This window comes from Lepeophtheirus salmonis, chromosome 5 (assembly GCF_016086655.4).
Source record: "Lepeophtheirus salmonis chromosome 5, UVic_Lsal_1.4, whole genome shotgun sequence".
NCBI lineage: Eukaryota > Metazoa > Arthropoda > Copepoda > Siphonostomatoida > Caligidae > Lepeophtheirus > Lepeophtheirus salmonis.
Window position 1 is genome coordinate 17664756 of NC_052135.2, and position 144179 is coordinate 17808934.

At 30.3% G+C, this 144179-nt stretch overlaps 4 protein-coding genes and 4 long non-coding RNA genes across 18 annotated transcripts in view; 7 read left to right on the forward strand and 1 right to left on the reverse strand.

The window, feature by feature from the left end:
* LOC139905552 (uncharacterized) overlaps positions 1 to 501 on the forward strand; it is a 1613-nt gene extending 1112 nt beyond the window's left edge. The window contains exon 3 of the long non-coding RNA XR_011780419.1: positions 1 to 501. This exon is cut by the window's left edge and continues 30 nt beyond it. This is a non-coding gene — a long non-coding RNA (uncharacterized lncRNA).
* A 7107-nt stretch (positions 502 to 7608) lies between these two features.
* LOC139905359 (uncharacterized) lies at positions 7609 to 10502 on the reverse strand. Its single transcript, XR_011780029.1, has 2 exons — positions 8610 to 10502; positions 7609 to 8476 (listed from the first exon to the last, which is right to left on the reverse strand). It is a non-coding gene; the product is annotated as an uncharacterized lncRNA (long non-coding RNA).
* On the forward strand, positions 10502 to 13579 carry LOC121117258 (ninjurin-2). Of its 9 annotated transcripts, XM_071888327.1 has the most exons (6): positions 11268 to 11669; positions 11975 to 12142; positions 12251 to 12430; positions 12540 to 12645; positions 12862 to 13075; positions 13390 to 13579. In XM_071888327.1, the coding sequence occupies exons 2-5, from the start codon at positions 12113 to 12115 to the stop codon at positions 13029 to 13031; spliced, it is 486 nt and encodes a 161-aa protein (XP_071744428.1). In that variant the 5' UTR covers positions 11268 to 11669; positions 11975 to 12112; the 3' UTR covers positions 13032 to 13075; positions 13390 to 13579. The 9 variants fall into 9 exon arrangements, 8 of the variants coding, with proteins under 8 accessions (XP_071744427.1, XP_040567566.1, XP_071744428.1 ...); XM_071888326.1 differs by lacking the exons at positions 11268 to 11669; positions 11975 to 12142 and adding an exon at positions 10502 to 10814; XR_005864127.2 differs by lacking the exon at positions 11975 to 12142 and having other exon boundaries at positions 11342 to 11669; positions 12837 to 13075.
* Positions 13580 to 17048: 3469 nt separating this feature from the next.
* On the forward strand, positions 17049 to 18557 carry PIG-M (Phosphatidylinositol glycan anchor biosynthesis class M). Its single transcript, XM_040711627.2, is given in 4 exon segments — positions 17049 to 17367; positions 17369 to 17464; positions 17466 to 17636; positions 17702 to 18557. Coding segments are annotated over 4 exon segments (1191 nt in total). The 5' UTR covers positions 17049 to 17193; the 3' UTR covers positions 18452 to 18557.
* Positions 18558 to 26228: 7671 nt separating this feature from the next.
* LOC121117368 (uncharacterized) lies at positions 26229 to 33870 on the forward strand. The gene is made up of 16 exons (XM_040711777.2): positions 26229 to 26492; positions 28438 to 28872; positions 28938 to 29129; positions 29189 to 29443; positions 29528 to 29693; positions 29750 to 30201; positions 30261 to 30404; positions 30484 to 30582; positions 30640 to 30813; positions 30877 to 31110; positions 31174 to 31334; positions 31404 to 31790; positions 31861 to 32740; positions 32803 to 33149; positions 33216 to 33446; positions 33507 to 33870. The coding sequence occupies exons 1-13, from the start codon at positions 26360 to 26362 to the stop codon at positions 32263 to 32265; spliced, it is 3237 nt and encodes a 1078-aa protein (XP_040567711.1). The 5' UTR covers positions 26229 to 26359; the 3' UTR covers positions 32266 to 32740; positions 32803 to 33149; positions 33216 to 33446; positions 33507 to 33870.
* Positions 33871 to 39580: 5710 nt separating this feature from the next.
* LOC121118281 (uncharacterized) lies at positions 39581 to 43122 on the forward strand. Of its 3 annotated transcripts, none has more exons than XM_040712849.2 (5): positions 39581 to 39757; positions 41958 to 42119; positions 42192 to 42413; positions 42483 to 42648; positions 42721 to 43122. In XM_040712849.2, the coding sequence occupies exons 2-5, from the start codon at positions 41975 to 41977 to the stop codon at positions 42761 to 42763; spliced, it is 576 nt and encodes a 191-aa protein (XP_040568783.1). In that variant the 5' UTR covers positions 39581 to 39757; positions 41958 to 41974; the 3' UTR covers positions 42764 to 43122. The 3 variants fall into 3 exon arrangements, with proteins under 3 accessions (XP_040568783.1, XP_040568785.1, XP_071744429.1); XM_040712851.2 differs by lacking the exon at positions 39581 to 39757 and adding an exon at positions 40753 to 41064; XM_071888328.1 differs by lacking the exon at positions 39581 to 39757 and adding an exon at positions 41507 to 41627.
* A 1727-nt stretch (positions 43123 to 44849) lies between these two features.
* On the forward strand, positions 44850 to 100605 carry LOC121118403 (uncharacterized). The gene is made up of 3 exons (XR_005864431.2): positions 44850 to 48053; positions 48120 to 48604; positions 100199 to 100605. It is a non-coding gene; the product is annotated as an uncharacterized lncRNA (long non-coding RNA).
* Positions 100606 to 104212: 3607 nt separating this feature from the next.
* LOC139905360 (uncharacterized) lies at positions 104213 to 105953 on the forward strand. Its single transcript, XR_011780030.1, has 2 exons — positions 104213 to 104592; positions 104647 to 105953. It is a non-coding gene; the product is annotated as an uncharacterized lncRNA (long non-coding RNA).
* The last annotated feature ends 38226 nt before the right edge of the window (positions 105954 to 144179 follow it).

Sequence of the window (144179 nt, forward strand, 5' to 3'; positions counted from 1 at the left end):
TGGTGTTCAGAAAACTCATAAAAGGCAAAACAACTGTTTAAATGGTCACAACAACGAGGGTAGTTACATTGGGTGATGCATTATAATTAACAATTGTGTATATCCTTCATGATAATAATAGTATGTTGTTATATAAGCATACCTAAATAACGGGGGAAATCTTTTTTGATGCTCTTAATAGGGAGTAATATCGCCGGACATTACTACATAATTAGCTTTTGCTCTAAATCTTTACGATTAATTTATTTCTAACATTTTTTTATTAATATATTTATTGTCTAATTTTATGATTTTGACATTTACTTTATTAATAATAATTAGTTAAATCTCATCGGTAGAGATATATCTATCCTGTGCACAATTGTATATAGCAACTTCCACATGAAGAAGAGGGGTGATTATCTTTTTGATTAAACTCCACGTCTCGCTTGTGTATTGCAACCTAAAGTTATGACATATTTAACTGAATTCCGATGTTAGAACAAGAAAAAATTATCTGGATCAATCTATTATTTCAATATTCTGTATTTATAATTTATTATTATTAATAGTTATAATGATTTTAATTGTTTAATTTTGTATATTTAACTTAAATGTTTAATGGTTTATTTTTTAGTATGTAGATTATATTTAATTAAAGCCTTCTTTTTTAAACTTTGAGCTTCAAATATATTTCAAATACTATACTTTGTCGTTTCATTAGCTATTATTCTGAGAATAAAGTTCATAATGAATTACAATTTCATGGAGTGTGACGTTTTCAAATCTACTGTAACGAATAAAAAACATCGAAGTCAATTATACGTAGTATATCTTCATTAAACATTTTGCTAATAAATACATTCGTTATACCCTCAAAAATCATAATAAAGCAGGCAGATGATAATTACATCAGTATTTTAAACAATGATACCATATTTCTTTTTTCCCCCTTCCTCCTTGCACACGTTTTTCTCAACAATATTATCAACTATAGCCTATTAGTTCAATTAAAAATCATTGTTCAATCAATTTTAAAATCATTGTATAATTTTACTACGCACATAGCACTAAAAAATAAGAACCATCGTATATCCTCTACCCTTATTGATGGTGAAGAGCAAAATTAGCAAATTTTAACTTATTGATGTACGAGACATTAGAAGAAATCAATTCCTCAATTTTCGTTATCATTTTTTTTTGTTTCCACATTCTATAGGGTGTAGAAAAAGTACTGAGAACTGCCTCAATGTAGTCATTAAAATACTCGTAATTGATCAGGATGATGTTGTAGATTGAAAGTTTTACTTTATAATATTTTTTAATATAACAATACACATTCATTATGAATTTGGCAACCATCTGCCTCAATTACAGCCTCCAACCGTCTCCGGAACCCCTTGAACACTTTGGCAACGGTGTCATTTTTCATGATCTTCCACTGCTGGTTAACAGAGGTCTTCAGGTAATAAATATTCGGGTGGTAGTCTTTGTAGGCCTTCTTCTCAATTTTCTAGCAAATGAAGTAATCCAGTGGATTCATATCTTGGCCACTGCTGGCCAAAGGTTCTTTTACCAGAAGTTCATGTTGCTACCCATCTATTTTTGTATTCGACTTACTTCTCTACGCTCTAAATCTATAGAACCTTCATTTTTTACACATTAAGGAATTCTTTTAATTTCACAAGTCAATTAAGTTTTAAATATATTCAAAAATATTTAAGTTTTCGTTATCAATTTATATTGACGCGCTGAGTACAAATCTATAATAATTATTATCGAATCCAATCTGCTTTTTATAATTTTCAGAATTAAATTGCATACTCCTAATCTGCGCCTAAAGTATTTATATAACGAACAGAAACCGTCTAAAATCTATTAAATAATATATTTATCAAATAACTCTTTAACCGTAATATGACCTTTGGAACCTATTTTGAGTCACAACATGCTCGAATTAAAACTAATTGCAGAATAATGGATCTATTCTAAGTCATGTTGTGCGGATTCTATGTACATAATATTATGTATGTACAGTTATTCAAAACACATTTGGTTGGTAGGACTTTTCACATTATATGATTTGAAACATTATGAAAACTTAAAAAGTGTGAGGTAACACTTAGCAACCATGGTAAAGTGATTGACATGGAAACCCCACAACACATAGTTGTATCATTTGACTCAACATGACAATGAAAATAGTTATCCTATCAATTCTAAGTCTTTTAGCTGGAGTCCTGTCGAGGCCTGAGTCATGGATTCCATCATCTTGTACCAATATATCGCAGGTAGATAAAGGAGTTATAAATATATTAATTTACTATCATCAAACATTTCTATTTCCAGTACCCAACAGATACTTGCCATTGCGACATCAAGGATGAGTGTTTGGATGATATATTTATAGAATTGAGGGGTAAGCAAAAGCAATGTCCGGAATGTGCATTGGTCACTGAGGAAACTACAAAGAAGCCTTATGAATGGGGAAAGCTTTTTACAGGTATTGAAACATATTTTTAACTTAAGCATTTATCGTATCCGTGATTTGAAAACATATTATCTTCAGATGGCGCAAGCCAAGAAAGTAAAGCTTCTCCTCTTTCCTCGACGACATTCCCCCCAAATAAGTCCCTAGACACACAAAAAACAACGTGTTCATCAACTGTAGGGTTTGGAGTAATCATTGGCTCTTCAATACATCTTTGTTGTTGTGAGGGCAAAGGAGTAAATATCAGTTTCAGTGTCGCAAATAGTGGTGCTCCAAAATGGAGATCCTCATATGGAGACTCACGTAGCCTGCAGCACAAAAACATGAAACAATCATTCAAGCAGGAACTTCAATACCTCTTCGAGAGTGGATTAGGCCAGGATTTCATTAGTTTTCAGTAACTTTTAAATTCATTAGCTATAATTATTTTTTTAGCGATAAAGTATATTCACAGATTGGATGAAATGTCTATCTCCAAGTCTAGCACTATTCTTTTGAAGGGTAACGTCTTAATTAGACAATCCAGATTTCAATCTCATCATAATGTCAAAGATAAAATGAAACTAACTCTTAAAAAATATGCAAACAGCACGGAGAATGGAGTTTTTGGACGTCCAATTCAAGGAGATAAAATAACGTAAGACATATTTCAAAAGGAAATATGCGATTCCAGCCTTAATTTTTTTGACACCAGTATATATTCGTTAAAAAATAATTTTTTGTTCTTGTTGACGAATATATATATACGAGACAAATCTAAATTTTGACCCATTTGATGATTAGGTATGATGAAAATGGTTTGGAGATGAAAGTTGTAGGACCCATGGATCAAGAGGGACTTGAACATGATAAATATTCCCTAAAGAATACAACTTATATCAAAGAGAAAGTGAACCCCATCAATAAAACCCTCATATTGACCATTTTGCTACCCCTTGGCGGTGTAGTTATTCTCTCAATTCTATTTTACATTTGCCTTGGAGGCAACGTTTGCTACTTGACATCATGTGTCAATTAAATAAATAAATAAAAAAGTATTGACTTGTCTTTTATGGCTTTTATGGCCAAATTTCAAATATTATACATGTAATTAATATATATTTTTTTGAAAGTAACATTACGGATAAAATATAATTTGGGAGATTATACTGACTATAATTCAATTCAAGAATCAATCATTGTTAGAAATAAAATGGGTCTCAAGTCAGTGTATTTTCATGTTTTTTAAATACATATAGATTTGATGCATTCAACTTGCCAATTAAATTTTAAAACGCCAATCAAGAATAAAATATATTGTACAAACTCACTCTCATACTAGTGTGGTAGAGGCCATGGATCGATTTCGATTACTCGTAATAAGTGGCTTAGAAAAAAATGGATGTTGAGAATGCTCCTGTCAGATCTGAAGAAGTTTCTATGTTTCAACAAATTACCCGTTGTAGTATCACCAATGCACTAATATATATATACTAATCCTGCATCTCCTTTTAGGTTCTATTTTGAAAGAAGTAGATTAAGAAGATAACGTAGAATTTTATCAAGACTTTGATGATATAATTTATCCTGTAATTATTAAAGGTGAGATTGAGGAAGATATAAATAATGATGAAAATACAATAGAACAACCATCTAATGATTTACATCTTCCTAAAATCTGTGAAGATGAAGGATTTATTTATGTTGCTGGATATGTGGCCAAACCGTTACATCAAAATTTTCCCACTTTGAGGTGTAATACTTCCAGCATCCAAGTTCATCCAAGTCCATTGCTTAAAAGATTGTCAAGAAATGTTGGAATATTTTTGGAATTTTGCAAAAAAATAGATAAGCATTTCATTAAGTTTCATGGGAATTTATTTGATACCAACACATATGTGATGGATCGAATCATTAGCATAATTGTAAAAAAGTATTCTAACGAAGAATATGAAGTTATAAAAAGTTTATTCGCACTCGTACATTCATTAGTATATTAATATTGTAACAAAATTAGCATAAAAAGAAAAATAGCAAGTAACGTGTGAAAAACTGCTCATTTCATTAGTTAAAAGATAGAAACCGAAATTATATATTTATATTTTTTAGGCTCATTAATTTTAAACAATATACTTTCGGAATGTGAGTGTCTTTGTTCTAGCTAAGTCTAAAAACCTTGTCAAGCAATTTCTCGGAAATTGTATGCTCAACATTTTTTTCAAACACAACTGTAATGCTATTGGGAGCGAAATTATCTCCTTGTGGCAAGTCCACAAAGAGTCAATATGTTAACTGTGTATTAATCAGTTCTATTTCAATAAAGTTTTCATTTTAAGATACTTAAGTTTAATAAAATTATTACATTACAATGCACATTATAATTTATTTTTTTCATGATCTCTACTATATGTAATTATGTTGCACTTTATCACAATGACCGGGATTTAATGCTGGGAGTGACGAAGTAACACGATTTTTTCTTAGATTGAACTCCACATATTCTCCAATGAGTCTTCATCAAGTATCTTCTATTCGATGAAGAATGCTTATGATAATTTATACCCATCCTAACAAACGACAGTCAATACAAATAAGTTATAAGTAATTACAATATATATAGATTGAATATATTGTTCTTGGATTGAATGATAGAATTGAGGATGACAAGACTGAAGATTTAACACAGAATAGCTAATAAGTAATGACTAATAAGCCTCCAATTTAATTTTCCTATTGGATTTGAGTGAAATCTGACAATTTTCTTCGTTCCTCGCTGTAGTCTACTATGGCAAAGTGATCCTCTGTAGAAATTGAGACTTAAGTTAATATGCTTCACTACGACGTGGAAGATCCTCAATGGGTTTGAATGTATTTTAATAAAATGAAGACCTTGTCAAATTGTTGAATCAAGAATGTAGATTGTTTCTTTTTTAATACGATGGAAAATTTAAACAAAACACACAACTATTTATACACTATGACGTCACTATTAAAAGCGTGGTGGAAGTCAAACATCAGTCGTAAACACGTTATGAGTGACTAAAGGTGATAATTTTGGTAAGAATAGAAAAGCGTGCGAGGAGGAAGGAATAAATACGCATGGCATCATTGTTTAAATAGTATACATCTTGTTCTATCAAGAACGTTATCATTCCCGCCTTTATTATTCAATATTAATATAATATTATATACTGATAGTCGATAAAGAACTGAATAAAATGCCTAAAATAACGTTTTCTGTCTTGATTTCCGGAAATGGAGTCCATGAATTTTGAAATACCTACCGGACGAGTAACAGATAGCTTGTCAGATTTGTTGATATAAATGTGCCTTTAGTCCACCCCCCCCTCTAGAATTAAACACCACTCATTATCCTCATCTCATATCAAGAGCATGGATATTCATCTAAAAAATCAAGTTAATGATGAATACGTCAAGTTAGACTTTAACTTTAATCTCACAAAGATGTTTATTGCATTTATATACTCTTATCCATTGATAATCATCTACGTTCAAAAAATTTATGGAGAAGTACACAGGTAAACCTATCCCTTCCCGAGGAACCATCATTAAATTAATAGATGATGTTGGTAATCATGTCATTAATAGAAACACCCTCATTGTAAATTGTGAAGTTGATATAATTTTCAGCATGTCTTGAGTCATCCACACCAACTTACGATCAAAGTTATCAGTAAACAGTACAAAATATTCACTAATTTCGAAATTAAACTCTGAATTTTGTACCATCTAACAGTAAGTATTATTTTTTTTAAATCTAACCATAAAATATTATTCTATTTTAGCTAAAAATATCAAGAATTGTAATACACAACTCATGCCAAAAACAACTGCTTAGATGGTCACAATAACGGGGTTAGCAGCTTCGGATGGTTCGCAACTAGTTTTTCTGACACTAGTTTCTTCATTGAAAGACTTGGGTATGATTATTAGGTTTTCCAATATTACATATTGAATAAATATTACTTTTTTATCACTTAAGGATTAGCTATGGCTGATAAGCTTCAACAAATGGTATTCAGAAAACTCATAAAAGGCAAAAATAACTGCTTAAATGCTCACAATAACGGGGGTAGTTGCATTGGGTGTAGCATTATAATTAGTAATTGTGGGTATCCTTCATGATAATAATATGTTGTTATATAAGCATAAATAACGGGGGAAAATCTTTTTTGATGCTCTTAATATGGAGTAATATCGCCGGACATTACAACATAATTAGGTTTTGCTCTAAATCTTTACAATGTATTTAATTCTAAAAATTTTGTATTAATATATCTATTGTCTATTTTTATAATTTTAACAATTACTTTATTATTAATAATTATTTAGATCTCATTGGTATAGATATATCTATCCTGTGCACAATTTTATATAGCAACTTCCACATGAAGAAAAAGGGGTGATGATCTTTTTGATTAAACTCCAAGTCTGGCATGCGTATTGTAACTGAATTCCGATGTCAGAGCAAGAAAATTGTATTTGGATCAATCTATTATTTCAATATTCTGTATATATAATTTATTGTTATTATTAGTTATATGATTCTAATTGTTTAATTTTGTATATTTAAGTTAAATGTATGATGGTTTATTTTTTAGTATTTAGATTATATTTAATTTAAGCCTTCTATTTTAAACTTGGAACTTCAAACATATTTCGAAATACTCCTACTTTGTCGTTTTATTAGTTATTATTCTGAGAATATGGTTAATAATGAATTACAATTTCATGGAGGGTGACATTTTCAAATCTACTGTAACGGATAAACACCGTCTAAGTCAATTATACGTAGTATATCTTTATTAAACATTTTGCTAATAAATACTTTCGTTATACCCTCAAAAATCATAATAAAGCAAGTAACTGATAATCACATCAGTATTTTCAACAATGCTACCATATGTCTTTCTCCCCCCCCCCCTTCTCCTCGGACGCGTTTTTCTCAACAATATTATCAACTATAGTTATGACTTATGGACTATGGTATAACCTTGTATTTCTATTAACCTTGACGAATATGTTATTTTTATAATAAATATATATATTAATACGGCTTTTCAATACAGATTGTATGAGTTAAAATCTATAGATATTTAGTCATAATACGACAATTAATAAGACTAAATAAGCTGCAATATATCACCAATATAATTTACATTAATTATTTTAAAAATAGATGCACACACCAGAAAAATTAATGTTCATAACTTAAATGTTATTACATTGAAGTTTGCCAACCTTTCTAGATTTGAGCTTTTGTTCAGATGATTTTTTTCCGCCTTTCTATCTGATATTGTCATTGAGTTGAAAAACCAAATTTTTGCCCATCACGTTGAAGAGTATTTGATAAATTTTGAAGATTTAATCATAGAGGGTAATAATCAGAGAGAAGACAATGTGAAAATCACCTTCTGTTGGTTTTCTTGAAGAGTAATGACATCTGTTCTATAACGAAAGACAATTTTGAAGAATGAATTGGCTACAAGTCTGGTGATGCAAGTAGTTGGTTCATTAAGCCTATGATGATTTCTTAAGTCTCTTCATTATTTATGAACTCTTTTGATCCTAAATACGCAGCAATATTGATTACTTTAGTTACAGATTTAATCTCAATTGCCTTTGTGGTAAGACAGAACTATTGCTTAGCGTATGATGGCAATGAAAAATTGGAAAGGTAAGTTCTTCTTGGATTTCGAGACTAGCCTTAAAATCAAGGCCCTTACCTTCAGTCACTTTCAGCTTAACAAGGGACAATTTGGGGGATATAAATAATATAAATTCCGAAGGTAATGTTTCAAGTAGCAACTTATCATACAGCTGATTAACGGTTAGCGCCTCTTCTTGCACAAACATTTTGAGCTCCAAGGCTTCTTGACGCTCGTTTTCTAGCTGCAGTCGTAGACCACTAGTGTATGCTCGGGTGGGTCTAGGAAGAAGCGGAGGAGAAGAGAGGTAGAGCGGAAGGTTTGGTCACACTGAAGGCATAGCATCCTTTTCAGTCTCCTGAAAAGTTAAGTAATTCAATTTAGTTCATATGTAAATCCTTAAATTCGTTCTATATTTTCATTTTTAAATAACTTTGCCTTTTTACTAAAGCTAGAACCTGTGTTTGAGCTTGTACTGCTGAGAGTCATACCTTAGTTCCAATTGCCGATTAAGTTGACGACCACTGACCTGTCTTTGGTCTACCTATTGGGTAATATAATCAGATTTCGTGAAATGGAAGTTGCACAAATTCTTAGTAATTGTCTATATCTTTGAATTCACTTTGAGATCCCCTTTCTGTATTGAAACATCCCTCTCCCACTTGGATTCAAGTTCCAGATTAGGAGGCACTTTGAAACCAGCAAAACTGTGGAATAGTATTGAAGGATTCTTCGAGATGCCGTCATAACCTTAACGGCATCCAGGGACACAGCACTTCCATCCATCACCTTAAACTTAACAGTTACAATCGGAATCCTGAAGCTAGAACTATAGTACTATAGTATCTTTCACTACTGAAAACAATAACTAATCAATTTTAAAAATGAGCCGTGTCTTGTAGCTGGCGTACTTTTTTATTAATCTGCATGTAGTCCAGATAGCTTGAGATGTCCATGGTTATACATACCACAGAGCATATACATATAGAGGTCTAGTAAGACGATATTGTGACTAATGTTGATAATGGCTCCCTCGTGCTCCCAGTGTGTATAACTAATCTTATGAACAATCAAAATGATGATACAAAGTATTACCTAAAAGGATATTTATTACAAATTTCTATGGCATGATTTTAATATGTGACAAAACTTTATAATTTTTTAGTTTCTTTTGGCTCTTTTTAATAGTGTTCTTTAGTTCGTTATTTATCCATTTAACTTTTTGGAGCTAGGCTTTTTTTTCTTCATATCGGGAACTATTAATTATTATTACGAAATTTAGGAGTTTTCTTTTAAGATTTTCTTCAAAAAAAATAATAGTAAAATTGACAGAATTTGATGTTGAAAGTCTCTCCAGAGAGTTTAAATTAAAAAAAGGCTATGATTATGATTTTTCTTGAAGGGGTTAAAGGCGTTGGGTTACTTTTGACGAAACTTTTAAATATCTTTACAATTTTTGAAAGAATATTTAAAAAGAAATGAATGATTTTTTAAAATAAAAGACAATTAATATATAATAATGACAAAAAAGTTAAAAAAAAATTAAAATATAATTTCCTTTTTGGCAACAAACGCTGTCTTTAACAATAAATATTTCAAATTTGATAACAAAATTTTGGTTGGTTGGTTGGTTGGGGGAGGGGAGGCAGATTTATATACTTCGTAGTCATAGTCTCACATTGAAATTGACACTCCTATTTTTCCTAACAAATCGATTTTAAACTGACTTGTTGAGAGTAATTAATCTCACTGATGCGGGATTGAGAATGCATTAAGTAGTAAAAGGTTACAGAAAGTAAAGGATGACAAGAATTTCCACAAAGTTCTAAATGTCTAAAACATTTTCAAAAGTTAAACCTATTTGGATTTTGAAATTCTTTTTGCCAAATGGACATTTTACGAAAGTATTTTTGATACATATTGTCCTAATGACCTAATGATGACTCATGAGTATTTATCAAATATATCACATATAAAAAATGCCCCACCTAAGTGCTTCTAAATATTTTTATATTGTGTTTTTTATACACCAATGAAGGGAAAAAAACGCTTGCAGAATTGCTCGATAAGATTATATTTATGAAAATATGAATTTTCTCAAGGATTATTATGGAATAAATATTAAACTCAAGAAGAATACATTAAAAGTGTTAAAAATCGTCGAGGAATGAAATTTGATACAATTACATCGATAAATGATTCAATTCTCTCTCTCTTTGTAAGAAAATAAGGGAAAATATAGTCAAAATAATTTACACCATAGTTGGAATCACTTTTTCGCTGAGAAAAAGTGATGTTCTGCACATTAGTACAATTGACAAAGTGTGGTAAAGAACATCAACTCTCCGAGTGATGCTGATGATATGATGATGCCCTATTAGTAATAGGCTATTACCTCTATACAATAGTGTTTAAGTAAAACATCTGCACGCGCCTTTCGATGTCATAATAGTACTACGAATCGAAAAAATATCAGAGAAAACACACACTCATAATAACAGACAGAAAAAAGTTCATTCAAATGAATAATTATGGCGAAGATTGACGGAAACTCCATGGTTATGGAAGATATTCCAATTTCTAATCGGGATGTACACGAACAAATTGCTTTTCGTCCTGGAAGAAATAGCCCATCTGTTCTCCTAAGTGAAAAAAGTTGTATTCAAGGATGCTTTGAGACAATATTCAAATTTTGGGTGAGTTAAGTTATTTTAAACCATTAAATACTTTCATCATACTCGATATCATTTTTCATATAATATTTTCTATCTACAAAAATATTATATCAAAAATGATAATGTCATAATTCGAAGAGTTTTCAAAGATTCATTGTAACTGAGTAATGGCATTTATAAAAATAAGGCTTTGTTCTGATACTATTTAGTAACATTTATGTTATATGAAAAAATAACATTTAAAGCTCAAATCACCAGTATACATATATTGCGCTTTGAAAACTCTTCGAATCATGACATCGGAACATTGTTGAGATATTTTAGTAATATTAATGAAACCTTTCATTTTGCTCTATTAATATTCTAATATAATGATAAATATGTAACATATAAACATTTTGAGAAAAAGTTATATCACATCCGTCTATCATGAAATATGTCACTTAACGTAATTATGTAAAACACTAAATAAGCAGTCGTATATTATGTATGTAAGTACAATGTACATGTAAACCAATTTATTAAACAGTGATATGTAGCAAAAATAAATATAAACATACACAAATATTCGCAACGTTACACTTTAATTTCCTGTCTCCATGGTTTCCAAAACGTAGAAAGCTCATGGATAAATAATTTAACGAAAATTGTATTAGGGGCTCTGACTTAGCAGTCATTGTTATGAATCAACCCTTGTCCGATGGTAAAAAGCAGATAAATACTAATAATCTTTACCAAAATCAGGATCCTTTTTATATAAGTGGAGTTAATTTTGGTTCCCCTGACGATTTATACGTGTACTACGAAGAACCTCCGCTAAAGGTCCATCAAAGTACAAAAATGAGTGTCTCTGAGATTGGACGAGGACCCTCTTACGTAAGATAGGGGGTTTATTTTTTTAAAACACTCGTTAAAAATATTAGTTTTCATGTTTTGTGCCAAAAAAGTAATTTAGAGATAAGAATAGTGTTGCCAAAATAATATAATTTATTCTCGAATCAAATATTTCTCAGAAGTTTACATTTTATCAAGTTTTTTTCGGAACTTTGAGAGCCTCATCATAAGCAATGGTCATTCATCAAAATTATTGACTCGATTATATATTACTTAATAAGTAGCACATAAAATATATATGTATGTTAGTTATACGCACACTTAATTAAAGTATATGTTAATACTAGCATGCGTGTAAGCCGAATCAAGTCCAACAATATATTTTATGGCTTACCCACAACAAAGGAAGAGTATGTTACTTTTACTCGGAGTAGAAATATGATACTACTACTAGAGTGATTTATGTATTTATCGTATTCTTAAATATGGAATTTTCAGACGTGCCGAATGGATCGGTAAGGATCTCAATTTTAAATATGGATAGAATTTATCAATTCAAGTCAATAGATCTTTTAATAAATTCATATATATATATATAAATCTTTGTCTTTCTAACCTTGCAGAACAAGCCCTTAGACGCCAATAGATATGCTACGAAAAAAACAATTGCACAAGGAATGCTGGATATAGCTCTACTCACTGCAAATGCGTCACAATTAAAATATGTACTCCAAGTAGGAGAAGAGAATCATCCATTCTATTACCTTATGATTTCGCTCATTTCAATATCCATAATATTACAGGTAAATTCCATATCTTTAATTATATATTTCCTGTGTACATGTTAGAGATAGTCGATAAATATTACAAAGGAAATAAATTGAATGTTTCACTTAATTTTATTATCTACAGATGATTGTTGGTGGATTATCGGTAACTTTGAATTTAATGCGAGACTGCCGTCTTTATTTGGATGAATATCGATACTCGGCTCTACTCATAAACTATTTTAGTCTAGGTTGCACTTTTACAATTAGCTTTCTGAACATTATAATATCTGCATTTGACCCAACTCCTAAAAACTAATTATACTTAGCATTAAAAAAGCTTTGATTAACTTTATTAACATTTTACCAACAGTCAATGCATATAAATAATATGTATATTTGTAAAATGTCACAAATTGTATTCTCGATATTATTTCCAAAGGTAATGACGGCAATTACACTTTTAGTACTGGGGCCAATGAACCTTCTAGATATCAACTCAAAGTTTAACAATATAGTTCTAAATTATGTAGCAATGTCGCTGTCTTTGGGGAGCATGTTTATAGACATCTTTAAAATGGGATTCGTGAGTGATATCTCCTATTCCTCCGTAGAAAAGACCAAAGCAGAACTATGAAATGAATATTTAGCGAATAATTCCATATGTTATATGATCTTAATGTACGTTGATTTGTTATGAATAAGTTTACAATATATGTTAATAAACATAGTTCAACAAAACGTTATTCAATTAAGGCTGTTTGAATATTTAATCTCATCCTAATTGATATAAAATTGATGCACCTCAATTATTGTAGCACTGAAAAACCAAACAAAAAAAAATAAAAATAAGAATCATACGAAATTGAGCAAAAAAAGAATTTATGATAATGATTTATTTATCGATTATAATCTTTGCACAAACGATTGACACTGAACTGCTTCTTTCACATTCCAAAAGAGCTTGATAACTATTTATTTTCTTTATTTTATAGGGCATTGTTGGCGTACTATTTTTAATAATTGGAGGTTTAAACATCAATAAGAAAACGGAGCATAAAGCAGCAGATAGACTGAATAATGTGATCATACTGATAATTTTTTTTATTACTTTGATAAATGTTGTCCTCAATGGCTTCGGCATAAGAACAACAGATTTAAAAAAATAAATATCTTTAAAATGTGGCTAATTCTATATTTTTGATAAAATGTTTTTTTTTTATGTGAATAAGACATAAATAAATATTTTAAAAGTTATGGTGATCATATAGAAAACAAGTAGCCTCATCAATGAGCTGGCAAAGCAACCTGTATTCCTACTCGACGGAATCTCCATCTGAATTACTAAATGTGTTCCAATTATGCGTTGAAGATGTTATCATAAGTTTTGTTCAGTATGGACTAAGATTAGTTCCCACTTCAGGCGTTAGTACAAGTCTCGGAGATTTGTTGAATACAAGTCCTGCTGGAGTTTCTTTTAACCTAGTATTCTACGTATTCTTAGGCATTTGCTTAACATTAATTTTATGGTTTCTTGGAATAAAGTGGATACTTTCGGGCTCATATAGATATAGACTCAGAGTTAATGCCTTGACAGAACGACAAATTCTAAAGAAACGGCATATTTATAATGCAGCAATTATAACAATCGTATTTTCTATCTTGATCTTTATTTCAGTATTGTCGCTCGTTTATTTTCTTACTACAATATTGATATGGGCATATCAAGACTACCCAAAAGGAATAGAAAATATGTTTAGAGACATAAATTCCTTAGGACTAAATTCAGTTTCCGATCTAGATGATGGGACTATTGGTAGTTTCGAAGATATGAAAAATCGAGTTCATGATATAATGGTAGATTATTTTGAGTCAAAAACCCCCGTTGACGGAATTAAAAACAATCAAAATATGAGTAATTTGATTGCTATGGCTGAATTTATTTCAGATGTAAGTAAAAGCTATGTCAATAAAGTGTACCCTTACGTAGAAGAAGGACTAATCATGACGCCCAGAATTGGAGATACATCAAAACATTTGGAAAAATTGAAAGAAGTCAACTTCCTGAATAATTCTTGGTGTCAAGATAAAGTGAAATGTACAGAAGTGAGAGAATTAATTAGCCAGGCTAGTAACTTGGAATCTCTTTGGCCTTCACAGTCAATGCTTGAATCTCTTACTGAAAGGCCAAATGAATCAATTAATATCCTTTCAAAAAATTTTGCAAAGATGAGTCATGTTGCAAGCAGAATAAATGAAACTTTTAAAAATTTTGGAGAACATTTAACCTCATTAACTGGAGTCCGAATTAATGCATCAAATGGAATAGATGGAATAAGAGAATCATTAGGGGCAATAAAGATGGATAAAAAACCTGATTCTCTTGAGAGGTTTGGAACTTACATGAAAGTCCTGGCAATCTCCTTTTTTTCAATTATTTTATCGGCAACAGTTATATTTATACTTGCACCTCTAGTTCTTTTCATTATATCAACATTTTTTGTAGCTTGCTATCCTCTTGGAGTTTGGCAGAGTCAAAAAGCTATTAAAATAATGTCAATCGGGATGACAATTTTACTCATAGGATCATTCATACTTTCTCCTATAATGTTATTAACTATATATGGAGGTGCTAAAGTTGATATGTATGCATGCGAAATTATGCGTCAACCGAAATATGAAAAGTCTATGTATAAACAATTTAATATCTACTTTAACGCTTTAATGAAGGATACATTTGTTAACGCTAAGCTAGCCAATGTTAAATGGGATTTAGCAAGAGAAATGCGTCTTTGTCGTAAGGGAGAACCTTTGTATAAAGTTTTGCATTTAAAACTTATCGAAGACATAAGTCTAAGAGGAGAAACAGTTAGGTATTCATCTGTTGCAGAAAACACACTGAATGAGTTTTTGGCACTTATTAGTGAAAAATTACAAGTCTCCATGAAGTATTTTGATCCTCAATATGATATTCAGTTAAACAACTTTAATGGGACTATGAAAACTTTAGATGATTCTATCAAGCTAAATAAAAATTTTGAAGAGAGATGGAGCAAGGAACTAAGTACTCCTCTAGATCGTGCAGAAGAAATATTAAAAGAAATTAGAAGAAAAAACAGTTCCTCAGAAATTGATAAAATCATTTATGACGTTCGTTCCATTTTAGCATTCAAGTACGAAATAATGACATTTCAAAAAAAGAGGTCAAACTTTGAGGAACTTCTTACATACTCATCACAAGGGAGAAGAATATTCTATATTTGAAGCAGTAAAAATGATAAAAAACCTCTCTTTAGGACTTAAAAAAGCATTTGAATTAAAGGGTAATTTAAGCACAAAAGGAAATAAGGATGTGATAGATCAAATAGCGTCCGAAATACGGTTTTATGATGAACAAGTGAAATCAAGTACTATAAAAAAAACAACCTGCCAACCTATTTACACAATATATAACCATTTGAGACATGATGCATGCTATCAACTTGGTTACAGCATCAATGGTATTACAGCTGGAATAGGATTAGCTTTACTTTCGTACATTCCAATAATTATTGTTTTACATTTCTTACATTGTCCACCCCCCCGGACCGAGTCTGCTGAGGGAGGCAGAAGAACAAAGAATATATAGACCAGAAGGAGGAATTAAAATGAGCACGCCAGACAGAGATACCCTTGGTGTCATCCCCAATCTGGAGACAAGCAATAGAGACACCCTCGGTATTAATCCCCATATGGAGACAAGTAATAGAGATACCCTCGGTATCAACCCCCATATGGAGACAAGTAATAGAGATCCAAAAGAAGAATTTTATCAGAAAGATCCTCAATTTTTAGATGATCTTAAATTAGTATTGCGTCTTCAAGGAGCACGCCCTTTGCCACCGTCCCCGACTTCAAATAGTTAACGCCTGTCCATGACATGTTCATGAATTTAGAAACTTTTTATTTGTATAAACCTATGTAAAAAAAAAATAATTCAAAAAAAATCAAAGTAGAAGATCATTTTTGTACAGATGAAATATTAATATAACTAAGAGTTTATCATTGTGATTTTCTTTGTGTAACAATGAGCTGTTGAATTGTATAATCATTGACATTAATCCTATCTTGACTTAATAAATCAAAAAACGAAGCATTAATGATTTAATTGAATAAATTCTAAAGAGTGAAGTATTAAGAAGCTTCTAGGAATCTCCTTCCTTCTCAACAGAATGCAACTTATCTTTAATGATTAAAAGGGAATTCTCTAATCGATGGAGACGAGTGTGCTGAGTCTCAAGACGTTCATCACAGTCTATGGCAAACCCCTCCAAGAACCCAAAGGAACTCACGACAAATTCATTAATTAAGGAGGCAATTCTTTGGGGCTCAACATCATCACAATCATTCGGGGACTTTTTTTCTAGTGGAGAGTAACTAGTCATACTCATATTCAGGTCTTCGAAGATGCGGTCCTTGTTCCAAATTGGGTCTTTTCTACTACAAGTCCAAGTCAATTGCAGTACAGGGTGAAGATATATATATTTCTTTTTTCTAAATGATGAAGAAAGAATTAAGTGATGTTGTTAGTCTCTTCTGACGTCACTTTTGTTTCTCCGCCCCCTTCATGACGTAGCGTTCACACTTACCTTTCTGAAAAAATAACAACATGAACCTTATTATAAAAGTAAGCTAAGAGGAAGAGGCTGAAGCTGCATACCCCATCTCAGATCAATCGTCAATTGTGCCAATTGAGAATACGCCTTTCCGTTGGGGATTGAGTTGGTGTGAAGGTGTAGTGTTGAAGGCCAAGGAGAAGGATGAAAAGCCCAGTGTCCTTACGAACGCATTTGTTTGTGGGTGGTGTCCTTCGAGTTCTTCTCATTGTCTATGGAGATCTCTTGGACAGATCCTCAAGGAATGGTGATGTTAAATTTACAGATGTGGATTATCGTGTCTTTACGGATGCTGCTAAATTAGTTTGGGAGGGGGGAGAGTCCCTATGAGCGACATACGTACCGCTACACTCCTATTCTATCTTGGCTTTTGCTTCCTAATATCGGATTTCATCCCCTTTTTGGGAAGTTTGTTTTTTTGCTTTGCAGATATCCTCGTCACGAAGCTCCTTCACTCTCTCACACATTCCTCTTCCTATTTCCCCCTTTTTTGGCTCTATAATCCCCTCATCATTGGTGTTTCCGCTCGAGGAAATGCAGAGTCCATCCTCATTTTGCTCATACTCACAACCCTTTATTTATTCAAAGTAATGAAGAAAGAGTCTCCCTCACTCCAGATCCTTAATCATTTCTTTATGTCTTTCCTTTCCAGGAACGTGTTTTCTTTTTGTCTGGCATCGCTTTTGCTCTATCAATTCATTTCAAACTCTACCCCATCATCTACGCTTTATCCTTCTACAACGTCCTTACGATAGGAAGAGGATGGCGCTCTTTATTTGATGTTAACACAGCTCGAATTCGTTTTGTGAGTGGCACGGTTCTGACTCTCATACTTTTGACTGGATTTTTCTATTACATCTATGGATATGATTTCCTAGAACATAGCTATTTGTATCATTTGAGTCGAAAAGATACTCGGCATAATTTCTCTGTGTATTTTTATATGCTCTACTTAACTGTGGAGGAAGAGGACATTGGTATAAGTTTACTCACTTTTATTCCACAAGTCGTTCTTCTACTTGGACTGATAAAAAAGTTTGGCAACTGGAAGGATCTCTCCTTTTGTTTGTTTTGCCAAACTTTTGTCTTTGTGGCTTATAACAAAGTTGTAACTTCGCAGTATTTCCTCTGGTACATTGGACTGTTTCCTCTTGTACTATCTCGACTACAACTTTCAAAGTCTGAAGCTATAACTTCGGGACTTTTATGGGGATTCGCTCAAGGATCATGGTTATTACCTGCTTACTTCCTGGAGTTCCGTGGTTACAATACTTTTCAATTTATTTGGATTGAGAGTTTGGCATTCTTTTGTGCGAATATTGGGTTACTCTCCAAGTTTATCCGCAAATACAGAGAGCTATGTTGTACGGATCCAGTGTGCGATGTTCATAAAATTCGCTAATGCTACTCCTGAGAATAACCCTTATTAGATGTTTGTTTTATGCATGATCTTCCGAATTATTTAAAAAAAAAGTCTTATTATCTCCATAAATACCTTTGACTTATAATTCCAATCATTCTCTTTATTTTTATAGATCCTTCTTTAATTTATTTTTTTTATCTCTCTTTAATGAGTGGAATATTGATAGCATTTTTATCGTTCCTTTAGTCTTACTTTCGTATCTAGAAAATCTGTAAGTGATAATCACACAAAATATCTTTTTCAAAAAAATTAAAATTTAAAAAAAATAATGCAGTTTTATTATTCCACCATAGAAGACATAATATTCAGTTGATATATATCTATGTAATTATTAGATTCCTTCTAGTCAAACCAATGTCATATTTAAGATACATCTTATTTATTTGTACAAATATAAAATGAGACCTTTCATTTGAATTTATATGTTATGACTGATTAGTTAATAGGTTTTCGTTTTCTTTCTATAGAATGCAGATCGATCCAGTTGCTTTGATCTTCTTTCAAATTTATAGAGTAGTGATTGTATCAGTAGTCATCTGATTCAAAAATAGTTTAATATATAACTAAATGAATATGCTTTAGATATGTGCGTTATTCATTTGATCTCTTTTAATAGTGTGTATTAGTAAGACACATATCCGACATTAAATAAGAAGTTTATATCGATTCCTTTATCCCATATAAAATTTATTTGATCTTGATTTTCATGATATATCTGTTTAAAAAAACAATTCTAGACTTTAACGTGCATATATGCTCTCTAACTTTTTACAGTATGTACCAGTTAAGAAGTACTTTTATGTATGACGATCATACACTCTTCAGATAACTCAAGTACCAAAGTTTGAGAACCACCACTATAAAGTATAGGATTGGAAGCGTTTCGCTTTTTCGGCATTCATCCGTTTTTAGCGTTCCGTTCGGCGTTCAATTCATAAAGTAAAAAAAATAATTTGGTGTTACAATCCTATATATTTAAAGACGAGTTACCATATCTATCGAGATTATGTAAAGATACATGTATAAGTTTGGAACGGACCAAAAGGGTATGTCTTTTTAAAGAATTTTGGTATAATCATCTTCAAACCTCAACAATTCTTGATATCAAAATTTAGAGGTTCTGTGATTTAAAATGAACTTTGTTTGGAGAAGAGAAAATCCCACAAAAAATAAATTTTGGAAGCATATGAGTAGCTAAAGTGCTTCCAAAATTTATTATATATATAATTTGTGATATTTGTAATTTTTCTAAACATCACGTGGCATTTTAAGCAACTATTCCATATTTGAAATGGTAAAAAAATGATGGATTGGCGTAATTTATACAACTCAAAAATCTATGTAAATATATATATCTTAAAGAGTTTTCGCAAGTAAAATTTAAAAAAAACTATTCAAATAATAATTTAGATTATATAGTCATTTTTATTGAAATAATTAGAAATATTCTTTCCTCCATTGATCTTTCAAAAATAATAATGTAATTAATTCATAACGATGATTATGTATTTATATGTTAGTTGCCGAACAGAAAGGTACACAAAACTTCTAACAGACTGTATCGATTTCTCATATCCCTAATTCTTGAGTTTACAAGGATCAAAATAATGCAATTTTATGTAATTAAATTTAATTGAGCCCGGAGTTAGTAATATATTTACGCACGGAGTTGAATGGATTTGGAATTATAATAAGATTTATTCAAATAATACGATATTCCCCATTAATGTTGCATTATTAATGTAATTAATTAATTCTGATGAATAAGATTCTTATATATGGGGCCAAAATGGAACAAATTGGACACATCAGTCAGACTATATCGATTTCCTATATCCCCATTTATGAGCTTAAAAGGATAAAAATAATATACTTTTTAATAACTAAGTACATCTAATTCCTATGAAGTAATAATTTGAAATGATGAGTTATTAACTCACGGAGTCGTTTTGGAATACAGAGAATATGTATATTTATCTATTTATTAGGAGTCACAAATTTTCAAATACTTACAGATTTGGGGCCGGAATCTCTAAATATTATAAATTCAACCTTAGGAAATTATTAGAATCATACTTTAGAAATTAAATTTTCAGTCCCTAATATAATCAATCAACATAAACAATTTGACTAAAAATACACACATCTAAGAGTAAATTATTCTTAATTTATAGTTTTGAATAATATTTTGTTATCGTGGTTCTGAATTATGCGACTCCAACCCCATTTGACTCATTGTGCAAGTATACTCAACTCTACTGACTTTATGAATTAATCCCATTAATGATCAATGGAAGAATAATATTTCAAATTAATTAATTATTTGAAGGAAACTTACAAAATAATGATCCTGTACAAACACGAACTGAAATTGATACTTTATTTTTGAAAGACAAATTCATCAGTTTAAATAATTTATTCAATAATTTAGTACAATAAAATAATATTTCACCCTGAATACAGAAATGAAATGCACATTTACCTGCTACAAAATACAGATAAAATTATTTTATTAAATAAAATAATTTTTGGATTTAGACACATACAATGAATTTATGATACATTTGAAAGCTAATTCACTCTTCTATTTGCTACAGGACCACTATGTCTTTAGTGTTTTTTATTTTCTTTCATATTAACAAAGGGACTTATAATTATGAAATTAGACGCTTTCTAAGCTATTAATTCAATAAATTGAAAAAATCATTGTATAATTTTACTATGCACATAGCACTTAAAAACAAGGTCCATTGTATATATTAGACTTCCTCTACCCTTATTGATGGTGAAGAGAAAAATTAACAAATTTTAACTTATTGGTATACAAGATATTATAAATCAATTCCTCAATATTAGTAATCCTCTTTTGTGTTACCAAATTATAGTCTTTCTACATTTCAAATATGATTTGACGTTATGAATTGTATCAACAATCTTAACTTTATTTGACCTCACCATATACACAATCCTTGACACTGGAAGCTTCTTATGATTTAGATCAGGATAAAAAGTAAGCTCTTACTTTTAAACAACCATAATTAGATATCTGACAAATTATTAAGCTGTTTGATGGAATGAAAAGCGTATATTTGTTCATTTAATAATTCGAATGATTTTTCTATGCCTTGCTTCAGAAGATACCCAATTCGTATTTTAACATTACCAAGATTAACAAGTATGTTACGTGTACAAATATTGATAAAACCACATATATCTATTTTAATTTGCTTCTTTTTATTTGTCCATGACATGTAAAACGGCAGTATTGGTTATCCGATGGGGCGTCTTCAAAATGTAATGAGCCCACATTTGAATTTTAGTAGGTGTCTTACCATTTCTACTTATATATTTGACCCATAGCTTCCAAAGATTTCGGAATCTCGTTTTCACTCCTACAGCTTACAACACAGCATTAATCAGAGTATGGACAAAGTCCTTATAATGCAAGTCTATGTAAAATATCCAAGCTTGTCAGGAAAAAAAATCCAATCCGATCAGAAATTCACTGTGATATAACAATCAGGGTCTTTTGCAATCAGCGATCCAATCAATTTAATTGCGATCACATTGAAATATACAATTTCTTTAAAGCTATATATTTATAAATGTATTTCCGGCAAAATGTATAATTAGGCATTATATAGAATACCTTGGTAATGTATATAATGGCTCATGGTATTAGGCAAACTATATAATATATCATTTTTTAAAATACTTTTCCTAGGTACTCGATGTAACACATAGGTATTATATATAAAGACCACTAACTGTTGAGGTAAAGTATTAAATGTTGTCACGATGGGATTGGGATTAGAAAACTTTATTACGAATGATGCATTTGAAATAATAAAGCTTAAAAATAGATATTTAAAAAAAAAAAAAAATGATGTTAAACTGAGACTGAAAATGGAATTTCCAGCATTCCCATTTTCAGTCTCAGTTTCGCATCATTTTTTTTAGTTATTATATTATCCACAAAAAAATATTTTGACACTCTGATGTTACACAATCATACATCTTTAGATTTAAAAATCTTGTTACATTCGGAGAAACTGACTTATACTGTATACATATTTGATATTACTTATTGCAGCAGGTAAGACTAGAATTACATTTTGAATTGCACTTAACTTTCTTTTTTATGCCATGGCAACTATTATTTTGGCATTTTGTGTTGCACAAACATTTGGAAAATCCTTGCCCACTTCTTGTAGATTGAGAAATAGTTGATAATCGAATAGGGATTTTACTTTCAGAGACATCTTCAATTCTCACCAAATTCTTTTTCCATACAGTGAATTGTGATCAGGTATATGTGTGTAGATGTTTTAATATTCCTTCTGTAGTTCCAAGCTTTTAAAATCCATGTTCCATCACATTCATAACGACAGCGAATTGGTTACGCGATTCACTCCGCCCTTTTCTACGTCGGTTATTAGAATTCGTACCGTTACATTCAAAGGTGCAAGAAGACTTTTCTTGTCAGACGCTCTTATCAGTTTTTTGTGCCTGAATATCGAAGATCCTTTTTGATTCCATTGATTGATTGAAAGATACTTCTTTTTTTGAGGAAGTTCTTTCAACATTCCGTCTCTTCCACCAGGACCAATAGCCGAATGGGTCTTATCTAAAATGACAAATAACTCAGAGTCTGAGATATAAAATAGTATATTATTCGAATTTTCTTTCAAATGATATATTAATTTGTTCGTATTCCCAAATATCATTACGTCATATTGTTTACGAAGCCAATATGTATATGCACTCTAGGTGTCTTCCTAATGATTGTTTTTTCTTTTTTCACTTCATCAATTAACATTTGGTATCTAGTTTCCGAAAGAAAAACACTATTTTTAGCAACGTTGGTTCTTACTTGAAACAATTCACGGTAGAAGCGTTGTTGCATGGAAGCCTAAAGCGGCTCATGCTCTGGTACTGTACTGTCTTCCGACATACGGGCACTAGAAACCACAAGGAAAAAATGTTGATAAAATACTTTTTCAATAAATGATGAAAATAAATATATTCCGTAAGTTCCAGATAAAGAGGGCTTGGGGAGTGGTATAAAACGCAATCGTACCCTCAAATAATATTTCAATTATCTGGTTCCCTTGTCATATTTTTCTGATACACCAAACAAAAGAGAGTTCTATTTATACTTCGTGCACAATTTCTAGTGATGATACGCTACTATCACAATGATACCCATAATTTTAAAACACATCTCAAATATTACTTCATTATTATGACGTCATGAAAACCAGATTCAAGCCCGAATTACCTAGGTTGACCATATAAAAACTTCAATTTGTGTGGTAAAACCCCGTCCTTGCATCTTCAAATATATTTAGATCTTAATATTTGGGGCAATTATTATTATATTTGAAAGTAATCCACCCTTTGTCCCATTCAAATGCCAGCTCGATGAGTATGTAATCGAAATATTTTGTTACTGATTACAGGAAATAAGTTAAAGTGCACAAAGCAGAAGTACCGATACACTATGCTTGACTTCGTATTGTTATTTACAGTCTGTAACTCATATGTATTATATACATTGCCGACATGTGACCCCAGCATTATATATAATACCTAGATTATTGTATAAAATGTCGTTTAAAAAAAAAAAAGAGACCATTAAACATTAATAGATTACCTAGGTATTATATATAGGTAATGCCGTATTTTCATAGTTTGCCGGTAACATATACACCTTTTTAACTTAAATAAACGATTTATATACCTTCTTCAAATATTTTACTATAATAAAAAAATAAAATAAAATAAAATATTGTCTACTAGCGAATAATAAAAGATCTACATTAATTGTTTCTCTTTTAGCTCTTTATTTAAGATTAAACGGAGCTGCTTCTGAAATTACTGAAAGGTAGTTAATAAGAGCTCTACAACCAATTTTAAAAAATGTTGCGGGTCGGTTTCAATATTTTTAAAAGTATTTCATTTTTTAACATAAACCTAATCACTTTTTTCATAAAAATAACTCAGAAACATTTTTCTGGGTACTAATTTTATGATTTCACCGCTAGTTTCTATAATTCAACTTAAATATATTTAACAATAACTATATAACAGCTTCTGAAATTGTATAAAATTTTATTAATTTAGAAGACATCTCTTTAGATCATTAAATGCTTCCCAAAAATTCTAAAGATTTTTCTAAAAAAAAAATACGGTACTGCCGTCCTCAGTAGCCCTTGAGTGAGTATTTTCTAAAGGTGATCAAATATTTTAGGATAGATGCCAGAGTTTATAGTATGAAAATTTTGAATAAAAATAAATATTATGTCTCTTCATTTCTTGGAACAAATAATTTATATAACAAGTTCTAAACTTCAAGTTTACACCTTTACAGGAGAAAAAATGGGCTCCGCTCATTTTCAAATCGAAAGTGCACTCAATGTTATAAAAAATGAGGAGGAGCGCGCTCAAAAAATTCGTAACTGAACGGGAGGGCGCTCAGGATTATTTGAGCGACTAATGTTCTGATAAAATCCCATTTTTAGCTTTCAGCGTTAAAAAAAAAATAGCGTTCCCTTCATCCATCGTGAGTTCTGCTGAACGCCGGTAATTTCGCGCTTAGTTTACAAACCTGATCAGGGGTGTCCGCAGGGTTATAAATATATATATTATTATTATTATTTTTTTTTTTGGGGGGGGGAGGTTGAAATTATTTGGAAAATTAAATTTCAAATATGAAATTTTTTGAAAAAATTTGTATTATGTGTTAAAAAATATTCGTGACTTATTAACTTCTGTAGATATTATTGGAATATTTATTTGAATGTTGTTGCAATTTCCAAACCAATTGACTCAGGAATCCTCTTCTAAGAAGCTAAAAATGCTTTTTAGAACATCATTTTCTCGAAAATTTTGAATCTGTATAAAAATAAATAAATTACAAAGTGTCTGCCATACGAGCTAATTATAAGTTGTTTGATTGAAGAAAATATTTAAAATGTATGAAAAGTATATTACGATTATTTGATTCATTCGGTTTTAAGTTGGACTTACAAATCCTATTTCGTTATTGATATTTTTTTTCAGGCGAGTAGAGACTTCAAAATAATTCATATTATTTGTTAAATAACTATTATTGGCCTTCATTACTAACTATGAAATGCTATATAAAAGTGGGGATGTTAAAATAATTAATTTGTCTAGTATTATTAATATATATATATATATACAAATCTAGAGAGAAGAGTCAAAATCACAATGCAAAAGAAGGCTTATTCAAGGCATCATATTTGGTTATGTTGAAAAAATAATTACATTGAACTCTATTTTTATTATATTAAAAATAAATGACAAATTAAGATCTTATTATTATGTTTTTCAAATAAACATTACATATTTGGTGCATAATATCCATTTATTCTTAATATTTTATTGATTATTTTTGCAATACTATATTTATTTGAAAATGTATGTTCTGAACTATTTTTTTAAATTTATTAATCTATTTTATTTAAATTAATTTTAGTACCGTAATAGACCGAGGGTAAAAATTTACTCTAATAGAATTATCTGATAAGAAAATAAAATACTATGATATGATGTATTAATACAATTAGAAATATAAATTTGAATTTCGTCCTCAATGGACTCCTCTGTGACGTCATCAAAATAGCCACAACATTGTAAAAAAAGCAAAGAAATCTCTTATCGACACACCTTATATATAGTCACCATGCAAACACTTTGCTTATAGTTATGAACGGAGAATTATATCCACATATTTAATAAAACATGCGAAGTCGAAGCACGCTTATATTTGTATATACTGTATACATAATATAAACCTGACGGAGAACGCTTATTCCTCCCCATTTTTTAAGAACTCAGTAGTAATCTTAAACTGTAGTCATGCTCATCTATTCTTTGTTCATCCTTTTGTATATTTTTGCAAGTTCCTTGGCTTTGGACGTTAAGCCATTAAGTTGTAACGCTGGGGCATCGAGTTTATTCAAGGAATTACTTTCAAATTTTACAGTAAATGGTAAGTTAAGCTCCACTTAAATCCCAATTAACAATCCTTCTAAATACAAAAAGTTGAAACGTATTTTATTCCAACCAAATACTAACTAATTTTAAAAGAGACGGACAAAAAAGGCCTTTGCCAACTCTTAAAATTTTGAAGCAATCGATCAAATAATAGCCGGAATCAAAATGATAATTAATATCAGTTTAAATGGATGGCTATGTAAAAATAATGTATTTAAATGACTACCTTTGTTTGGTTACAACTTACATGTATGTATTGAAGATCGGTGAAATTGAAATAAGAAAGTTTGAGGGATGAACAAAAAATAAATCTTTTTGTTGTTATGTGGTATGTAAAAAAGAAATGCTTACTCCATATTTAAGGTTCTTATTCATTTACACTATTGTTAAAAGGTGGAAATGGCTGAACAAAGAAGAAATGATAGCTTTTATTGTTAATATAATGGAATCACAGAATTTAACAATAAATTATATTAATTTATAATTCCTTGCATGCATGATTTCATTTGATTGTCGAATGATTCTTACAGTTATATGATTGGCATTTTTATTCTTTTGTTGAGTCTACATATATTAATCAATTCATAAAATTTGACAGCATTGTGATCAATCTTTATTTTAGGAAAGTCTAAATTACACAACATATAGGTAACAATAGTACATTCTCTTCAAAGGATCAGTCAAATCCTGAATAGAAACCTTAATAAGAAATAAATTGTGTGAATTTGTATAAATTATATTTTACTCTCTAAACAAATTCATATCAGAGGCCTCATACAGTTATAATTTCTTTCATCAGTTGTTTTGTAGAAAATGTTTTGAATAATAATTATTTTTACCAATATTATGTAACTTATTTATTTAGTTTTGAATTATTTTTAGATAATCTGAATGAGAGTCCATTTTGATGTTCCCATCATTTTTTTTCCACAATAATAGTGTCCCAAGGATTTCTTGTTTTATTTTACCTTAATTGATGTATTTTGATTTTAAATCAGGATACCTTAGATCAGTGAGAGAGTTAATGAAAGGGGGGTAATGGCTTTTAGTGGGACCACTTTTATATTTAACATTATAGAAATACGAATAATTACAAACTTGCAAAGATATTATTGCAATGCTAATAAAATATACATTAAAAGGGACCCATAGATAGTGTTGGACCTGGTTCATTCCGCACATTTTACCCCCAACTTCACAACTACCTTCTTGTCTATTGTAAGATCTATTAAAAAATAACTTTTCTCTGTGACTAAATGCAGGAACAATTATTCATTATTTAGGACTGCAGGATCTGTTAACGTGCTATCTAAATATCTTTTGCAATTTATTGTGGATCCTTTTATTTAGAAAAATAATGCAATAACCCAATAAAGGATAGAATATCGTTAAATAGGCTAAAAAAGTTAGAATTATATTTTGAACTTTGATAGGGAAAGTCCAAGATGGAATTCTAACTTTTCTAAATAATTATTTCTACATCATTTGCTAAAACAATTTTTGGTGAAAGTAAACAATTTGTGCAAACAAATTGAAAACTTGTTTTTCCTTATGATACAAAAGTATCTAAAACATTTGTATCTTTTTGTAACACGAAAATATTAGCAAATAATATTTATAGAAAATGAAATCAATTGTACGTGTTTTCAAAATATTACATAACTGCACTTACTTTTGAGCTTTATAGTCTTAAAACAAGTTCTAATGATGGAATAGAATTCAAACCTTATCTATATTTATAAATATTAATTGGTATAATTCAACTAAAGCAATAAATTAAAATGCAAGAAGTTGTGAAAGAGAACGTTTAAAATTCAAGAATTAGATATAAAATAGATAGGATAACAAAATATTTAAATGTAATTTTGAAGCTACTTTCTTATAATGAATAATCAAATGCTTATATATATAATTTGTTTATACTGCAATTTTTATTTTAGATGAGCTTCATCGTCACTATGTAGTATTCATTCCCTCGCACAATAACTTTTTGGATCAATTAGAGCTGAATAACCATTCAATTAGAGATGAAGTAATTAAATCACATATTATTGGAATGAATTCTTCAATTTACCATGGAACGTATTTGACTCTTAATGAACATTCTGTTCGAATAACTTTGAAAAATAATCAAATTAATGCAAATGGATTTGTATTGACTCCTTGTAGTTTTTTCGGTCATCATCCTATTTCATTTTATACTTTTGATGGTCTTTTGAAGGAAGACAAGTGTCTCAAAGAAAATATCATATTTCGTAATTTTAGAATTCCTACATTAAACACTAATCAACTCGAAATATTGAAGGAGTTTGGTCCTAAGTTTTATGAGCACTGGATTGAAAACAAAAATGCTTTGGAGGATCCAAACTTTAACTGTAGGCTTTAAAAAAATAAGAGTAGGCCTTTTCTTATTAATTATAATTTCCCTACTTATCTATAGTCCATGAATCGATCATACTTGTTCCAAACGATGAGGAAGTTACAAAAGTTGATAAGAATAAAATTATTCAATTACTTGCTAGCCAAGTGATTCCAATCAAGGGTGGATTTCCAGATCATCTTACGGAATCCACTACAAATATTCATTTGAAAAACTTGATGGGTGAAGATGTACATCTTATTTTAAGAGAAGGTAAATTATATAATTGTATTTGTGAGTTTGCTTTTACTTAATTGATGACAATCACTTAGACTCAATCATTGTAAATGGATTCCTTGCCAAGGAGTTAAAAAAAAATGAAACCATTTCATTTTATAAATTCTCCAATACTCTTTTGGTATCATCCAACCCAATTTTGAGTAATTCAGCTATCAACTATACATGGGATGAATTACATACTGCATTCGTACCTGATCTAAATGAAGAAATGATTCAAGTTTTAAATCAAATGAAACTCTACCGATTTCTAAGCATATGGAGGGACGTTAAGTTCAAATCTCAAACTCGTACGTAATATTTTTCCACCGTGTTTTATTAAACCTTTGATACTCTCATATTAACTATATGTACACTGTATTTTTTTAAATTAGAATATGCCAAAACAAAGGAAAACTTGTGTGCTTTACCAAAGGATCCAGGACCTTGCCGTTTCAACATTGCAATGTTTTATTTTGATGGAGAGATTTGTAGGCCATTCGTGTTTGGAGGGTGTGAAGGGAATTTGAATAGATTTAATACTCTGAGGGAATGCACCGAGTAAATATTTTCAATTTTACATTTATTTAACTGCTATCGTCATTGATGTCCCCTAGGTCCTGTGTTCATGATCCCGTCAAAAAGAGACAGTCTTTTGATGACATCTGTGATCTTCCATTTTTTCAACCCTTCAGCTCTAATTTGAATTGCAACAAGGATGCCAGATTGTTTGGTTACAACAAAGAGAAGGGATTTTGTAATCCTGTACATGTCAATTCGAGTCTTTCTTGCCTCTTGTCTGAAAGTTTGTTTGAAGAGTTTAAAGATTGTAAGGAGCTCTGTAATGACTATGGGCAAATAACGTCTCAGTCTCTTGAAAACCTCTCTAAGAAACAATTTTGTGAATATCCTGCATTTTGCAATAAGACTTCTTCTGTATCTCGTATCAAATGGATTCATAAAGATGGTAAATGCTTGCCATTGAAAACGGATTGCATGGATTACAGTTTTGGTATCTATGATTTTGAAGTAGATTGCTTAAAATCATGTAAAAATACTACAGGAGAAGGTGAATTACTTTTATACTTCTGTGCAGAGTTTATTCTACTCAGCTTTTTGGCCTTTCAGTCTTAACTATTTTCGCTCCGACGGATGAAGCCATTGAACGTTTATTGGAAAGAATAGGACAAGACAGTAGTATTTTTCGCTTACACGCGGATTTAGCTAAAAAATTTATACTACCTCATCTCATATTTGAAAAAGCTAATATTAGTAATTCTGATAGATTTAATAATTATTAGTTTGTCAATGATAGGGCTCCTTAATCTTTATGTTTATGCATAATTTTCAGATAGACCATATGTATTGGAGCAAAAAGACTTTCGCATTGTTTTATTACATGAGGTTGTTACAATAGATACAATCAAATTTGAGAATAGAACATCTTCATGTAGGAAAAATATAATATATTTTGAGTCAATTTTTAAGAGATCCAAATATTTTTTAGTTTTACGTTCTGCAATTGAAAGGGAGAGATTTGTACCATTTAACGGCTTACCGGAATTCAGAGAAGAATATCTCAGGAAAAATAAATTTGTGAACTATAATATTGTCTATGAATCCATTTACAAGCTTCTCAACACTAGAGTATTCAACTTAATTCACAAAGTCATAAGCATAAGTAACACCAAACGAATAAATTTTCTTATATTTTCCAGAGTTATTATCCTATTTATTCCTTTAGGCGACTCAGAAACCAACGAAAATATTAATGGACGTAATGCCACTGCTAGAGGATTTTGTCGACAGGAGTTATCTCATGGAGTGCAAAATGATATAGTTTCGAAAAATACAACTCGATATTTCTACAATTACGATGTGGGCTCTTGTCAAAGCTTTCAGTTCTCTGGGATTGGAGGAAACAGTAACAATTTTTATTCCTACACAGAGTGCTCAGACTTTTGTGGTAAATTTGAAGGTAAGAAGCTCTTCATCCATTTCACAATCAGGAACTGGGAGCTGAATATATTTTTTTCGATAGGTGTTGTAAGTGAGGTGAAAGTCGATAGTAAGTACAACATAAGTGGGCATGCTCTTCTTATTCAATCCAACAAAAACCAAAAAATGTATATGGATGCCATATTTGAAGGCCTGAAACCTAAAACTAACTATTTAATTGAGGCTGGGCTAACTGAAATCAAAGTAAGTGTTTAAGTCATTTGTTGTTTGCAATTTCTCCATTTTCTTGTACATGAATGAATTGTCCCGTAGAAAATCGAGTCCTCTGACCTGGGATCCATTATTATTAATGAGCAAATAGATGACGTGCATCTATTTGGACCAGATACAAATACAATCCTTAATAACAAAATGATTATAAGAGAATTTAACGGGAGTTCAACGGATTCTAAAATTGTGGGTCATGGATCCATTCTAAGTGTACCCAACTTCATGGAGGCTCACGCAAAAATAATACATGAAAAGAATGATCAAATTAAAGGGGATATAATTTTACGACAAGATGGACCATTTGCACCTGTGTCTATGATCGGAACTGTTGAGGGAGTAATGGAAGGACTTCATGGTTTTCATATCCACGAAGTAGGGGACACGTCCAATGAATGCAAAGGAGCAGGTTCACATTTTAACCCACACGGTGTAAGTTGATTTCTACAAATATGATTAGTTTAATTAAAACTAGTTTTTACTTCCTTTTTTTAAACAATAGAAAACGCATGGTGCTCCACAGAGTGAGAGCCGACATGTTGGAGATTTAGGCAATGTTCAAGTTTATTGGGGAAGCAATCTTCAGATACATTTAGTGGATGATGTAGTAACCCTATATCGATCTACAAATTCAATCTTAGGGAGAACCATAGTCATTCACGAACGAAAAGATGACTTAGGACTTACAGGAGATTTTTCAAGCCTTACTACCGGAAATGCAGGCTCTAGAATTGCTTGCGGGATCATTAAAAGTAGTCCTTTTTCCTCGAAGTCCGAGAAAAATATAACAAAGGACTCTTTAGATGCTGAAAATAAAAAAGGAAAAATATTTTTTTATTCCCAACGATCATGTCATGAGGTTCATTTTCGAAGAAATGGCACTACAGGTCACTATGTCCCTTCGTGAATTTGCTTATTGTCATTATTCTGCAAAAGCATTTGACTTTAGTTCAAGTGAGACAAATTACACAACCGAGTGTGGTTTTAATGTGAATATAAAGAACAAAAATTCAAAGACTGGTTATGAAATGACTATTAATGGTGTTCGAGCTGAAAAAGTTATTCGTGACGGAAAAAACACATTCTTTGTTATTCCTTTCATTTTATATATTAACCACGAATCTCTGAAAAAAGAAACGAAGAACCAAGGTGCATCTTTCAAAAAGTATGCCCACATCATCCTTCCGTCAGCAGAGGAGTCCTATGGAGAACACATTTACTTGAGAAAACAACACATTGAGCTTCAACAGGAATCTCCCCAATCAACTCTACGTCTATCTGCAAGGCTTGAGCCCCTAATATCTGACATGAAAGAGAAGGTAGTTCAAGTGCGAATTGTGAATAAAGGAAGCATATATCCCTTATGTCCTCCGTTCGAAAATGTAAGAATAGAGTATGATATGATCATTAATCAAAAGTCCTCTATTTATCTAAATCACTTTAGGATACCTCTGTTGATTTAGGATTCCAGACAATCAGTCAGTGGAGTTCATCTTTTAATATCAATACAAATCAAGCCAGTCTCTACGGTCCATATTCAATAATTGGGAAGATTTTAGTATTTTATGATGAGGATCGACCCTTAATCTGTGGACGGATTCAAGGGGGGTGAATACACTGTGGATGATTATAATTCAGGAGATGAAGAAGTTTGGATAGACATTGCACCTCTTCGACTACCTCGACAAGATGCAGAGCTTAAGGCTCGTGCCTCTGAATTGGAAATAAATCTATTCTTTGATGCATGGGATAATGCACTCAAAAATGGTGTTGCAGTTACTTCAAACGAAGGTAATTGAGAGAAGTATTTTTATTTTTGGTACAAAAAATAAGAGTGGACTCCTTTTTTTTATTTAGTTGAAGACATTACTTTGGCAACGATGACAGATAAGGATTTTAATCACCTAATGCCTAGGCGAAAGAATCGATCATCACATGCTTGTAATCAGGATCTATTATTTCAAAGAAAATTATTGAGTTTGATGATTATACCTGGAAAATATGACCGCAGTACTTTCAAAGATAAAGAACTCATTATCCCAAACACATTGGAAGGACATCATTTAATGTTTTCCGTAAATGAAGAAGGTTTGTTCTCAAAATATGGGTGAATTTTTTAATTCAAATATTTCTTATTGTGTTTTACAGACTCTGTTTCTCTTAGACACCATAAGTCCATAAGAAGTGTATCCACAAATTCAACCATGCTTTACTTAACTTCACGTTCTGGATTTATGAATTCAGCCCTTTTTGGTCCTCATGATGTATTTGCCTCATTTGATAGAGCAAACTATAGGGTCGCGAATCAAGACTGGTAGACTATTATAAGTAGAATTGCAATTTCTCTTAGACGAGTTTTCTTTATACCTAGATACCAAATCAATATAAAATGTTTTAAATTATCAATCAGTTGTGTAAATTGGTGTATAATGATTAATGAATCAAGAAGTGTACAAAAATAAAAATCAAGTCAGTTGATATTTTTTATAGTCAACCCTGGCTAAGAGGAAAATTCGCAAAAGAATAACTTTTTCTATGAATCCAACTTTTCGTTCCATAAAAAAAATATCATAAAAACGTTTACTATAAATCACTGAACTAGATCAAAGCCATTAACCAAGTGGCGAAATAATAGCCACACTATCATTTTTCACCCAAAATTTTATAGGCAACGAAAATATTTTATTCCATGTTAGCCGTTCTTAGAGTTCCATAAATTTCTCTATAACTAATTACACAAACTCATAAAACAACCCTTGTTATTGAATTACTGAGGGAATTCTTGAATGAGAAGAAAAAATGGTGTACGTAACGAAGGAAAATGATAAATTAACGTTATCTGTGGAACTAAAACTTTAAATCACAGATCATATACATACATACGTCTAGCTAAAGGCAAGGACTGTTTGCAAATGCACGATAGTAGTGCCCAAACCTCCAGTATTTATCAACAAGACAGATAAGCAAATAAATCTACAAAAAATTAAATATTTCAAAGAAAAATTTATTAGGTTAGTTGATTATAATAAACTTTCAGCCCTTTAAAGTCACTTTAATATCCCTTCCACATTTAAATGGCTTGACAATGCCTTTCTTTACTTCAACAAAGAAGACTTAGCTCATTAACTTTTCAGTGTCCTTCTTAATCCAAAATGAAAACAGACTTATTGTGCAACTATAAATTATTACAATTGGAATGCCAACCGTTTGCATTTCTTTAGATTTCCTCTTAACGATGATATCTGCAAAAGATGGATTCAGAATTCTCGTCGAGCCGATTTAAAAGGAGGTCGATTGAGACATGCAACGGTAGTCTTAGACTTTGTGAAAAGTATTTTGAGGACTGCATGTTCATGAATGTTGCTTAAGAAAAGACTGATAACTAATGCAATTCCCGCTATCTTCGATGTACCAAATCCTCCACCCCCTCCAAAGTTAATTCTCTACGTTGTCTTTCTCGACGACGTATTCAAGATAAGAACCCAATTCGTTTGACTTTACTTGAAAGACATCTAGCAGGTATGATTATGGTATATACTTATAAGAAGATATAGGGCTTTAAAAAATATTTTTTTTTTGTCGATAACATTTGCATGGATGTCTCTACAGTCTCTGCACCCAGTAAATTCGAAGAACTTTCTCTAATGCTCAAACTCAAACAATATATTTATCTCAAAAATCGGGCGATAAACTGATTGCAGCAAGAAAAAAAAGGCAAAACTCACACCTCTCACAAATGTGAAACACATAATCTCTTCCATACAGCCATGCCTTTCTAAACTGCAACATTCCATTACATCTATTCAGCTCCTTGGTGCAATCGGAAAGACTGAATGCTCCTTACAAATAAATTCAAGACTTTTGTTGTCAGTGCCTACCACAAAAGTCCATCGTGCTACATATTTATCTTGCCATAGTTCAAACTACCTGCTGTTTCATAAATACAGGACTGGGTGTCAAAGTTCCTCGTGAATGAGGGGTTCTGTCCTTATTTGCATTGAAATGTAACACTTTGTACGAGAAGGATCGAGTGTGCAACTCAACAAGAAATGCTATTTGAACAAATTCTGTAAAGGATCTTGGAAACCAAGTATACCAAATCCAGTTGCTCCAGAATATCCTCTCTTTCTTCTCTTTGAGTGTACCCACAATTTCAAAAACTTGTAAAACTGTTGCCAAAGGAGACAAATATTCAGATGTCCTTATTTCGGTGATATTTACCTCTCATCTCCAAATTTTCAACACGTCATTGACTTGTATGAGATGGAAAAACATATGGCCGTCAAAATTGCTCACAAGTTAACCTCAAAATTAGTATATCCAACACCTATCGAAAAAAACCAACGTTTTACTGGTTGACAGCATTTTCTATGTGAGCTTTAGTTACTTTCACTGAATCTGGTAACAATTCCAAAAAGTCGAACTTCTTGAGCAAATAAAAAAGGTCTCCTACGGACTGTTGCTGCTCTTCTATATTACTCATCACACCCTACATAGATAATAACCGGAAACTTTCTCTCCGTTGTAAGAACTAATTGGAGCATCGTCAATTACAAGACACCTTCAGCGGGGATTAGAAAAAGAGAAAAAACTTAAACGTGATTCCTCCATGTATCTAGAATTCCGTGATACACACCAGGCGCCAGATTTTCCTTCAGTTACTTTCACTGAATCTGGTAACAACAATTCCAAAGTCGAACTTCTTGAGCAAATAAATAAAGGAGGTCTCTACTCTCCTACGGACTTCTGTTTTTCTCTAGTTATTAAAATGTACATTTTGTTATTTGTTCGGAAAAAATTTACGACTTCGATAATTACTTAGGTCATAATTTTCCATCTAATCATTCCTTTCAAAGCTTATTTAATCACTGTTCCATTCAATTTCTAAATATTATGGCTACAAATTGGTCAAGAAAACTTAATGATGATATCAATATGAAAAGGTCTGCTATAAACTAAAGAAAAAGATTGTTAAAAAACTAGAAAAATTATAAAACTATCTTCTTTTCAATAAAGTTTATATTAATATCAAATGCTTATTTATTTATTTGTATTGTTTTATTCTACAGAGGGAACGAAACAAGTAATATTCATGTTAAATTACATAGAAGGTTGATTGTACTCATAAATAAATTATTATAAACTTCTGAAAAAAGAAAAGAAAATATTACACCCATCCTGCGACGTAAAAAAAGCGTGATTCTTCAATGTGCCTAGAATTCCGTGTGTGTATAACTAATCTTATGAACAATCACAATGATAATGTAAAGTATGATCTGAAAGGATATTTATTACAAATTTCTATGACATGATGTTAATATGTGACAACACTTACGAATGCTTTATAATTTTTAGTTTCGTTTAGCTCTTTTTGATAGTGTTCTTTAGCTTGTTATTTATCCATTTGACTTTATAGTGCAGCAAAGTACGGACGATCTGTAGAGCTAACTTTTCACAAATGTAGTCTTGACAAAATGTTGAAGGCCATATATACTTAAGAATATTGATCTGTAGGAGCTTAAGAATCCCATTGTATGATAAGTGACGGAAGAAGCAGAAGCTGCTCTCAAGTAAAATGTTCTTAATATATTTTGTCATCTCAGGTCCTGCTCAGAAAAAGGTTGATGCACCCTGTATCGTATCTTTTCAGCCACAAGAACATTTCACTGGTATCAATCTCAGTTGTAGACACAGTTAGCTTTGTGCCTAGGTAACTGCATGTCTCACAAGAAGCCACATACAACTTGTTGAGAGTTCTTAAACAATAAACGGCAAAATATTCTCATGCTTGATTCCTTGCAGCACATCAAGGATGGGGTCAAAATCTACATATTTGCGCAATTATATCTCATCGATAATTAAGTTGCACTCTCGATCCTTCTCGTACAAAGGGTTACATTTCAATGCAAATAAGGACAGAACCCCTCATTCACGAGGAACTTTGACACCCAGTCCTGTATTGATGAAACAGTAGGTAGTTTGAACTATGGCAAGATAAATCTGTAGCACGACGGACTTTTGTGGTAGGCACTGAGAGCAAAAGTCTTGAATTTATTTGTTAGAAATTCTTTCAAAAAATATTTTTTTAATACAGCTGATTATTACAAATGTTAAAATATATAATTTGTATAGTGTTATACCTATATTCTTCAAGGTCTCACAAATAGATGGATGCAAATTACATAGTGAGCTAACAAAATAAATATAATTTATTTCTCCTTTTCATATATTTCAATAATATATATTTCCTTGATTAATGGGTGAATATAGCGGATCTTTAAGGCAATTTTCTCAAAAAACTATTTGAGTTACGGATTAGAAATTTTCTTCTTCGTTATCATATTAGTAAACTCTCACTATCAGGGCCTGTCCAAAATCGAAATTCGAAAAAAATGGTCAAATCGACCTATCCTATTGTATATGCATGTTGTGATCTATTCACAATTGTTCGGCTCGTTGGGTGATGAAAGTAGGCTCGTTCCCCTTGCTCATAACAGTCAGGTTGTTTTTATCAATGATGTTTTCCAGAGACTCTCCTCTTGTGTCAGTTTCTCTAATACCCCATAGTTGATTGTGGGCATTTGAGTCCATAGCTAAGAGAAGTGGCTTTTATTCTTGTTCACAATACCTAATGAGACGTAACAATACTTCATTTTCAATAGGTAATAAATGGTTAAGGTAAGCAAGAGAGATATACGTTACTAGCCCATGTATTTTCATACATATCGTGCAGAGGTCTCTATCTGAAAATTCTGGAACTGACCATGCTTGCAAATGGTTAGCAGATCGTATACAAGCCCTTAGATTTCACCCCGGTGAGTCGTAGATTGTAAATCCTCTAAGAGTGAGACTTTTCGTTATGACATTACTGAGATATGGTTCAGTTATTAGGGATATTTGTGATGTTCTCAATTTGAGCTCCGAGTTTGCTGCTTTAGAGTGTTGAGTGTTAATATACGAGTAGCTAATTATCACTATTTTTTGAGTGGTTTTTGCAGCTTCATCAATTCCTCTGCAGCACTATCAAAGAACTTGTCTATTTTGGATTGCTTTTTCGGACTCTTCCCAGTTGGGTTTTTAAATTCTGTTGTTGGCTTCATTGGGTCCTGATCGACTTTTTATTACTTGGTTGGGCTGCTGATTGTTCTCTTGGTCCGTCATCTTCATTGCGAGCTTCATTCCCTCCACAATTGGCATCAGTGGCACCATCAACATCCATTGATTTGTTGCCACCACTATCAATCTCAGTTTGTTTACTAACTTCAGTATTATCTTTTGTGCTAGTGGTAGTATAATCTTTTATGCTAGTGCCACAAGTTATTTTTGATTTACTATCATCCCTTTGATTTGGTTTTGTGGTGTCCCCCTCTACTTCTTCTTCCTCTTGCTGGATAATGGGTGCTTCCCTTGGATCTTGGAAACATACCTTTCCTGCTGAAGCTATTATGATAGTAAAGTCTATCAATTACAGGGCTTCAAATGCCAGAGGGTCTACACATATGTAGAGTACCTTACCAAAGTTACTAATTTCAGATTTTGCAAGTTCCACCTTACTTTTAATCTGAAGAGTATTGCATTGTTGTGCAATGAGGCCACCAAAAACCTCGTCTCCAATATTACCAGTCACCCCACAAACGAAACCCGTGATGTATTCAGGACATTGTTTTGGGATCTAACCCTCTTCCCCCCACTTGCTGTAGGTGATGGTTTCCCATTTCATACCCATTGTTGGGTCGATGTTATCATCCTGCATATTTTAAAGATAAAATAGTGTAATTATATATTATATATATCAAGAGAGAGGCTGAACAATATTGAAGTCCGAAATGTTCCGTTCAATATATATATATATATATATATTATTGTAATTAGTAGAAGACAAAGGAAAAGTTGAAAACTTCTTCATTCTTAAATCCATTGATAACTTTCCAACGAAGAAAAGGGGAGATCAAAAGTCATCCAAAGTCTTCAGAAAGAGTTAAGAGGCTCTTATATCAATATTTAATCCAATGAATAGGTAGAAAAGCACTTATGTCCTATTGATATATATTTAATATCACAGATGTCAGAAAGGATGTGTACCTTGTCACACATAGGTTTCATGAATCCCCGTTATATCCCATATAATTTATAATGATAAAAAACTTAAGAGGTTTGTTTAAAAGGTACAAAAGTTCCGTTATTTTATGTTTTTAGTTATTACATAATAATATTCTGTGCAGTTCTTCTCTTAAGAGGCGCTATAGAAAGAACAAAATGATTCATTGACTTGTATACTCATGACGATTTGTTTGTACTTTTTTGCACACTATCAGTTTGTTCGTTTAGTAAGAAAGACATCATTGAACTGCCATTTAATCCTTGCGGATCATAAGTCATAACACAAGATAAAACTCAGAGTAAGTACAATTATCTTTTAAATTAGATTATTTTTAAGTTACTTGTAATTCTCATTCATTAGTTTGCTTTGTATTTATTTTATATTATTATTTTTTGGTGGGAGCTGAAGGAAGAGTTTGTTTACTCTCCGAATTTATGCCCTAACTTCTTTATTATATCCCAGGCCTAACACACATTTATTATTTATAATTTACCCTGGGACTCTTTTGAATATTTTATAGTATGCCTGTGTACTTTTCACATTATGTATATTATATATTCGTCAATAATTTACTTGTTTTCTACCGATTTTTCTTCTTATCAGTAATATGAGCGTTGATTGATTGAATTCGAATTAATTCATGTTAAGTTGTAAACAATTGCCAACAACCATCACGGCGTTATCTCGCTAAAGCAAAAATACGCATTGAGTTTTATTTGCCAACTGTTGATATTTCTGCTTCTTCTGTCCTAATCGGTGTTCTGAACGTTAATTGGTTGAATTAGAATCTGTTTTTTAAGCTGTCACGGTGTTATCTAGCTACACAAAAATACCCTATGTATTTTACTGTCAGCTGTCGATTGCCTCATCTCGCTCGAAATTTCATGGCTATTTCATAATGTATTTTTTTTCACAAATAAACAAAGTAATAAGTTATTCTCTTCTCATGCTCCGTTTCTAAAGAATTTTTTATTGATCCCTTGTCGTTTATATTATATATATATATATATATTGCCCATTTTATTATTTTTATGGAGAAAGTTTGGCCATCATACCCAATTACTAATGTATAACTTCACTTTTAATAAAATATTGCTAAGGAATATTATAGTACAGTATCGAATAAAATACTATGTAGATTTTAATAATGCGTTATTCATTTTAAAAATTCTGAAGAAATATTATGACAGTGATAGTCTGGGAGTAGAGCCTTTTATCTGTTTCTTTTCGGAGAAAAGGTTTTGTGATACAATAAAAGTAAGGATGTGCTGTGAATAATTCCTAACATTCGGGAAATAGCTTTGTTTACTTATTACTAGTAAGTTTGTGTACATACCCGAGGACAGGGGCTCCACCTTGTGTTTATTAGTAGTTCGAGGAATTAAGGTTATACAGGAGCAAAAATATCGTACCTCTACTTTTTAATTTTTGGGGATTCAAATGTTATAATATTTGAAATTATTTATTGGGGGCCTTTTTTTATCATATGCAATGGAAAACTCATCATAACATCATACATAACTAAGAGGTTGCTAAGTGTTCTACTCCTATTGTACAGTCATTAATCATTACTTCCCTTGGATGTTTGTCATTGATTACATATAGGTAAATATTATATATTCTCTATGGTGTTTGTCCCCTCCGGATATATATTTGGTTGCCTTCTATATGAATTCCTAATTTATCAAATACTTTCTATATCCAAATTTTTGCGATACTGCATTAGTTTTTAGGATATTAACTAATTATTGTACTAAAGATATGGAGACTTTAAAGAATTATTTATATCTTCCCTCATTATAAAACCTTCAACGAGGAATATGAAAGGAGAGTAGGCGATGTTTTATTCATAAGCAGAGTTTGCGGGAGGGCTAAGGGCAGTCTTCCCTTACCTTCAATATCTATTTTAATGTTTGAGTGCCTGAACACCCCCAGGGAAGTACTCACGTTAGGATTTGCAGTGAAGTAATGAAGGGTTAATCGATTCGATTGAAGAGTAAAATGACTCATAATTTGTAGACTCAATATGAATATCTCTAATCAGTCCTCATGCACAAGTGTTACGTAGTTGATTTGCTCTGTTTTTTGTTTTTTTACAAATGAGTCATCTGTATTAAAAAGCATGACGAAATTGAGATTTTATTTTATCTTTAATTTAAGATTGAAAGGTACTTGATATAATTTATAATCCTTTACTTTGGCCATAAATTAATTGAGGCTAACCTTCTACTCGTCTGATCTGATTGAAATGCTATTTATGCCATGATAATAAATTAATCAAACGGGGGTTGTCACTTGTAACACTTTTGCTCCAGGCTCACTATGTATGCATAACATGATCTAATTCTCAATTTTTTGAAAACCCCATATGATTAATGTATTATCATAGCGTAAATTACATTTCAATCGTATACAATATGTTATATGCAAATAACACTTTACTAATTTGTAACGTGTTTAATGTTACAAATATTATTACATTTGTTTTCTGGTTATAGCATACACATAATTAATCATGCCTACTATAGAATGTGAAAAGCTATCCCTTCCAAAGCTGGATGAAGAGATAAAAAACATTGCTGAACCCAAGGAAGTGAGTGCATTCTTCCATCTCTACGAAGATTTCCTTGAATCTCCTCATGGAGAAGAAAATTGCAATGGTATAGTTCAAGGATCGTTTTTTTTTTCAAATCCATTATTATCAAATTAATTATGTACATAATTTTTTTTAGTGACACAATGGACTGGCTTTACAGTTAATGATCAAACATTTTCTTTAGCTGCGCCCATGGATACAGTGAATCCTATTCATAGTGATCCTGTGACACAAAGGTTAATTTTAGCCGCTCAAGTATCCAATGGCAAGGTGAATAAAGATGATTCGGCCATTAGTGGAGAGGGGTTGAAGGTCCAAATGTTGAATGGAAAGGAAATTAATCTCGTCAAAAAGGATGGTAATTCAATACTCCCAGTTGATTAATAAATTCCCCATCCCATCCAAAAAAATATTCATTTATGTTTAGGGAAACTCATGGCAAATGACATGGAGGTCAACGATGTCATTAGCTCGGGAAATGCAACGATTTTTGTGTTAGAGTACTTCCTTTTTGTATCATCCTCAGATATTTGTGATGGAATTGGAAGAATACACAAACGTGAGGGCGTTGTTCATACTCCATGGGGATCTCAGTAAATAATTTATAATCTATATTAATGCATTTCACGTGTTCACACTTAATTTTTCTTTCTTTTAATTTTTAGTCCCTATGTGGAAGACAATAGCCCAACTGGGCAATCTGACTGAAAAAATACATTAATAATTTATATAGAAGCTTTTCAAATATAAATGTATCAATTTAATATACATCAATTTTTAACTGACATTAGCGCCTTCAATCTTAATGTCTGTGCAATATGAAAGTACTATGTCTTAAATTTTAACCTCTCTTTTTTTTCAATAATAATTATTATTGATTGATTGGAGAGCGTGGGACGATATTCAAATACTCGAATATCATATTATACAATTCCATTGCATGTATTTAAAAGTATCATCTTTTGCACAATACTGTATTCTGTAATTTCTGAAAATTTCATTCAATTCATTTGATGTTTAAGAAAGTTGTGTTCTTTGATTGAAATATTATATTTTATTATATCACAGATTTGGTCATAATTTTCTTAATTTTGAAGGTAGGGATACGATTTTGGTATATGGTCTTTTTTACCATTATCTATTAGATTAAACATATTTAAAAGGAAAAAAGCGAATTTAAATTTTTTTTATAACATACCTATATTATGTTAATGGATTTTTATGCGTTTTTATTAGGGTACGAATCATATAAGAATTAGGATTGTATTATAATATTATGTAGTAGATAGATAAACAGTTTATCTTGGTAAATACTCTATGTGTTTTTATTAGGGCACATACACAAAGAATATTTATAAAGAACTTCTTTATATATATTTTTGGACATATATCGTTCTAGAATAATATGATAGTATAAAATTTTTACTATTGTGAAGTATTCAAAATATCGCAACAATTGGACTCAATGAAACCTCTTTTTATATCATAATTTCACGTTTAGCTTTTTTTATCCACTCGCAACCTTGACTGTCAAACATATAAATAACTCAATATGACCTAGCCTTCTGTATTTCCCTTGTTATTAACTGTTAATTATTATTTAGAGATTTATTAATCGCAGGGGCTTCCGCAGGGGGAGGGGCTGTAGCTCCGCCTCATATTATGGAATTTTGACCTATAATTTAAAATTTGAACTTAAAAAAAAAGTTTAATATTTGAAATTTAATTTAGTTTTTCAAATTTTTTTCAAAAATTTAATTTATATGAATACGACTTAAATTTTTCCGATTTTTTTGAAATTTAATTTTTGAATTATTTTTTCCGAAAAAATTAATATCTGAAATTTTTATCAACTATAATCAAACCCCCTCCTCAAAAAAAAAATAATAATCAAGGGGACGCCTCTGAATAGTTATTATATAGAACATTGAGCTGAAAACCTTCTTAATAAAATAATCAATGACTGAGTATGAAATTACATTAATTATTTATTACACAATGCAACAGTATTTTTGCCCACAGGCTGAAAGCCACATTTATTATTGTTATTTAAGCCGTAGAACACGAATATAACCACCAAAAATTGAGTAAAATGAAGTACCCTACTTAGATGCTAATATCTTTTTTTTATTTTTTCTTCAAATGCTTTATATCATAGCTGAAGATATAGAATAAACCTTATATTTCAACTTAAAAAAATTCCCTATATATAAAAAAAGGTCGATTTTGATTAATTTATTGTAAATTAAGTTTATAATATTAATTAAATTTTTTAAATATAATAAGCTGGTTAGGTTGCGTTAATAATATATGCTGCAATAATATTCCGACGAAAAAATTTAATAACCTCTGAGTCTATATAATTATATAACTTATATGTAAGGGAATTAAAACAAGTTAATAGATGTTTCATATTCAAATTAATTAATTAGTATTTACTTACTGTGAATAGTTATATATACTCTTATGTAATTAATTTTTTTCGTCGGAGTATTATTGTAATCTATTCTTCACACAACCTAACCAACTTATTATATATTTTATTTTTTTGATAAATATGATAAACTTAATTAACCATAAATCAATTAAAATAAACCTTTTTTGAAGGCATTTAAAAAAAAATTGAAATATCAGGTCTATTCTATAAGTTCATCTATGATATAAAGCATTTGAAGAAAGAATACCTGATAATGATTAAATTTTATAATTACTTTACAATTATCTTTTTTGGCATAAATTATTTCCAATAATATTTGATGTATAAATTGTTTTCATTGTGCCAATCATACTGAAAGAAAAAAGGAAAAAGTGATGAAAATTCGGGGTACTTTTTTGCTGTCCCGTTTTTTGCAATTGGTAATCAGAAGAATGATTTTTCTTTTCCTTCACCCTTGTAATTATTATTTAATTCCTGAGCAGTGAATATCCTTTTTTTAAATAGATTCAATTATGTTTAAAACCTGATTGAACATTCGTGTGTGTTCATAAAAGACAGAGTGTACCCTTGAGGATTTGTTGTGGAGTTATAATTGACAGTCCTTGTTGGACTCGGAGTATAATTGGGGATCGATATTGAATTAATTTTAGCAAATGTCCTTGTTTATATCCTTTTCTCCTTCCTCTCTCGTCACAGGTGATTGTAGCTGATCTAATGCAACGTCATGAGCATATTTCTTCCTCTCATCCAAAACATTCTTCAAATTGTTTGGGTTACCATGTTGATTTTCGGTTTCTTTATACTAACATGACCATTCTACACTGGATTTTCATCACTGCCCTTAAGTTAACAACAGGGGGAAATGGAAACCTTGAGCCTTCTATATTTTTCTTTCTCTTTGGCTAAAAACACGTACCATGAGGGGAGAAATTCAATAACGATATAATCTTATAGTAGAAGTTATATTTATTATCTACAATAAAAAGTGTGTAGTATATATGTAATAGTAATGAAGAAATTAATGGCATTCAAGACAGTTATAAAATATTATTTCCCAAGTATTTAGTCACTAAATTGGGTTGTAAATCATACATCCTTTAAACATATGAGTTTTTTTATAATTGAATTTTATGGGTCCCAAGGCTCTCATTTCAATTTTCTTTATTTGCTGTCCCTCATTTATTAAAAAAACAACGATATCATAATAATAACATTAAAAACTGGATTATTGCATAGTATGCTTAATAATTTACTTTAATGAGATGATGGCAGGGATTTTCTTGCATGGAATCCCATTTTTCATTGGTTAAACCTTTAATAGTTTAAATTACAATTTGATGCAAGCAAGCAATGATCGTTTTTGACTCTCTCGTTTTTTAATTTAAGTAGAAACCTAAATAAGGTCCAAATTTAAAGAATTAGGAGTAGTCTGTCAATTAAGTTAGTATAATTCATGTTCAATAAAGGAAAGGTCTGGACAGAATTATATTTATATTAATAAAACTAAGATTCTCTGTCTGACAAGGCCTCATTTTTGAATGTGTGCTTTATGTTTTGTAACTGCGTTATTACATTATCTAAGACAAAAGAATGTAGTAACGAGGGTCTGTAGCTAAAATTCAGCACGTCCAATAAAAAAAAGAAAAGGGAAGGGCATAAACTCGACAAATGTCCAGCTTAAAGATCAAAAGCAGTGTGTCAGAACTGCGAAGGATTAAGAGTTTGTCGTTTGAAGAGAAAAATGAAGAAGCTTTAAAAAAAGAACCAGTGGATGAAAATTTTGGAATGGAGGAAGAAATGGATAACTTTACCTTGGATTCAATCATTCTAAGTGAAAAAGAAGGGAGTGAATGGTGTGTCAACATTTTAATTAATGGATACCCAGAACGGGGCAAAGTTGATACAGGGGCCAGATGCATTTATTAAAAGTTTAAAAATTGAGAAATTAGAAAGAGCATGGAATTGCCATAGCTCATAGACAGCACGCTCGGGAGTTATTTCCTTGAACTTGATGTGTGTACGTTCGCGCCCCGGTGATTCCTAGAGAAAAAAATATACTATATATGAATTTCTCCAAAATATTCCTAGGTTAGATGGAGTAATTGTAATACTATAATATTTACTTATACTTAACCAGTGCAACTCCATCTAACAGATTAAAGGAACATTAAGGAAAAAAGCAAGATGTGACAGACTGCCGTACAATACAATCATTCCTATGAAAGGCCAAGGAAAAGCGTCGTTTCAAATTTAGGAAAAAAAGTATGGAGGAATGTGATGTTTGGAAAAGTGAGGAAACTTCTTTTGGGGCTCATAATTATAAAGAATTTAGGCCTTTTAAGGGAAGGAAATGCCAATTCTTTGGAGTTCCCATCTATGCCGAGAGACTATAAAATAGAATTTAAAAAAGATGTGGTTCCTGGGGTGGAAACAACTTCAAGAAAAGTACAATTACCATTATATTGTAAAGTTGAACAGGGAATAAAGAAATTGGAACTGTATGATATTATTGTTAAAGAGTTTGAACCAATGGAATGGTGGAAATCAAAAAGGATGAAGTCGACTATCAGAAATTAAATCAATACATCCACGTTCCCAAATTTCGTTTATCGTCCTGTCGGAGTACAATTGGGAAAAGGAAAAATATTCTCCATGTTAGACGCTGTTATGGGTTTCCATCATATAAAATTAGATCTTCGAATAAGTAAAATGATAACCTTCATCGCACTATTTGGGAGATAGATTTAAGTGTCTTCCTTTCGGTATCCCCAGTAGTCCAGAGGTATTCCCAGTCCAATTAACGCAGATGTTAGATTTCGTCAAGGGCGTAGACGTTCATATAGATGAAATCCTTAAAACAAGTGAGGCAGACCATGGACATGAGGAGCGTTTGGGGAAGGTCATTGATATTATGGACAAAAAAATATTAAATTAAATGAGGGAAAGTTTGTGTTTAGAGTCAAGAAGATAAGGTTTTCGGTTATATGATATCCAGTGAAGGTGTATTCCCTGATCCTGGAAGGGTTGAAGGCCTCAAAAGGGTAAAACTGCCGGGAGAAGTAAATGAAGTGAGGTCTTAAATCAATTGGCAAAATTCATTCCACATTTAACATCAAAAACGAATTCGGTAAGGGTATTACTTCAGGAAAACTGTCATTTTAAGTAGGGAGAAGAATAACAGAAATGTTTCGATGAACTTCAAAAGGAAATTTTCTAATATAATGAATCTTGCAAGATATCATGAAGGGAAGTCACACAAGATCAATGCTGATGCTTCATCACAAGGGATGGGAGCCGTTTGAACTCAAAGGGAAGAAGGAACATGGAGACCTATTGCATACGCAAGTAGAGTGTTAACTAAAGTTGAAAGAAACTATGATCCCATCAAAAAAGAAGGCTATGACATTTGTTTGGGATTGTGATTACAACGCTTAATATGTATTGAGGTGGAGATTTGAGATAGAAACTGTAAACCATAGACCATTAGAAAACTTATTGGAGAAGCATTCTTTGGTGGACTAGCCATTGAGAATACAAGCGATTTAAGCTCAAGCTCCAAAGGTAGGACTTTTTGATCAAGTATATTCCAGGAAACATCCAAACAATAACAGATTTCCTCCATCGCAGCATATCTGAGAAAAAAATGGAGCAAGAAATAAATGAAAAATTTAGCCTAGGATGAGAGATTTGTACAAGAACCGAAATGATTATAGTGATTTACCTGCTTCAGATAAAGGATTAAGACAGATCGAAGATTGCACTAGGAAAGATCCTATACTTGCCGAAGTTATAAATTACGTTTACTTCGACCGTTGGCTGAAGTATATAACGGATGTAGAAAATATGTTGCACCCATACAATCACGGCCATTTAGGAATTGTTAAAGCAAAAATGAGGTCAAAATCTACTGTATTTTGGCCCGGGGTTGGAACTCAAATTGAACAACTAATAGACTCCCCTTCAAAATACTCAAAATATGAAATGACGAAGAAAATGCCTCTAATTAGGAGCAAGTGGCCTTTGGGACCTTGGAATATGGATGCAATGATTGACTTATTTGGCTAACTACCAGATGATTTCGTTCCTTTTGTCTGTTTTCTTTTGAGCGAAAGGTAACGGCGTCTTATATAATACTACACACATGTATATTTCCAAAATTGTCTCCCCTGTTGTGAATTGATACAACTTTCAGAGAGGAGTTTAAACTATAAATATTTACCAAAATGTGTTTCCTTTCTTTTATTTTTTAAAGAAGAAATATTTTTGGTTTCTTTTAGGAGAATTAGGCACCCTATATTATTGTGTCTTTTTAGAATTTTACCACCTCAAGGCTACTGATTTTAAAAGAAGAACTTTTTTTTTTAAATGAAAATAAACTTGTTTGAAAAAAGAGAATTTCAGATTATAATTTCTTCTTAGATAGAGATAAAAATTGCCGCCCCAATAACTCTAGCCGTTTCTTAAATTACTATGTGCAAATGTTCTACCTGCTAAGTGATATGCGGCAAGTGGAAGTGTCTCCTTTGCTCTCGCTCTAACGTAGAACCAATCTCCTTAGATTAAAAATCATATCTGATTCCAGGTTTTGGATCTATTCTATTTTGATAAAATTTGGATTTATAATAAATAAAATACAAGATATGTGGTTTGTGGTAGTTTAAATTTATATATAAAGCTCAAGTTCCAAGTTGTTGGAGGCCAGTTACAACAGTCTCAATTTAAAATCAAGAATTTTTTTTTTTAAAATTCATACAGTTTTATGATTTACTGTCAAAAGTTATTATTAAAAATTGAGTTAAAAAGCTTTCATATTATTGTAGTATACTTAGGATTTGATATGGCTAAAAAAGTCAATACTTTTTGACTAAAATTTCAAATTTGTTGGCTGTAGTAAGTATTTTTATTCCCTTATCAAGTTATTTAGCACAAATTAATTATTAAATGCATATAAAACGCAATTAATTTTGTACCAAGGGCAAAAGAACTACGACTTAGGGTTTTTTAACCTTTACTTATAACTCCTCAACAGCTTTTTAATGTTACTATCTGTCATTTATGAGCTAATGCAATTGTGATTACTGATTACATTACACTTAAATGTTACCTCTTCAACGATTAATCCATTTATGTCCTTTATTTTTTTGAGTAATTTAATTTTTTATCTTATTTCTGGTGTTATATCTTCCAGAATAACTAGGAAAATGAAATATCTCACAATATTTATACCATAGTTTTGCTACAAAATCATGTATCATGTATGTACCGCTAGGCATATCCATTAGGGCGGGCCGTTTTACGTAGAACCAATTTTTTGGAAATTGATAAATGCTTGATAATAAAAAGTTGATACATACTGCTGAAAAATAGCATGCAAAATTTCAGCTCTGAAGAATAATTTTTTTAAATGCCGACACTCGATCGAAATTTTCTATGTTTTAATTTTTGCTAAAATGTTGACTTTTATTATTTCAAAAAATATTCAATTAAAAATGATTCTTTATTTTTTTATGGGTAATTTCTAAAGATATTGAATAGTAGTTTCATATAAAATATTTTTTGTTTGAGTAACAGATAGAATTGAGAACGATCAAGGTTTTAAGATCAAATAAAATCAGAAGGGAATATTCTTTTGACTTGATCTAGTAATATCAGTTTTTGTTTTGACGATTAGAATTTTAGTTCCTTTTAAAAGCAATTACTACGGCGAGTACTGCTTTTAGGGAACACTTGCCCTAAATCTCGCACTTTTACATAAAATATAGTCTTTTATTTGTATTTCAAGTCCTCTCAATGTAAAACCAAGCCTGACGACGACAGCCCTTTTCATGAAAATCAATCAAGTTAAACTTATCATTCGTACATTTTTCCTAATATGAAGAATTAAAAAAAAAAATTCAGTGTTAGTAACACTAATATTTTGAATTTGCTTCAATTCCAATTACACAATAAATATATCCGATTCATATATAGTACAATATTTAAATAAACGATTATATACTACAAAAATTTTTATTACCATAAACATAAATTACGGAAAAGTTAAGTCTTTTTTAGACTCAAACAAAGATATACGCTCCTTTGATGCATGTTTCGCAGATATATAACCATCTCTTGTCACGTGGTTGCAATATTTTGATGATGGTTCTGTCACATTTTTAACTGCTCTTTCGGCATCTTGAGTATGCAATGGATACTTTTCTCTGTAATGAACAGCTCTTCATTATTGGTATTGTAATCAATTTGCACATCGGATAAATATCTTTTAAGGGGGGGGGGATGTTCAGTCACCTCTACTTTGGTGTAATCAATAATTTCATAATATCGACTGCAATCAAAATTTAATTAAGGTATTTTAAGCACTCTAGGGTACGATTTTGAAGGACTAGCCCGTGAAGATCGAATTCTTTTCCATGGAGTTTTTCAAATCTTATGTCTATTTTCACAAATCATAATAAGAATAACTTTTTCTGGATAAGAAAAATAAGAATTTCCATGTATAGGAGATAGAACATTTTTTTGAACTCTTTCTTCTTTATTTTTAATCAAGTTTATTACTTGAAATATATGCCATGCCCATCTTTTACAAATGAGTTCTTCTTTATGGTGAACCACATGGGAGTATATACAAACATTACAAAATTTACCAGACGGACAAAGCTATAGGAAGGATTTTCTTCAGAAACATACTGACGTAGAATCCTATTGGCATGATTTATATTTCCTGGATTTTTAAAAGCAATATCATCCGAGATATGTCCTTTCAATATAGCATGATGAATTTAATTAAATATTTTTGATCTGTACTCAATTCTTAATAATTTGAAATTTTTCATATGGTTCCAGAAAATCCACGAGTGCCAGCTGTTCTTCCATCTATCTCTGTCATATCATGGCACAGAGGAAGTTCGTTCCCATGCAGCATTCAAACAAATCATTGAAGAGGTTTTTGAATTTAATCTTCAAAAAACTTTATAATTCTGTTTTTATAACTTAAAACATATTTCGATGGGGGTAAGTCAATGAAAAAAGTTTGAGAACCGCTAGTCTATACTTTTGAAACTCTTCCAAAAAAGACGTTATTTTAAAATTTTCCAAATTACCATGCAATGTTAAAAAATGAATTATAATAAAATAATATGAGACATTGATATTTCAACCCCGTTTCGACAGCTAGTAACGTTTTTGTATGTATATGAAATTGGCATGTATGCTAATTTTTATGCATAACATTGAAATGTAACTAGCCGTATTTCATTTTCTAACTTTTTGGTTTTTGGAGCACTCTAATAATCTATTGACTTTTTTCCCTTTTTGGAATTATAGTAACTCCATATCAGAAAAAAATATTTTATTCTTTTAATGATAATTTATTTTACAATTTTGAAGAATATAAAATTGTTATTTGATATCAAATGACAAATTACATGCTAAACATAGGCCTTTATCATATTTTAAACTATGACTTTGTGTTCTTTTTTGGCATCCTTCTTTTGTTTCCACAGGATAGTGCCAATTCTATCGTATAAAATGTCATCTAAGACTCGTTTGCCGCCTGAGGAGGATTGTGGTCTTCCAATTTCCTTAGGGGGTGTCCCATATCTTGTTAGAGATGTGAGGGCAATTTCTTCTCTAAATTTAAATTGATATGAAACTCTGCCGGCCTTCATATGTAAGATCCGAGCATTTTATATTCATGTATACAGTAACCATCTGAAAATACCCCAAAACCACTTTTTCCCTATAATAACATTCCGAAATTTGTTAATGTTTTGATGGTGTCTATCTGTTCCTCCCATATGGTCATTTTATTGTTGAACTACTTCTGGACATTAAACGTCAATGTTCTTTTTTTATGTTCTTGAATATCTTTTTACTATTTAGCTGGATGAATTATCCATATGGACTGTTGATGCAACCGTTTCAACTACATTATCTATCCATCTACATAAGATTGTATTATTTGTCTTGTGAATAAAAACCTCAGATGCTTATCACTTTTGTGTTTGGATGACCTCATCAGATTTCCGGGGACAGTTCTTGCACCAATTTGCTCTTACTGTTCCCGTGGCTCCATAATTTCTTTGTCGCAGTTCCGAAAGGAGTTGAAATGAAGTAAAGATATTATCAAATTTATATGTATATTATTGGAAAATGACCTTTTCTCTTCCAACATCACTTTTACCGCATATTTTTTCATTGTTTTAAAAATTCCCTTTAAATGTTCAACCTTCGTATTGATCGAAAGTAACAAGGTAACCATCATCAGTATTTAAAGGACAAGCTTTTAAATCCAAATCTTATTGGTTTTATTTAGACACGCTACCTGCAACCATGTCTTCAAAAATATCCAATCATGGATTCCTCATGAGAAAGTGACTTTACAGTTATAAAATGTTCCATGAATGTTTACATACATGTTTGACTAAAGGTTAAACATTTTTTACATTTGTTGGCAGAGTTCAAGAAAGAGTTGTTGGTAAAAAGAATGAGTTGCATATATATTTTTTGGATGGATTTTCTTCTCATAGCGTGATGTAAAGCTTGGTTTCTGGTAATGGAAGATTTTTTCAGAACATTCTTCGAGAAGAGAGAGTATCAATAATAAATGCTATTAAAATTGGAATAAATACTTTAATTTCCTTTTCTCTTGCGACGAAATCCACTTTTCTATAATAATAATCATAAATATGATTATCTATAAATCCTCATAAAAACAATTCAATTAGTTGAACTGGAGATAAGTCTCTACATTTTAAATAATTCGCATCAGGAAATACAGAATCTTTTCTGAAGAAGATAATAGAAATCCCATGAATCCATTCAGGAGTCTGATAGCTATTACTATTCGACATTTTATATGATTTACCATCATTATCATTTGTTCGCCTTCCATCAGAGAAAACAGCTTCTTCATTACCAATCAGTTGCCTCCCAGATAAATATCCCATAAGTCCACTTCCATCCTCATCAGCAGAGTCTTCATCAGTTAACACACTAGGATCATAACGTCCAATGAACACTTAAGCATCACAATCTTCTTCTTCTAAGCTTTCAGCATGTCATGCACCTTAAGTGTCTGAAAGATAATCTTTGATATCTTGTAAAAATTTCGAGACAAAAATATGTACGTTGAAATAATCTCGTGAGCCATATAAAAAATAAAATAAAAATACTGGAGAAATTGATCAGGAAATAAATAATGTTGATTATTATGGCAAGTGAATCATTCAAATAAAGTATGAAAATAAAAAATGATATGATATAATATTAATAAATTATTGTAAATACACTTAATTCTTTGGGACTCATTTTTTAGCAATTAAATTTATGTGATCTTTTTAAAGTAGCATCAAAAGACATAAATAAATTTTAGAGGGGTGTTAGCAGAGTTGGGTAAATTAATGCCAATTATCCTAACTTAGAATTTTTAATAAGTGAAGTTAATTAACTTTTACCTTAACTAGTTAATGATTTAAACAGCGTTATCTTAATTTTAACTTAACTTGATTAAGTTATTTAGTTAAAGTTAGATTAATTTTATTATTTTAAGTGGAAATACTAAAAACTGTCTTTAAGTAACCGTTAGTTCTCCGATTATTTAGTTAAACACAGTGTCGATCCTATTTGTTTTATTAAACTTTCCCACTGGGTCATTCCACATCGAATCGATAAAAAGGATATTTTCTCAGTGTCGTAGAAAATGTCGTTTTTTTATTATCTCCGATATTTAATCATACTTAATATTAGAAACTCAAAATTCTAAAATTTTAGCTGTATTTGACTTCCATTTTAGTATTAACTTGGATCTGTATTTTTTTCTTGATCGTTCAATTGGAAATAAAGAAAATCCCAGACATAGAGACCGACAGAATAATCTTTATTATGAAGCCTTGATTAACTTAAATACTTATTTTTTAATATCGAAATTAATTTTAACTTAACCAAGATTGGGTTAGTTAATTTAAATTAATCACTCTAAAGTTAATAAACTTAAACTTAACTAGATACAAAAATAAACTCGAAATTAATTTTAACTTAATTAGTTAATTTTCATAGAAATCGAAATTATCTTTAATTCAACTATTTATAAAAAAATAAAATAATAATCAACTTTATCTTAATTAGTTAAAAGAAAAGTTAACTTGCTCATTACTGGGTGTTAGTAATCTTAAATAGTTTTTACATGATAAGTGTACCTTCCCATATAAACAAGTTGAGAAATTTCCACACCTAACAAAGGATTTTGACGCAATATGTTGAGGTTGCAACTACAAAAAAAAGTCCCACATGCGTTTATATCATACTATTTTATACAATTCTAGTTATGCTCATGTATTGAATATATATAAATAACTTACTTTACAGGTATCAGGAGCATCCACAGAGGGAGGGCTGGTGGGGCTGTATCCCCCTCCCCATATTCAGGAATTTTGGATCCCTACTACAAAATTTAATATTTGAAATTTAAATTTTTTTTCAAATAATTTAATTTTAAGAGAATAGCTATGGATTTTGTAATTTTTCTCTGAAAAATTGAATATTTGAAATTTTTTTCCAACAATTTTTTGATTTTAAATTAAATTTCTTGTAAATAGTTCTGGGCTTTTGTAATTTTTCTCCGAAAAATTTATTTTTGAAATTTTTATTTAGAGCATTTTTTATTTAAAATATAACTTTTTGAGAATAGCAATGGATTTTTGAAATTTTTTGGGAGTAGCTTTTTTTTTTTTAAAGTTAATTTTCAAAAAAAATAATTTTTTGGGAAGATGAATAGATTTTTGATTTTTTTTCTAAAAAATCTAATTCTTTTTTAAATAGCTATAGATTTTTGAAATTTTTCTCCAAAAAATGTAATATTTGAAAATGTTTTTCCAAATTTTTTTTATTTAATTTTTGAAATTTTTTCCAATAATTTTAAATTTTTTTGAATATATGTCGAATTATAATTTTTTTTTCCCATTTTTCATTTTTTTTTCAGACAAATTTAATTTTTGAAATAATTTACAATATGATTCGTTCAATATTTGGAGCGATGAATATGCAAAATATTGAAAAGATGTCCCTCGAATGGGCCATGGCATATCTTGTGGACACAGGAATAATTGTTATGATGTCATTAGTATATTTCCTACCCTCGTTTCTATTTTTTTGCCAATGAGAACCATATAATCTTATTCATATAATTTATCATCATCGAAAATATGGCCTCATTACTTTGACTATAGCAAGGTTAATAAAATACAAGTTTAGACCATCATGTAATAGGGCTTGCTAGAATTTTCAATCTTATGTATTGTACCGACTACTGGGCAAGATATGCAGATTTTGACAAAACATGTAACCACTCGTAGTCTATGACGTCACTATTGCTAGAATTTTCAATTTGATATATTGTACCGACTCCTGGGGAAGAAAAACAGTATTTATACAAAACACGCAACCACTCATCTACTATGACGTCAATATAAAAGCGTTTGTAATTCTATTAACTTTGATCTACATCCATTCATCTACTATGACGTCAATATTAAAAGAGTGGTGGGAGTTAAACATCAGTCGTACATGCGTGTACGACTGATGTTTAATGGTATAGCTTTGTATTTACATTAACCTTGGTCTATAGTTTTAATTATTTTATAATTATGTAGTTCTAAACTAATGCATATACATTTATTTGTCATTGTATCAAAACGTAATTTAGGTAACGTTCAAATACATACAAATTGCGTTTCAAATATCTTAGTTGCTCCAAATCTACTCTAAAGTACTCTCATTCTCTCTACAAAATGATCATATTTGGTCTCAACCAGAATATATGTGCAAATATTCCTGTGGGGTTTCCTACATATGTATATGATCTTCAAAAATTTTTAATAATATAAAATATCATTTAGGATAATTGGGTCAAAATGACCCATAAGACAATATTTGTACACAAGTCATTTTTTGCAAAAATGAGATCATAAAAAAGGAATTTTTTTTTTACTTTTTCAAATGTTGAGGTTTATTTAAAAAAAGTCAAGAAATTTCAAGTCTGAAAAATGCTAATAAGAGGTATTTTTTGTAGGCTAAAGTTGAAAACGGGGCATTTTGACCCGTAAGACGAAACAAGGGTTAGTGGTGCCATTGGATGTCATTCACTAGATTTAAGGCATTAAAGACAATTTATGAAAGATATGCTAAAATATCTAAAGAAAACAATACATCATAATTTCATTTCATTATAGTAATTAAGTCCGGGTGCAAAACACTATGTGTTTTTTTTAATATCATATTATAGAGGAACCATTTTCCTTATATTATCAATATGTTGTAAATTTATGAAGTACAGATATTGACAGGACTTTGAAGAAAATAATAAAAACAAAAGTATAAGTAATAAAAATGCATTTATTGCTTTAGAACTCATTGAAATATCATATTCTTTGTTAAAAAACAACATATCTTATTGATGAGTCATTGTTTACTTAAATATTTGAGAAGCCGTTGAAGAAATATATATATACTCAAATAATTATTAAGAAATCCATGTATTTACTTCCCATGGAACATGAATCAGACTGTGGTTCTAGGTAGTAGATAGTATATGTATTAAATGTCATTCTTAACGTAATTCTGGATAGCAATATCAGAATTGAAAAGATCTTTCATCCCATAAAATAAAATGCTATTCATAAGGAATTAAAGAAAGAAATTCACTGATGCGTAATTTAGTCTCTGGAGTCCTCACTAACAAAAAAAAAAAACATTACTCCCCGTATGCTACATACAAAACACCTGTGATAATTAATTCATTTATATTTAGTTCAAATCTTAAAATCCACTGTAAATACTTATGAATTATGATATACATCAGAGAGCAATAACAAAAATAAAGAGAAAGATTGCATATATTCGATCCCACATGGACGCGTCTGCAATATTTATAATATATTAATAAGACTAGATTGTTGTTCCTTAGCTCAAAAATGTGTATCTGATCTACATCAAGGTTAATAGAAATAGAAGGTTAGAACATCATGTAATAGGGATTGCTAGAATTTTCATTCTGATGTATTGTACCGACTGCTGGGCAAGACATGCAGATTTTGAAAAAATACAAATCCACTTATAGCCTATGACGTCACTATTGCTTGAATTTTCAATTTAATGTATCGTACCGACTGCTCGGAAAGAAAAACAGATTTTGAGAAAACCCGCAACCACTCATCTACTATGACGTCAATATTAAAAGCGGAGTGGAAGTCAAACATCAGTCGTACATGCTTTATGGTATATCTTTGTATTTCTATTAACCTTAATCTACATCAGGGAGCACTATATACATGTCTGATACACGTCTGATGTTTTATGCACATCCCCTGCAATAGTTTTTTTTTTCTAATAAAGCCTAATAGACATACCTTTATATATAATTCTAACAAAATCTAACATTCGAACTTCATATAATACAATTCTTACGTATATTTGACAGTGTTAAAAAAATAATAGGAAAAACGATATTAAAAATCACATCTTGTTTTTTTATTTTTTGAATACAAATATGAAAAAGTCCGAAGTAACGACCATTTCATGTTGGAAGTACAAGAATAAATTATCACATGTACTTTGATGATGATGGCTTCTAAAAGTAATAGGAAGATTTGGAGAAGTGGCCATTACTCATTCAGTTTTTGAGGTCGTGACTTATAGATTTTCTTCTATTTTGAATTCACACATTCGTACCAAAGGACTTATCTTACCACACTTGTGTTCTAAAGTTTCCATTTTCTCGCTACAAAATGTGCAATTTATACTTTCATCCTGATTATTAGATTTATTCGTTTAAATTGATGATGTAGTGATTCAAGTAGAAGAACCATTTTTGCATAAATGGAGAAAAAGTGTTTTTAAACAGGACCTCAGGAGATCTGATCTGTCCAACCGTTTAGTTACTAGTTTTGCTACTGATGTTTCTCCTTAATATAGCAGTTCAGTCCTTATTCGTCTATTCCTAAATAGACTCCAGAGCTATGAAAAAAGGAGTTGGTGGTTCAAAACGCATAGTATCTTTGTGTTTGAGGACAAGTGAAGTAGTCCTTGTGTAAGTTATAAAGTTTGGAAGGCAAACTCCTCGTTTATTCCAATGCCTGAGTTCTTCACCGGTGGTAATATTAAGGAGTGAGTAGTGTTCATTCCTTGTATTCAGTCTTGAGTTGTAGTTGACTGGTCCTTCATGGCCTAGGATCTTTCTAACTTATAAAAAGATCCTTTCACATAAAGTATATTATGTCGTCTATGAAAGTTACCAACATATACTTACTTCTCTTTTTGATTTACACTCACGAGGATTTAGACAATTTTCAGATCTCTACTAATTACTTTGAGTACTCTCTCCACACTTGAGGTATTATTTTCCAGTAACAGCTAAGCTTATTTGTCACTTGAAAAAGGTCTAAAGTCCCCCTGTAAATATGTGTTCCTTGAAAGTTATTTCTCTAATTTCTGTGTACTTTGTTGTAATTAATATCGCCCAAATATCCCCACTTGTATGGATTTTTTTGAGCCAGCTAATGTTCAAAGTTCTAAAAAAACAAAAACAGGTCAACAAGTCCTACACCCAACTTATAGGTTGAAGAAATTAATTTCGTTGCTGAAATATACTTCCTGGGTCTTTCCCATAGAATATTCTCACTGAGAATATTGTAAAACATGAACAATTTTCGGTAGGATTTTTTAGTTCCATATGTATATTTTGTCAAGTTTTTTTAATGCTAACTTTTAATCCCGTTCTCGTATATTGCTTCTTCCAACCTATGGATTGTAACTATACTAACCAACAGTGACAAAGAGTCAATGAATGAATATGAAGGAAACTCCTCGATAAGTTCATTTCCCAAAGGTGTAAACACGCCTACAGTAGTTCATTAATACGACTAAGTTTGTTGTATCTTAGATCAAAATATTTTATGATATACATCAGGGGTACTAAATACAGTACACCCGGTGACTGTTTCTCATATATACAGATACAAAGACAGGCGGAAAGATAAAATTTGCTTTATATATACAGATTGAATTAAAACTTATTAGCAAGCAAGGAACACAATAGTGTGTTTAGTTTAATGTTTAATTGTCCCTTAATTAGTCAGATGAAGTTGCACTGATTAAATATAAGTAAATATTACCATTACTCAATCTGAGCTAGGCATTGTCTTTGAAGTCCATAAACATAAAGTATATTATGTCGTCTATGTAAGTTACCAACATATACTTACTTCTCTTTTTGATTTACATACACGAGGATTTAGACAATTTTCAGATCTCTACTAATTACTTTGAGTACTCTCTCCAGTATGTTCCTTTTATTTTCAGGGGCGTCCGCAGCATTGCAATTTTTAGGGGGGGGTCTTGGTGTTTGGATTTTTTTTTTAAATCCAGAATTTTTTTTTAATAAATTTGAAAAATTAATTTTTTGAAAAAAAAATCCAAAGATATTAACAAAAAAGTTAATTTTTTCGCAAAAAAATTTCAAGAATCCACGGTCATCAACAATTATTTTTTTAAAAAAAATAACTCAAAAAAATGATTTTCAAAAAATCGATCTTAGACCAAGTCTCATTACAAGTATGTACAACAACATATTTAACACTAAGACATCCGATTAAAGAACTGTAATGATTAAGTTGGTCTCCTCTCTAAAAAGATTATAACATGTACATTTATTATAATTTATATTAATAATGTTTGAAACAGAAAAAGACAAAAAAAAAACCCACCAAACTCCAATATAACTCCATCACAAAACCTCGTATGATAACTTATTTATAAATATTTAATACATTGATTATTTATGTATTTTAGTAATTAGAATGAATGAATAATTTCCTATTTCCTACAAATAGTTTTTTTTGGACCTTGCTTCCGTGACTTGCAATTTCCTTGACGCTAATCCTTTTTCCATATTTTTTCAAGGACATTTTTCTCAAGTGTTGCTTCAAATCATTTTTGACACCATTACTATTTTTGGAAGTATTATTGGATTGATATATATTTATTAATATATTATGTCTATATTATATAGATTATAATGTAGGTACAGCAATTGTAAATTACTCAGGATTCAATGGAATTAATTGTGCTTAACAATAAATGAAAAACTAGTGTTATTGTTATTCAAAGAAAATTTTTATTTGTATTGTGGTTTTTCTAACTAGAAAATTGCATTTTCTATAATTGAATCCTCCCACATGAAATATAAACCCATATTTGAAATTTACATAAAAATTTGCTAATAATAGTTTTATTTTATGTTGATGACGGATATTTTTATTACTCAAGCATATAAAAAGAGAAAAATATTCATATAACTCTACTATAAAATTCTGAAAAACCTAATTACAGATTCATATTCAATGAGTAAAGAGCCCAGAATTAAATATGGAACTATAAAAAATTTGAATAATTAAAAATTTGCTGAATTGTGTTATAATCAAATACAAATTTATAAGTTTTAAATAGATTAATTCGAATGAGTTTTTTAAGATTCATAATTCAACAGCGTATCATAAGATCTAATATATTTCTTTCACTTTTAGAGAACTCAGTATCTTATCCCTGATTGAGTTTTTACACTTAAGACCCCCCAAATAAGTTCTGGCGTTAGGATTTGAAGAGAAATAATTGAGGAATAGCATAAATAATCCATGTAATCAAATTTGTTTCAAATAAATACCATTTGAAACCGTTTATTTATGACACACATACAATAAAATCCACTTAGTCTCAAGTCAAGCCAAATGTAATTTATTTGAAACATCCACATGGGGTGTGTCAACATAAAAACAACTTTGAACAAAAATCAAGAAAATAAGAAAATTCAAATTTAAAAAAAAGTTAATATATACATAGTACCCAATATTTCATAGACCTATTTGAGTCCCTTATAGACATTGTATTCAAATTTGTAGGAAAGGTTAAGATACTTATGATTTTTAGCTATAGTTTAGAACCTTTATCTGATTGAAGATGATTATATTGGGCCTGATTTAGCCAATATTTAACTCTAACATCTATCAATTTATCATTATTTTACTGTGACAATCAATTTTGTCTAATTTAAATGCATTTTGTGAGACACCCAAAGGGTTAATAAGAATCATTTGTTAATATAAATTGACGAAAATTCGTCAAAAAATAAAAATGTAATCAAAACTCAATTTTATGAAAACTTGTTTTGTGCTTACGGGTCACATATGACTCATGAATATAGATTTACAGATCCTTTAACTGAGTCATATTGTCTTTTTTCGTACAAGACATTTTTATGAGGATTTTATCTGACAAAAACTTCTGTATGTTAGATGGAAAAATAATCACAACGCATAAAATACTTTTTAATGATATATAATTATTATTATGAAGTCAAATAAGTAGTGAATGGCTTAAGGGTGAATGAGTGAAATAGCTGGAGTAGGCAGCCATCCCTCTTTACAAGGAAACATTGAAAATGTCATTACCACCTATAATTACGTATACATATATTTACTTAGAGCCCACATGATAAATTATGATCAAGTTTATTGACCCAAGTCCCATGAAATATATTCTTAAATCGATTTTGTGAGTTGGAAGAGGAATTGAAACATAATCATCCCCTGTTGTTTAACTCCTGAAGTGATCAATTATTTACTCTTTAATGAGTTTTCGAAAAGATAATCTTCTCTATTTTCGTTAAATATAAGAAGTTAAATTTTTATAGGAAGCAGTAAAAATCTATATATTTATATTTGATCACTCTGTCGTACATACGAATAAATAAATATATTTATTCTATTTTATAATTCTTTTAAAAACCACTTTTAGTAGTTAGATCAGAGGTCCGTTAACATTTTAGAGTCCTACCCAAAAGAACTTGTAGTAAAATTAATTTAACCCAAATTAGTAAGCGTCAGCAAGATTATATATATATATTTTTTTTTTGAGGAGGGGTAGAGGTTTTGTCTTTGGATTTTGAAATATTAAATTTTTTGGAGAAATAATTGAAAAATTAAAAACTTCGGAAAAAAATTTCAAAATTAAATTTTTGGTAAAAATAGAAAAAATCAAAATCAATTTCACCAAAAATTAAACTAAAAATCTCAAAAATTGAATTTCAAATATTAAATTTCTTGAAAAAAAGTTTCACAATCCATTCTATTCACAGAAAAATGAATTTTGTGGGGGAAAAAATCAAAAAACAACAGCTTTTCACAAAAAAATAATAATTTTGGATAAAAATTTCAAAAATCCAAATCATACAAAAAATAAAAAATTTCAATAAAAATCTCAAAAATTGAATTTCAAATATAAAGAAAAAATTTTCAAATATTAAAATTTTTAGAAAATAATTTCAAATATTAAAATTCTTAGAAAATAATTTCAAATATTAAATTTCTCGGAAAAATATTTCAAAAATCCATAGTTATACATAGAAAAAGGAATTTTTGGGGGAAAAATATCAAAAATCCACTGCTCCCCTCACAAAAATTAAAATTTTTGGATAAAAATTTCAAAAATTGAACTTCAAAAATATTAAATTTTTGAAAATTATTATTTTAAATATTATTTTTTTCGGAAAAATGATTGAAAGGTTAAGATTTTTTGAAAATTTCTAAAAATCCAAAGCTTTTTTAGGAAAATTAATTTTTTTGGAAAAAAATAGTGGTGTATTGGGTACTCCCATTACTCTAAAAATGTTTTAAATTACTTTTTCTAGTAATTTACCCCTATACCCCGAGCACTTAGCGTGATGATTACATTTAACCTAAATGTGTATGTTTATGTATGTAAATAGCAACTTATGTACTTTTTCAGAATATCCAGACGTACTCCTCCTCTATGCAAGAGGGGTCTCTTAGCTTTACAAACATAAATGTTGACATTTAAGCAATCTGTATTCATAAAAAAAATAGAAGCTGAATGTCAAGGAATATGATAAAAAGAAAAAAAAAGGGGGTGAGCAACAACAGAAGAAAAAAAACAGGAGTAAAGTGACATCTGATGCGTGCAATTACTTTTATGCAATAAAAAAGTTGACTTCTTGAACCAGAGAATTGCTTCCTGTCTGGAAGGCCATAACAATGTTTATTGATAAGATCAGTATTTAGACTCACTTTGAGTCATTCATAAGGGGATTTAAATGTGATCCAGTGAGATTTGTGATTGACTTGTTGACTTTGATAAATCAACTCTTCTATCCAGGCGTACATATGTCCAACCTTCCTAAATCCTTCCATCTTTTGCTTTAGTATATTCGTATATTTCCTATTAATACGTCGTGACATTTTCAAATTTAATTTCATATCCTATTACGTTGAAATAATACATAAATACAACGAGTAAAGGCAAATGTTCGAGTGAAGGTGAGTTTCCAAGTCTATCGGACGTTCAAAGCGTGTTTTATTTTGGATTCGACTAATATACCAATTTACGAGGGTTTTTTAAAGAGTTTCCGACTTTAACGTGAAAATGGCTTCACCCATAAATAAAAGCTAGTTACATCTATCTAGCATCTGTTGACAGTTACAGTCATTTTGGACGCTAGTTGTTATGTAAGAGTCGTTTGAGTAAGCTAATGTGAGTGTTTTTGTAAAATTGGACAAAATCGAGTTTGGCTCTGTTGGTACAGTTTAGGTGTAATAAAACCAAGTTTTGGTGCCGATTAATTACTGTAGATGAAACTTGGATTAACTAACATACGCCCGAAACAAAAATACATTCCACGCAGTGATGTTCGTCAAATGAATAGGCAATCACCTTTCGTGAACAATTATTTTGCAGAGAAAAACGCCGAGTACTATTTGGACGGGTTACAGAGATGGAAGCATCGCTGGGAGAAGTGTGTAAAGTTACAGGGAACTATGTTGAAAAGTAAAAATTCTGAAAAAATGTTCTACATCTTTGTTAGGTCGGAAACTGTTCAGACTACCCTTGTATTTATTCAAAGCTGTACAATTATCATTTTCAGAATGAAGAAGTTAAGTTCCTACAAAAGTTTTATTTTTTTCTAGGAATAATCATGCCACGATACATTAAATTTTGGCAACACGGTAGTGACTAACATGTTTCTAAATTTAATTTACCGTAGTATTTTCACTCCTGCAAGCAAGAAGCGTTTTAAATTATGTAAACCAATACATCGTGTTTGCAAATTCATCTTTGTGTGGTATTTTTCCTCATAAAAACAATAAATCCTTTGTTCACAAAACTTCTTCATTTTGAAACGGAGGATTACTATTATTCGAAGATTATAAAATATTCTTAAAAATAATTGTCAATTAGTATACACCTCATGACGTGTACTCATCCGATATATATGGAAACTCACGTTAAGATCGAGTAAGATCATATGTTATTGTACTTGTTATGCCTTTATTTTACAGACAAATATAAAATAACCTATAATACTATCAACTACAAGGGTTACGCTCCGTCTTTTAGGATCACTCATGAACGTTCAAATAGGTTTGGAATATAATTTAATCTATTTAGGAAAGGATGTTTACTACTCAGGAATTAAATAATAATGACAACTGCTAAGGAAAAGAAAATTACTTTTATATACTACAAATTAAAGGGTCAGCTAAAATACAGCGGATTGACATCATTGGTTATGCATATGGATTTCACCAAAAATATTCCTAGCTTAGATGGAGTAAATTTAATACTATAATGTTTACTTAAACTTAATCAGTGCAACTCCATCTAACCAATTAAAGGAACATTAGAAAAATATTAAAACAAATTCGGTCTCGGTCCAAGTATCAACACTATGTAATTCACCAGGTTTATGTGGGTATCTATCATTAAAACCCGAATACAAAGATGAGTTCTAGACATGGTTTTAGGAATGAGTAAAAAATAAAATTTTAAGTGAGTCAATGAACTTATAATTAACAATTCTTTTTTTTTTCTTTTTTTTTTTTGCAAAAATAGGCTTGCACATTCATGTTGAAAAATCATTAATAACACCTCACTAGGATTGGGTTTGTTATATATACTAGCTATTTACATAGGTATGCGCCATTTGTTGCACAAACAACTTTATCTGAAGGTTGTTGTGTTACATGTAGGACTGATGTAACGTTTTTCTTTATTTTTTTTTGTGGGTGAATTTTGCGAAAAAAACGTTGGACGTATGTCTACGATTGTTCAATATACTTTTTTCATATGGTGATATTCACATCAAAGAAGGAATGCATATTTTGAAAACATATTTATCTATCAAGTCATTATCTTTATTGTATAACGCAACCTTTACTCCAAAAATAAACAGGGAAAAAAGGACAAAGTCGGTTCGTAGTTAGTCAATTCTTCGCCACTATAGAATTATGACTAGTCACAAATTGTTCAGAATTGTTCACAGTTAAAAAAAAAGCTAATTTTAAATCATTGCTCATATCTAGACTTATGATTTTTGAGCAATTTTTTTTTTGAGGCAAAAATGAGCAAAAAAAAAAAAGTGTACCAAAATATTGGAAAATGAGCACCTAAAATAGCAAAATTAAGCAATTTGTATTTAAAGAAAAAATCAGTTAATTAAGAATAATTGAAAGTAATTTATTGTTATTTTATATTTATTAATAAATTTTGCTATATTATATCAATAAATCAAGATTTGAGAAAGATTTTCTTCCGTTAACTTTTGCTTTCGATCAGTATTGGTAGTTTTAAACATAGTAATGGACGTCCACATTAATAATTGAAGGAAATTTGGAAATTAGCGGGTTCTTCAGGACTTTAGTTAGATAAAAGTATATCATCATCACTTCCACTAATATTATGTCCAACCTTTTGCAAAAACCGAAGATCATTATCATTATTTAAGCATTTGGTACAAAAGTATTTTTCATTTATTGCAAGATTCTATGGGGATTATTCAGCAGTCAATTTTGTGCCAAATTTATCTTTGCTCTAATTGGCTTTTGTTGGCTCCCTCACATATCCAATCATGTAATCATAACCCTGATTTCATCATATGCATATTTTACCTCCAAAAAAGAGATCCTAATAAAGGAGGGTATTGTCAAGTAGATTTTCCCTCCAAAAATATCATCAAATAATAATCAAAAGCTTTTATATAATCTAGCTAGAATCCAAACTTTCTATATTTATTTCATGCCAGTTTAGATAATTGAAAATTAGATAATTTCACATAAAAAAGGGCAAAATTTTCCATCAACAGTAGAAAGTGAGTATTTTTTGAACGAATCCCTCACAAAACCTAAGTCTATTCATAACACTAATTTGGGGAAAATTAATGTGTTAGCAAGGTAAAGTCATGCTATTATTTTGTATAAAGGACTCTGGATTCAATTTATAAAATCTTTTGACATCATAGATTGCTCATAAGTAATAAAATAAAATTTAAGATCAACTCTCTCCTACTGGTTTATGACTAAAGCTATATATTACAATATATAAAAGTTATGCGTATGGTGTACCAAAATTGGTTATAGTGTAATTCATTTAAAAATATAGCACTGTTTGGTTGGTATTTGATGACCTTTAAAAAATATACATAAAAGTCATGAAAAATAAATGACATAACTCCTTTTGAAATCTTTATTTTTTTCTTTTTAATTTGATTTTATTTCGAAAAGGTTTTTATTATTATGTTTCCATAAAATTAAACATTGGTCCTTTCTAGGCAAATCCGTCTTTTGAATTTATAAGTTATATAGTTATTTCATTCTTCTCTAAAGAGTAGTATGAAGATAATTCCACCAGAAGGTGCTTGTAATTTTTTATTTTAGATCATCAGGGGCGTCTGCAGGTTTTTTTTTTAGGGGCTTGGTTTCTTGAGTTTGTTTTTACAAAAAATTCAAAAATCCTATCCACAAAAAATTTAAAAAATCACCCTGTAAAGCAATATAATTTTTTTTAATTTCATAACAAAACTCAAAATTTGGAATTGTTCGCAACTGAAAAAAGGCTAATTTGAATTCAACTTCTCAATGTCCATAGTAATGATATGAATAAATAGGAGAAAAATTGACAAATGAATTGCAAAAAACCATGTAAATATTTGTGTTAGTGAGGTAACACCAAAGTTAAGAACAAAACCTGAAGCCTAAATTTTGAAATGTTTAGAAATTATAAAAGGATCACGTATCACATAGTCTATATTTTTGGTATAATATTGTTCTTTCAATTGTATTTATTAACACTATTATTTTCTACAATTATTTAACTATAACATATATTAACTCAACGTGTCAAATGTCAATTGTTGCAAACAAGATGAAGTAAAAAAGGGGGCGTCCACAGAATTATATTTTGAAGGGGGCTTGGTTTTTGGATTTTTTTTTGAAAAAATAACCAAAAAAAGAATTTCCAATATTAATTTTTTTGAATTTTTTTTCCAAAATCCACAATTTATTACAAAAAGTAAAATTTCTTGAAAAAAAAACCGATTTTCAAATATTAATTTTTTATAATTTTTTTTTTGGAAAAAATGCAACTTTTGGGGAAAAAATTATAAATCAAATTTTCTGAAAAAAATTTACAATATATAATTTTTTCGATTTAATTTTCAAAAATTCACAGTTATCTCCAAAAAAATATTTTCTTTAGAAAACAATTTCAAAAACCATAATGTTAAAAAAAAAATTTTCAAAAATCCAGAGTTAACAAAAAACTTAAAAAATTCACAGGTGCTCACAAAATATTTGAAGTAATATTTTTTTTTTGAAACTTATTTCAAAAACTTAGTCTTGTTGGGAAAAATATCAAAAATCCAAAGCTATTCACAGAAAATTAAATTATTTGGAAATTTTTTTTGGAAAATTTAATTATATTTCAAATTTTTTGAAAAAAAAAAAAATATATATACATATTAAACTTTCTAGTAAAAAATAAAAATCCTTTAATTTGGAGGAGAGACTACAGCCCTCCAGCCCACCCTCTAAAGACGCCCTGAGTACACTAAAAAATGTGAGAATTTAGCTAATTATACTTGTCTAACAATTAGCAGATACTCAAATCCTATGGAAATGCCCGTCCTTCCATTTCAATGCACTACGTATATTGGAAGTTGTTTTTAGATACTACAATTTATTACCCATATCATCCAAGTTATATAGGTATAATATATACATTAGTGAAGGTACGTATTTATGTATTCTAAATGTAGCCTCTCATCTATTGAACCTATTTTAAAACCGGTCGGATTTAATTGTTTCGCTTCAATTAATTAACAATATTTATTTTATCTCTTTTTATTTAACCATAAAGATTATAAAATTTAAAGAAATATATATCCTATATATATATATATATTTATCTATAAATACGCAGTAAAGTAATTTGCTGACTTTACGAGATCTCATTTTTATGTGTAAAAGCTGATTATTACGTAGATATATATATATTAGATTGAAGGGATTTTCAATAGGTGCATAAGTAGCCGGATGAGTGCACTTTTAGTAGTAGGTAGCAGCAAAGCTAAAAACCAAGTGGCAAAAACTAAAACCACTTGTTCCATTATTGTCCAAATATATATACTAAGCAATTTATTATTTTTCCGCTAGGGGGCGTTGATTAGACTTGAATAATACTCTATAAATTACTAGGCCAGTAGTCGGGGAGAAGGTGTAAATTACCACAAATGGGGTAATTTATAACATTTTTAAGGGTAATGGAAGTTGATTTTTCTTGTATGTAGTGGTGGATGGATCTAAAAAAACTAAAAAGACTGCAGTCGTATCAGTCCGGTCCAAATAAACAAAAAATTCCGTCCTAAGAACGGTCCTTATCGATCTTTATGGAAACTACACTAGCTGAAATGACATAGTTACCACTAAATATTGCATTTGGGAAACTAAAGTTTCATCATAATTCATAACCTCTTTCAAATAGACAAGATACCTGAAGTTAAAAGTAGCAGGTGTGTGACTTAATCCTATTATTATTCGTTTTAGTTATCATTCATCACTTTCTTAGTTCTTATATTCTTTAATCCTAGCTATAAGTGAAGAAAATAAAAGATAGCTAGGACCAAAGGAATGCAGACCGATGTAAAAAAAGAAAAAACTCAGTGTTCTAAACGATTGCAGTTCGATATACAGTCTTAAATTCAGATCTCAGGAGCGTCCGGAGGATTATATAGTTTTTTGGGTGGGGCTTGGTTTTTGGAGTTTTTTTGGGGGAAAAAAGTAAAATTTTTGAAAAAACATTTCAAAAATCAATATGTATTCTGAAAATATCAAATTTTTTGGAAAAAAATTTCAAATGTAAAATTTTTTCGGAGGAAATTTTTTGAAAATCCTTAACTATTAACAGAAAATTAATTTTTTTAGAAAAATATTAAAAAAATCTATATTAAATTATTTTTAAAAAAAAATTGATAATTTAATTTGGTTGGAAAAAAAAATGAAATATTAAGTAATTTGGAAAAAAAATGAAATATTAAATAATTTTGAAAAAAATAAGAAATTTTAATTTTCTAGTAAGAAGAAAAAGTTCCTTAATTTGGGGGGGGCTACAGCTTCTCCAGCATACCCCTTGTAGACGCCCCTTGGTGTAGAGTAAAATATTTGTCCAAATTCGAGTTTGGACTGAGTTTCAACATTTTAATGCAAGGTGTCAGAAAAACTCGCCTTTAGAAAACTTGCATTGGGTATGTTTGCCGTGGGATTACTCGCCATTGGAAAATTGGCATAGGAATAAGCTCGCCGGGAAGAAGAATCGGATTCCTTTATTTAATGTAAATAATAATCTAACCTATGCAATGGATATTGATTTCGAACCAGAGACAAAATAGGTAATATTAATAAATATAAGTTAAAATAAAATACAAGAACACGACAGCTATTCGAATGGAGGAAGTGATAATCACTTAATTATCCATTATCAATTATCATTAGAGTGTAGATATTATGGATTATTCATATTGCAAAATACTCATGGATGAACGAACAAGCATACAATGAATTTATGCAAAAGCAGTGATTTCTACTTCGTTGTGAGCCAGGATGTGTTGGAAGAAGAGACAGTTGGATGTGGTGAGGCAAATCATAGAGGATATGGGAAGCACTCAAAGGTCGGATTGTAGGAGAGCACGAGGAAATGAAAGACTTAAGCGAGGAAAACTGTAAAGCTCAGTAGCAAAAATGGTACAAAAACAGTATATGTTATATTTTTGAATCTATTCGTCTTGAAGCTATGTGCTTCTGAATAAAAAGCACCTATTTTCCACTTTAAACAAAGATAATTTGAGTTAAAAGTATGATGCAAACATTTTAAAAATGGTTTTAGAATTTTTTAACATTTGGCTTTAAAATATATTAACATTTCCCTATCTTCAACACTGAGGGCTTAAAACAGCTTTGAACCTTAAAAATAGCCAAAAATAACAAAAAATGTAAGGCTTTTTCTGAGGGTTACGAGGCTCTGAGAGAAAAAATAAGTCCATATTTGGAATCAGGGGATCAAATTGTACTAAGTTGAGCATATGCTGTTCTAGTGCATAGAAAAAAGGTTAATTTTGTTGGATAGTGATTTAACTTATTTTGTAATAATTGTCTTCATTGATATATATATAAAAGGATATTAGAACTCTAAAGATTTATTCCATCCAATTTACTAGAATGAAAACAACATCATTAATTTCTAAAGCTAATGTTGATGTAAATTCCTAGGGCAAGTTTTAATTCCATCAATTAACTTATTTTTTGAATAAATGTATATAAATATTTAATAACTACAGAAACATCACTAAAAAAACCCAGCTGAGTCCTGTTGCCACACCCAGGGCCTGTCTCTGGCCACCCCTTGGATCCAAGGCAGAACCACCTTCTCCATAACATCCAACTAGACCTCTGTATTGACCTTTAGACCCGTTTCAAACATGTGGGAGGCATAACATGACCTTCACTGCTGACCACCCCGAACACCATGACCATTGTAGGGAACTTGGTCTTCATTACCTTCCTCACATGGCTGGTGTAGGTGGCTATCCACCTGTTGTTCTACTTGTTGACCTTCTGATCTTGACCGAAATTATTTTCATCAGAGAAAAACCACAGCATCCCGGGCTGCTTTGGGTGCTTGAGCTTGTTGAGCAATTTTGTTGACTTCATCAGCCTGTTGTCCTTTGCCTTCTGGGCCAAGATCTGGCCCACCTGCATCTTTTAGCTCCTGCACCTTAAATCCTCAGATACACAGTCCCTTATTGTTTTCTCATGGTAGCCCAGATCCCTCGCCATGGCCTTCATGGACCTGGTAGGGTCATCCTCAACCATCTTCTTTACCTTGTCGACAAAGTCGGTGTCCCTGACCTTCCTGTCGGCGCCCTCCTCCTTGGGTGCCCTCTTTATGGTGGCATCAACATCCCAGGTGTCCTCTAACTTCTTACGGATACGCTGAACAGTCCGTAAATTCACTCCTAAGGTTGAATCAATCGTTGAATAGGAGATTTCACCTCCATTATTAACCAATGCCATGACTACGGCGGACCTCGAAAGCTCCTCGTTCCACTTATAGCTCTTTATCTCCTCATATGATGACGGCATGATGCTAACTGAACTCCGTATCCTCAGCTGACGAGAATAGCTTTCCTATTTGGTAACCGGTTTTTTATTTGATAATGTCGTCTTCAAGTTATCAAGGTTTAAAGTAGGCAACAATCTGATCCCCGCTCCGTGTATAGCGCTCTATATTTTTCTTAGCAGTATTGTACTTTCAATTCTCCTGATTCTATGTCTACGATACTTTTTAGAAATAATTCCCACAAATCCTGACGATATTAAAATAATATTTATATGCTCAGTGTCCGATTCAGGTTCAGTGGTTCTATTGGTCCCGGTATCGTTTAATCTTTATCGTTCTCGGTTATTTTTGCTAACATTCACTTAAAACAAGGGGCATTGCTAAATTAATAGGGCCAGGAAATGATATTAGATACAAACAGGATCGCAGCTACCTTATACTTTATTCATTAGGCTGTATTTTATTTGTAAACGAAATATCTCCTACTCAAATTGTATCCTTCCCAAATTTGCATATGTTTGTTATAAATGCTTTTCAAAGCAACAAAAATAATCCAACTTGACCAAGATCAAGTCTGATCTGCAATAAAAAACATAAATATTTATGTTTTCCAGAAACATTTTTTTTGTTGAGATTGAACCTCAGGTGAAGAAGATACGACCCATTGAAACTTGTTGTACACTTCAGTTTTTGCTAAATTTGCAATAAAGATTTTCAAATCTCGAGGAATAATCGTTGGGTTGCCAATAAAATTAAATGTGAAATTTGCATCTAAAAATTTAATATACATAGAATGTCCCAATAACATTTAAAAAAAAAAAAATCCACCTCTTGGAAAAAAGGATTCATTGTAAACTTTTTCATGGATTTACTATACAAAAATATATATATATATATCACTAAAATTGGAAAATATTTGAGACAAATAATGTTTTTATTTGATTGTCTTTTTTCAAAACCTATTACTGTCAAATGAAGAAAAGTACTATACTAAGATGTCTTTACTGAGTGACTCACTTTATTGCCAATAGCTATTAAAGATGGAGAAACATAAAATATATGGTCTAATGAGTATTTTTTAAAGATATTTTGTGCAATTATTTATTTAGGCACCGGGAAGAAGAATCATTCATCATTAAAATCGCTTCGTGTTTTTAGAGCCCTGGAGCGAAGTTTTAAAAGAACTTCAATTCAACAAAAGATTACGGGTAACATTAATTATAATTAATGGATAAAGTTTATTTATAGATATTTTCTTCATATTTGGAAATAAATTTTCTACGATCTTAAGGATTCTATTATGATTCAAGGGGAAAACAATGTAGTGATCCACTATGATAAATCAGACGTAAAAATGAGAATACATTTTTGTACAACGTTTTTAAAACAAACAATTAATGTAAGTAGAAAACATGTAGATAATACACTTTCATAATATAATTTTTTCCCCATCATCCATCCATCATTTCCTATACACATGCATCCGTCCATTATCCCAATCCAACATGTGTTTGCTTATCTCAGTTTCTAATCCACAGAAGGAGCAATTCCTCTTCGTTACATCTGAGAGTCACTTATTTAGAAATAATAAGGAGGTGGATAAAGGATAGCTAAACCATTTTTGCCAGAGTCCATGAATGGATTCATTCATTTTGGGGACGTATTCACAAATTTTCCTCAAAGATCCACCAAGTTTTTTAGATTCGCTTTGCTACAATCGGGTGATAACTTGAAGATTTAGTCCTAAACATAATTGCATTCCTAATATCACGATTCGTAAAGGATTTCAAGATAATGGTCGAATAGTTATTCACACTAGGTGTGAAATCTCTGCTCCATAGTTGTCCCACTGAGATCAATCTGGTCTATCTTTGGCACTGATGAAACGTGTATTTTAATTTACCGGTTCGTTTGGACTCAGAAGAGGGAGGACTGAAGACATGATAGAGGACCAAGATCTACACATGTCCGACCATGTGACTCTATTTTCTTGACCACTAGCATAATTTCTGTTGGCCCCATAAAGGCCCTTTCACTATACTTGATACCCTGTTGTTGGGTGAGTTTGATTTTTATTCGTGACTCCCAAAAATCTTTACTCATACGTAAATTGAGGGATTTCCAGAGTGTCTCTGTTGGAGTCATTAATAGGATTGTTCATTCTCTTTTGAGACATGTAGGGTTTTATTGTGCCCCAAATGAAATGTTGTTTTATTTTTTTCTGTATCTTTGCAGGTTTTTCTCGAGTACGGCATATATCAGCAAGTGGATTAACTTTGGAATGATGTTATCGCACTTTAGTCTTATCAAGCTTATTGAGATTGATTTTTGAGAAATGTGATGAAAACTTTTGTAATCTATTGATAAGCCCAGTTTCGTTGACATTTTCAATTATTTTTGAGCTCAAAACAATTAAAATCCCGAGGGTCCTTTATACGATTTTGAAATCAGGGAAATATATATTGATATATGATTTGATAGATGTGATTAATTTTGTTTACTTTTTTTATTTCAAAATCCGATGGCTTCTTAAAATTGATCATGGGGTTGAGCATAGAGTCAATCAAACTCCGTATTTCTGTAGGAGATCCCGTGAGAAATAATGTCAAATCATCCGTATATAGGTGTATTTTCAGATGCCCTAGTTCTGTTTCCATACCTTTGATGATCTTAGAAGATGACAGGGTCTCATTGAGGCCATTTATGGTAACCAGAAAGAGTGTTGGACTATGAGAGCTTCTCTGCAGGTAACCCCTCTCCACTTTCAAGGATGTAAATAAATAAAAATTTGAATTCATATAGGGACCTTCAGAAAAAAAGCAAGCTATTATGATTAATCTCAAAATTGAGTTTGGATTATATTTGTATTCTTCGAAGAATTATCGTCAATTTGTATCAGCAAATTATTCTTATTAAACGCCGTAAATTGCACTTCTTTTAGCCAAAATGGATTGTCACAAAAAAAATGAGAGATGTTATTTCTTTAATCAAGTAAATGTTTTCACCAATGGGTAAAATTCTTGGATATCTGAACGTTTCCCACAAGTTTGAAAACCTACAAAGCCTATCATTGACACAAATATGTCTGTTAAATATTGGTCTGTATGTTTATGGAATAAGAAATGAAAACATAGAATTGGATTTTTTCTCATTTTTTGATTTTTGTAAAAGATTGTTTTTTTTTGTTGATGAGCCACATATTGCAAATTCACTTTTGATAAAGTATTGACTAGAATGATGCCCAACAAAACACTTATAACAAACCAAGAAATGAGTATTTAATTATAAATTCCCCTTCTAACGTGAGAAACAAATAAGAAAAATATAATGATGCAGTCCTTCAAATAAATAAAGTTCTACCTCGTCTCCATTTGCCATAAAAAAACTGTGGTTAAATAAGCTAACTAAAAAAACTCTAGGTATCGTGTTGGTAAAACATATTTCTGCACGAAACCCGACTAGCTTATCCACTCTCAGCCTCGACTGACAAAGGGAACAAGGAAAAATTCGATTTTTTTTTAAGGCTCGAACGACTAAAGACATTATAAGGGAAAGAGGTGTCATGTATGTTTAGCGAGAATTTTTTTTTTATCTGTAATTCTGTTTCGTCTAAAATTCTGTAAATGCGCTTTTTCATCTCTTGCGGAGTTTATTGTTATATTACGTCTTTTGACTAAGATTCATCCAATGTAATTTAATAGAAGTACACGTTACAGACAGGGATATGTATTTTTCTTTAAAATAAACCAAAAATATATAATTTGAATTAACACCCTAGTTTATAGTGTCTTAATCATAATTATGCTTAAAAATAATTAAAAAAGTAATTTTAATACAAAAATACATAACCCTAATCATTTACGATCGAGGATACGTGAATCCTGAACATAATTCATTGAAGAAAAAAACAAAACATATGATATCTAGCCTTCCGTATTTTTCTTGTTGCCAATTTTTTAGTTATGTTTTAGAAAATAGTTATTATTTTTATATACATAGAGGTATATTTTATCATATAAGTATCAATGACAGAGTATGAAGTGACAGGAATTCTAAACGAAGAATATATATAAATTAATATAAAAAACCAAATCCTATGTAATTGCTTCTTTGTGTTCATAATATTTAAAGTCAGCTTCTTTAAGTCATACAAGAGTCAACTTATGAAAATTATTGCAAAAGGCTTGTAGAAAAGTACAATACATCTTTGTTTACTTAAAAATACGACCCTTTAAACGATATTCATTCCGAAAAAACAGTAAATATTAATAAAATATGTTAGATCGGAATTTTTGAATAAACACATAACCTCGTATTTGTTGATAAAAATGGAATGTCTTGCCTTTTTGGGATACAACAAGGAAATGAGATAAATATATTTTTTTGAAATGTATTTGTGCATATCGAATGAAATTACATATGATATACATACACTGAGTATATTTGTATTTCAAGAAAATGAATATAATATTTAATAAATCTTGGGAATGCATTAAAAAGGCATCCTTAGCCTGAAAAGGTCATATTTGGAACACTTTTAATCCTATATCATTAACATAATTTATGTCTGTGTGTGATGTACATACGTCTCGCTTGGTAAAACAATAAGAAAAACACATTTATTTTAAAAATGGAGACAGATTCAGACTTTAGACATTAAATAACGTAAGGTTATATTTCATTCTGATCAAACCAGATTCCAGGGCTCTGAAGGGCAAGTTTGTTTTTTCGCCAAAACGTTGATTTTTTTATAAAGCAAGATCGAAAATGCACCAAAAAAAAAAATACTACAACAACAAAAAACGAATTATTGTATGTATTAACGGAGAAAGAGAAAACAAATATTGAATACGAATTAGTTAAATGAAGGAAGAAGAGGATTAGCAAGTTAATCTTAGAATGTATCTCCAATCTTCATTATAGTTGAAGAAGGAACATGGCAAGTTAGCAATGACAATGATAATAAAGAAATGACAAGGTAAAACATTTTAAACAAATTCTTAATATTTACCAAAATCAGTATTTTCACATGGTCAAAAGGGGTTGTGGGGCAAGTTTGATTATTTTTTCATCAAATGGACAAAAAACAAAAATAGAAATTGACCTATTTTATAATTATAGTCTGTAGTAATCGTTTAGTTTAGAATTTTAACATAAGCAAGCTAAATATAAATAAAATACTTTTAATTGTCTATCTTTAATAAAGCGTGTTTGTGCTAGTTTTATATAATATTATTTAACATAGTCATTGAGGGAGAAAAAAATGTTTTCATGTAGTTGGTAACCCAAAGATTCTAAAAAATAACAATATGAATCCTTCCAAATGCCTTAAAAGGCTTCGTCTTCACAATTAATGAAAGGGTTTCATTGATGGAATTTTTGTAACATGGGGACCTTTTATTAAGGAACAGGGATTGAGAACATACAACGTGCAGTAATGTATTAAACTACTTGTTTTTCTTTCCAAGAGGATAAAGGCTGGAAGATCTATCTGGTTTTTATACGCAACAGTAATTTCCACAAAAATAACTCATTTAATTATATCATATTAAAAGCTTCTCTTATGTAATTCATTATGTGAAAAGTTTCACATGAGATTATGTTCTTAAATATTAGTAAAAAGCAAAAATTCCTTTATTTTTTTTTCATAAATTAGAGACGTAATAAATAGTTAAGTACCTCTAATAAATAAGAATCGGAATCGCAGATGAAACTTTTTTTTTCGATGCCGATTCCATTAAAACACCCCCATTATCCGATTCCGATTAATTGTCACATCACTACAATTTAGTGTGATTTAACTCTTTAATCCTAGATCCAAGAGTAAATTGTTAAGGGAAGCCAGCCAAGTAAATAAGATGGGGGAGCTTCTGTTCCAGAATAATCTTTGTGTCAAACTTCTTTATGAATTTGATCCTGAAATTTTGAACTGTCTTACAACTTATAAATAAAGATCTTCACCTGCAATGGTGGGTGATGTGTAGGGCTGAGCATACTAGCAAACACGAGGAAAGGGCGTGAGCGATACATATGGTACTATTGATTAAAGTTTATTTCAAAAAATCTGCTGCCTTTGATGTTATGATTTTGGAGGATATAATATCACGTAATTCTGATCTAGAAATCTTCTATATTTCAAAATTTCAAATAACAAAAGAAGAGTCTTACTATAAAAAATGGTTTAAATTTTCACATTCAGGTATACTTGATTTACTTCGTAAATATCATGAAAAAATGTTCTACTTATGATTGTCACAAGAAAAATTAGATTACAAATTGTCTACTCAAAATTTACTAAGTCATGTAAGTCATTGTAGGCTCAGGGGTGTCTGCAGGATTATCTTTTAAGGGGGCCTGGTTTTTGGAATATTTAAAAACAAAAAAATTAAAAAATCTATAGCTATTCACAAAAAATGTAATTTTATGGAGAAAAAAAATTAAAGTTTTAAATTTTTGAAAATAAATTTCATAAACTAAATTTATAAATTCAATTTTTTGAAAAAAATTTCGCAAATAAATTTTTTGAAAATAATTCAAAAATCTACAATTGTTTACAAAAAATTGATTTTTTTCACAAATTCAGAGTTATTTGGAAAGAAATTTCGAAAATTTACAATTATTCACAAGAAATGTAGTTTTTGAAAGAAAAATTGAAAAATCAACAGCTAATCAGAATTTTTTTTTAAATTAACTTTCAAAAATCCACACCCATTCATAAAAAAATATTTCATTCTTTAATAGGGGGGGGCTACAACCCCTGACGTTGTATTTATTCTAAAAATGTATTCAATTATGTTGGTTTTAAATAGCTCTAACTTGATTTCTATGAGTAAATATTCAACAATAGTTATTAACTTTTGATAATTCTTCATTAATAAGCTTATTAATATCAAACCAGTTTATTCAAAACTAACTTTACATAATGGCCTTTGAATCCAATGTATGTACAATGGTATCATATACAATACGGCATGGAATACTAGAAAAAAAATGAGAGCGATCGAAAATAAAGAGTATACAGTTTTTAATATTTCAATTGAATAAATATTTGCATTAATTCTTAGAGTCAAAAAATAATTTAGACTCTTTGTGTACTGAAATTATGTAATCACAGTACTAAAATAATTGAATCGCGTGTCTCGCAAAAAAGTTGATTAATTTCACGGTTAAAACTAATATATGTATATATGATAGTCAAGGGCGTCCGTAGATATATATATTTTTTTTGGGGGAGGGGAATTTTTTGGAAAAAAAAAATTCAAAAAATTGCAATTTATCCTCAAAATAAAGGAAGGATGAATTGATAGATTTTATTTGAAAGGGGCCACATTGGTCTCTGTATAAGTCTTTTCACTCAAATAAAGGTTCTACTTTATATTTCAAATTATTGGGTATATTAACTTATCCATGAGTTTAAATACAAAAGCTACAATTAACTAAAATATATATAAATGAATATTGGCCTGTATGTACATATACAGGGTAGGGCAGCAAAACAGGAAATGTTAATGAATGGTTGTTTTTTCATTACTATGAAAAGGTTTAGTGATTATTGTTTGATATTCTGTTTCTAATGTCCCATTTACATAAACAAACTATACTAAACATTTCCTCGTCATGAGTGACCAATAGGCAAAAGGCAGCGGATTTTGGATCTCCTAGATGCTGAAGTTGATGTAATGATGAATACGTAACAAAATTGTTCTAGTAAATAGAAAATACCTCTCCAGGATATCATAAAGTGGAAGGGATAATTTAAAAGTTTGGAGAAGAATATAAAGGAGGATCCCACTAAGTCGATTAATCGCCTTGCCAACGACTTCTCTGTGGCTCCTAGGACCATCAGGAGGTGTATAAAGCACAACTTGAGATTAGTTTCTTTTACTCGAACCCCACGTTAGCCTCAGACAGAGGGGATGAAATCCAGGAGGCTCGAGAGGTACAAGAAGATTTTCATAGTTGATCATTTCCATAACCGCCGGATCATTCGCTGGGCCTGCGGAAACAAAAGAGGAGGTCTATGGGATTTAACAAACCAAATATCTGGCTCAAACAATAGTCCTCGGCGTTGTGGTCTATGATGGAAAGAAGGTGCCTCTGTTCTTTTTCAAGTTTGGACAGAAAATTGGCCAGGAGTACTACTATAATGCACTTAGATACACTATTTGCCATGGCTCAAGACCAACTATCCGGAGGGTAACTATGTGTGTTCTCAGGATGGTTCTCACACGTCTGCCAAGTGTCAATAGTTCTGTGCAGATAACATGGCATGATTCTGGTCCAAAGAGATATGCCCACTTTCCTTACCAGATTTGAACCCACTGGACTTTTCTATATAGGACACTTTTGAGAGGGGAACCAATAGGACCTCACACCCAAATTTGAACTCACAGAAGTTCTCCATAGTGGCTAAATGGGACAACTTGTCAGAAGAATCTGTCACCAACTCCTGCATAGCTTTCCGGTGACGTGTAAAGGGTGTAATTGATAATGAAAGGGGCCATATTGAGTGTTTTTTTCCACCAAAAACCTTGTCTATATGTTTTGTTAACATTCTTTTTTGTCTATTATTGAAATATATAATTATTGATGAACTTTTACATCCATCTCTCGAGTGACGCTTGGCTGCCCTACCTATATATAAAGTAAAAAATAATAATGAGGATTTTCTCATTTTATTTTGAGATTGATTTTATATTGTCACACAAAACATCTGAGCAATTTATTTGATATATATTCATATTTACTTAGTGCAGAGAGCCAACGAATTATTGGCGAAAAATATAAAAATCAAGTTTTTGGTTTTTTGAATTTGAACAATATTGTTTATACTATTTTAGATAAAATTTCAAATTCTGCCCCTAAAATAGTTCATATTTAAAATTTAAAGGAATATAAGTTCATATTTATGTATAGACTGTGCACATTGACATTTTCTGAAATTATTATCTAATTTTGATAAGAAATAGTAATTTGTCGAAAAAATGATATTTTTGTTCAAATTAATACAATTTATACATGTATTAAAAAAAGAATTTAACGAGAATATTTTAATATTTAAATTCTTATAACTAGAAAATTTAGTATTTGAATTATTTTTCCAAACTATTTCATATTTTTTTCGGAGAAATTTAATTTATTAGTCAACAGTCGTGGATTTTTTTATTTTCAGTGAATAACTAGAGATTTATGCAAAACATTTTCTAAAAATTTAATTTTTTTGTGGACAGCTGTGTACTTGGGAAAAAAATTTGAAAAAATGTAATATTCGAAATTTTTTTCCAAAAAATTAACTTTTTGAGAATGGCTATGGATTTTAAATTTTTTTAATGCTTGATTTTCTTTTTTGTAAAAAAATAATTTTTATACAAAAACAAAACCCCCTCTAAAAAATTATATATTCCTCTGGATCTCCCTGCATACACAGTACCAAAAAAAAGTTAAGTCTTATACGCCCAAATTCAATAATTATTTAGCACGAGACCAACCTTATTGTATGAAAAATTGTAAGTAAAATCCACTGACCCTATTCCAAACCCTGTTATTTGTGGGTTAAAAAACATTTTAAGTGACGATGACATGAGCTGCCTTGGTCTACATATGTATAGTGAATTAAAGAGGAGTCAAAATCCTTTTGAAACACTCTCATGGACTCAAGGGCACACCATAATACACCTACAAGTAGAAACACAAACATGACTGAGTTAGTTCCCCATTTAAATAACTATATATGTAGGTACATGCATTTTTTTAAATTAATATTTGCTTCCATTTCACAAAATCTTTTTCTTTCTTTTTCTTCATAGAAATATGTAATCACTAGTGTTGAGACACTGTCCACGACCGAGTTTTTTTTTCGATTTGGGTCGTGTATTATTTCTTTCCTGACCCATTTGGACCGATATTTCGGTCTAGATGGCGATGTCATTCCGTAGATCAAAATTTAAACGTTTTCAAATCGTTTACCGATTTTTTGGTCTCAATAGATATACAGATCGATTATCATCCCTATCCTTATTTATGCTATAAAATGTATACCATATGACGTTGCTGTAGGTCGATGATCACAATTTTTATAAACAAATGACGTCATCAAGCATTTAGGTTCCTGGATCTTAAGTACCCAGGTACTTAGGTAGATTATACTAATTCCAATAACATCATACAAAAAGAAACAAATAAAAAATTAAAACCCTAGCTTATTTGATGTATAAAGTGAGATCCAATACATTGGGTTTACGGATTCAAACCTTATAATGTTTGTCCAAGAAGGAAGGATGATGTCTCAATACATTTTGCTTCAGTTATCGAGAAGGGTTTACTTCATGAGAGAAAGTTCTTGTTATAGTTTCTTGGAGTAAGAACCGGGTGTGAGGTTGAAATATGAGCAATCAATAGTTTTAATTTTAATGATATATATTTCCGTAGCCACTAGACATGTACAAAAAATATTTCGAGCTCTAACGCTATAATGTCTCTTCTGATCTTCTATGTAGTATACTTTGGCGTCCAAAAGGGACTCAAAACGCCTCCCAACAGATTTACGCGTCTTTTTTTATGTATTCTTTGGACATATCATGATTTTTTCGTGCCTACAAGCATTGGCCATGGACTTTACACGCGACCAGAAGGCATAGTCCGAAGGGTAGACGCTGTATGAATACGGGAGCCATATTTATTTTGTCCAAAAATTGATGTTATGGCTCAGGCAGTGTGAGCAGGAGTGCTGTCTTGTTGCAGGACCATATTATCATCAATAAATTATCCCAAACCCGTTGGAGGATATAAGCCTCCAGAATTTATTTTTTACATCAAGAAGCGCCCATATTTTCACGCTAGTGTCACGTTCAACGCCATTCTCTTAATAGCTTAAAAGAAGATAAACAAATGACATTTCTAGACAGTGTTATGAAATATTTAACTTGCCTAACTGAATTTATATCCGTCTCTGAGAAACACTGCAGAACCTCTCGATTTGCCAAAAGCCTAGTGTTCAGATTTTATCATCCCATCCGGTACAATAGAGAATATGCACATGTAGAGTGACTACTCTCTTCTTGGTTGGCCAGTCAAAAAACCCGGTTAGACTAGTGAGAGAAATTAACTTACTTTATGATTATAGGTTATTATGCATAATATTAATATTCAGATAAAACCTAATTTTTACATCTGCCACATCTCATCTTTTATTTTATTCGATTATCCTAAATACCTTTATGTTAAGTACACTTTCCTATATTTTTTAATATTTTTAAACAATCACCATTGATCAAGTATTCATATTATACAATTCAAAGACCAAAAATTTGGAGATAGGATCTTTAAAAGTCTTACTTGTAACGCATGCTTCTACTCTAGTTATAATTTTATGACTTAACCAAACTTCATTTTCATATAGCTAAATATATATTCGACATTACATCAAATATTAACAAATTAATTAGAAAAAAATTCTAGAGGGGTAGATCCTCTAAAAGATTTACAACATTGAATATGAAAAAAACATTTGAATACATAGTAAACACGAGAAGGAATTGCTTGAAAAAGAAGATGAGTTTCTTAAGGAGTCATAAAAAAGTAGAAACCATAAATAAGGAAAGGTACTATTGGAAAATAGCTATTTCTATAATTTTTATTTTTACATTTTTATCTTATTCTATTAATCAAAAATTCTTAAAGTTCCAATTTTTTTTTTAGTTTTAATTTAGAGTATATTATATATAAGAGTGAATTCAATGTCGGATCTTGTATCAAAATGACCAATTCATGTAAATAATATTATTCATAAAAATCTCTTTATAACAAAAATGACTTCAGATCCTATCAACACTCAAACACATTTGTAAATAACTATCAATATTTATTATTTGTTTTTAAACAGTCATTCATATTTTTGAATTTGTTTAATAACAGTTAAAACTGAAAAGTTTTTACTAAAACTATAAATATTTTTAACTCTCTTATTAGATTACATAATAAAGAAAAAAGAGGACCTCTTGAGCCAAATCACATTTATAAGAATTATAACCTTGAATGAGGACACACAAATGAATAGTTTTCTTCTACAACGGTAGATGTATTGAGTTATGAGCCCCAAACACAACGGCGTAACTTATAGAATTTTTTTTGTTGAGTTGTTATTAAAAACAATTTAAAATAAACTAATTTAACAAAAAAAAAAAAAATATATATATGAAGGTAACTTCTTTCACTCACATAGTGGAATATGGGAAGGCCCATATTTTTTTAAAAATTGAACTTAAGTATATTAAGAAACCTCTCTCAAGGGAACAACCTGAAGAAAAAGTCTACCTAAGTACAGTCTTCATTCAGAGGAAATTGATCCAAAGAGCTTAACTACCTCTTTTTATCAACTACCTTTTTTATCAAAATTAACACTTAGAGTCCTTGAGCAAACAAAAAGATCCAGCGTCATCAAATTCGCTCGTGCAGACCATGGAACAGTAGCTATCATCAAGCTCACGTGATACGACAGGAGCACTGTCTACGACATCTACACCAGGTTCAAAATGAGTCAATTGAGGAAAGATCCCAATTAGTCCCGGAAGTGATCCTAAAGTCACTCTTAGCTTTCTGGGAAGCCTGAAGAGTACCGTCACTGCTGATCCATCCTTGAATCAGACAAAAATTGTCAGGAGAAAGGGTGTGGCTCGCAGTACCATCCAAAAGGCTTTGGGGGAGCTTGGTATGACCTCCAACAAGATGTTTGTGCGTCATTTGTTGACTGAGAATCAGAAGGAGGTCAGGTTGGCCCACTGGAATACTCTTCTCTCTAGGCTCAATACGTCCAATGCATGTCACACCATCATTTTCTCAGATTCCTAGGACATTGCCCCCTATGTGTACAAGCCCAAGACCTCCTGCTCCATTCATGTCTTGGACATCATTACCACTGCAGGGAGGTCACCATTATTCTTCGAGAAGGGAGAAAATGTCAATTGTATGTGGAGTGCATCAGGCAAATGTCCCTGAGCCCTATGTGTGGCAGCAGGACTCTGACCCCTGCTATACGTTCAAGATCAGCCAAGAGTTCATCAGGACCAGCTTAAACGTTTTTGCCCCCCAAGATATGGCAGATGTGGAAAACGCCTGCTAGAGCTTCAGGGCCAAGATCGACAAAGTGATTGCCGCTGAGGGCAGTCATATTGAATAAAGTAATACATAAATGTCAAATAAGTAATTGTTGTTTTATTGATTACATCTCTATTTAATCTACAATTTTAGAAAAACACTTTTGAATTTTGTCCAGATTTATCTCGGCAACCCTGTGTATATTAAGGGGATTACTGATATATCGGTATCATAATCGCTTCTATCGATACCTATGCATACATATTTATAAAGATTATATGACATATTGATATCATTTTTGGAGGCGAAATTAAGGTTACTAACCAGTAAAATATCTGGCCTAGACGACACCGTTTAGAGAAATTCAAGAAAGACGAGAAAAGAAAGTACATAAAAGGATTATGCAAATTTGCATATTTGTAGAGGAAATGTACTTGAAAGTAACAATTTAGAAATAAGCACATTTTTAGTCAAGCTATCAATGAGTGTAAAAGTGCTCTGAATTACATCAGCTATAAAATTAATATAATACTTCAAAATATATAATATATTTATTGTTATGGAATGTAGAGCAAGGAGAGAGACAAGGCTAGTGCTAGGTGTAATTTATGCAGAGAAAAAATTGAAGAGGCGGTAAAGACTCTATAAGATATACAACATCGAATATGAAAACATTTGAACACGAGCAGGAATTGTTTGGAAAAGAAGATAAACTTCTCAAGGAGTTAGAGAAAATATCAATAAGGAAAGGTACTATTGAAAATATTTGTTTTCCATCTTCAAAAAAAGTTAGACCCTCCTTGGAATTAATTGGCGCTTTAGAAGGCACACAAAAGAGTTTCTGCTTACACTTTAACGCAATATACAATTTAAAAAAAAATGATTGAACGCCGAAAAAATAGTACATTAATCACTCTTAAGTATGGTTTAATCTTATAGTTGAAATAATGGCATTAAATGTACAACCTTATCCTACTGTAACGTACATCGGATACAAGAAATTACTGACTCATTTGAAGCCAAAATATGAGTTGCCAGTAGAAAATGACTTTCAACTAATTTATTTAAAACTATTCGAGAACGTGTCGATAATATGCTGGAGAGAGCAGAAAATATATCTTCAACTACCGACCTTTGGAGAAGAAAATCCAATCCATCGTTCATCTCATTCTTGGCTTATTGCCTCTCCTCAGACTTTGAAAATATGATTCCTTTTTTCAGAGTTAAACCTTTTCCAGAACCCCACATATTCTAAAATATAATCAAGATTATTCATTACTTGATATATAAATTAAAAATAAAAGGCTTCAAGATATATGCCATTGTGTATGATAAGATCCGAGACCAAAAGGCTCCATAATCTCGTTATGTACTTTTTGAATGACCACATGGTTTGGCCGTCGTCACAGTGTATGATATTAGAGGGGATATATATTGCTCGGGGCCATATAGAAAAAGGATCCACCATGGTTGTCTTCATATGGCATGCCCACTGGTATCGACACCCCTGATGAGGAATTGAGGGATGGCTTATTTATTTATCTATTTTATAATACATCAATGTATTATACCGAGTTTCTACTCATTATGATACTTTATTTCTCACAAGTTCAGAAAGAAGTCAGCAAATTCATCTATGATCAATCCGTTTTTTAAGCTCCTCAATCCTTTCATGGATAAAAAATAAAAGGATCCAAAATTATCAGGCTGGGGAATTACTACTATAAAACTAAATGAATATATCAAGTTAAAACTTAAATAATATGTCGAAAAAAAGTAGAATCATAGATACGTTTTTCGTACCCAAAATTAAATAGGAATTCACAGCCATCAAAATTTAAAAAAAAATACAAAAACATTTTCACCTTCAAATATTATCAATAATGAAGTAACAATTTATTTAAAATATAAAATGAAGTATACGAACTCGAATCCCTTTTCATAATGGAAAGGTCATATTTTAGAGTATCCCATTTTATAAGCCCTTACCTATAAAAATATGATCATTCTCATCTTCATCCATTAAAGGTGACATACTTTTTAGTGCATAGTGCGGGCAGTATATAGGTGTCAACTAGAAATATAATTTTGTTAATTAAATTTCTTAATAAGGAATTGGAATTGTCCATAAAGATGATATGAGAATCGACTGAAAATTTGAAATCGGGACATATATTTAACATAGCTCCAACCAGTTATTACTCTTAATCAAAATACATACTCATAAAATTAATCACAATGCAAGTTTGATGTATTTTATGAAAATTCATTTCATTTTAAAGGATTTAACTTATTTCTCATGTTCAGACAAAAACATATGTGTGGCAATAACATAAAAACAAGCTGGGATACTTTTTTTCTATATTTCTAAAAATCGGTTATTTGGTAAAAATGATAATAAAAGATACTGAGACGTCTAAAAATTATTTTTAGAAAAGAGTTTATAAGTATTAACGTTGCGAGAATAACAAAAAGAAGTTCAAATACCACACGATCAAATTGACAAAATTTGTATATAATATATTCACATAAAAATTTAAACAAATATCATTTATATTAATAACTTGTTGGACAGTTTTCCAGTGGTTTAATATTGTATTTGACCCTTTAAAAATTCCTCTTCGGGGTTTCATTGGAGTAAAAAAATCCCCTTATTTTGATCAAACTTCATGGTGAATAATAACACATTATAAATTTGTTTAAAATTATTTATGACAAATATCTAAACATATTTGTTCGTTACATGCCCCGAGGGAGTCATTCAAGTGTGAGTAATATTATTGCAATACAATTTCATTGCATTTTTTGAAATTCAATCCAATCTTCTAATAAATAGGTCGAGGAGATTGGTAAGGGGGGGATAAATAGCTTAGGGCCTCTTAAAATATGGTTGAATACTCTCCACCCTTGGATCGGCTAATGTCCCGGGGGTAGTGTGGGATTGTTTCAAAGTTATCGCCAATACATCCAAGGAACCCCTCTAACACCACAAACTAGTTCAAAGCCTTTGGATTGGTCGGGGTCCCGGGGGTATTGTGGGATAGTTAAAAACGACAACTAAAGCATCATATACATCCAAGTAATATCAAAAAAATAGTTCCAATCCCTCGGGTTGGACGGGGTACTTAAGGGTACCCCTGGATCCTTAAAAACAATCGCCAAAGCATCACCTACATCCAAAGAACCCCTCTAACACCACAAACTGGTTCAAAGCCTTCGGATTGGCCGCGGGTCCCGGGGGTAGTGTGGAATAGTTAAAAACGACCGCCCAAGCATCATACAAATCCAAGGAATATAAAAAAAATAGTTCCAAGCCCTTGGGTTGTTCAGGGTACTTGAGAGATCCTTTAAAAACCCCGCCAATGCATCACATACATCCAAAGAACCCCTCCAATACCAAAAAATAGTTTCAATACGCTGGGATGGGCGTGGAAGTCTTGGTAATGTTAATAGCCTTTTGTCACGGCCCGAATCAACAAGGTGCATGTCTCACACTTGCTAATTTAAAAAAAAATAATATTACTTCAGCACGCACATATTATTGACATTTTATTTAACACTACTTCATTGTATATACATATAATCATAATGCAATTTTTTTAAAGATTAAAAGCGTGAGACCCTTTCGTGGAGTGAGGACGGTATTCTATATTTTGTACAATCCATAAGATCCGTGCACGCCACACATATATAAATTATTGAGCCTTATCTTCCGTTATTTCGTCGCGACTCTATCATTGTAAAATAGTTTCGTGTCACAAGTCTATAAAATATGGACTCAGTTGCAATTTAAGTCTAAGTCCACATCTACACCTGTTAGTATGAATCGTATATTGTACAGTATCACTCTATCCCTTTTTAATTCATCAGCATCAGAGAATCCAGGTGAAGTCACATGCTTCAATAAACTGCTCTCCCGACAAAACAACTTTTTTTTAAATAAGAAGCAAATGGTTTTGAATAGAAATACTTGCGTTAAATCAGTGCTAGACCTGTGGATTTTACAACATTACCTCTAACATTTTCTTCAAGAAAATTTACAAAGTTTTTTATGTCAAACTACACGTGTATCAAAAAATGGTATACCTTAAAGTATAAACTCTAGCTTATATTGTTTCTTTTTGTATAAAGTGAGATCCAATACAATGAGCTTTACGGAGTCAAACCTAATTTTTTTTTTTTTTTGGGCTTTCGATAAGGTTTATCCGAGAAGGAATGATGACATCTCAATTAGTGATGGGGAAAATTCCCCTCCCCCCTCCAAAAAAAAGTCCCGATACAGATTTCTATGCAATTCTAGTAAAACTTCCCGATGCCGATTCCAATTCTTAAATATTTTAAATAATAGTTCAAAAATATCATTTTACTATCAGGGGCGTCCACAAGATGATATTCTTGGGGAAGTGTTTTTGGATTTTGTACGAAAAAAAATTAAAATATTGTATTTTTTGAAAAAAAAATTTCAAATATACAATTTGATGTTTAAATTTTTTCAACAATTCACAACTATTCAGAAAAAATCACATTTTGTGGAAAACAATTTCAAAACCCATGGCTATTCTTAAAAAATTAATGTTTTTGGAAAACGGATTAAAACATTTACAGCTATTCACAAAAAAATATTTTCTTTGAAAAACATTTTAATTTTGGACAATTAAAAAAAATTTAATGAAATTAAATTTGTATGCTGAAAAATTTCAAAAATACATAGTTATTCATAGAAAACTTAACTGTTTGGATAAAAAATTTGAAAAATTAAATTAAGTTTCTAAGATTAAATTTTCCAGTTAACAGCAAAAAAAATTTTTTTTTGGCCAGCTTTAATTTTTTTTTATAACTTAGATAAGTAAGAAATAGTCAAAAATACGAGTAGTAAATAAGAATTGGAATCCCAAATTAAACATTATTTTCTCGATGCCGATTCTCCAATTCTGATTAATTTTCCCATCACTAGTCTCAATACATTTTCCTTCAATTCTCGAGAATGGTTTATTCCATGAGAAATTGTTCTTTTTAAATTTTTCTGGAGTAAGTAATATAGAAATATAAATTATACTTTTGAGAACCATCGTATTTGGTCGTAAGGATTTTATTGTATTTTCTTGCAACTTTTACTTCAGAAGAATTATCTCAAACTCAGAAAAATCAGAATTAAATTGCCTTATTTAAATATAAACAATTCGTGAAAAGGCTAAAGGTCATGCCAAAAAGTGCATATAAAAAATGTTTCAATGACTGGAAAACCCGTTCTATATACATATGTGCATTGCATCCAATGGAGGTTACTTTGAGGGCGCAAACTAAATTGTAATGTTTAAATGGGAAATTTGACTTTTATTTAACTATTATCTGTACTTTTTTGGCATAATGTAAGTACAGGCACTTGTTATTACTTGATATTTATGTGTTTTGTCACCAAGTGTTAAATAAAAATGAGAACAGATTTGGGAAAATAAAAAAAGTAACACTTTTTGGTAAAAAAAAAAAAAAATCGCACACCGATCATATTTTATGTAACTATGACTATGGCTTAGAGGAGAAGAGAAATAATGGATGTACAATCCTTGAGATGAAATTAAATACCCATTCCGAAGACAAATGTTCAAATTAATTGTTATAATGATACTCATATTTCATAAGGTATAAAAACGACTCTGCAATTGTGAATAGAATCATAATTATTATTTAATGTAATGCGCTATGCTATTTGCCAAAAAATAAAATGAAATAAAATATTATGTAGGTAGGTATATTAACTAATAGTTATACAAATTAACGCTGTAAGAAGCAACAAAGGGGGGGAAATAGCAAAAAACAGACATACTTACTCGTACACCGCACACACACACACAAAAGGGACAATGAAACTCACACATGACTGACTGCCTTTCAAATGCCACACATTTAAAGTCAATTTTTCATTATTTTATAAATATATTACTCATATACGCCTTATTTCATGAATCATTAAAAGTGAAATATGTTCAATGTATTTCTTGACCCACTTTTTCCGGCATTGCTCGGGGTTATTTGTTAAACTATAACACAAAGTTTTTTAACACTACCCTTGCTAGACATATTCATTGAAAAATATATTTGAAAGATTTCACTTTTTTATATAAAATTACAAAAATAAGTTCAAAGTTGCATGGACAAAAACTTCCGCGTACGCTGTATAAGTTTATCCATACGTTTTGAAAAATTAAATTTTGCTAAAAATATAGTTTTTGTAAAACAATTTCAAAAATCTATTGAAAAAAAAAAAAAAATATCTCGCAAATAAAATTCCAAAAATGCAGTTATTCTCAAAAAATTAAATGTTTTGGAAAAACATGTACGAAATAAAATTTCAAATATTAAATTTTTTGAAACATAGTTTCAATCTCAAATGTAAAATTTTATTAAAAAATTATTAAATATTAAATTGGTAGGAGAAAATGTTCAAAAATCCATAGTTATTCATAAGAAATTAAATTTTTGAAACAAAAATTTCAAAGTCTATAGAAATACTCACAAAATTAATTTTTCAGAAAAAAATTTCAAAAATCCAGTTATTATTTTGGAAAAAAAATTATAAAATTAAATTTCTATTATTAAATTATTCGGAGAAAAATTTATAGCTATTTACAGATGATTAAATTTTTTGAAAAAAAAATCGAAAAATTTAGTTTCAAATATTAAATTTTTTGAAAAAAAAAATTTAAATATTAAATTTTCTAGTAAAAATAAAAAATTCCTTACTGCCCTTCCAACCCTCCCTCTGCAGGACAACCCTGCCGCGAAAGCATAAAGTTGAAATACAATTATCGCAACCTTTAAATACTATGGAAATAACTTTACAAAGTGAAGAATATATTATTACCATTTGAGTAGAAGGAGATGTCTGTTTGAGTTATTAGGACAATTAGCACTTTGGAGGATCATTAAAGTAGATGGAAGGTCTCATTATGCGGAGATAGTATTGCGTTTCTCTCTTATGGAGTATACAGGATGGAGGAGGTAACATCGTAAAAATAGTCGTAGTACTTTACATAATGAGATGTAATCTCCTCCGGCCTCATCATCAGTCCATAGATCGATTTCTAGTCCTTCTACTCCAATAAGATAGTTTTCGCGTCGTTTGCGTTCATCAAAGTTATTTTTTTATTATTAAAAAGCTTCGATAATTGAATTTCAACTTTCCCTTGACGCTGTCTCCAATTATGAGATAGAAAGAGATGCCTTTTGGGAAAAATGATATAATGTTCCTTAAATTTCCTTTTTTTTTAAATATTATTGTACCTACTTCAGTCTTGCTTCAAGAATCGGCCATTTTGAAGTATCGGAACTCTGATACTGATTCCACCGACACCTATTATTTAAATGGATAATAGGACTTATTTGAACTCAATTTGGAGACAAAATAATGGTTACAAATTAATAAAATAGCTAGACAAACGACGTCGTTCCGACAAATTCAAAAAAACAAAAGAAGCTTGGAAATAAATAAAGAAATTATACTAATTTCCAGGTTTGTAAAGGAAATTTACTTGAAAGTAACAACGTAAAAGTAACCACATTTTTAGTGATCCATACATTTGAATTGCATCCTGAGTCGTTCAAAAAGTCTGTAACGGTAAGAGTTGGGTTGAGCGGTTTACTCCAAAACCATTGAGTAACTTTTTCAACAAATATTTCTTTTTTCGTATGTTTGTTGAATATTGTTGCTTATAACAGAACTGAGGTCAAGTCCATATTTTTTGAGTCAAGTACAAGTCATTAGTATCTGTCCTAGGTACATTAAAAAAGACATGAGTCCGGATCGGTTTATATATATTTCAATTTCAAAGCATATAAAATCCATTAATATATTAAAAAACAACCTATGCTCAGTGTCGCAAGTATTTTTTTCATCAGTAACGTAGTTGAAATTAAATCGGATGACGAAAAATGAGGAGGCTGACTTTGAATAGGTATCTAACAAAGGAGGGGTGGCAAATTTCAAATGAGCCCAACATAAATAAAATGGCCCCTGAGCACGGAGAGTAATTAACTTTTTTAAATTAAAAGTTATTAAAAAAGAGTTATGATTGATAAATTTTTTATGAAATTCCTTTATACATAATAAGGAATCGGTATGGAATGGATGGAACTGGAATAATCTGAAAGTTTCGTATCTAATATAAGCCCTATTTACTATCAATTCTTTAGCATCCAAAGTATAACTAACCATGATCTTTTTTTAAATGACGCACTGAGTGTCACAAATTATGTTGTTCAAATTTGGCATTTTGAATAAGTTATCTTATTTCCCAAAGCTGTTATCATTATTATTTAATTATTGAAGCCAGAACATCTAAGTATAAAGTAATAACTGGTGTGTGTGCTCTTGAAAGACGCAGAATAACTATCAAGTTTTGCTCGGGAATTTGGTATAAGTGTAAGTCCTTGTTTGGACTCGGAGTATCTTTGAGGATTGACATTGAAGTGAGACTTGTGTTAATTTCCTTCCTCTCAAGACTACTTGTAGCTGATCTAATAAAACGTTATGACAACCATGTTACTCTCCTTCAAAAATTCTTCTAATTGTCAGGATTACCAGGTTAACTTTCGGTTTATTTTATTTTTACATACTGGCAAGACTGGCGATATGTTAATGATGGGAATTCTGCCTCTTTTAAGCGAATCGACTCTTTTGGCTACTAAACGACTCTTCAGATTTTTTTATTTCTTTAATAAATATATTAAACATAATTATGAGACGGAAAGGCTGTAGCTCCCCCAAATATTCAAACTTGCAAAAAAAAAAAAAAAAAATCATCAAAAAACATAAAAAAAAAAAATATTATGGATTTTTCAATTTTTTTTCCCAAGAAATTAATTTTTTCGTGGTCACATGTGAGTTTTATAAATTTTTTTCTTAAAACCAAAAAATTACATTTTTTTGGGACTAGCTATGGATTTTTGAAAAAAAAATCGAAAAAATATAATATTTGAGTTGTTTTTTTCACAAAATTTGATATTAGCAATTTAATTTTTTAATGAACAACTTTGAATTTTTGTTCCAAACAAATTTAAATCAAACCCCCCAGCAACCCTCCCGTTTTTCACTCCAAAGAGTCGGCTCATAGAGCCGTTACTTTTGCGAACTCACTCATCACTACTACCTATACATGTTATTTAATGAATGGGATCATTTATCTGATTTTATTTACAAATTAAATTTGCACCTACCTACATACGTATGTGGATCGAAAATACTACAAATGCAACACTAGGAGTAATGATTTGATTCGTGTTTTGGCACTTGGATTTAACATATTTTTCTTTCTATTTTTGTCGTACGTGATGCTCTCTCATGGTTATTTCAATTAACATTTCATTTATAAGATAACCATACATACATATTCATTCTTTATGGGCATTATATTTTATATTTCAAAGATGCATTGAATTAGCGAATAAGATTCCTGTGCTTGTTACGAAAGTTACTCAGACAATACCATAGGTAATTGGTACACAAAAACACGGATATCTTTCTACAAATTAGCAAAACATCTACATAATTATGTAAATACTATCGTATTTTTTTGTCAGCTGTCGATTTGTCTATGTTTGTCTGTGCCAATACGAGGTTATTATACATACTTGTGAAACACTTTGTATAGTGCTTATATGAAGGGAAAAATAAGGCATTGAAGTATAAATATTATCCTTTTGTAACTCTAAGTGACTTTTTTTGTAGTCAATTAATTGGTTATTTTCTTGAAAAAGGGATATTAATTTTTTTTATAATTGTGTCAAAGTCTAAAATATGCATTTTAATTATGTTTAAATTATCATATATGTAGATTTTTTAAACCAATAATGTGATTTAGGTCACTCTTTTTTAAATTTCATCGGCTTTGGTTTCAACAAAAATATCAACATATTTTGTGATAAAATTACTCAAATATATTTATTAAGTTCACTCCAAAGACCTCCCACTTCCATAAAAACAAACAAAAAACAGTGATAACGGCACTGCGTAAGCAACATCGAAAAACTGGTATTTTTGACACCGGCCTTACTCTGTCTTCTGCGAATGCAAAATAACATACTATTTTGGGAGGAAGGGTTGAAAGATGTCATAAATGAGATGATAAGTGTACATATAACTACTGATGCGAAAATTTGTAAGCTAAAGTAGCATGTCTGCAATTGTTATTTGATCCCTTTGTTTCATTCGATCAGCTGCCTTGTATGACCGATAACAAATAAAACTCTATAACTGAGGATAAAATAAATTTAATACCAATTCCATGAGAGGAGAGTCAAAGACAGAACGTTTAAAATTGTCAAAAAAAAACAAAAATCTTGACGGATATGAAAGAATTATTATTATATCTAATCAGTTCAACAATCACTGAGAAGACTGAATAGCACCTAAAGATACTCTAAGAAAGGGATCCATAAAGCAGATGGAATAATCATGGAAAAAAATGTACGTAAATAATGTTCACTCACTCACAGAACCTCAATTAATAAATAGAATAACAATGACTGAGAATGGGACTTTTGTAGAGTACGATGATAATACAACGGTATTTTTCTCTACAAAAATACCATCCCTAATAATGATTTGACAACAACGGATATAACTCCATAGATAATGATGTTTGACAACTTAAACTGATATTTACAAATCTGATACTATAATTTTAAATTGGTGCGATTTGTCCAAATAGAGTAATCTGAAGCGGATTTATTCTAGAAAAAAACAACACTTTTAAGACCTTTATGGTTTGGACAAAGGAAATGTGGTCTTCCAGCTAATCAGATATGATCACCTTGGACTACTATCTGTTGGATGTGGTTGGACAGATAGTCAATACACATACACATAGCACTGTTTACTCCTTGCAGTCTTCCATTTTCGAGACAGTAGTCAAAATGGACAATAAGTTCCTCATCAAGGCGTCTCCTAGGGCCAGTTTGGAGGTTATGGTTGAAACTAAGGTTGTTGAATTAAGGTATTGACTTCACTATGGGCCCATACATGTAAGATTAAAAGATTTGTCAATTAATTTTGTGAAATAAATTGTACTATAAACTATCATTCAATTATCTGGATTTAAAATCCTTCAACCTGTATATTCATAACGCTAGTGTTGTAATGCCGATTTTGTCATTGTGGGGCCTGATTGGAGTGATTATGATTGACTCCCCACAAATATAGCCGATAAATATTCATGCTGAAAATATTATTAATGGTCCTGCCCCCTGGTGGTTATGGTCCTGAAGACTAAATATTTCATGAGTCAATAGTCACAACTCCACCTTACCCAACCTTTCACACGGAACAAAATGACCTCGACTCATTATATTGTGGCGTTCAAAAACTTTTAAAAAAAGTATACAATGACCAAAATACCAACATACGGCAATAATAATTCTTAAAAATATTACCGTCTTTATTTTCTGTTGTATAGTTGTTTGTTTGTCAAAAAAAATCGTTTTTAGAAAAAGGTTATTTTAGAACCATCTCCTGAGACTTAAGAACTTACCTCAAGTATTCCTGTAAAATCTATTATTTGGTTTGGCCGTGATTCCAGGAGACAAACAAACAAAAACACAGACATTCGCATTTAATATATAGATAAGGGTAGCAACCACCGATCTATATAATGGCAAGATAATCAAAAAAAGGAGAATCAACCTTCAGCTGATATGTTATGTTATATCAATGTATAATTAAAGTATATTTATGTAGTAGTAAACAGCTACAAGACTCGTAACTATATTTTTCCTTTTTAATCAATAGGTAATGTAGGCATTTAGTTATACATATTTAGGTTGGTAGGAACAACACGAGGACGATCCAAAGATCAGATAAGTAAATCAGATCAATAAGAGAGGGTCTCGAGCCAGTTTTGACAAATAGTCGTAGGTTATAATTATACATTTATTCGGTATTGGTGTATTTCTAATTGATGGAATTGGAGTTGAGGATAACAATTGTATGAGACAGGTAATCATGGAGCCACAAGGGGAGTTCCTTTTGCTTCACTGCGTAATTATAGGATACTTTGTAGAACGTAAATAAGCCACCACTCAATTTTCCACCTTTGTGTCATACATTTGTGACGTTCCGTTGAAAGGCGGGGTATCAATTAAAAGATTTTGGAGTCCACTACATTGATAACTGTTTTACCTGATCAACGAAACCTTTTTAATATGAAATAGATCAGCAAGGGCGTCTGCAGCGGGGGGTCTGTATCTCCCCTAAACGAAGGAATTTTTGTTTTATACTATAAAAATTTGGTAGAAAATGAGAAAATAAGGGTGAAAACGAAATTTATAGGGATTTTTTTTTCTAAAAAAAACTCATTTGATATATTTATATAATCCGCTCTTGATCAGTGGTCTTCAAGTTTACCAATATTTTTTATTTAAAAATACTTACAAGGGGGGAGACTCTAAAAATAAAGGGTGTCCAGGGGAAGGGGTCAAAAATTGTACTTATTTTTTTGATGTAATAAATACATGACCCCGATCTTTATACCGTGAGGACGATAAAATTAGCCAATCCCAGGGATTCAGTCTTACATTTAAATTTATATATATCCCTTCGTCCATCATCCTATGGACTGAGATAATTTTTACTGATGTGTGGAATAGATGAAAATAAAAAAAGGATTGAATGTTCAAACTTCGAAAACTAATAACCCAGAACGTAAAAGTATTGGCATAAAATGTATTTAAACTTACAGACAAAGTTATTATTGTACATAACTTTTAGTTATTCGAAAAGAATAGTAGATATCCATTTTTCCCCAGATCATTTTTCAATATAGGGCAAAACATTAATAAATGATGGGCCAATTAAATATTAATTAAAGTCAAAAATATTTTAGAGAGGGAAGTTATATTATAAACGGAACAAAACGGAAGGGTGGACAAGAAAAAGTCAAGAAATGATTTATAAAGGCCACCCTACGTTGCTATATTTTATCATAGGATTTATAGCATTTGTTTAATCACATTTATTATTCTACATACTATACTATATATGTAGTAGAAAATGTACAAAATCATCTCATGGATAAATCTGAATTGGAGTGAGGCTGAGTAATTTATTGAGAAGCGTTGCAATTCTGGTAATTGCCTGCCAAAAATGAAGACATTATTCAAGTAGGTATACAAATAATTTAAAATTCAGTCTTTTTTTTATTTATTGCATATATGTACAGTCATAGAAAAATAGGTAAATAGGTATGAGCTCTTATTTACGATCAACTTAGAAAATAAATTTTGACAAAAAAAAAAAAAAATATAAAAGCTTCGTTTCCAAAAGACAAATCTGCATTTCATTCGGAGGGGGGGGGGAGGAGAAAGCGCGAAGATTTATTTATGCATTAATATGCATAAATTCCATTATTAATTGCTTCCATTATCTCCATGCTCTTCCTACCCTTTTCTCTAATTAGTTGCTTGGAGTTATTGATAGTATTTTTCCTTCAAAAAAGGCAAATCAAATTCATATTCCATCTATACAATACCCTTTAAAAGTAAATAATACTCTTTTGTAAATAAAAGATCCATTATTATAACTCAATTTTATAAAATAACAACCAACTCTGGGTATGCACAAGTATTGAGGAGCAGTGTGAGAATTCTAGGCGGGTCCGAGACCGTTATAATTTACGGTGCACCGCACTAATTCACCTCTTTAAAAAATATTTGGGCAAGACCTGTCTCAAAGAAAGTTTGGTTCAGATCGGCTGTTAAGAAAAGTTCTAACTAAAAGTATCCCTCAAAAAAATCTTAAATGGATTCGTACCATTTAATATTTTATCTAGACCGATTCCATAGATGAATTAACAATAACCTTATACGTATTTTAGTTTTTTGAACTTTGGAAACTTTGTTGAATAAATCATATTTACCCTGCAAATTTAAAAATATACACTGTATTTTGTAGTCAGTTATCGATATATCTGCTTCTTTTCTTCTATTTAGTGTTCTGAAGGTTGATTCGTTGAATTAGAAGCTTTGAACAATTCTCAACAATAAATTTATTCTTCAATAATTAGGTAGCTACCAATGGAACTTTTTTTCAAGGTTATTTTCGTAGGAAAGGTTGCGTTATATAATAGAGCTAACAATTTTTCTACTACTCATAAATCTGGATATGGGAGAAAAACGCTACATAGATTGTGGCCAAAAAAAATCTGCATAAATTCTGAAAGAATTAAATTTCGATCTTCGGTCTAAGATCGCCGTCTGGAGTAAAATATCGGGCCAAAATTGTCTAGAAAAATCACTTAAGGCCAATCCAAAAAAAATTCCGTCTTGGACCGAGCCTCAACACTAGTATATACCTCATGCAACTTTTAGATTGATAAAAAGTGCTCACTCTAATTATTGTATTCCTATATAATTATATAGCATTTTTAACGTTATTTTATTAACGACATTCATTCGTTTTTTGTTTTTTTTTGATCGACGACCAGAGAATCCCTTCATGAGAAATGAACATACACATAAATGCAATATAAGAATTCATTATTGTCCTTTATTGTACAGTTTGTAACCTTGAGCCTTTCTAAGGGGAAAACAATATAATGAAAATAATAATATTATTATTATTAACGAAAAAACTAAGAAATATTTTTATGGAAAATGATCAATAACAAATATGTATTGTACTTGGGGGGAAAAAACTTTTAAATTTATTTTTCATTGTTAGAATTTACCGATTTTTTAACAATAAAAATTTACATATTTCTTGAGACTAATAACTTTATTTTTCTATTTATTCTATCGACTCTCACTTTGCATAATGGTTAACGCACCTAATGTAAAACTTATAAGTATATAAGCTGAAATATCCAACTCTTAATTAGCCCATAAACGTTAACGATGTCTACATATTTTTTGTTTTCTAAGGAGAAAAATAAAATAACTTATTTGGAAAAAAGTTATTTTTTTCAATATTTATCATGTGACCTGCTTTTTTTCGTTTTTTTACAAGGAAAATGCATTTTTTCATTATGTTTTAAAGTGATTTTTTTTATTTAAATACTGTAGAGAAGTATTTCGAAGTGTTGTCATTCCTTTGAGCTTATTCTTATTCCCAATAGGCTAAAGAGAAATGAATGAATTTTCGGAAGTGATGAAGGGATTTACAGAAGATTCTATATGGGGTGTCCATATTGACTTCAGAGGTAAAAATATGTATATACTCTTTGCTTCTCAACGTTTGGTGTCACTAATGTTTTTGGAATGTACTTAGTTATTTCAATTGAATACAGAAATACCTCACAAACGGTCTGGGGATTGGTTTCGTGGATATACTGAAGTGCTTGAGGCTGTGCGTACACGGAAAGAGTGGTGGATCTTATTAAAAGGGTTTTGTATAGTCCTCATTTTAAAAGTAAATTGGGAGCACTTAGGTTAGGCCCTGCAATTTTACTTTAAAAAAATAACCCACACAAGAATACTTTCTTTTAAAAATAAGTGTTTATTTTTTTTATCGATCCACTTATATTAACAAGTATAAATGATAAGGAAAAAATAAAAGTAGGACAATATAAAAAAACTTTTGCCTCAACTAATAAGTAGTTTACTCTTCGATAATAATATCAACACTTATGTATTAATATATACTGCTACAACAGCAAGACAAAATAAAAACCATAGCAATCTCAAAACTTACTCAACAAAGGACTTCCCTAAAGCTGAATAACAATATTGTAACTAAGGTAACTTTTCTGAGGATATGGTGTCCAATTCATGTCCTATTTGCCATCAATATCCGGAACTTTGTTGCTGCCTTGGACGCAATCATGAAAGGTACATTTTGGCTCTCAGCGAAGAAGCTGTAAAGTAATTTAGTTTTTGTTGGTGCTTTGGGGGGGAGGGGGGGGGGTTAAATTCAAAAATTAAAATTTTAAAGATTAAATTTTTTGATTTTTTTTCAAAAATCTACAGCTATTCATAAAAGTTAATTTTTTTTGGAAATTAAATTCAAAAATAAAATTCCAAATATAAAATTTTCTTGTAAAAGCTAAAATTCCTTAATTTGGAGCACCCCCTGTGGACAACCTTGAATACACCATTGCGTTTGGATAGGTATTAAAAAAACAATCATGTGAAGTTAAAATTGGGAACATTGTCCAACAATGACGTCATATCAAGTGAAATGGCTTGAATAAAGCATACCTGTACATTTCATAAAATTGGAATGGGGGGAAATCTGTTTATGATTTGAGACTGGAGAAAATCGTTCGACGATTTGAAAACGATAAAATTTTGGTTTTCGGTCCATATTGAGCTTGGAAGAAATTATATTCTTTTACTCAATGTGCATAAATTTGATACTCAGTCACTCCTAGAAAAGGTCATATACTTTATGTATATGGACTTCAAAGACAATTCCAAGCTCAAATGGAGTAATTGTATTAATATAATGTTTACTTATTTTTAATCGGTGCAACTTCATTTGAAAAATTAAAGTAACATTTAAAAAAATCCCTTGGACCAAGTTTCAATACTAACAAAGCATAGAGTACGATTCTTTGTTCTATAAACAAAGGTTGATTATTGAAAGTGTGAATTGTATTCGAAAGAAGTTGAACTACGCAATATGTATATTTTGAATCATCAAACGTCTAGGGAAATCTTTAAATATTTGATAACTTCAAACGATGTATGTTCAATGTACATAATATATGTTATATAAATATTTATACAGAATGATAATGGTGGCCTTCATATTCCCGATAAATTATCATGGAATGATATAAGAGTCATGGAACAAATATTGATAATAATGTATGTATGTATGTTACTCACACATTTATAATTGGGTTCTGTGAAGGATTTTGTAATTTTTAAATTTTGAAATTTATTTGATATGGACTGTCTATATCCAGGGGGTCTGTGGGATTATATGGGGGTGGGGGGAGGGCTTGGTTTTTGAATTTTTTAAAAAAATCGAAAATTAAATTTAAAAAAAAAAAAAAAATTCTAAAATCTGTAGCTATTCAGAAAAAAAAAATAATTTTTTTATAAAAAAGTTAAATTTCAAATATTATTCTTTCTTTTAAAAAAACTTCCAAAAAATCATAGCATTGAATAGTAAATTAAATTTTTTGGGAAAAAAATTTCAAAAATTTAATTTAAAATATAAAATTTTTTAGAAAAAAATTTCAAAAATTTAATTTAAAATATTAAATATATTGTAAAATATTTCTAAAACCTACAGCTATTTACAAAAACAATTCAAAAATCTATATCTATTTACAACAAAATTAAATTTTCGAAAAAAATTGAAATATAAATTTTTTTCGGGAAAAAATTCAATTATCACATTTTTTGGACAAAAATTTACTACTTTACCAAATTGCAAATATTATATTTTTGGAAATAAAATCTAGTAATAAGCAAAAATTCCTTAATGGGGGGGGGGGAATACAACCATTTTATGGCACTGTCAACATTTCCAATGTTTTAGAGCACTTCATTTCATTTTTTAAACAAAATTTGATGCAACTTCTTTTGATCCCTGTTTTTCAATAGCAAAAAATTGCCAAACACGTTAAGGACTTCTAACCGGTATTCATCTCACCAACAAACCAAACATATTGTACATCGGAAACAGTAAATATGTATTTTCATGGCGAGTACACATTAAAAACATTAAAAAAATCAAAAAAATCGAGCATACCAAATATACGTTGCCCGCAAAATTTGAAAATTCATTTTCATTTTTGAACACACCTTGTATATGAGTACACCAGGAATAAATTAATTCTTGAGCACAGAAAGGAACAAACTTTTAAATAATTTTAATATTTTTAGAATTAATAATAATCATAATTGATATATTTATGTCTTTTTTTGTCAAGCCCTTGTTTCAATAAGATGAAGATTTAAAAAAAAATGAAATTATTTTTTTGCTTTGCCTATAACATTTTTTTGAACATTTTATTAATAAAGAATCGTTCTCAGAATTGTTCATAAAGATAGTATCGGAACCGTCTGAGATTTAGGTATCAGTATATCTCTACTGTAAACCATTTCGCTTAAAGGAACTTTGCGTCAAGGATATTTCACCTTAAAATAAAAATAAATAAATATAGAATTATGCTCCGAAGTACCAATACATACATACTATCGAAATCTCACTATGTAATGAGTTCGAACCAGAGAAAATAAAATAAAATTAGCATAACAAGAAAAATAAACAAACTGGACAATGATACGGATGGAAGACATGCTCATTACTTCTCCGTTATAAATTATCATTAGACATGATGGATTATTTATGTAAGAATACCCTCATGGATTGACAAATAAAAATAATAAGAGGTAAAGCACAATTCCACCATTGTTCTCACAGAAAATAACCCTTTAAAGCCTTGTACAGTAATATAAATTATATTTTGACTAAAAAAATTCCAAAAAAACTAAACAATAACAAAGTTACAAGTCTTATCTTTTGTTTAAGATGAAATATCCGTTAGAGAAAAAAGTGTTAAGGCGAAATGTCCTAAGGCAAAAGTACGGATATCCTCTATAATTTAATTATTTTTCCCCCAAATAAGGACATAATTAATCATATTTATAACACTAAAACTACAACTGCACCATCTACATATTTAAATCCCCTCATTACCTTTTTTGTATAACGCAACCTTTCTTCCAAAAAGAAACAGGGGGGGGGGAGAAGCAATTCTTGTAACTATGGAATTATTATTTAATAATTTTTCAGAATTTTTCACACCTTAACAATAACTAACTCAAATTCAACCAATCAAAGTTCAGAACACTGATATCCGAAAACAAAATATAGTGAAATACCCTATTAGAGGGAAGTATGACTTCACGTTACTTTTTTGCATCACACAACCTGTGCTCCCTCTCTAAAAAAGGCCCAAAATAAGTTGGTTGTTAACCAATTGTTCCAAATTATGGAATTATCATTTAATAACTGTTGAGAATATCGTTTTTTTTTGGAAATGCCGTTTTATTATGTTAGAGAGAAAGAAAAAAAATGACGTCATATAAACCTTTTTTTGATCACTTGGCTCAACCCTTCGCACATTTTGTTGCATTTATGCATTTCTTTCGTAATTTTGGCAGCATGGTTTATCATGTAATCTATGTCGTCAGTGAAAACACTCTATAATGCACAGTTTTCCATAAAACAGGAGCAAGAGTTTTTATTCTTATATAATTTTACTGTTAATACCTTCTTTCAGAATAATGACGTCATGTGAAAACAGTTTACTGTATCAAGCAACCTTTCACTCGAAAGAAACAAAAAAGGTCCAAAATCAGATATGATAGAAGTTAGCAAAATTCTTCAAAACTATAGATTTATTGCTCAATAAGTGTTGAGAATTGTTCACAGTTATAAAGGAGATTATTATAATTCAACCGATCAGCGTTCAGAACTCAAATTATGAGAAAATCAGTAGATAGATCGACAGCTGACAACAAAATGCATGGTATTTTTTATGCTACTGAAGTAAGAGTATAAAGTATATATAAATCTCATTGAATAAGTTCATTGATTATATAGAATATAACTTGATCGTATAATGCAACTTTTCTTCCAAAAAGAACACGAGAAAAGGGCAAAAATCAGTTGGTAGCATAGTGAGTCAATTCGTCCTAATGCTTTAATTATTCTTCAATAATTGTTGAAAATTGTTCGTAGCTTCTAATTCAACCAATCAACGTACAATACACTGAATAGGAGAAAAGAAGCAGATACATTAACAACTGAGGACAAAATACACGGTATATTTTTGTGTTAGCGAGATAACGCCAAGAGTTATAGAAGCTGTCAATGTATGAATGTGTATTATACAAGGCGACCTAAAAAGTGCATATCTAATGAGTATATATAATAAAGAAAAAAGCTTAAAAAGTAAATAAATAATGACAATTCAAGAAGCCTGCCAAAAAATGGAATGCACAAATACAAAAAATACTCCACATGAACGCACAAAGCTTTTAATGTATTAACCCATACACATATGAGTATGTGTTTAGGTACATCTACATACATATTTACATACTATGTACATATCTATGAATATGTATAAAGGGATTTTATTCTAATACATGATTGATTAAGAATTACTATCCAGAATTCAAGACATCAGGACTTTTAGAAATTAGACAATTGAGGAGCGACTCCACAGATGCCACATATCTTGTATATTAAAAGAATTAAAAATAGATGAAGCCTCCCAATCCCGTTTCACATGGCGTTAGAAACCATAGCTATTTCAAGTGTCTGCAAGAAAGCCATCAAAAGCCAAATTGTGGATTCCCCGGATGATTTGGTTGTAAACCGTCGGAAGATGTTCTGAAAAACTCAATTAAATATTTTGCAACCCTTGCATGGACTCAAAAGGAAAGGGGTTTCGCTAGAGGATGGCTACTTAAACCCTTTTTACAAATAAATTGAGAGTCGAAAATACAGAGAGATATTTCACATTCTGTAAGTTCAGTCTAGAGACTTCAAGACATCAGTTTTGAGATTGCCCCAAAGTGGTTTACCTAGTGCACATGACTACTGAGCTTTGAGGGAATATTACAAATAGGCAATAAGGATTGGTGATTGGCTTGTAATGTCACTGCCTACACATAGATATCACTTTAAAATAGAATACTTATCACTAAAGTATAAGGATATTTTATAGTTTAGTTTTTAATTTAATTATTTAGCAGATTTTCGCGTAAATGTTGTTATCGTTTTTCATTTACTTATACTTATTTTTTTGTTTGAAGCATGTAAACCAAATGATTGTCCCTTATATATTAATTCATTAATTTTATTTTGTTATGTGCTTTTGGAAAGTATAGTTATAAAATCAATTTACCGAGAATAATGTAATTATTCTCAAAATCTAGAGTTGCATAATATGTTACCTAGAACGCGTGACAGTATTTTTTATTTGCAAACTGAAAATAGCCTGTATTTTCCAAAACTCTTATCATAATTCTTAACAAAAGAACATCACAGTATAAAGTAATCACTAGTTAGTGGACTCATGAATAGTGATGTCAATCGGTAGCATTTTGGGTATGTTATAAAATAGAAACCGAAAATCAATATAGTACCCCTGACAATTTGAAGAATAGTTTAGAGGAGAGGAGCTTAGTTGTCATGACGTTTCATTAGATCAGCTGTGACAAGGGAGGAGGGGGAAAAGGAAATAAAAAAGGAAATTGGCAAGAATGACTCCGATGTCGATCCTCATTTCTACTCTGAGTGCATCAAGGACATATAACTCCCAATAAGTTATCAGGGTCTTTTTGAGCCCACGCCAATATTCTATCAGGTTTCGTATATCAATGATAGGTTGTATATACTTGAAAAGGAAGTTTATCAACAGCTGTGGATTTTTGATTTTCTTTTTCAAAAAATGTAATACTTGAAATTTCATTTGAAATTTATTTCCAAAAATTATTTTAAAAAATTGAAATTTTTCTAAGTGTCTATGGATTTTTGATTATTTTTTTTAGCATACCAGCAGGTTATATCTTATACAACATTCCTGTATATTGATTGTGGGTTAAAAAATTTCCATTCGAGTTATATAAATTAAGAAAGTAGAATATAACCAACAACAGACAATATTTTTTTTTTTGATATACAATGGACGTTTGAAAAGTACATTTAAAGTCCGAGAGATGGCACTACTGGCACATATCGAGGTTATGTTTAGTTAGTAGTATCTCTTAGAAGAACACACACAAACTTTCAGCCAGATCAATCTGTTCCTTTCTGTTTATAATTTGTTTGAATTAAGGAAGTAAAGTAATTGTCTTTTAAATGAACGAAAAACAATTTCGTGTGTTGATTAAACATTATTTTATGAAAGACAAAGCGTCTCAGGAGACTAAAAAGAAGCTTGATAAACATTATGGGACTCTGCACCTTCGATTAAAAGAGTTTATAAGGGGTTTCAAAAACTCCGGTGTGGCCATATGGGCACAAGTGAAGATGAACGTTCTGTTGAGGTTACTACGCCAGAAATAATTGATACAATCCATGATGACAGAAGAGTGAAAGTGAATGAGATTGCTAGTGCTTTTAGTATCTCGAGTTGGAACCCTATTTTGATTTATTTGGGGAACACATCTGTTGAGATGTGAGCTGGTGCATTGTCGTAATGGAAAAGGACTTGTTTGTGGGCCAATCGTGGGCTTTTTCTTGCAGCTCGATTTTCAAACGTTACAAAAACGATGAATAATATGCACCTGTAATAGTTTTACACTTTTCCAGATAGTCGATGAGGATTAATCGTTGTGAATCCAAAAGATGGTCCCCATAATCTTTCCGGCCGATTCCTCTATTCAAACGAATGCCAAACAGAAAGAAATAGACGGCTCTGGCTGAAATTTGGTGTGTGTTCTTCCGAAAGATAGTTCCAATTAAACATAACCTTGATACGCGTCAGTAGTGCCATCTATCGCACTTTACATGCACTTTTCAAAAGGCTCTCGTACTGGAAGATGCTATTTAATTCCTTATCGGATACCTATAAATCTTCATTGTATTTATCGATCACATTTCTTTTTAAAAAAATAAAGAAAAGGCTCAAAAAATTGATTACTTCACATTTATCCAATTTTTGGACAATTCTTCATTTAACTTTGTGATATTTTTCTGGGATTTCCAGGGATTGAATTTCAACTTTTTGCTGTCTTTGTATCTAATTTTGAGACAGAAAGAGAAAATAGGGCGTGTGGGCAAATTTATAAAGTGTACCAAGGATATCTTAGTAAATAAACTGATCAATTTTTTCTCTAGTACTTATAATATTCTTTGTAAGTAGTTGCAAACACTACGGACATTTAAAGGTTTAGATCACTAAAATGTTGATATTAATGTTGGAGTGACTAAAAACACCCAAGGGAAGAACTCGCATTGGGATTGGCAAAGAAGTAACACACTGTTAATAGCAGGGCTCTTCACATCTCTATAGCTAGATATAATTTGAGATGAGGAGATCAACGATAAAAAATTAATACAAGGCTAGACCAAAGAAACCAACATGGTAGTGGTTGATGCCTTGGAAATAATATTGGACTGTAGTTGTCGAAAAAGAGGTATCTCTGTCAACCTTAGGAATTTTGGTTGTTTATAGCCTTATGTTACAGGTAATGTGCAAAATGCCCGTTAGAGCAGGCAATATGCATATTGCCCCTCAAAGTGGGTAATCTATAACATTTCCAATAGAGTGGTCAATGGTCATTTTAACTTCATTTACTTTGTCAGGTAAAATGATTGTGAGTAATTTGATTATTTAACAATTCATTGCAAGTAATTTAATCATTAAAGATTTGATTAAGATACAATTTCATTGCAAGCAATTTGATAATCTAGTGCAAGGATGTCCAACCTGTGGATCACGGTCAACATTGCGGCCTACCGAATGTTTAGTTGTGGTACACTACTCATTCTCACTGAAAGTAGTTTTTTAGCAAAATTGTCGCAATTGTAGCAAAAATATCATCAAATGCGAAGAAAAATGATTCCATCTAGCGGCCTGAAATTCTAAGATGCAGAGCCTTCCAGTGTTGCCATGTGTGTGTGTGGGGGGGGGATAAACTTTTCAACATCAAATGTAATAATTTCAAAAAATATATTTTTGAACATAACTAATATTACCTAATTTTTTACTTAAATATTTTTTCTTATTACATATCAAACATAAGCACATTCCCCAACTAAACTATTTTTGCAGTATGTTGTTATATTACGGCATTTGCTATTACATAGGTGTCCCTTTTTTCGCAATCCTCACAAGACTAAATAAGAAAACAACATTTGATAGGCTGTGTGGTAAGTTCCATATCTTTTAATCAATTAGAAGTTAAATATTGCTAAATGCTCTATTAGACAGTCTTCCGATTAATATTTATTTCTGTGTTGCAACTAGGACATTCTGCTTAACATTACATATAATGTTGAATAATTATAAATAAATTTTAAAATATCCTCTCCCACTTGAAGTCATACATTCTGTAAATATCAATAAATGCAAAAACAAACTCATTTCTTTTTTGAAAATGCCACATAGGGCGGTTTTCCAATTTATAGCAGAATTGCACAAAGACACTTATTTACCTTATCTCCTTAAGAAATGACATTAAATGAATTCAATATATTATGTATACCTTGTTTATAGGTCTGTAAGGCCTTTAATCCATGATACACATACGATTAAATATAATAGCAAAACATGATTTGAACATAATATGCAAATTTGTTTATTTCGTTTAATTTAAAATGCATTAATTACATACACTATTCATATTTCCAAGCATATATACTAGTGATGGAACGATTAAAAAAATCCCCATGCCGATTCCGATCCGATTCTAGTAAAATTCCTGACGCCAATTCTGATTCTTCAATATTTAAAAAATACCATTTTGCTATCAGGGGTCTCCACAGGGTTATTTTTTAAGGGGGCTTGATTTTAAGAATTTTTCTAAAAAAATTGAAAAATAATAATTATTTTCGAGAAAAATTTCCAAAAACCCCAATTGTTCACAAAAATAAAATGCCCTGGCAATTTTCAAAATGCCTGAGCAATCTATAAAATTTCCAATAGAGTGGTCAATTGTCATTTTGACTTCATTTACATTGTCAGGTAAAATGACTGTGAGTAATTTGATTACTAAGCAATGCATTGCAAACAATTTGATAATATTTACAGAGATGGCCAACCTGTGGATTGCGGGCAATCCACTACTCAATCTCACTGAAAGTAATATTTTTCAGCAAAATTGTTGCAATACCCTCATAACACGTATAAACATTGAAATATATTTGACGATATCTCATATTTTCTGAGACTCTAAAATATTTGCCAGTTTAACTCTTTTAAGCAGATTAGCATTGGAAAATTAAATTTGGCCTTTATTTATATTTGGTCTAAAATTGAAAGAAAGATGTACTTAATAGTTGTATTTTATATAGCTATTATTCAAGAAATTTAACCTAATAAGTTCTGCGGCCTATTAAAATATGTCAAGTGTCAATGTAGCCCATTACATTGAAAGACTAGACATTCCTGATCTAGTATATTTTTTAAGAAATTTATATTGTGTTCCGACAATCAAACTATAGTATGATAAGAAATTGTCACTAAAAACTCCATTTTATTTTGCAAAATCTACCTCGGCTAACATGTGTTACAGGTGGATCAAAACCTATCGCCACCATTGTCCTGAATATCAAGGACCCATTCTAATATATTATAATACAACCCACCCACTGGTTATACAAGATACCCGCTTGTCTATAAGGGGGATCAAAATCAATCGTCACCGCTGTGGTCAAGGACCATTTATAATATCCTATAATACACCCCGCCCACAGGTTCGACAAGTGAACCCCTAATCCAAAATGTGTATTATCACCCACCGCTACTGCTTCCCTGAGCATCAAGGACCCCTTTTACTATCCTATGATCCGCCCCGTCCACGGGTTTTGCAAAAGACCTGCAGGTTCAAGAGTTGGATCATTAATCATCGCCACCACTTTTTTGACCATAAAGGACCCCCTTTCAATATCCTATAATATACACCAGCCCATGGGTTGTGAAGGTGAACCGATGGTTGAAAAGTTGGGTCATTAGCCACCGCCACCGCTTCATTGAGCATTTAGGATCCCTTCTAATAGTCAATAATAGATCTCAGCCCACAGTTTGTGCAAGTGAACTTGTGCATGGAAATCCTCATCACTCACAATCTCAGGAGAGAGCAAATGGAGAAATTCAAAACATTCTTATGATGTGCTAACGTGACAAAAAGAAAAGTAAGTTGGACAGTGGTTTGTTCAGTATGCCAAGAATCACCGCTTTCAATTTGGTATTGGGCGAACTTCATACCAAGCAATGTATGAACATCCGATAAAGGTCGGACTTGAGGCCTTACATTTATCCAAAGAGTGTGATATAACCACAGAGTAGCATCTATTAGAGATGTGTGGAAATATAGACCACTAAAGACACGAAGTGCGGGCCATACAGAGAACACCAGTTGATACAAGTTGATAAAGATGATTGGACATATCTAAAGTGCTCAAATTGATAATCTGCTAAGGAAGGTCAAGTTCAACAGAGAGGAGCTAATCACCAGCAAGAAGAACAAACAAACAGGATTATGCAACTCTTCTATTAAAGTTAAAGGAGACTGAAGTAGGAGAGTACGTCAAAGTACGTTATTGAAATACCTGGAACATAATTTCGGTAAATTCCTGAAAATTGTATTGATAACGTGAAGTGCGTAAGTAAAACAGTCATTCTACAAAATCACTAATAGTTTTACGGGGTTACAAGGAATGTTTAATTGCCCAGATTATGTCATCGTATAATTTCTATAAAATAATTTTGTCAATAATTTATAGGTTTGAACTAAGAGACCTGAAGAATTGTTTTTCAAATTCCAATATCCTCTGAACTTGAACTTTTGGAGGAGTGTCTGCAGGATTTTACTTTGGGGAGGCTCTTGGGTTTTTTTTTTTAAATACAAAAATTAAAACTTTCTGGGAAAAAAATTGAAAAATTAAATTTTTCCCAAAATCACAGCTTTTCACAAAAAAATTTTAAAAGTTGAATTTTTTGGTTTTTTTAAAATATAACATTTTCTAGTAAAAAGGAAAAAAATCATTAATTTATGTGGGGGGAGCAACATCCCTTCAGCCACCCTCTGTCGACGCATTGGCTTTAATTACATCGTTAACATCCCCTTTTCGTATAAACTTACCTGAACTACTTTATTTGTAGGATGATACATGAAAGATAATGAGTCATAGGTATGATTGACTCATTGGCTGACTAACAATTGGTTACTGGTAAATTTTCTTTCTCTTTTTGGATGAAAGGTAGCGATTTACAAAAAAAGGTATCAAATAATGTTGGGTTTTTGTCTGACAATCCGTATTAAGTACACTCTAAAAGCTTGATCTGCATAGCCCTTCAAAATCGGTCCCAATTATAAATTTGGATGAATCATTCTGATTTAAATTACTTAAAGACCGATTCAATAGATGAATTGTCGATATCTTTATGTGTGGTGCAAAATTTGAAATCAAAATCTATATGTGAAGTACAACTTTAAGTTTGGGGGTTCTCCTCTCCTTGATTTTTCATCTAGATTGTTTTTATGCTGACCACATGTGGTGTTTACTCATACACCATAATGCTTTGTCATCACATTTCAGTTCGTAGCCCTATTTAAATGGTCATGTATATGTAAATATATTCTTGGTACATCTCAAGTTTGTCCATTTAATCGTCGCTTTAAATGTCATAGTTATCATGCATACAAATCGACCGTCGTTTATTAATGATATTTGGAAGGAACCAGTCCCATTATCTTTCAATTCCAAATGAAAAAAGTGAGGATTTTTGATAAATTCGTAAATTTACTTTGTTATAGTAATGGGAATTCCGGCTTTTTCGGTACTCTTTTTTCAAACGTTTGATTTGTTTGTTACTTTAATAGATATATTAAAATTAAATAAGTGTACACAGGGAGTGGGCAGGAAGGCCTGAGACCCACATCCCAAAATCCAACGTTCCAAAAAATTTAATTCTTCAAAAAAAAAAATATATATATAATTTTCTGTGAATCTATGGACTTTGAAAATAATTTTCACAATTTTTTTGTTTTTTTGTGCAAAGCTGTAAATTTTTGAAATTTTTTGTCAAAAAATTGAATATTAGCAATATTATGTGTTTTTTTAAGTAGCTGTGGATTTTTTAAATTTCTTTTCCAAAAAAATTAATATTTAAAGTTTAGTTTTTAAATTTTTTCTAAAAAAATTTCAATTTTTGGATTTTTGAATTGAGGGCGCTCTGAACCGTTTTAAGATTGATTGGGAGCCGGCTCCCATTCTTCATTTTAAAGAGCTGGCTTATAGAGCCGTTACATTCGCGAACGACACATCACTACTTTGTTAGTGTATGAACCACCAAGAAACTGCATCGATGATGCTGTTTAATTTGATTCTTTTTGGTATCATAATTCTTATTTATGTGCTTGATTTAAATTCAAAGCACTGATATAATCTATTATAAAGTGTTTATATTCCTACTTTTACAGAGGTGGTTCACTATAAATAATAATTAATAGATATAACATATGTATATTAATGCAATGGAAATAATTAAGATTTGATCAAAATATTTTAAGAGGAAAACAAATAAATGAATACATTTACTAGTATTGTGTCTTGGTCCAGGACCACATTTTTTTTTTATTATTGGGTCTTAAGTAATTTTTTTACTGATTTAGATCAATACTTCGGTTCAGACTACAAATTCTGACCGTGGACAGTTTTTTTTTTGTTTTTTTTTTGGTCTTAATCAATTACCATTTTCTCCCCAAACCTGATTTGTAGATACAGATGTCATTTTTTTAAATAAAAAATGAGCGCGAGGAGAAGGCAGGAGTTAGATTTATAGTATCACTGAATTAAGACTTGTGAATATCGGTTACCCGTTATATGGTTTTGAGAGGAGTAAATGAATTACTACTATAAAAAGGTTAACTTTCTACATTTAAATTCATTTTTATTAATTTAAATGAAAATACTCGTTAATTACACACACACACAAACGAGATTGCTGACTTCAGCGGATGAAATTAAGACCACAATTACGTATCAAATAATGAGGAAAAAAGAGGACAAAAGACCCCCGCAACAATCGTTTTTTCTTTTTAATTTCTAAAATTACTTTTTTAGCCTCCTTATTTATGAGTTATATAATAAGTTTAACTTTATATGACGTCACTGTAGGTTGATGATCACCATTTTAACCCACATATGACGTCATCAATTTATAGAAATGGTATTAACCGAATTTTAGATGAAAATGATTCAGACGGAATTTTTCTGTGGGACTGATCCACGCCGAGCTTTTCTTTGGAACCAAACTATAACTTTTTTAAAGGACCGAATTATTTTGTTCCACAAAAAATCATAACTGTCTTATACTAGTCTTGATTTTTAAACCCAATACTAATATACACCAATCGAACAGGCACAAAAATATGTACTTTAAAATATATGACACACAACTTCAATCTTCTAGGTACAAGTTTTGCATAATAGTCCCAGGTTCTTTTGTAAATAATAATATTTGAAATAAAATTGGACATTACTTTCAAAATCTTAATTTGAATTATTTCATAGAGCAAATAATTTTTTTAAATAAATGACAGGATAATTAATTGAACAATAGTTTTTTTGTGGCCATTCGTTTATAAATACATTTTTTAGACAATTGTGTATTAATTAATCATGTGAAATTATGAATTATTTTTTTTTTGCAAATAATATTTTAACTATCTTTGATGATAACTTACTTCATTCACAACTCTTACAATATTTCCCAGTGTGTTAAAATTATATGAGGAATTGTAATTCACGTTTGTATGGAGATATGTATTTAATTTAAGCCACTCCTTTTTAAAAAGTAACTTATTAGATATTTAACTAAAAATGCATAAAAATTGAATAGTTAAATTTGTGGTATTTGTGAAAATTTACATGTAATTTAAATAATCTTTTGCAGCATAGCAGCTTTTCTTTAATAACGTTTCCTTCAATTAGCGGCAAGCAGCTGCTAGAGGAAGTACATAAACACAAGTTCGTTATTGATCCTGAATTCCTCTCTTTGTTTAAGAGGGACTTACACAACTAACTCCTGAACGGCTTCTCAGCATTATTCTCTGTCATTCATGAACAGGCAAACTCGTGGCTACTCTTTATACTTAAATGTCGGACGGGTAAAACATAGATACAAATAACCATATTGAGATCCAGATCCCGTATATCATACTCACTGGCTACTCCAGAAACACAGTCCTCCAGACTGTTTGATAAGAAGCTGGAGATATCTGGTAACATCTCCTGGAAAGTTCAGAACATATCCCAGAGGAAAAACACAAATTCTACCTTCAAGATAGTGCTGAATAAATCCATCATGGCCAATCATAGAAGCCCCATATATGTGCTGGCGAAAAAGCGCTCCGTGCATCGCTCCACCATCTGCAGGTATCTCAATTGATGGGTTTTTACTCATACAAGAGAGTCAAGGCCCATTTCTTGACATTGGCTATGAATGAGATAAGATTAGAGTGGTTCTTGAAGATCTTGATAAGCTTGAAGTCAATCTTAACGCTAAGCCTCAACGTCTTCTCATATGATTTTCTTCAATGTTGATCGATCCAACAATCGACAAAATGTCAGTAGGGTGGCCAACAAGAAGGCAGATGTGAGTTGGAGAAGCACACACAACAGTGTGAAGTCCCTCAAGATCGTCATAAATGGCGTGGATACTAAGCTACCCTTTGTGGCTATCATCGAAGCCGGTTGAGCATTCCGTGGAAGGATTGAGGCCAATAAAGGTCATACTGAAAAATTAAATAAAACCAAAAAATTTGCAACAATGAATTTATTCAGGGGCTGGATGGGGTCAATGTTTGTTCAAATTGCATTGAAAGACGCTGGATTTGTTTAAATACAGTTTTATAATATTTCCTCTGTAATAGAGCTATTTAAAATGCTGATAGTTCTTCACTCGGTAGTAGTAATACATTTTTTACCTCCAAAATCATATAATAGGCAGTTGATATTAACAAAGGTTTTAATTCAGTAGAACTATAAGACTTGTTCCCGCCTTCTACTTACACCCTACGAAATATTAATCCCTACTTATATGACAACAAATGATCGGGTCCCAGTTTAATTGTCAAGTATATGCAGATTTGCATTAATATTTGGGTTGGGCACCACTGCTTCTATTTGCTGTATATAAAGGTTGATACATACTCCGACATAATTTGGAGGAGGAAATTAAGAATTCCCCCAATTGAAGTAATATGAATATTGTATCCGTTGATAGTAAAAATAAATTGTTTTTGATTGATAAATATGAACAATTTAAAGTCTATGATGATTTTTTTCTTCTTAAAAAAAACGCTGAGTGTTAGATAGGAAATATCTGATGAACTGCATAATGAATACGTGTTTGTAATTGTTGATTTTTATTTAAATAATAAGTATAAAATAAATTAATAAGCAAAAATTTGATAGACGTACATAATACAAGCATAAATTACTTACATGATTTTATAGGCAGTATTTCAAGTATAATAAAACAACGACTGTATAATACAAAATGAATATATACATTTGGACGGTATGCCTTTTGACTTTTTCCACTTTCGAGTACGCCTAGTACATAAATATTGTCATGTGGAAAGGAAAAATAACCACTACAAAACTTGATCTTTAGGACGGTTATGTCAATCAAAGTTTGAAAAATGGCAGAACTCAATTATTTAGTCAATAAAGGTGTAAATTGATAGAAAAAATACAGACAATGATGTACGACCATGAAAAAAAAAGTCAATATCTCAAAGGATTGATGAGAAGATCAAGATCAACAATGGAGAGATTTGATAATAAAGGAATACTACTTAACTGAATAGTTTTATAGCCAAATATATTTCTTTAAATAAATTATTCAGGTTTTTAGAGATTAATTTTTATGCTATATGTATTTTCCTTTTTTTTTTTTTTGCTCCAGAGCATGACTTTGGAGAAAACTGTGTTCATGCAGGGTAGACGCAATATTTTTGACACTTTTCAAAAATTTACAAAACAATGCTTAAAATCTTAAATAATTTATTAAATCAAAAAACTCAAAAAATGTTTGAAAGGTGTGGCTTCTAACTTCTAATTCTACTCAAAGTAGGCACCCTCAGTGGCGATGAACTTCTCCAGCCTGGACCTGAACCTGTTGCAAGTGTGCTCAACCTGGTCCCTGGATTGAAAACTACAATGATGTCCTGCTTAGCTCTTTTTGAAATTTTTGAATATAAATGATAAAATAAGTTTAAGATATAAAAAAGTAACAAAAATTGACCAAATTTCCGGAGAAAAGTAACCTAAGTTTGAAGCCAACACGACTTTTGGAGCAGTGATAAACCTACTTGTGTAAAACATGTTGCTAAAGTTTCATATTCATAATTTTTTTTATTGTTGATCACTTGCTAGTGTATTTTAGATTTTAAAAAAAATCAAAATTGAGGTGATAAGAAATTGAAATATTCTAATTTTGACTTCCTTTTTAGAATCCTCACACTTCAAAATAGTTAAGTACCAAATTCCAAGAGATTAGCTCCTTTGGATAAAAATATTTACAAAAAAAGGTTGCATCAAGTAAAAAGACATAAAAGCGACGTTGAAAATAAGACGTGTATCTGTATCTCAGAAAAGGCTCAGAATACTGCACTTAAATTTGGAACCCTTAATTTACTCATGTATTTGAGCTTCTGTGCCAAAAATCATCCAAATCTGAGAGGGTCGGGTGACATTCCTTCGTTGATTTGACATGGAATGACCCAAATAGGGTGTATTTTCTCTTTGCTGTTGTCCATCTTTGACGCGCGCTCAAATAATACTGAGTCAACCAATTGCAAAACTATCCCCGAAGGGTTCTAAGTACGAAATATTATCTTTCTAACGCCGTCTAGCGTAAACTGATTGTATTTATACAACATGACAAATACATTACTAAAGTTACCTATTGAAAAAATAATTGATTCATTTTTAATACACCTATTATTTTTGTACGAACCCTCCTATTATATGTAAATGAAGATATTACACATTTACGTATTTATTGAAAGCTTATTTCAAAAAATGATATTGACATTTTAAAAGTGATATAAACAGATTATTGTTTTGTGTTGCTCATACATGTATGATGTATGAATATATAAACTGAGATATACACAAACAACATCTGTATATAATACACATATTCCTTCATTAATGTCAATTGTATGAATCGATATAATATGTACATAAAACAGATATTTTCCCCTTGAGTGCATCTAATTTATACAAACTGTTGTTGTTTCATTATCTATGAGTGTTATAAAACATTTAATGATCTAATTATATTCTAAACACTTGTGTTGGGCTTTGGTTCAAAATTTTAGACCGGTCTGAGACAGCATTTTAATTCTTAGTATGCTAAAATAATTCAGCCGTTGGGATAAGTTCGGTCTGTATCAGTTCCAAAGAAAAATTCGGTCTGAATCAGTCTCATTTAAAATTCACTGTAGAAAGGTTCTATATTAGATTAAATGTTTATGACGTCATGTGTGGTTTAAAATTGTGAAGTTCTACCAACACAGGGGCATCCGCAGGATTATAATTGGTGGGAGAGGGGGGGGGTATTTTCTTGATTTTTGAACTATATTTACAAAATAAAAAATAAAATTACAATTCAAATATTAAATTTGTTGAGCAAAAATTTTCAAAAATTCACAGCGATTAAAAAAGAATTATCTTTTCTGGTAAAAACTTTTCAAATATTATATTTTTTGAAAAAAAAAAAGCTATTCTCAGAAAATTAAATTTCGTAGAAAAAAATTTGAAAAATTATATGTTATGTAAAAAATTTCACAAGTCCAGTACATTTCTCAAAAAGTTTCAAAAAATATCAAAATTCCAGAGCTATCCACAAAAAATTTCAAAAATATCAAAAGTCCATAGCTATTTACAAAAAACTAAATTTTTTGGAAAATGATTTTAAATGTAAAATGTTTTGAAAAAAAAAATTTCAAATATAATTTTTTTTGCTCTGCAGCATAATTTGGCCGAATGAAAAAAAAATTAACACTATTTTACGTAAAACTTTTTTATCCTGCCCTCCAGCCCACCCCTGTGGACGTTTCTACTAGAATAACGTCTCATGAAGTTAATTGGGTTGCATAAATCATATTTTAACAACTCATATATCAAGAAGGGCGATAAAAACGAGGAATAGACAACGAAAAATTGAACTATATATTGTAGGCCGATAAGATCGAAAAATGATTTGAAAACGATTAAATTTCAATTTACGGCCTGGACCGAAATATCGGCCTATCTATTGAGACCGAAAAAATCGTACCATGATTTGTAAAATATTTAATTTTGGTCTATGGTGAGGACCGAAATATCGGTTCAAATCGGTCTAGAAAAAAATCTTATAAGAGAAATCTGGAAAAATTCATCTACACTAATTTCTAGCGTCGGGCTAATAGAAGTTTATATTCATTTACCACTTTATGTCATTTATAATATATTCCTAAATACATACTAAACACCTGTTCTAAACAGGGAGCAGAGACACAGTCTAATTACAATGATCAAATGATGTGTTGTCTTTCACAAAGTATGTTCATTGTACATACTTGTATTGATGTTGAGAACTATAATGATGGATATAAATACACTGATTAGTTTAGGCGATTGCTTCCGTGGATATAATGGACTGTTGAAGACTATCAGTGGCTACGAAGTAACATGCAAACGGTGTACTCGTGATGTGGTTCTGGAGAACTTGTTGGCTTTAAGGTCTATTTTTGGAGGTCTTGGGGTCGTATCTTTATCAACCTGTTCATGATTTGTCCTTGGTATCAAGACCAAAGAAATTAGATTAAATTTTGAAAAAATTACATTTATCTAAATAAGGTGGTCAACCCCCTACAATGGATGTACTCTAAGGGGGGAGGGGAGGGGGCGTACTATTATAGATAACTTCAGACTGATTGAATAAGGACGTAACGCAGTATTGTTGTATTATACTAAAGTATAGCATATCAATAAATGCATATGTTGATATAAAATTTAAGATGTTACTAAACTATAAATGATTTTGTGCAGTGTTAGTCTTGCCTAGGGAGGAGGGGTTAAAGGGGTAGTCTCGTCCCCTTATTGTAACATTTTCAAGGAAGTAGAAAATTGTGAAATTTTTGCAGTCAAAACGAGAAGAACAAGAAGAAAATTCCCACGATTATTTTGAAAAATAACGATATCATTAAAAAAAAATTAAAAATGATGAAAAATTTCAAAGGATAGCAATTTATGTATGACTGCCCTTGTGAAAGTTGAACCAGAGCATCATTGATTCTGCAGATGAAATGTAAATTTGCATCTGCATAGATAAAATGCAGATGCTTTACTTATACTTTAATTATCTTTCAGGCTTCTTGATCAAAGAAGCACATATAATAAATATTTTCCTAAATTATATATAACATTTGACAAATTTTTTCTTCAAAAATACAAAAACAAAAAAGAAAACACAATTGACTAAGTTAAAACGAGTTGAATAATGAATTATTTATTTTGTTTCTACAAATTTCCTAGAATATTTGTTTAATTTTCCAAATTGTTTTTGGAAAATGCACAAGCGGTGTACCTGGAATTGATCGGAATTATTAGTTAAACTAGCTAAGAGACAAAAAATCCAAACACTTTTATTACCACATTTATCCTATAGTAAAACGAAATAATTTCCCTTTTTTGATAGCTATGAATAATTATGGTCAAGTTTAAATTCAAGTATGTATGTAAAAATTATAATTATTTTAGTAAAAGTTTAAAAAAATGTTTAATAGAATATTCTAAATTGCAAAAATAGGACTTGTTTTTAAACAATATTTTTAGTACATTTATCTATGTTAAGATATATAAACCTTTCTTGCTATCTACCCTTGAACATGCAACGTATAACGAATCGTGAGAAAAATATATTTTTGATATATTCAGGCCAAAAATAAACTTTAATTAATAATACCGTATGTTTCGTTCCGGCCCTCTCCTCGCGCTAACCCAAATGTATAAACATACCTTCTCTTGAAGTTCTGCTGAAGAAGAACAATTATTTCCACAAGCCTATTTATGTCCTCCCGATCTAAATGTACGAGTATAAGATCTGGAATCCTCCAAGCAAATACCTGATTATTTCCTTGGAAAAGGTACAAGCTAGGTGTGTGTCGTTTTTCCCTTGATTGGGAGATAACGACAACTATCAATCCAAAATCAAAATACTTGGTCTCATCAGTCCGTATCATAGACGAGCTAATAAGGATATTTGTAGTCTCCTCCGATTTTTAAACAGAAAAATACACATATCTCCCCACTCTGGATACTAAATAAAGGATACATCTTCAACAAAACGAGACTCTCTGTTCTCAATATCTTCTATCTCCCAAAACCAAATATATATATATATTTCAAGTAGAGTTTTTATTATAGATCGGCTTGTCTTTGGAACTCTATACCTCTATGCTTTCGCCGGGGAAGTGAGGCTGACCAAGCGATTTTTAGATAATTATTTTTTTGTGTGACATATTTGTATGTATATTTTTTTACAATTTGGGATTATTTCATATATTAATCTATATATATGTATATATTTTGCATTATTACGTTATTTTAAAAATTTTAATGTTCTTATTTTAAATGTATTACTTTTACTAAGATTGATATTTTTTATATTTCCTAAATCGATCTTTATTATTTGATGTTTGATTATCGCTGTTGGTCGAAAATAACGAAAAGAAATTTATAGTCCCACCGTTGGTCTCAACATCACTTTTCTTCTCCCTTTTTTTTATTTTATTTTCAAATATTTTAAAAATGAGCTATATCTAAACACACTCATTGCAAAAGGTGTTCGCATTGGGCTGGAAGGGCTGTAGCCTCCGACCTCCCAAATTAAGAAATTTTAGCTATTTATTACAAAAATTTGATAGTAGAAATTTTTTTGACAAAAAATTTAATAGCGCAATTTTATTTAGTTTTTCAATATGTTCCCCCAAAAATTTAATTTTTCAAATTTTTTCTCATAAATTTAATTTTACAATTTTTTTTGTCAAAATTTAATTTTTTGAGAACAAGTATAAATTTTTGAAGTTTTTTTTAACAGCTGTGAATTTTTGAAATTTTTTCCAAAAATTTTTATTTCTTAAGAATACCTTTGGATTTTACAAATTCTTTTAAAGATTGGGAATTGGCTGGTAAATAACCACCTAAAAATGGATTTCACTTCAAAATAGAATGCTTAATAATAAAGTTGCTAGGTTTCCTAAGAAGTAAGAACTCTTTCATACCGATTGGTCTGGACATACTTCTCTTAAGACTCCGCGAAGTGCAGGAGAGGTTCGATAGGAATGAATTGTCTTATATATTTGCTTTTTAGTTCAATTGTTTGAGCAGATTTTTGTTAAGATGTTATTATCTTTTTTCATTTACCCGAGCTAGGTTTTTGTTTGTTTGTTTGATTGTTGAAACGATGAACTACAACTACAAATGATTGTTACTAATGTTAAATTAATTAATTAATGTTATTTTGTTATGAATTTGCTAGGTGTTTTTTGGAATGTATAGATATATGAAATTAATGTACAGAGAATATAATAATTATGTGATTTAAAAAATGAAAATATAAAGAATATCTGTGGACATTAGAAATTTTTTTCAAAAAATTTAATATTTGAATGTATTTTTCAAAAAATTTAATTTTTCTGATTTTTTTTTCTCAAAAAAAATCCAAAAACAAAGCCAACCCCTAAATATGACGGACACCCCTGATACCTAAATTGTTATTTTTTAGATCAAGTAACTTTACAGTTCTAGTGTATTAACCTCGCACTAAAAAAATGAATCATCCACAGACAGACAGACAAACTTTGCTTAAAATATATATGTTATACAGATAAGCTTCAAAGAGTTTGATAAATGGATGGACTTGACATAATAAAATAGAGTGGAATGTCAAGAAAAAAAAACAACAATTTTTTAGTACAATTTATGTGCAAATGGTGAATGTTGTAGAAGTTGAAATTTTGCATATGATAATTTATATCCACATATTTTTTTTTTTTTTTTTTGCTTGAAATGTATTTTTTTAATGTACATAATATGTGCTTTGCATGATTTAATATTATTGTCCTCTCGTAAAACTATCAGTGAAATATTTATTTTCCTTCGTTCCTGTGCAACGTATACTAACTTAAAAGCTATGCTTATGTGTAGCAGAATATAATTATTACTATACTTGAAAATGGCTTGGAGTTGAGAGACTATTTATTTATTTAATAAAAAGAACAGATTGTATCTTCTTGTGCAACTTATATAGGTAATCACAAATATTAATCTTGACTCATGTTACAAACAAAAAATAATTGAAAATGAAAAAAAAAAAAAAAAACTTTAAAAAAGGACAATCTCTGAACTATACACAAAGATATAAAATATTAGTATAGTAGTAAAAAATATTACTTGCCGATAAGTTTTAAAAAAAAAAGTAGCCGAAAATTAACATGATAATTTGAAGAATGTTTAGAAGGAGAGCAGTTTACCTGTCAAGACCTTTTTTTATGAGATTAGCAGCGAGAAGCTAAGATATGAAGGAAATAAATATACCCCCTTCCTCTGTTCTGGCAAAATCATTACTGTTACTTTATTCACTATATATGACTTTGTACTATAATATTATCTATCTTCAAGAATAAAAGATTAATTATAACAGTTTTGGAATATAAATATAAAACAATATTCAGGTTACAACCGCAAAAAGTATCTCTCTTGGCCAATGTCATAATTTTTACCACTAAAATGATTAGTACAGATTGGAAATAATGGCTAAATAGCGGTGAGCGTAAAAATTACGTATGAGAGAATTTCGTAAAAATAAGTAAAATCGTGTGTATTTAGAGAATGTTAAAAAAATAATAACGTGCAGATTAAATAAATAAGGCGAGTCAACCCCATTGTCATAGCCTTGTCCTTCCACCAGAATTAGGAGTACTCCTTCTTGGATGTTACTTATGATACTACCTCTTGATCTCTAAGAACATGGTCATACTATAAGGAAGTCTATAAGGAAAGAGCTGAAAAAGGAGTCGAAATTAAAATGTAAACAATAAACATGTCGCTAAATTAAGTTTACCCATTCACAACACTTCCTTCAAAAAATGGAAGATCAATGGCTGGGAGTTGAATTTTTGAAAAGAGTAACGAGAACCAATTTGAAATTTGTACCTACATAAATTCTATCCATTATAATGACGCGGGACAAAAGATGGAATTACCACGGTAAACAATATTATTCTAATCAGAGCAGAAGGTCATACTTATCTTTTCATTGATATGCTTGTCGCCTCTTTCTTTAGAGCCTCTTTAGTCATGGCCATAAATGGGTAAAGTTCATAATAAAAACGACGGTCATCAAAATAATGAATTTAAATGAAAAAGAAAAGGGCATGAGATAATCATCAACATAAGAAAACCATATAAAAAGATTTATAGCAAGATTAAATTGAAATATATTAATAATTTCCTATGCACGACTTCAATTTATTTATGCCTCAGACACAGTTTTGCCTAAGTTCAACGTTTGATCGGTTATTTTTTTAAGGGGGAGAATGAATTCAAACATAAAAGAAATTTACATAATGATACTTTCATTCAAAGAATTGTCCTATTTATAAACGAGAAAACATTAAACCTTTGAAAATTTAACCAACAGGAATAGGAATTAAATTAAATTATCTCTTTCAAGAACTATTTATCAATGATAAAAAAAGAAAAGATGATAATATCATCAAAGTAGAGCAATTTCCTAACCATCGACATATAAACAACATTAAATATGAATGATTATTTTGGAGAAATCTATATAATTCTTCAACCGAAAAATATGTTCCACAAATCAATTCAACCGTTCGAATTTCCATTCAATAAATCTACAAAAAGGGTCAATAAGATTGGATGCAACCCCTGTGAGAGAGAAAAATATTGTATGTATATCGTTTAGATGTTTCATGCTTATTAACACATTCGGTAATATAAATTATACTAGGGAAGGGTCCATATAATATCCATACTCGTGGACTCATATATGGAACATGAATGCAAAACATAACTGCATAGTACCCACAAAAAAAAAGGTAATTACTCTTCACTAAGCAAGATTTCAAAGAAAAGGACTTGGAACTATATTTATTGGCGAGTACCCATTTTTACTCTGAGGTCATACTCATATATACATATCACCAAGGTTGTATACAGTTCAGGTTAGGCGGTTCTATCGGTCCCTTCTTTAAACTTCTTTAAACATGTATAGGTATATATGTATATATATAATTATAGATAGAAAACATTTTAATTTAAATAAACGATTTATAAACCTATTTCGAATGTATTTATTTACAATATTTTATTATAATATAAAAATAAAATATATATCTAGAAAATAATTAAAATGTAGACTGCCAGTGAATAATAAAATATCTACATAAATCATTTATCTTCTAGTTCTTTATTTAACATTAATAGGGGCTGCTTCTCAAAGCTGTCGTCTCTCAGCCTCTGCTTAGTACTCCTCAGGATCTGTTTGGCCTTGGAGAACAAACGATCGCTACTGGCACTACTGGGAAGCACAACATTGTATCTTTGAAATACCTTTTTGGCCCTTAAGTAGGCCAAGATCATTTCCAGATCTTCATAGTCATCAGCCAGGTATCTTTTTACCTCCTGATTGGCCTTATCCATCATTTTGGGACTTTTGTGAAGAAATTACTCTCTTTCTGCACATACTGAGACAGTTGGCTGATCTTAAAATAAGAACATCTTCTCTAGAAGGAATTGTTCTGCTTTTTCTTGACTCTCCTCAATAAGGCTAATTTGACTCGAGAGAGTTATGTTGATTTGTAATTTTGTACAAATTGATCGGATCGCATTTTTTTTTTTGGGGGGTATTTCTGTTGGAATATTGCGATATAAAGATCAGGACCGATTGCGATAATGCAAGCATCTATATAATATCGGCATATCGCAATTGATTGCCGATCAGAAAAAAGTCCGATCAACAACCTTGCATATCATTATACTGCCCTAAGATGGAAAATAACCCTATCTGACAATTTAGGATGTAAAGTTGAGATATTGAGGTAAACGCGAATTCTAGCTGTTATTCTATATACTTTAACAGATAAGATTGTTGGTAATTATCATGGATACCTTACTTATAATGGGTAGGGATCATATTTTGTACAATACCTAATATGGGCAAAAAAGCTCGATAGGGGGTTTATCTACAAAATTGTAGATTAATTATAATTAAATAGAACATTTTTTGCGATATTTACTAAACTAATAATGGAAATGGAGATCATTAATAACAAATATTTTTTGAAGTTTTATTATATTTCATTTAATAATTCACTTACTTGTATCCGATTGTTTAGTTCTATCATATTTTCCATAATATTTTCTAGAGCAAACTGTCTCTTCTACACTGCTGACATCTAACGTTATCTTAGAGGAATTGCATAATTGCAGCCAATTGATTGTAAACAAGTCCATTTTTTTACTAGGTTTATTCTCCTTTCTAAACTTACTACTAGTAAACTTTTCCTCCTAAATTGCAACTTGGTCAATTCAACCAATCAGAATTTAGTACACAGTTCCCCAAGAATACATCAAAAACAACATTTGATAGGCCATGTGATTAATGCCCTATCTTCAATCAATTAGAAGTTATTTATAATGCAATACTCTATCTGGTAGGTAAGGCATTCTTCCGATTTATACTTGTGTGTGTTGCAATTAAGACATTCTGGCTAATATTATAACCTAACTTAATAGAACAAAATTTATCTGGATGTATGTTTGAATCTTTAAACCAAAAGCCGGCATTTTTTATCATCGAAATAATAATGTAGTCAATACGGTTATCCCGGTCGTTTATCGATGCATGTAGCATCCAACGTGAGACAAGGTGCATTATATATTAATTCAGTATAAAGAAAAAAATGAGTATAATATATAGAAGAAGCACTGTATAAAATAAATGAAATCTTGCAGGCGTTTAGTTCAACTCATATTAAAAAAGAAAAAAAAGGAAGTACTTTATATAATTTTTTTTAAATGAATGTGACTTCATACAGAGTTTAGCAACGGGAGAAAGTACTGCCTGACTAATCAAATCGCACTAAAACATATTCACAAGCTGTTATTGTTACTATTTTGTTCTTGAGGAGATATTGTCAAATTATTGAGTGAGCAGCTACGGTTGAGTGTCCAATCAAAAACGGAGATTAACCCTGATTATTTGTTGGAGAGTTATCTTTTTAAAGCAAAATTTGTATGTGTGTCAACAACTAATAAATCCGGACAATCTGATAGTATAAAAATTTTAAAAAAATAATCCCATACTTGAAAATAGAAATTCTCTAAATATCATGTAGGCAAAAATATTATTTTTTTTAAATATCCTATTTGCCAATTTTGGGCAGTATATTTAATTAATGGGTAATTTCGAATATTTGCCTTTTTGTTAGTATGAGTACTTATGTACAACTTACAAATGATGACTAAGCAAAAAAAAAAAAAATAGAAGTTCAAAGATTTTTTGTGACGGTGTCATCTGTCTTGAAAACTCAGATTCTTTGTACAATTACGTCGAATATAATTCTAAATTGTTTAAAAAGTGGAGAACAGTTTCAATAAAATGAAGTCCTACATAAATTGATGGCAACATAATGACGGAACTTATAATTGGTTTTTCAAAGAAGTGAGGGGCTAATGCTCCTCCTGCTTTGCTAGTTCGCCCATGATGTTCATCTCCCATCCGTAACATATTTATTTTCACTACTTCTTTGTCATTAAGGATATAGCCTTTAATTTAGCTACAAGATTCTTTTGTGTAATAAAGCATCCGTTTCCAACAAAAATCCCAAAAAACCAAATTCCTAATATGAACATAATTTGGAACTTCTATACACAAAAAAAAATTAATTTGTTCGACCCTCGTATTGTAAGTATGCATATGCAATTTCCTTCTAACTTATTTGAGTTGATTAACTATTATTTAATTATGCAAGAATGGAAAAAAAACAAATTTGCCAAACAATTCTATAATAATTTAAAGATTAAAATATTTAAATGGAAAGATGCAAAAGCAAAATCTATTGTTTAAATAAACATGAATTGAATATTATGTATTTCCATTTAAAAAAGTATTTGTAATATATTTGTGAATATTTACTGATGGCATTTTTTTTTTTTTTTTTTGCTTTGATAGAAAAATATAATCCGTTGTGATTTATGGCATTGCAACTCTCGATATTCAATTCTTATTATGAGTGGAATATAATTATTAATTGAGTAAATCATTTCAAGGATGGGGGGAGAGTTGACATTCAATAACAAAGGTATGTGCAGGAGTAGGAATTTTGGAGAGAACGACAACATGATAGGGTTAGGTTTTTGTAATTTTCATTAAAAAAAATTCCAATATTAAAATTTTTGTGAACAAAATTTAAAAAAATTTAAATATTAAATTTAAAAAAAAAGTTTAAATATTAGATTTTTATAAATTTTTTTTTCAAAACTCGACAGCTATACACAAAAAATTAAATTTTTTTTGAAAATATTTCAAAAACCAATAGTTTGTTTCAAAAAAAATATTCAAATATTAAATTTTTTGCCAACAAGTTTCAAAAACTCACAGCTATTTACAAAAAATTAATTTTTTTTGACATCATTTCCAAAAACAAACAGTTAATTAAAAAAAAAAATTCACAAAATATGTTTCTAATGTAAAAATTTTTGAAAAATAATTTCAAAAATTTGAAAAACACATAATAATCACAGAAAATAAAAAATTTAGCAAATGAAATAAAATTTTAATTATTAAATTTTGCTGCTATTGGGAAATCCCACTTAACAGTGTTCTTTTGTCAGCTGTCGACTACTCATTAACGTTATTGACTTATATTTCTGTTTTGAACCTGTATTTCTTTATTTCAATTAAATCTAGCTAAGCCATGAACAATTCCCTATTTTTCAATGAAGATTGTAGTCTAACAGAATTAATTGGATGACTACCAACAGATTTCGGTATTTTTCTCATTTACTTTTGAATGAGGAAAGGTTGAGATAGTCAATAAAAATACTTTTGAGCTATATAAATATATTATAACAATGATGAAAGACTCTGTGAAAACAGCTGTTAAAATAATTAACGATACAAAAAATTAATTATCCCTTATTTTAAGTTCATCAATATAAGAAAACTTGATCAATTAGAATAGAAAATATAAATTTTATTGGTGGATTATTATAGTTATATTTTCTTGTTTTAAAAGAGCTTCTTATGATTTGGATACGAAGAATTATAGTTCCAAGTATTATTCAATGTTTTTACTTTATTCTTTACAAAAATGCATCCCCTGTCCTCAACCTGCACTTGTCCTTATTTTCCCACATAATTCATCTGTTAACAAAAACTGTTTTTGAAAAGAGATTAAATAATTTGTGAAAAAAAATAAAATTTATATTAATTTTTTTGAATATGCCTCTTTTTTAATAAAAAAAAATGCTTATCTAACATAAATTTTAAAGATTTGTAACCTCTTGGCTTTGGCATTTCATAGTCAAATTGAAGTTCCTTGGCTTTGTCTCTATGTACATACAGTATTATACATTGAATTGGGCTTAAAATGAGCACTTCCACGATATTGTCATTCGGATGCAGCAAATGGAAAAATTAATCTTTATTCCAAAAGATTAAATTTTTTGTAAATAGTTGTGGTTTAAAAAAATTTATTTTTTGAATTTTTTTTCAAAAAAATTCCATTTTGGGATTTTTTTTTGGATTTTTTTTTAAATTTTCGTTGCGTAACTATAAAGTAAGAAAAAAAAGTCCTAAACATTTCATTTTTTGTGAATAACAATGTATTTTTGACTTTTTTTTCCAAAAACATGAACATTTGAAATTACTTTCCAGAAAATTAATTTTTTTCTGAATATCTATTGACTTTTAACATATTTTTGTGATTAAAATTTTTGTCAATAATTTCGGATTTTCGAAAAAAAAAAAATTATAAAAACCAAGCCTTTTCCTAAAATATAATCCCTTAATTAAATCTGCTGCCACGAACACTAATTTGAACAAATATTAATCATGTTGTCTTCGTGATGTCCCTTGATCAATAGTATTGCTTGACATCTATTTCCTTAGAGTATATTTATATCTATTTTTGTAAATATACATTATTTTTTAAAGAAACCTGATCAATGAAACCCAGGGAAGGGGACATATTATTATTATTATTCGAATCCTAAATGTAACCTAGGAGAATAATAATTGTACATATAATCTAGGATACAGGAACACAGACATACAAATAAAAAGTTGGTATGATTGATGAACCTTCCTATAGGTAGAAGCAAAGGAATCATAAGACCTTATTAGATAGACTTACCTACGTTACACACACATGTTTAGATACATAACAGCTTGAGCCAAGAAAAATCATTCATCCATCATTCAAGATCCCATTCTCTCGTCTGTCGTAAATATGTAGTTTTATTTTTCCATTAACAAACTAAAAATATATAATTATAGAAGCAATTAGTTGAACATAAATAAAACATTATACCAGTGGTGTCCGTAGGATTATTTATTTTAGGGAGGGAGGGGGCTTTGATTTTAATTTTTTTTGAAAAAAAAATCCATAAATTACAATACTTGGGATAAAATATATTTCACTAAAGAAAAAAATTAAAATAATACATTGTTTAGAAAAGAAATGTATTATTCTAAGATTTTTGAAAAAAAATAGACAATCCACAGGATTTACAAAAATTCAATTTTTGGAATAAAATTTGTTTCAAAAATCCATAGATATATTTAAAAAATTTTAAAATTAAATTTCAAATATTATTTTTTTTGGAGAAAAATAAATTTCAAATATTCATTTTTTCGGAGAAAAATTTCAAAAATTCATAGCTATTCAGAAAAAATAAACTTTTTTGTTAAAAAATTTAAAAAATCCATAGCTATTCTCATAAAATTAAATTTTTTGGAAAAAAATTTCAAAAGCCGAGAACTGTTGACAAAAAAATGAAACGTTTTGTGAAAAAAAATTATTAAAAAAAAATTCAATTACTACATTTTTCGATGAAAAATCCATAGCTATTCACTGACAATTAAATTTTTTAGAAAAGAAATTAAAATTTTTTATTTAATTTCAAATATTAAATTTTCTAGTAAAAATATAAAATTCCTTAATTTGTGGGTGGGGGGGGGAGGCTACAAACCCTACAGCCCTTCCCCCCTGGACGCCCCTGTATACATTTATATTTTTATCATATAAGATATTATCCTTAGGCACGAACACACATTGGTAAATTTGAAATTTGTCAACGCTTGTATTTCAAAAACTTGCATCATACCCTACTGGAAAGTACACTAAAATTAGTCCAAAAAACTACATATTTAGACGTTCCACAATCTTTATAAAAACGAGAAAAATCCTTTTTGAACTCCTTATTTTTAGCAATCGGTCCAGATCTTTTAAACAAAAATTACTCAAGACCGATTCGAAAAAACAAACAAAAAAAATATTGCATCTAGGACCGAGTTTCAAGAGACTTTATGCTAGATATGTTTATTTCTTTAAGATATGAGCACAAAATGACAACAGACAATATTTTATTTTAAATTAAAAAATAGAGTGGATAAGCTTTATTTAATTGGATTTTCTATCCTTCCCTTTTAATTGAAAGTTGAACTATGGAGTAGACAATTGATAATGAATAATTAATTAATACTTATTTTATTAACCGACATAATAGATCATTACAAAAAAAATTGCTTGATTAATTACAATATATAGTCAAAGAATGATTGAGACATATGATAATAATAGTAATGAAAATTGAATTTTAGAATTTTACTATGATAATGCTAACTACTAGTGATGAGACGAAAAAAAATCACGGTACCAGTTACGATGCAGTTTTAGTAATAATACCCAATGTCGATTAGCATTCTTTAATATTTTTAATAATAGTTCAGAAACACTATTTTGCAATCAAGGGTGTCCACTAGATTATATTTGAATGAGAGGGTGCTTGATTTTTGGATATATATATTTTTTTAAATCTAAAAATTATTAATTTTTTTTTAATTAAAATGTGAAATATACATTTTGATATTTAAAACATTTCCAAAAATTTTTAAAAACTTAAAAACTATTCACACAAAAATTAAATTTTTTCGAAAAAAAATTTATTAATCCAGAGCTATACACAAAAAAATGAATTTTCGAAACAATTTCAAAAATCCGCAGCTGTAAACTAAAAATTATATTTTAAAGAAGAATTCCAACTATTCACAAAAAAAACTTGCAAAAAGATTTGCAAATATGCATTTTGATATTTAAACCATTTTCAGAACTTCAAAACTATTAACAAATTTATTAATCCACAAATTTTCACAAAAAAATTATTTTTTTTGCAGAATTTATAGAATATACCCTACATTTCAATACAAAAAAGGACAATATTGACTAATTTTTTGTTAATATTTTATTTTTTAATATTAAAACAAGTTTATAGATGATTCATATTGAAAATAATTGATTTCATTGAACTCATAAGTGATTCATTTCCCCCCGGAATATAGTATTGTTTTCTATATTCACACAACCTACCCAGCTTATTATATTTAAATTTCCTAATAAATATAAAAACTAAATTGATCAAAAATTAATCAAAACGGCATTTTTTAAAGGCTTTTTTTAAATTGAAATATTGGGTATTTTCTATCATTTCAGGTAGGATATAAAGCACTTGAATTAGAAAAAAAAAGATATTAGCTTCTAAGTAAGGTCCTTTATTTTACTCGATTTGTAGTGATTGTATTCATTTTTTATTAATTGTAATAAAGATAAAGTAATAAATAAACTATTTTTCATATGCTGATGAGTTTGTTATTTTCATCTATATAGTTATTTCATGTCGAAATATGGCAGTGAATCATAGTTATCAAATCTTTTGAGTTTAAAAGTCTGAATGGTCATATTCGTGTTCTACAGCTTAAATAACAATACTAAAAGTGGGTTTTTGCCAGCAGTCAAAAGTGCTGTTGCATGGTGTAATTAATACGTCATTCTATTCACTCAGAATTAATAAAGAATACAATACAATAGAACAAAAAATAAGGGCATATTTATTTCTTTGGTGTTGGGGTTTGTGCTGAAACTATTTAAGGGTCAGAGACGTTTTGACTAACTTTTTATTTTATAAAAGGAACCCCCTTCTTTTCTCTTTTTTTAATTTTATATATAAAATTAAATTGGAAAAGACTTAATTCCTATTTTTTCTCTAAAACACAAATTAAAATATTATTATTAGAATATTTTGTTAGTTATTTTATTTTTATTTTTGATAATATTTGTCGTTTTTGTCTTTTTATTTTCATTATTATTATAAGAATGGCTTTATTCAGACAAGAATAGGAAATATATTAGATAATTGTATAAGAATCAATGAATCATCATATACCAAGGAGAACAAAAAAACAATATTTTTAAAGTGTCAAGACAAGGGATCCAAACAATATCTTTCTTGTATAAATATCTGAATCATAAATATGTATCCTTATAAACAAAATAGTTGCTTGGGCATGTTCTTTTATAGCAAAAATTACAAGTGGTGCATAACTCTGAGGCGTCCGTAAGGGTGGACTAAATGGTCTGTAGACCAAATTAAGGAATTGTTTTACTAGAAAATTTAATATAATCTTCTGTGACAAACTATGAATTTTTTCTCTAAAAAATTTAACTTTTTTGAACAGCTGTGAATTTTGAATTTTTTTCCAGAAAACTCAATTTTGTGCGAATAAAGTTTAATAATTTGTGAAATGGGATTATAAAAAAAAAGTTCATTTTGTTTTTTTCTAAAACAAACTTAATTTTGTGTGAACAGATTTTGTAATTTTTTTGTGAATTGCAATGAATTTTGAATTTTTTTTTCGAATAAGCTTAATATTTGAATTTTTTTCATTAAAAGTTTATCTTTAGAATTTTTTTTTCCGAAAAATTAATTTTTTGATTTATTTAATAAAAAAAAATTTCGAAAAACTAAGCCCTCCATAACATAAACACTAAAGCCTTTGTCACTAAAGTTTAAAATATTTTGTGCCGGTAAGGGGTATATGTGTTAAATAAGAAGTTGATACGCAATATAAAAAGTTTGAGAACCACTGGTTGACACCATTATCATCGATACCATCATTGTACTTGAATATGTTGGTATGCCCTATAATTCTTTTCTTGGCACATGCGAATTAAAGAACACACGAACATTCAAAAATACCTTCTCAGCAGGTAATAACTGCAAAAAAAAAAGTAGAGTGTGTGTCAGGACTCTAGTGAACGTTTCATTTCATTAATAATAAGAAAAAAAGTATCAAATGTTACCTCTTAAGACTCGGTTATCAAGAATACTACTACTATTACTAATACGTAAGCATAGCGAAATTCCTTCTTATAATTCCATGGGGACAATTAGGATATGAATAATACCCACATAACATAAGCTGCTCTTATTGCCGCATTCAAACGCAAGAGACAAAAACAAGGAAATGAAGTAGGATTATGACGTCATTATCCTCCATAACATCATGGGTTCTTATTATTTTACAAGAGCAATATTCATGTATGTGGAAGAGTACATTTAATAGCCATATGCGCATAATATGTACATAGTTTATTAATATGATAAAGATAGACAAACTCGTAGGTTACATTAACTTTTAATGGTGTTCAAAGTTCCTTTTATGAGAAGAGGTGGAGGAGGAGGAACAGTGGGGTATGGCACAGGCACACACATTATTATACATATATATGCATACATATTAGGGGTGGGATTCGGTCTGTAATCTTAGTCTGTTATGCTTTTTAGTGAACTAATTCGGTCGTCCTAATTTAGTATGGAACGGTCTCAGGGGCTTCTGGAGGATAATATTTTGAGAAGGCTTGGCTTTTGGATTTTTTGGATTCAAAAATTAATTTTTTTTTTTAAATTCTTCAAAAATAATTAATAAAATTGTTAAGAAGAAAATCCAAAATTAAATTATAAGTATTTAATTTCTTGAAATTATTATGCATATATATAGAGTTATTAAAAATTGAAAAAAAAATTGAAAATAATTTTTCAAAAACCAATAAACACTCTCAGAAAATAATTTTTTTCAGAAAAAAATTTCAAAAATCAAATTTTTAGGAAAAAAAGTCCAAAATTAAATGACAAATATTAAATTTTTGGAATTTTTTTTTTCAGTAATTAAATTTTTTGCAAAAAATTTTCAAAAATCCATAATTATACATGAAATCTTAAATTTTCAAAAATTCATAACTATTCATAAAAACTTATTCGGGAAAAAATTTCAAAAACTAAATTTCAAATAATAAATTTTATGGAGAAAAAAATCAATTTCTTTTTTCCAAAAATTGTTTTTTTGGAAAAAAATTCAAATATTAAGTACTTTTTCTCTGCTGCATAATTGCGCCGAATAACAAAATATTTTTTAGTAATGCGCAAAAATGTCTTAATTTGGGGGGAGCTACAGGACATGATGACGTCATGTGTTTTTCAAAATGATGTTAAAATGTAAAAATATTTTCGATGCAAAATACTCAACTTCATATAACAATCAGGACAGGGGTAAAAATCGGTTCTCAGATTGAGACTGAAAAATCGGTTCTAAAAATGTTATTTTGGTCTTGGACCAAGTCTCAAAACCTATAACTGTGTATATGACGTTGACACTCGGTCCTAGATCGTTTTATTTACTTGTCGGTTAGGCCATAAGTTAGGGTGAACATATTTTGATTTATAAAAAATTAGACACGTGGTCCGATCAATGCCAGTTATAAAAGGATTAACATTTTGAAATGAATAAAGAATCGCAGTTTTTTTTTTTGGAAAATATGTTAAAAACATCTGTTGTTGTTTAAAAATAGGATTTGAATATATTAGTATGATTTTTATTGTAGTTTTAATTTATTATCAACTGTTTCTCCCCTCCCAAGAAAACTGTCCATTTCATGATATTATAGAAAACTATCCATACCGGATGAGAGAATATGTCTGTAGAAAGGAGAATGATTGATTAGCCTGTTATAGGTGGTTTTTTAGACCAACATGGAACGATACTTTGATGGAGACTGGAACTTCAAACTGTGGAATAAAGTTTAATTTTTTTCAATACATAGACCAATTTTTGATTGGTCTCATTATAGGGAGTCAATTTCGTATTTCTTAACTCAATAGATCATAAAAATACATTAAGTACAAACTCAAAAATGAGGTCCTTAGAGACAAACTTTTCCATATTGATATTCCAATATATGTAAACAAATGAAACATGTTGGACTCACAAAATCCTCTTTTTTTTTTTTCCCTCCGTTTTTTATGAATACACTCACACGTAGTAACTCAATGTTCTTAAATGTTCTCTCCTCAATAATAAAGACAGCTTAAGAATTTTTTTTTTTTTAAATATGATATGATGAGCAAGGTAGTACGGCTTTTTTTGTTTTTTTAATATTAGTAGTAGACCTAAACATCTGCAAGATGTCATTCATTTTTGCATATTGTTTTTATACAACTCTATACATATACTCTCTTTTTTCTTTTTAATATGACGCTCACGCTCGTTTGTATTGTTATGTTTTATATTAAGTATCTACACTCAAAAATGACAAACGGATAATATAGATAAAGGCAGACAATGTTTTATTAATATAGATAACATATCAAAATTAAACCCAAGTTGAAGTAATAATTATTGAACAAAAAGGAAGAAAGTTTTTAATGTCTACATCAGAAAAGGTTTTTGTGTAAGGAGAGAAAGATATTAAGCCGAAAACGGGACAGTCTAATTTACATAGAGCAACGAATGTTGTTTTTTTTTTAATTTATGAACATTGTACATAAAATGTGTGTATATCAAATAGTGATGAGACTCGTTCCAGCACCGATTTTTTTTCGGTTAGGTCTTAAAAGATCTTTTCTAGACCGATTTTTTTGCCCTTACCCTGTGGACCGATTTTTATCAGTTTCATATATTATGAGAGACCAATTTTTTTTTCTAGGTCAACGCGTCATTAATTTTTTCAATAAAATATGAAAACTACGCGATATGTTCTAAAACAAATACTGTATACATATAAAATACAACAGGATTAAAAACCATGTTTCGACTTTGTATGACGTCATTGTACTTGAAAATACATATGATGTCATGTGATAACCAATTTATCTGTAAAATCGGTCGTTACCGATTTTTTTTAGAACCAAACTGGAGAGAACTTTTCCTTTGGACCAATCTAGACCGAAATTTTCCTTTGGACTTATCTAAACCGATTTTTTCTATGAGACCGGTCTAGACCGATCTTTTTGTTGGATCAAACTAATTCGATCCAGTTAAAAACATAACGGTGTCAGACCGGTCTAGGATTTCCAGACTGAAACGCAACACTAATATCAAAGGAGATCATATTTTCTTGAAGAATAAGACTCAGATTGTTTACAATATTGTTTATGTCAGTGCCTTAGACATAACTTTACATCATCATAATAATATTATTATTATGTTCATGGCCATGTATGTATGTATGCAACCGACTCATCCAACATTTGGATGATGTTTGTGTTACATATGACTCTCTCTTATTAGAAAAAGTATTTGACCCGGAATACTTGTACATATTTATGAACACTTTATCACCAGTGAGGCTTGAAACATATCCTCGCCAATTTGTATAATGTTAGGAAGGAGAGCAGCTTAGCTATCATGACGTTTTATTAAATCACCCGCCAGTAGCTGTGCGAAGAAGGAAATATACACATTCCCACTCCGTGCTAAGCAAAGAAATAGGACGGAATTATAAACAAACTTCAAATAGTAAACTTTTTGGGAAAAAAAATTTAATGCAAGGATATTAAAGGTGTCTAAAAGACATAAACATCGTAAATCGCCGTAGCTCATGGACATCGCTCTCGGGAGAAGTTATTCTCTTGAATTCAATCTGCGTTGGCGCCCAGGCGATTCCTAGCGAAAGAAATATACTTTCTGTATATGGATTTCACCAAAAGATTCTTAGGTCAGATGGAGTAAATTTAATACTCTAATGTTTACTTATACTTAATGAGTGCAACTCTATCGAACCAATTAAAGGAACATAAAGAAGAAAAAAACTCTTAGATTTGGCGGGCAAAATTTTGGTGGCAATCTATACTACCTGCAATCTTATTGTTTGTTATCTAATCTGAGTTCAATCCATATCTTCTGATATAAAAAGAGGACCATTACAGAAATTTTTATGAGTCAAGATACATCATCTAATAAAAGCAGTGGATAGTCTTCATCCCTTCAAATTTATCAGATTTTGAGACCTTCAATCAGTCCCACTTCTGTTATATATAACGTTAAAAGATTTGAGAGACTGAAAACGTTGATGATACACCAAGAAGTGGAGGCCTAAGGTACACTCAGAACCCGAATAACGTCTGGAAAGTTAAATTAAAAATATAGGTACAGAAACCCCAACAGATCAATTGCAAAAATGGCTTATATGAAACAAATCATCCATAAGGAGCTAGAGATGGTTTCTCGGAAGTTTCGTTACGGTCAAAATCTCATGGAAGATGCACGGATGAAACGGATTCAAAGAAGTGCAACATTATTAGAACTTTGTACGCAGAGAGGAAATATTGTCTTTTCGGAAGAGAAGAAATGGGACCTGGATCAAAAATTCAACCGTCAAAATGACTGAATCATCATCAAAAGATGTATCCTTAGACCAAACAAAAATTCCGAACGGGTTAATAGTCGATTTGTTTATATTCGGGCAGGGATTTCAAGTAAAAGAGATTATTTTCCTATGAAGCTAATATCCGTATAAAAAAGGGTGATATTTTGGAGCCTGCGGTCCATCCGTAGTTTAAAACCAATTCATTTAAAACGATTCAGGTGACCTTTTAGCAAGATGGAGCTCCAATTCATAACAGCATTCAATGCTAAGTGAAGTTTAAAGTAAATATTTCTGTTTGGTACAAATCTATGTCCTTCGAGTCCAGATCATAACCACCTCGACTACTTTGTGTTGGGTTATATCATTTCGAATGTAAAAACTCGTCAATATTTAAATTTGGAAGATCTCTGCGCCTCAATTAAGATGGGATGGGCAAAACTTCCCAAATCCATGGTGCGTACAGTATGTAAAGCATTTTAATCACATCTAAGGAGCGAATTTGATAAAGGAGGCAGTTATATTGAATAATTTATAAAATATGGAATAAAATTCAATTAGTTTTTAAAAATATTTAGTTGAATGTTTTTCTCTACGATCAATCTATCACTCAATATATAAAATTTAAAAAGTTTTAAAACTTATGGTCACCCCTATATGTTATAGATAGAGGAGTTTTTTTATATATCTCATGATACTATAAGTATCAGGAGTAACAAATTGTTTACTTTTTTAACATTTAATTTTATACTTATGAATTAGTGTTGAACTTATTTATAAAATATTCGAAATATGAGGTCTTTAAATTCTCTAAATGTTTTTTTATTTTAGTTTATTGATATCTGTAATTTAATTAAATAAAATTTCTATCAACAATATTAATAATTTTTATGAACACTCTGTTTCTACGTTACCAAGTGTAGTGACATGAATTGTAGCGTTCTGCCCATCTATCTTCTGATTATTGGGGTATCACAGCCAAACAGTTTATACTAAAATTTGAAAGTCCGTATATTGTTTACTTAGATATACGAAAAATACAGAGTTTCATGACCTTGACAAGAGTGACCTTTTTATTACCCATTTTGTTGAAAAATACATTTATAACTAAATTTTATAAAAAACGTCACAAATTTGTGTCAAATAAAAAAAGTTAACAAGAAAATTTTATTTGGGTTCGCTATTATGCAAACATAAACATGACCTCCAAGACTATTTGGGACCAAGGGTAACGACGGGATAAACAATTTAAATGTATTACTAACTACTAAAATGCAGCTTAGCTTACGAAAAAATTAATTTCTTAATTGTATTTTCTGAATGGAAAAATACATTTTCCAATACTCATACAAGTTTTCGATAGAAAAGACAGGATAATATGCTTAGCATTTTGTAGTTGTTAAAGAGCTTTTTCTTTTATGACGTCATAAATTGCATCATAATAGGGGATAAGCGTTGTATAGATATATATGTTATTAAACAACGCAAAAGAGAGTAATGTCATCTTGTGGCAAAAATATACAACTCCCTTAATAATAATTATGATTATCCGGCCAAAGAGTAATGGCTATTAGCTAGAGAGACCTTCAGACGAAGTTTAGTCACCTCTTGACAAAAAGTCCTTTAATTTTATTACATGTTATTATTTGAGACGTTATGAAAATGATATTATTATTACTATGCGATAATTAAATTAAAAGTCATCCTGACTCAAAGTGATTCTCCCAAACATGAGTTGGACACCCAAGAAGTAAATTTCAGGAATGGACTCTTTTTTTAAGAAATATGAAACGTATGAAGTCATTTTCCCTAGTAGTTCTTGAATTACAATTTGGATTTAAATCCATTAAAAGGAATCCCGAAAACTTCGTCTCCTTGTCTTAGTTTTCAAAGTAGTTTCTAGATGAGTATGGACTAGCTCTCCTCATCCTCATTTAGATGCTAATGTCAAATAAGTTCAATCCTCGGAATCTGTTTCGTTACTGAACAATGAATAACTCACCAAGATATCATCCCTTTGGATCAAGATCTCTTAAGGTAATACAATCCATAAAAATTATGTTTTAATATTTTGTTGTAACTTTTCTAGCATTTTTGAATTAGATCATACTTATCAATTTGACTTCTATTTTTTTAATGTTAATATTTTATGCATAGAACATGATATCCAAATGGTCCTTTTAAATATATTTTTGTATCCTGAAATCCATTTCAATTTATTTATTTTGTATTGACTCTATATTTGTTTTTATTAAGTTAAGAGTATAAATGAATTCTTTTAATTTGGAATCCATTGGTTGTGGCTATTATCAAATTAGTTTATTCAAGTTAATTTAATCTCCTGTTTAAATATTATTGAAAATTAGTAAAAAATAGTCATTTCCATACTCCGCAAACAATTTCATAATTTAGGAAGATGAAGTGCAAGAGAAAAAGTTATATTATTAAGTTATGACATAACCCCAACAAGTTGGATACAGGAAGTTTATGATAAATTAATAATTTACATAGACGGTAAGTGGAATAAAAATATGATAAATAGAGGACATTAATGAATATGTCCAATCTTTGAGGTGGATAAATCCTGCGTGGAAGTAATATCACCTCACAGCAAAAACGATACAACCGTAATTTGTCTTTGCATAAGTATTATTCAAGGTATAGCCTGTCCAAAAGTGAAGATATGTTGTCTATAGTATCCTTACTTCTCAAAAATTATAAAAAACGTCACCTAAAAATTTATTTGTTCAATTTCAAAATACTTATTTTCTTAAAAAGTTAATATTTGTTGTTAAATTTTATAAACATTTCTACTGAACTATTATTTAAACATCACCCTAAGAAAAGAAAATAAAAAACTTGAAATTTTTGAGCTTGTCACTGCCCTTCCCCTTGTTCAAATTTGTAAGCTCTGCTTACGTCATGTGAGTATGGCCTTGCTTAGACGTGAAATTTAATCGAGTGATTCAACAAAATATTGTCTATAAATATATTTTATTCGTCACACAAATAAATATCATTTCATAAACATATTACATTACAGTTATAAATATTGATAAAAGTAAGGAGTAGTGTTAAGACCCAGTCCAAGATCAAACTTATTTTTGAAAAAAATTTCAAAAATCTATAGCTTACCTGAGACATTTATTTTTTTTGGGAAAATTTAAAAAAATTTAAATAAGATTAAAAATATATAATTTTTTTAAATATTTCATATTTCTGTCAATATGGAAAATTATATATTTTTTTTTAAATTCAAAAACAAAATTTCAAATATAAAATTTAAAAATATAATTGAAGAAATTTCATTTGATTTACATACAAAAAAATTGTAAGGAAAGTTTGTTTTACATGATTCGGTCTAACCGATTTTTTTTACAACATTTTGAAACAATATTTTGCTCCAGATTGTGGACTGAAATTTAATCGTTTTTAAATTAGGAACCGATTTTATGGTGTCAATCTATAGACAATTTTTTCGTCAAACATGATCTGTGCTGTACAAATATTATTAATTATGCAAAACATTTCACCTCATTTAAAGTTATTTTACCTAAGGACATTATTTTAAAACCCAAAATTCATATACAATCGGTTTCAGACCAGTCTAGGATGCTCAAAACGATACCCAACACTAGTAAAAAGGGGCGTCCGCAGGCTTATATTTTTTTCTATTGGGGGGGGGGGGCTTGATTTTGGAAAAAATCAGATTTAAAAATTAAATTTAAAATGTTAAATTTTTTGAAAAAAATTTCAAATATAATTTTTTTTTGGAAAAAAAATTCAAAACTTGACAGGTATTGACAAAAAATTTCAAAAATCAATAGCTACCCTAAAAAAATTTAATTAATCCACAGTTGCTCACAAAAAATTAAATTTTTTATAAAAAAATTTCAAAAACTAAATTTCATGTATTAAAATTATTGGAACAAAATTTCAAAAATCCATTGCTATTCTCAAAAAATTTGATAAATCTACAACTGCTCACAAAAAATTTAATTTCTTGGATTTTTTTAAAATCAAAAGCTGTTCGCAGAAAATAGAAAAAAAAATCTATAGTTATTTACAGAAAATTAATTATTTTTAATCAAATGAAATTTCAAATGTTAAGTTTTCTAGTAAAAAGAATAAATTTCTTAATTTGGAGGGGGGCTGCAGCCCTCCAGCCCAACCCTTGCGGACACTCCTGTAAGAACAAGGAAGGTATGATGGGAGACATGTATAAAAACTAATAAGTTGGACTCTGATGATGAAAATAATATGAAGTTCATTCAATCACTTTTGCACGCATTCCTTTCATTGTAAAAGAAGAAAAGTATTTGTTCGGTCATCATTGGTAAATAATAATTAATTTATCAATAACGTATTAATACCAAACGTGATCTCCCTTCGTTTTAATTAATTTTACTATGTAGACCTCGAAGCCCAGTGGGAGTCTCTTTCATTTACATCGGTGCGCATTTATGATTAAAAAGATGCTGGTAATTATAAATTACATAATAAAAACATTTTTGATGACATAATCCTATTCTCAAAGATAATTCGGATGTTTTATTATTAAGACATTCATAAACAGCTGTCGACGGATCTCTCTAAAAAAATATTTCTCAAATATCCCTTGGTAGATGGGTTGGTTGCCATAGACTGTACAGTAGGTTATGGTGATCTGTTTGGGGAGTCATGTGGAAATGCTTTTTTCCTCTGTACTGAATATTTTTAAAGACCTAGATTTCATAGAAAGAAATACAAAGGGGGAAAAAGGGGCTTTGATTGGCAGTTGGGCAGTAAGGCTGTTGTAGATTAAAATCTTCAGTCAGCAGCATTGAACATCAGCTATGGCAAAAAGTAGAAACAAAGCAACAAATTACAAACCTCTCAATTTTTAACCATCGTGGGACTTTATGGGTACCATTGCACCTTCTTATTTTTTTAGCGAAATAGCGTCTGAATATCAATATTATTTAAATATTTTTGAAGTGATTAATGAAATGGAAAGTTAATGACGGAAAAAACATATATTATAAATATTCGAGGTAAATTTAGACAATTTTACAATTTATACACATAGCTTTTCTTTATGTATGTTCTCAAACAGGCTAAACACAAGTAACGTAGTTTTTCCTGATCTTACGGCGATATTGTTTATGTATCACGAGTAATATAACAATTGCTGACAATTCGGGTAGTTTCATGACATCCATTGATTACTTTTGGCTAAGCTATTACCCATTCTGGCGGTATGATAGTGTGTTCCCCTAAGACCCTTTTCACAGTGACGTCGATCATGTTATAGAAGAATGCCAACGGTGAGCGCATTGTTCGTCGATCATGTTATAGAAGAATGCCAACGGTGAGTGCATTGTTCGTCGTTTTACGGCGTACTTGGCTTTGGTTTTGTTATAATACATACATGATAATCTCTGGTATATTTGATTGTGCGCCCTTAACTTCTTCAGTCAACATGTACAGAAGACATAACGGATTTTTTCATCTTAAATTGTTATGAAAAAAAAGTTCCCTTATCCCCAATGTTCAATACCTTAGCCAGCTCTGTATTTCTAAATAGATGGTCGGTGGTTCTGGAGCCTTTATACTTATATACTGATC

Coding starts and splice junctions, on each gene's coding strand:
- LOC121117258 (XM_071888325.1), top strand. CDS start 11,475: ATGAATCAACCCTTGTCCGATGGTAAAAAGCAGATAAATACTAATAAT. Junction 11,670..12,250: donor TTGGACGAGGACCCTCTTAC/GTAAGATAGGGG, acceptor CTAACCTTGCAG/AACAAGCCCTTAGACGCCAA. Junction 12,431..12,539: donor CAATATCCATAATATTACAG/GTAAATTCCATA, acceptor TATTATCTACAG/ATGATTGTTGGTGGATTATC.
- LOC121117368 (XM_040711777.2), top strand. CDS start 26,360: ATGCTCATCTATTCTTTGTTCATCCTTTTGTATATTTTTGCAAGTTCC. Junction 28,873..28,937: donor GGAGGATCCAAACTTTAACT/GTAGGCTTTAAA, acceptor ACTTATCTATAG/TCCATGAATCGATCATACTT. Junction 29,130..29,188: donor ACATCTTATTTTAAGAGAAG/GTAAATTATATA, acceptor ACAATCACTTAG/ACTCAATCATTGTAAATGGA.
- LOC121118281 (XM_040712849.2), top strand. CDS start 41,975: ATGCCTACTATAGAATGTGAAAAGCTATCCCTTCCAAAGCTGGATGAA. Junction 42,120..42,191: donor TGGAGAAGAAAATTGCAATG/GTATAGTTCAAG, acceptor AATTTTTTTTAG/TGACACAATGGACTGGCTTT. Junction 42,414..42,482: donor TAATCTCGTCAAAAAGGATG/GTAATTCAATAC, acceptor ATTTATGTTTAG/GGAAACTCATGGCAAATGAC.